The 144,179-nt window shown below is 32.8% G+C and overlaps 1 protein-coding gene and 1 pseudogene across 1 annotated transcript; both read left to right on the top strand.

Annotated features, from left to right (window-relative positions):
• Positions 1-22,746: 22,746 nt before the first annotated feature.
• LOC118616908 lies at positions 22,747-28,467 on the top strand (annotated as a pseudogene).
• A 6,088-nt stretch (positions 28,468-34,555) lies between these two features.
• Positions 34,556-127,905, top strand: SI (sucrase-isomaltase). Its single transcript, XM_036243112.1, has 47 exons — positions 34,556-34,673; positions 35,967-36,100; positions 41,588-41,705; positions 41,992-42,101; positions 43,452-43,603; positions 44,712-44,883; positions 46,490-46,589; positions 47,537-47,649; positions 50,311-50,436; positions 50,998-51,129; positions 51,708-51,827; positions 53,635-53,748; positions 56,979-57,063; positions 57,995-58,112; positions 59,489-59,660; positions 62,659-62,775; positions 64,829-64,983; positions 65,811-65,895; positions 66,660-66,716; positions 67,605-67,729; positions 69,272-69,360; positions 71,865-71,914; positions 72,680-72,850; positions 74,849-75,004; positions 80,180-80,380; positions 82,857-83,011; positions 84,834-85,002; positions 86,492-86,588; positions 86,685-86,797; positions 86,889-87,014; positions 88,834-88,962; positions 89,691-89,801; positions 91,489-91,551; positions 101,501-101,617; positions 103,452-103,539; positions 104,481-104,619; positions 107,670-107,803; positions 108,787-108,821; positions 108,905-109,021; positions 110,368-110,516; positions 112,297-112,381; positions 112,463-112,519; positions 113,108-113,232; positions 115,987-116,075; positions 124,293-124,342; positions 124,595-124,762; positions 127,837-127,905. Exons 1-47 carry the CDS (start codon positions 34,556-34,558, stop codon positions 127,903-127,905), a joined length of 5,475 nt encoding a protein of 1,824 aa, XP_036099005.1.
• The last annotated feature ends 16,274 nt before the right edge of the window (positions 127,906-144,179 follow it).

The raw sequence follows: 144,179 nt of genomic DNA, 5'->3' as shown, positions 1-144,179 counted from the left end.
CCTCTACTGAAGATGAGATAAATGTGAAGCAGTTAAGCAAGTTAACAGAGCTAGAATTCAGAGCCATGATCTTGAGGAAGCTAAACAGCATGAGTAAAGACATAGAAATGTGGGAAATCAACCAATAGGAAATTAAAAACCACCAAGAAGAAATGAAGAATGACATATCAGAAATAAAGAACACATTGGAAGATCTAAACAGCAGAGTACAGGAAGCTGAGGACCGGATCAGTGAATTAGAAGACAGGGTAGAAAAAAATCAACCAATCAGAAAACCAAAAGGAAAAAAACAAAACACAAGAAGACAGTTTAAGAGAATTATGGGACAACTGGAAACGTAATAATATTCGCATCATAGGAGTCCCTGAAGAAGAAGAAAATGAGCAAGGGTTAGAGAATATATTTAAAGAAATAGTGACAGAAAACTTTCCTAACGTGGTGAAGGAAAAAGGCATTCAAGTTCCAGAAGCACAGAGAGCCCCAAGTAAGAAGAACTCAAACAGGCCCTCACCAAGACACATAGTAACCAAACTGCCAAAAATTAAAGACAAAGAGAATCCTAAAGGCAGCAAGAGATAAGCAACAGATTACCTACAAAGGAAACCTCATAAGGCTCTCAGCTGACTTCTCAAAGAAACACTACAGGCCAGAAGGGAGTGTCATGAAGTAATCAAGGTCATGAAAAACAAGGATCTGAATCCAAGACTACTCTACCCAGCAAAACTATCATTCAAATTAGAAAGTCAAATAAAAAGCTTCCAAGACAAAAAAAGGCTAAGGGAGTATGTTAGCACTAAACCAGCACTGCAATATATGCTAAAAGACCTGCTGTAATTAGTAGAAGAAATAGGAAGAAAAATAAAACCAAACTAAACAAAAATGGCAAGAAATAAGTACATATCAATACTCACCTTAAATGTAACTGGACTGAATGCTCCGATAAAAAGACACAGAGTACCTGACTGGATATAAAGCATGACTCATCTATATGTTGTTTACAAGAGACCCATCTCACAACAAAAGACTCACATAAGTTGAAAGTGAAGGGATGGAAAAAAATATTCCAAGCAAAAAAAGGAAAAAAAGAGTAAAAGCTGGGGTAGCAATACTCATATCTAATAAAGTACATTTCAAAATGAAGGCCATAACTAGAGACAAAGAAGGCCACTACATAATATTGAAAGGATCTACCCAACAGGAAGATATGACCTTGGTAAACATATATGCACCCAATATAGGCCACCAAAATATATAAATAATCTTCTGGAGGACTTCAAAGGAGATATCAACAACAATACAATCATAGCAGGGGACTTCAACACCCCGCTGACATCACTGGATAGATCCTCTAGACAAAAAATTAGCAAGCAAACAGAGACTCTAAATGAAGCACTAGACCAAATGGATTTAATAGATATCTACAGAGAATTAGACCCCAAAACTACAGAATTCACATTCTTCTCAAGTGCATATGGGACATTCTTAAAGATAGACCCCTTGACAGGACACAAACTAAATCTCTACCAGTTCATGAAGATTGAAATCATGTCAAGCATCTTCTCAGATCACAATGGCATGAAACTAGAAATCAATTGCAACAAAAACATGCAAAGACATTTGACACATGGATGCTAAATAGCATTTTATTAAACAATGAATGGGTTACTGAGGAGATCAAGGAAGAAAACTTCCTAGAAACCAATGAAAATGAACACACAACAGCACAAAATCCATGGGATGCAGCGAAAACACTTCTGAGAGGGAAGTTCATAGCACTACAGACCTACCTCAAGAAACAAGAAAATTTCTAATAGACTATCTAACCTCACAACTTAAAGAACTAGAGAGCAAACAAAAAGAAAATAGAGCAAATAGAAGGAAGGAAGTAGTAAAGATCAAAGCAATTCAAAGGATCAATGAAACAAAGAGCTGGTTGTTTGAAAAGATAAACAAGATTGATGGTCCCTTAGCTAGACTCACCAAGAAACAAAGAGAGAGAACCCATATACACAAAATCAGAAATGAAAGAGAAGTAACAACTGACACCACAGAAATGCAAAGGATCATTAAAAACTACTAAGAACAATTATATGGCAACAAATTTGACAATCTAAGCAAAATGGACAAATTTCTAGAAACACATAGTCTCCCAAAACTGAACTGGGAAGAGATAGAAAACTTAAACAGACCAATAACAACCAAGGAAATTGAAGAGGTAATCAAGACTCCCCCAACAAATAAAAGCCCTGGCCCGGATGACTTCATGAGGGAGTTTTACAGAACATTTAAAAAAGAACTAACACCCATTCTCCTCAAACTATTTAAAAAAATTCAAGAAGAAGGAAGACTTGCAAACTTGTTTTATGAGGCCAGCATAATTCTAATTCCACAACCAGAAAAAGACACTAAAAAGAAAGAAAACTACAGGCCAATTTCCCTTATTAACATAGACACCAAAATCCTGAACAAAATACTAGCAAATCGAGTCCAGCAATGCATCAAAAAAATTATTCACCATGACCCAGTGGGATTCATCTCAGGGATTCAAGTCTGGTACAATATTTACAAATCCATAAATGTGATACACCACATAAACAAAATGAAGAATAAAAACCACTTGATCATATCAATAGATGCTGCAAAAGCATTTGATAAAATTCAGCACCCATTTCTGATAAAAACGCTCAGCAATGTGGGAATAGAGGGATTATATCTCAACATAATAAAGGCCATATATGAAAGACCTACAGCCAACATCATACTCAATGGGCAAAAACTAAAAGCATTTCCGTTAAGAACAAGAACAGGACAAGGATGCCCACTTTTGCCACTCTTATTTAACATAGTACTGGAAGTCTTAGCCACAGCAATCAGACATGAAGAAAAAATAAAAGGGATCCAAATTGGAAAGGAAGAAGTGAAACTATCATTATTTGCAGATGACATGATATTATACAAAGCAAACCCTAAATATTCCATAAAAAATCTACTAGACTTAAAAAATGAATTTGGCAAAGTAGCAGGATACAAAATTAACATCAAGAAATCGACAGCATTCTTAAACACCAATGATGAACTCACAGAAAGAGAAACCGAAAAAACAATCCCATTTACCATCGCAGCAAAAATATTAAGATACCTAGGAATTAAGTTAACCAAAGAAGTAAAGGAGCTATTTGCAGAAAACTACTGGACATTGAAAAAAGAAATGGAGGAAGATATAAAAAAAGTGGAAGCACATACCTTGTTCATGGATTGGAAGAATTAACATAATTAAAATGTCCATATCACCCAAAGCAATCTATAGGTTCAATGCAATCCCCATCAAAATACCAATGACATATTTCATAGAACAAGAACAAATACTTCAAAAGTTCATTTGGAACCAAAAAAGGCCCCGAATAGCCACAGCAATATTGAAAAAGAAGGACAAAGTGGGTGGGATCACAATACCAGATATCAGGGTATACTACAAAGCTACTGTAATCAAAACATTCTGGTACTGGCACAAGAACTAGCATATAGACCAGTGGAACAGAATAGAGAACCTGGAAATTGACCCAAGACATTATGTTCAATTAATATTTGACAAAGGAGGCAAGAGCATACAATGGAATAAAGACAGCCTGTGTAATAAATGGTGTTGGGAAAATTGGACAGCTACTTGCTAAAAAATGAAACTAGACCATCAACTTACAACATACACAAGAATAAACTCAAAATGGATAAAAGACTTAAATGTGACTCTTAAATCCATAAAAATTCTAGAAGAAACTGCAGGCAACAAAATTTTGGACATCATACGAAGCAGAATTTTTACTGATATATCACCTAATGCAACAGAAACTAAGGAGAAAATGAACACATGGGACTACATCAAACTAAAAAGCTGCTGCACAGCAAAAGATACAATCATCAAAATGGAAAGGCAACCCACTGTATGGGAGACCATCATTGCCAATGATACATCAGATAAGGGGGTTAATTTCCAATATATATAGAGTGCTCATAGAACTCAACAAAAGGAAGACAAAGAACCCAATTAAAAAATGGGCAGAGGAGCTGAATAGACACCTGTCCAAGCAAGACATACAAATGGCCGAGAGACATATGAAGAAATGCTCAACATCACTAATCATCAGAGAAATGCAAATTAAAACATCAATCAGGTATCACCTCACACCTGTCAGAATGGTCGCCATCAACAAATCATTAAACAAGTGTTGGTGAGGTGTGGAGAAAAGGGGACTCTAGTACACTGCTGGTGGGAATGCAGACTGGTGCAGCCACTATGGAAAACAATATGGTGTTTCCTCAAAAAATTAGAAATTGAACTTCCATTTGACCCAGTGATCCCACTTCTAGGAATATACCCTAAGAAGCCTAAAACACCAATCAGAAAGAATATATGTACCCCCATGTTTGTAGTAGCTCTATTACAATAGCTAAGATCTAAAAACAGCACAAATGTCCATCATTAGAGGAATGGCTAAAAAAGCAGTGGTACATATACACAATGGAGTACTATGTAGATGTAAGAAAGAAAGATCTCTTATCCTTTGAGATGACATGGAGGGACCTGTAAAGTATTATCCTAAGCAAAACATGCCAAGCAGAAAAAGACAAATACCACATGATCTCACTTATTTGTGGAATATAATGAACATAACACTTGAGCAATAGGGTAGACCCAGAGACATGGAAGTAGGGTACAGACTGACAACCCTCAGAAGAAGGCGTGGTGGGGGTGGGAAGAGTTAAACCATAGAACTTATATGCATGTACGCCTAACCAATGGACATGGACAACAAAGCTGGGGACGGAGTGGGGGGGATGGGGAGAAGGGTGTCAATGGGGTAAAAAAGTAGAAACATCTGTAACAAAAATAAATTAAAAAAATAAAAAGAAACCCCAAAACAAAAACAAAACAAAACAAAAAACTAAATTAATTAATTAAGCCCTGGCTGGTTTGGCTCAGCAGTTGGAGCATCAATCTGTGGACCAGAGAGTCCCAGGTTCAGTTCTCGCTAGAGGCATGTACCAAAAAATAAATAAGTAAATAAATAAAAAAATTAAGCATGACAGAAAATTTACTCAATTTTGTATTATGTAATTTTATATGTAGGAGCATTCATATTGGAACATGTGCTCAATTTTTTTTTAGTGCTCTGCCATAATTTTAATTGTATCTCTTCAAGGTTTTTTCTGTTTTCTCTGAAGGATTCACCTTGCTAAATGATTATTCAATTTTAAAACCATTCTATTTTCGAAATGTTGTGAAAGAGAAGAATCCAAGTTATTAAATTGTTTAGCTTATTTCAAAATGGAATTGCATAAATATTCTGCTAGACCCTCTCCATGCTTTTTGGAAACCTCTCTTTATGAAATGCATTGACTCTTTCAGGTTGTCAAGGTGCTCTTTAGTGTATGGCTTCATAGGGCATTAATTTCTATGCAAACCAGTGCTATTTGCTCCTCTTTTTTTGGCCATTCTTAAAAGCATTTTTTTTTTTTTTAAGACCAGAAAAGAAATTGAATAAATGTAATGAATAAAATGTTTGTCCTATTCTTGGAGATATATATATATATATATATATATATATATATATATAGTATTTTATATTCTGAGTTTTTTTTGTTTTAATTAATGCAGATGCCTTGTGAAAGAACATGTTTTCCACCACACAGGGAAAAGTGACCTATAATTGCCTGTGTTATCTCATCATTTTTATAGCTGATTACTAGAAGATTTTTGTACTGGGCAAAGATCAATTTAAACCAAGCTCAGGAAAGTTATTTTATAATGTGGCTTGTTATCAAGTGGAATCAGTTTTATGTTAAATTTTGTCCTCCAAATATTTAAGGTATATGCTGTAAAGATTTGATAAACTGGTCACCTGAACATAAAGTGATTGTGTTACATACAGATTAGGAAATGCAAGAATGAGGGAAGTGTGTAACGTAGGATGAAGTCAGGAGTCAGGAAGAGGGGAAAGAGAAGGATGGTAAGCAGTAAACGCAATATGTGTAAACAGGTAAAGGATAAAACTATTTCAACAAACAATGTATTGTTACTTCTTAGTTAGCTGGTCTCTTCTCTCAATTTCCTTGATATTTGTGACAATGTTAGATTTTTTTATTTTAAATTACTTTACCTATGTATGCAATATACTCTCTCCCTTAGCACCAATTAATTTTTACCAGCCAGGAAATACTCTGGAAAAACTGCCTCTGTTAATGGAGGCGGGGGGGGGGGGGGGGGGGGGGGGGGGGGGGAGGATATATGCTCACACTCTTGCGCAAGCGCACTCGCGCGCGCGCGCACACACACACGGCTACAGCAAATGACTATGGTTTAGCAATTGTTGCATTCAAGGAAAACATTATTGCTTCTTTCAATGTGTGGCTTTAGTAAGTCCTCTAATGGAGTAGTAGCTAAAATGTCACATGGGTCTGAGGAAGGTTTTCTAATGGTTATCTTATTGTTTGTTTATGTTTGTTTAATTTGGGAAAAATGTTTTTTTTTTTTAATTAATTAATTTTTGTTACAGATGTTTCTCCTTTTCCCCCCACTGATTCCCCCCTCCCCCTCCTTCTCCACCCTGTGCCCAGCTTTGTTGTCCATGTCCATTGTTCATGCATATCAGTTCTGTGGTTTATCTCTCCCCCACACCCCCTCTTCTGAGGATTGTCAGTCTGTAACCCACTTCCACGTCTCTGGGACTACCCCATTCCTCAGACTGTTATGTTCATTATATTTCACAAATAAGAGAGATCATATGATACTTGTCTTTTTCTGTTTGGCTTGTTTTGTTTAGGATAATACTTTCTAGGTCCCTCCATGTCGTCTCAAAGGATAAGAGATCTTTCTTTCTTACCGCTGCATAGTACTCCGTTGTGTATATGAGCTAGAACAAATACTTCAAAAGTTTATAATTTGGGAAAAATGTTTTTATGGATAGTCATCATAACACTGTCACACATTTGTGCCTCTAAGCTATGTCATAGTCCCTGTAAGATCAGTGATGATAGAAGAATCAGCTTGGTCAGCTCTAGAGTTCTTAAAATATAGATTTATCATATTATTTTAGTATACAAATTGCCTAAGAATCTTGCTGAAGTACAGATTTTTGGCCCATTACCTTTAAAATTTGGATCAATTATTTCTAGGGCTTGATCTAAGAGTCTGTTATTGATGCATATTTCAAGTGATTCCTATGTAGCTTCTTTAAGGACCTTCATTTTAGTAAAACACAAACACACCTTGCTCATAACAAGCCAGGGGTATGCTTCTGTGGTAATACCTATTCTGGATACCAGCAATTTCAGGCATCACACAGTTTAGACAACTTTCAGTAACCATAATTGAGAAAAATCAATAATTTAGAATTTGTAAAGATAAAAGTTAGTTAAAGTTACTGACATTACATTATTCAGTGAGAACTATACTCACTGTACATTTGGCCTCAATGAGTGCTGGTAACTAAAAAACATGTGTTATAATGCCCTCTTCTGCACTCAGAAATCAGTAACTTCTTGGCAGTCAAAAATTCCTTTTTTAAATTAGTAAATTTGCTTTTCCAAGTAAGTAGGGAAATTATACAGCGTTGTTTATTTGGTGGTGATATTGTTCTTGTTTTGACTCAGAGATATCAAATCAATATCAAAATGCCTGAAACTTTTCCTCTGTTTTTGAGCAAAGTACATGGGAAGTTGGGAGGTGAGGACACTGATATTATGGTGATATTATGCCCAGAAAAGTGCCACTGGAAGTGCCAATTCCACGTTTTTCTTTTCTTTCACTCCATTACCTGATGTAATGAACCAAAGTAGGAAATCTCTCACCTTTTCTTGTATTTATTCTTTTGTTTTTTAAATTCTTTTTTTTTTTTTATCCTCACCTGAGGACATTTTTCCATTTTTTGTTCAGGTAGAGTGGGAGGGAGAGAGAGGAACAGAGAGAGAGAGAGAAACATCGACGTGAAAGGGACACATCGAGTGGCTGCCACCTGCACAACCAACCAGGGCCGGGGACAAACTGCAACCGAGGTACGCGCCCCTAGCAGGAACCGAACCCGGGTCTCTCAGGACCGCATGCTGACGCTCTAACCTCTGAACCAAACCGGCCAGGGCTGTTTTTTAAATTCTTGATTAGGATGTCATCAATGTGCCATACCTGGAATTCTAGAAAGCAGAGGTCTATCCAAAAATCAGACAATTCAAACAGAAAAGAAATTTGAACTGGAAGAATTTTATTTAGAACACTGAGTAGAAAAATGATTATTAGGAGGGGCCGGGGAAACAGAAGTCCTGTTTCTCCTATGTTCCCATTCACGAAATTACATAGTGTAGTTGCTACAAATGCAGGTTTGGCAGGTCATCGGAGGGTCCCATAATCTGGATGTCTACCAGTTGCACAGGCCGTTTTGTGACCACAGAAGTTTGATAGACACTGAAACAGCATTAGCTGGGAGAGGACATGTTTGCAAAAGTCTTCTCAGCTGAATCTGGGAGGAGTTGCCCACCCTGGCCAACAAATATGGTGACTCTTAGGTTTCTAGTCACAGTGCTTTTATAGTTTCTATAAACTTTATTTATAGTACAATTCTCATATAATGAAATGCACACATTTTAAATATGTTAGGGTTAGGGTTTGAATTAGTTTTGTCTCATTACAGTTCTAATGATGAAATACTTGGTGCATATTAATGTTTTGAGAAAATACTTGTTATTTATTTAAAAATTGAAGATAATTCTCCATTTGATTTTTGAAAAACCGTAAAAGCAGAAAGCTGCAGAAATGCCTTGCAACATCTGATTGCTTGCAATAATAGTTTGACTATTTTCATAGTATGAATGCCTTCAAATCTGATTGCTTAGTTGTGGTGAAAACAAATTATTTTCCATGAGGCTCTTATATGTACTTCTTTCAATGTTGAATTGAAGTTTCACATCTATAGACCCTGACACTGAAAGGCATAGCATTCAATAATTACACTAAGTTTATTCTAATTAAAAAAAATATGACAGTCCTAACATTTTGGCAAAGGAACTAAAGAATACTACAGAGATCATTTCTATAAATCACAATCAAATTGCCTTTCATGTTACTTTTGCAGAAATTTATGAGACTTTTGCCAATATTAAAGAATGCTGTGCGAATCGCCATGATATTTCTGAAAATTATATAACTCCTGCACTTCACAATCATTTAGAATATTGAGATATGTTTATTCTAGGTGTAGTGAACTGAGTAAGTAGTAGAGGGTACACAGTGCTATGAAGCATCATCCAAGTCTGATTTTACCCTGCAAGCCTATACAAAACCAGAACACACCACTGAGCAACCATATAACTTACAGCTTTATTTAATTTATATTTGTTTAACAAATAACAGTAAACATAACAATTTTTGATCCATTAAATAGACAGCCTTGTTATATATTTTACCATCAATTGCTGCAGAGGATCTGTGGTTAAGAAAATGTTCAAAGAAAGAGCTCTTATCCTTTGAGACAACATGGAGGGACCTGGAAAGTATTATCCTAAGCAAAACAAGCCAAACAGAAAGACAGGTATCATATAATCTCACTTATTTGTGGAATATAAAGAACATAACAGTCTAAAGAACAGGGTAGTCCCAAAAACGTGGAAATAGGGTACAGACTGACAATCCCCAGAAGAGGGGGTGGTGGGGGAGAGATATACCACAGAACTTATATGCTTGACCAATGGACATGGACAACAAAGCTGGGGACAGGGCGGGGAGGGAGAGAGAGGAGGGTGTCAATGGGCGAAAAGGAGAAACATCTGTAACAAAAAGAAGGAAAGAAGGAAGGAAGGAAAGAAGGAAGAGAGGGAGGGAGGGAGGGGGGAGAGAGACAGAGAGAGAGAGAGAGAGAGAGAGAGAGAGAGAGAGAGAGAGAGAGAGAGAAAGTGAAAGAAAGCTCAGTTGATTTTGGTATTTTTTTCAAATATAAGTTTTTTAATTCTGGGTAAAGTTTGTAAGTAATATATGTATTTGAATGATTTACTTTGTTCTTAAATAAATGTCTACTGGCTTCCCTGGAGTGATGTGTATTTCCCTTCATAGTCTTTTATTTAAATCACCTTTTACATAAATGGAAAGAATTCCTTTTATAGTTCACTACAAATATACTTTTTATGACTTTTAAAATCTAAAATACCATATATTTGTTTTTTTAATGTATCAATGACATTTTATACTTTGTTTATTTAGTAATTGTGGGCAGAGAGTACTACCATCTACTCCCTTTGATTTCTTCTCTTCATTCACATGAATTTTCATAACCTAACTTTGATTTCAGACCACTGTTTATGAATGGGAAAATGTATCTTTTGGATAATAAGAATGAAGCATAAGTTCATCTTGATAAAACAAATTTACTAATTGAGTGTGACAGCTTTAAGGAGAAAAGTTGATGGCCTTGAACTGGATTGGGCACTGGATGCCTTGCACATTGATGCTCTAAATAGAAGTTCTCCTAGAACACTGTTTGTGTGGGCTAGGGTATAGTTTCTTAGTCAAAGTGACTTTGAATGGTCAGTGTTCTCCAGATAGACCATGTCTAAAGCTCATATTTTCATATAGCATTTATTATATATACTGTTTTCATTTGAGAAGTAAATATAAAGTTTTAAAAAATATTCTAAAAATAATTAACAGTTAAATAATGCATAAAAAAGGACATTTTCTCTTGAACAAAACAAACTTGTTCAATTTACTAACTTCCAGTCTTTGTTGTGTCATTTATTGCTAATTATCCTGAAACTTACCTTTAAACCCCTCTCTCCCATAAGAATCCAAGACAAAATTAAATCCTACTTATTATAACTTTAAAATTATCTTCATAAATAATACTTCTAAAAAGAGGCTGGAAAAATGTAATATAAAATGAATGACATTTCAGCTTTCATAGAGTTAAGTCAATTAAAGGTTAAAAAACCTCTCAAGTTAATCTACAATAAATCCCCAATTTAAGGCTCTTATAATGATAACTAAAAGTTCATGTTTACAAAGAACAATGTAAGAAAACTTAGGTTGTATTTATCATTTTATATTTCTATATAGGAAATTCTGTTTGAGAATGTACTCTGTGTTATTCTGAATAAGCTATTAAAATTAATCAGACAAATCTAGTCTTTTCTATTTGTAATTATCTTATGTCTCTGACTAAGTCACTTAACCTTTCTGAGTCTCAGTGTCTTCTTTGGCATTGTTAGGAGACAGGTACTGTTATTTTATAAACTATGAAAATTAAGTGTAAATGGATTAAGTCACTTGTGGACAAAAAGCCAAGAACTACCAACAAACCTTAGACTTAGGTTGGGGCCCACGACCTCATTTACTATAACACGCTATCTTTCCCAAAAATAAGATTATATCTTTGCTTTATACTTTAGGTAAACTGAGACAGAGAGATTAGGGTACTCAACCAAGATTACAGGGTCTATAAATGTCAAGCTGAGACTTCTATAAAGAGCTTCTAATTCTGATTCTAGGTTTTTCTTCTCCACCAAACAGACTATCAAAGTGAATGCCACATAGAATTCAGTAGTACTAAGGAAAAGACCCTAGAAACAATGCTTGGTGTGTGTGTATTGTATATATGCACAAAATATATATATTATGCATGAATATATGTAATATTTATATATGTGGTTTTCAGCACATTTTGTGTTTCCCCCAAATTTGATAGTATGTATACATGCTACATTTATGCACACTATTATTTTTTTTTTGAGTTAATTCTTGCCTGAGGATTTATTTTTATTGATCTTTTTTACAGAGAATAGAAGGGAAGGGAGAGGGAGAAGGAGAGAGAGAAAGAGACAGAGGGAGGCAGAAGCATCAATGTGAGAGAGAGACATCAATTAGTTGCCTTTTTTTTTTTTTTTTAATCCTCACCCGAGGACACTTTTCCATCCTTTGTTCAGGTAGAGTGGGAGGGAGAGAGAGGAACAGAGAGAGAGAGAGAGAGAAACATAGATGCGAAAGGAACACATCAAGTGGCTGCCACACGCACAACCGACCAGGGCCCTGGACAAACTGCAACCGAGTTACATGCCCTTAGCGGGAACCGAACCCGGGTATCTCAGGACCGCAGGTCGACACTCTAACCGCTGAGCCAAACTGGCCAGGGCAATTAGTTGCCTTTTACACTTACCCCTACCAGGGCAGGGATGGAACCTGCAACCCAGGTATGTGCCCTTGTCCAGGAATGGAACTGTGACCCTTCAGTGCATGGACCGACTCTCTAACCACTGAACCATGCTGGCCAGGGCATTTGCACACCATTTTGCTCCTTGTTTTTCCCCCTTAGAGGTACTGCCAGTTGACTCACTGCGTATTTGCATACACACACACACACACACACACACACACATATTTATATATGTATATGTATATACATATATATATTTATTTATTTTTTTAAGAGAGAAAGGGAGAGAGAGCTAGAAACATTTGATATGAAAGAGAAACATCTATTGGATGCCTCCTACACACCCCCTACTAGGAATTGAGCCCAAAACCTGGACATGTGCCCTGACTGGGTATCTAATTGGGGCCTCTCAGTCCACGGGACAACACCCAATCCCCTGAGCCACTGCCCAGGCTTTATCTGTTTTTTTTTTTCTTCCCAATGGTTGTGCAATATTCTGTTTTATATGAGTACCATAAGTTATTTAACTAGTTATAAAACCACAAATTTGTAGATGCCAATTCTTGCTATTATAAAGAAAACTGAAGTGAATATACAATATTTGAGTTTTTGCTATTATACATGTATAAAAGAAAGACCTATTGGTATAATTGCTGGTTCAACAAACATACACATTTATAACTTTGGTAAATATTCTGGAACTTTCTGTTTACCATGTTGGCGCCAGTCTTGTACTCAGCTGCCCATATGAGAAAGACTTTTCTTTACATTCTCTCAGATTGTTATCCAATTATTTTATTGCTCAAGGGAGAAACATGATCTGGCAGTTTTAATTTCTATACCTCTAATCATGAGTGATTTTGACCATGTTTATTTTCTAAGATCCTTTTTTAGGGGAGAGGGTAATGTCAGTTCACATCTCTCGCCATTTTTTTTGTTGTTGTTGTTCAGATAGAGTGGGAGGGAGAGAGAGGACGAGAGAGAGAGAAACATCGACGTGAAAGGGACACATCGAGTGGTTGCCACCCACACGACCCAACCAGGGCCGGGGACAAACTGCAATCGAGGTACATGCCCTTAGCGGGAACCGAACCCGGGTCTCTCAGGACCGCAGGCCAACGCTCTAACCGATGAGCCAAACTGGCCAGGGCTCTCGCCATTTTTTGATTGATCCATCAGTCTATTTCTTACTGACTTGTAGGAACTTTTCTTAATTCCAGAAAGTAAACTGTGGCCTTTGATAAGAATTAGCAAAATTTTCTCAGTCTGTGTTTTAATCTTCTCCTTGTTTAGAGTGTTTGGGGCAAAGAAGATTATTTATATATTTGATATATCAATTGTTTCTTTATAGCTTTTGAGTTTTGAAATATAGTTAGATGAATTTCCTATTCATTTTTTATTCTTTTAAAAGTTGAAGAGAATAAAAATGAGAACTTTTTGTTTTCTTCTAGTACTTTTATATTTTTGTTTTAATGTTAAAAATTTTAATTTATTTGGGACTTATTTTGGATTAGGGAATAGGTATAAATCCAATATTATTCTTTCCAGATGATTACTGTCTTTACATAACACTATTTAGTAAATAATTTTTTATTTACCCACAGATTTGAAACACAAACCTTACGGTCCAGAATTTTTTCCTTTTTTTTACAATATTTCATAAGCTATTTAATAGTTGTCTAGCTTCTGTTCTTCAAGTTTAGCATATATCAGGAAGACATTGTAATACTTTATAAGCCCATGAACTACTTTGGAAGCAGTGAGCACTGGTTTGACCATATAAAATTGTTTAGTTAAATGTTTATTTTAGTTCAACTTCTGTAAGTGTGATTTAGTTAATGATTAGTGGTAAAGAGATAGAGTAAAAAAAATAAAGTCAGCAAGAGGGAACACCTGTCCATGAAATATCTTGAAAGATATTACAGTGATACACTTAGGAAGACTCAATCATTAAACATTAGAGCTGGCATTTGGAAAAAAACAGGTTTATTTAAATAAAGATTATTTCAGAATTTTTAGAGGTGGGTGGGGTGTCTTAGATAGAATGTACAAACAAGCCTAGATATTTATTGTAACAATATTTATCTTTTACAATCATTTTAAATTATCTACTTAATTCAAAAACTGTCACCTCCATAGTCTCTGTAGTTGAGAGAGAAATGAAATATGCTTTCCCTGGCAAAGTGCCTCATCCAGAAAGTAGTCACTACTGTAACATGTGATTGCTGCATGTACACTTTCACCATCGAGTTAATGTTCTTAGAAATAAAAATGACCTGATGAACTCTGGGACTGCACCCAGGTAATTCAGATAGCGCTAAAGATAGTATTGATGCCCAGGTTGTGCACAGCTGTATTATTCACACTTCAAATATATGGTGGGCTAAACTCCAAAGTTATTCGTGCTTTAAGGCAAAGAGCATGGCCTTTGGAGATAGAAGTTTCTGGCTCTTTCACTCGCTTTGTACATTGAACTTTGTTTTGTCCACCTGTAATCTAGAGCAACTGTTCATTTCATGCTTTTTTTTTTTAAGGTAAAATAATAGAATGAGAAAAAATAGCACACTGCTTTATACAAAGGCTTAGTAAATGTGAACTTGTTTTCCTTTTCTCTCCACTGGAAACAATTTTTATGTCATAATACTAAGTGTTTTAGCTTACATCAACAACTTGCTATATTAATACTCCCAATATATTACTTTCATTTTAAGGTATTTTTATTTTTGGAAGTCATTGTTTGTGGAAACTACTTTTAAATGTAGATTCCTATTTCCTTAAGAGCAAGGTAACTTTATAATGTAACCTGAAATAGCCAAATATTTCAAAAGGTTGATTTTTTCAATCAATATACTAATTTTTATAATAAAAAGCAATATACAGTTGCATAATATTGCATATTTTTAGTGTTTAAATAACTTGATTTTGAATCATTTTTCTCTATGTTTTAAATGTAATTATATTACATGACTTTTTGTCATTTGCTTTCACAGGTTTGTTTCCTTTTGGCTGTTTTTCTTAAAATTACATTGTTATTAATGGTCTTGAAAGAGAAAATGTAGGCTCATGACATTTCAAAAACAATTCTCTTGAGCTTGTTGCCATTCATTTATGTGTTGCTGTTGTTGCAGTAATAGAACAGATTTTTCTCAAAAAATAAATAGCATGTACTCCTCACTTTTATTACTCAAAGTGACCAACAAATACTCTAAATGAACTTAATCTAATTACTCTTATTTTTTGCTTAATATAGAAAATAAACTTAGATGTTATTTTTCACAAAAGACATGCAGAAATATATCATTTAAATTTATACCCCCTATATCCACCTTTATTTATTGCTTCCTTTCTTGCATTCTTTTGTGTCTTGAGGCTAACCTCAAAACCAAGAAAATAACAATTTAAATATATAAATATAGTGTTTATTTTGCATAATAGGCTTTCATTCTTGATCTCTGGAGTTATTCTTTGGGGACAAAAGGTAGTTATGTATGGTTAAAATTTCCTCATTATTTAGTTTCCATCAACACTATAATCTGTTGATCTCTCTATTGGTCATAATCTGCATGTACAATTCTTATTTCTGTTTTTATCCCAGTCACACGTGACCCACATTTGTGGCCTTTTTAATTCTTAAAGTGCTCAAACAATAGTAATCATTTTATTCAGGGTCTATTTCCTCCTGCACTCCTCAATCATTCTAACAGCAAAGTCTAACATAATTGGTAGTAAACATTAGTGGACATATTATCAGTAGGATGATAGAATTATGTAAAAAAAATAGAAAGAAACGGGATTAGTGAGGCCGGCAGATATTTGCATCCTTGTAAAGGTTAGAGATGTGAAAACAAAAATCTAGGAAGGAGAAAGAGGAGTTCAAGTAACTGAAGTTATTGTATCTACCTCAGACAATGGATCCAAAAGCTTTGTTTTCATAGGTATTTAAGAAATGTATGCACATACAGAGTAAACAATAAAAACTTTCTAATTTTAGACCCAGTATTTTATTCCAGAGGCAAGGAGAGGAAGGGTTGAAAAATAATGTTTGAAAATCCAATTAAAAATGGGCAGAGGACCTGAATAGACACTTCTCCCAAGAAGACATACAAATAGCCAATAGATAGATGAAAAGATGCTCAACTTTACTAGCCATAAGAGAAATGCAAATAAAAAACTAAAATGAAGACTATTATGCTAAGTAAAACAAGCCAAGCAGAGAAAGACAAATATCACATGATGCCACTTATTTATGTAATATAATGGACTAAAACTGCTGAACAAAATTAACCCAGAGACATAGAGATGGGGTACAGACCGACAAGCCTCAGAGGAGAGGGGTTTGGGTGGGAAAGAAATCAACCACAGAACTTACATGCATGTATGCATGACCAATGAACAAAGACAACAAAGCTAGGGATAGGGCGGAGGGGTAGGGGAAGAGGGTGTCAATGGGTAAAAAATAAGAAACATCTGTAACAAACACAAATTAATAAATAAAAAATAAATAAATTTAAAAAAACTACAATGAGACACCACCTCCCACCTATTAGAATGGTTACTATCAACAAGACAGGTAATGACAAGTGTTGGAGAGAAACAGTGGAGAAAAAGGAACCTCATTCACAGCTGGTGGTAATGTAAACTGGTACAGTCACTATCAAAAACAGTCTGGTGGTTCCTAAAAAATTTAGAATGGAGTTACTATGTGACCCAGCCAAGCTTCTTCTGATATCTACCCAAAAATCTCAAAAAGATCCATTTGCAAAGATATATGCATCCCCTGTTTATTGCAGCATTATTCTTAGTGGCCAAGACATGGAGACAACAAAAGTGTCCTTCAATAGAGGATTGTATAAAGAAGAGGTGGTACATATACGCTATGGAATACTACTCAGACAAAAGATGAAATACTGCCATTTGCAACAACATGAATGGACCTTGAGAATATTATGATACGTGAAATAAGTCAGTCAGTAAAAGCTAAGAACTATGTGATTTCACTCATATGTGGGATATAAAACTCAGACTCATAGACAGACAACAATAGTGGTTACTGGAGAGAAGAGGGTAGGGGTGTGTTAAAGGGTAGCGTGGGTCAAATATATGGAGATGAAAGATGATTTGACTATGGGTGGTAGGCACACAATGCAATGTACAGATAATGTATCATGGAGATGTACACCTGAAACCCATATGATCCTCTTAACCAATGTCACCCCAATAAATTTAATTAAAAAAGAAAAATAGTGTCTGAGATTGAAAATCAAATCTCAGAGTATGACAGGATTTTATTGGAAATGGAACTTGATTCTTTAGTTGAGAAAATAGGCAAATGTGAAATAACTTGCTCCTTCTCAAATGTAACTATTCAATAGTCCAGCAAGATCTGTCTCAGACCAACATTCAGTCAGCTGAACAGGGTAGCCAATTGCCATGAGTATGAGGCAGAGTTATGTTCAACTCTGAAATATTTCCTGGTTTTAGAAATAAATACATGGAGAAACAAACAAATGAGCCTCACTATTCTTGAAATGTTATAACATGATAAGAGTCTTTAATAACCTGCTGATTAATTAATCATTTGCTATCATTTAACAGATATTTATTAAATGCCTACTAGGACAAAACTTAAATAACAATCTTCTGGAATCAGTATACATATTTTCTTCTTTCTTTCCTGTCTTGCCTGCTTTTAGTTTTGGCTAAATATCAAAGTTATTTCTCTTTTATAAATGTTTCTATTTAAAACATCTCTTTAAAAAAATCCAAATTTGGGGAAAGTTCAGAGATATTAGAAAAATAGTTATAATTTTCTCTTTTATGATTGTTTTTATTTTATTTAATTGATTAATTAATCTTATATTTTTGGAAAAGTTGGAGTGGTTTGTTTTGTAGTTTTCAATTTCACTTAACCTATCAGATTTTTTTTATGAATACCACTACTCACTTATTTTTTATGTTTTTAAAAATAACATAATTTTAAATTATAGCCATGTTATCTTAGTAAAATAATAAAGCCCATCCCCTAAGTCACAGTTTATTTGTATACCACGCAAACATAGTAAAACCTACTTTAATATAATTTTGTGATAAATAAGAGTATATGAACATGGAGTGGTGAAGAGAGTAAAAAATTAATAGATGTTTTCTATATTTTAAATGTTTTATATATATTTGGATGTGGATTAGACTTCATACAAAGATTACGTGTCTTATTTTATTCATAGTATGCATTATTCGAGAATCATTTGGCAAGTGATTATATGAGCAGAATAGGAAAATAATATCTTATTTTCAGCAGATTACATTCTGGCAGGCTCGTCTTTTAAGGAAAACTGTGAACCAAGAAATGGGCAGAAACATGTGTTGTCTGATGATGCACTGAAGTTCTTATCTAATATTTTTGGAAGATGGCTAAATAATTTATTTTGAGCCAGGAGCTATATGCTCATGTAATATATATGAATATCTAGTTAGTCATGCAATAATAAGTTAAACTCCATAAATTAGATAAAATAGTTGAATATAAAAAACAAGTATACTATTAAGCCAAAAAAGAATGATTTTAGTAACAATGAAAGAAAAAAACACATGCTTTATATAGCCCTACATAATTCATGATCTATAATGTAACTATCATAAAAAAATTACCTTTATCTTCATATACCATCTACAAGATAAACAAAGGAATGAGATAAGAAATATAGTTCAGAAAAAATTTATTCAAGTGAATTATAATTTCAATAGAAGCTATAATTACCTGAAATTTTCTTACAACCTCTTAAAAAATTTCTATTATATAAGTCATTGATTTATGTATTAATGTGTTCTTTGAACAGTGAGAGAAAATAGATGAGGATGCAGTTTAAACATTTACAGTTTTAACATTTCACATTGTATCCTTATCTGTTTCACTGTTTTCTTTCTTAAACCCAGTAAAATCATACATTAATCAACATCACTCCAATAAAAGTGGTTTTGATTCACCTATAATATTCACATTTCTAAAGCCAGTGATTGTCTCTCAGGCTTCATCATTTGTGACCTCCCAGAAGCATTTAACAGAGTTGATAAGTCTTTACTTATTTTTTAAATTTTATTTTAATTGTTTATCAGATTCATTTGGTTGACATTGATTAATAAAAGTATGTAAGTTTCAATTGTCCAATTCTATGACACATCACCTGTATATTGATTGTGTGCCTACAAACCCAAATCAAATTTCTTTCTGTCACCATACACCAGTCCTTATTTCTTAATATACTTTTCACACTTGGCTTCTAGGATATCTCATTCTTTTTGTTTCCCCTTAAATCACTGGTCATTTCTTTTTTGAAATTTTTTGATGGTCCCTCTTCCTCATGACCACTTAATGTTGAAGGTCCCCAGTTATCAATTTTGGGCCTTTTTTCTCTATGGCTTAAACAGAACCCTGGCAGCACCTAAGCTTAAATCTCAAACTTAGACCTTTCTCTTAAACACTGGATTCAAGTACCTAACTTCCTCAACATTTCTACTAGGAGACAGAACAAACATACAAACCTAATATTATTAAAACTAAACACCAAATCTTCCTTTATCCCCTCTGGTCAAACATGCTGTTGTAACATAAGTTCCTTCTAGATATTTATGCCATGACTTCTCTCCTCCCTCACCCAGCATTGTCTCTACCTTCAAAATATAGAAAAATCTTACTGGTTTTTAGCCCGTTTTTTGCCCGTTTCCCCCTGGACAGAAAGAGATCCAGTAGAATCTGTCTAGTTCTGACTTGCACAGGAGGAAGAGAGACACTAACACTCAGAGAGACTAACCTAACATTTAGAGAGACTAAGGGAAATACCTTGTTTGTCTTTCTCTTTCTTTCTTTCTTTCTTTCTTTCTTTCTTTCTTTCTTTCTTTCTTTCTTTCTTTCTTTCTTTCTTTCTTTCTTTCTTTCGTTGTTACTTTTTCTGTTCTCCTATGCTCCAGCCTATAGGTGATCCCAGGGCAGTAATGGTGGTAGTGGCATAAATAGCTGCAGCGATGGCCTACGGTCACCTACAACTCTGAGAGTAAGGAACTGTCCTTGAAAATAACAAGAGCTGTTGACCCAGGAAAGTGGGAAAAATGCCATTGCTTTTTAAAAGTTTTCATGCTTCCACTGTTCAGATCTAGGAATGGGTGCAGTAATGAGAAGTGCATGGGAGAATAAGGTGACTAAAGCCTGAGTTTACTGAGTAATGGAAAGAGGAATCACAAGGAATTGTGGAGAAGGAGAAGCTTCAAGCTGGAAGAATGTTTATGAGTTCCTTGACCCATGTTCAAGATGCACATGTGTGAATCTGACCCTAATCAGTGTATTAAAACCTTTGAGAACTGAACTTTGAAATAGATGACTGTCCAGGGACCAGAATGGCCACTGGGTGACAACACTTGGAACCAGTTCTGAATAGCATTGCAAAGACTTTAATAATGGCACTAATGTTGAAAACACAACCCACAAAAGAATTAGGCCCATTGGAATTTACAGCCTGAACCCAACTATGAAAATTGCCCACTCAAACAGAATGCCAGTGTTTTTTGCAATGACTTAAACAAGACCCAAAGTCTAATAATGCAGTCTTCAAAATGTCCCGTTTACAATATAATATTGTTCAGCATGTAAAGAACCATGAAACTTTTAACTCTCATATCAACAAATAATACCATTATGTCATGCATATTACAATTACCCCACAAGGGCATTAATGGAGCATTAAGAAATGCTCTAAGAAGTAAAGGTGAAATTTATTGAAATGAATGGAAAGAAACTTTAAACAAGAACAAAAGAGTTTTTCAAAGACTATTAAAGAATGGAAATTCTATAACTGAAAAATTAAATTATAGAAATAAGCAAATGAAAATTCACTGGATGAGTTTAATGATGGAGTGGAGATGAAAGAGGAAAGAATAGGTGAACTTGAGAAGACATCGCCAGAAATTATCGCATGTGCACGTCAGAGCAAAAAGTTAAAAAAAAATTTGGATGGAGCCTCAGAGACTTGTGAGACAATATCAAAAGGACTAACATTTTCACCATTGTAGTTCCAGTAGGAGTAGAGAAAAATATTGATGCACAAAAAAATTTAAAGACAATTTAATGGCAGAATATTCTCCAAATTTGGTAGAATTCACAAACCTAGGGATGCAAGAAGCTCAGTGAAGCACAAATATAAGTACACAAGAAATGCACACCAACACACATACATCATAATCTAGAGACTGAGTACTAAATTACAAAGGAAAAAATCTTGAAAGAGGCCAAGGAAAAATAAAATTTTGCTTATAAAGAAACAATATTAAAATAAATGCCAATTCCCCCTTTGAAGAAATAGATGCTAGAAAGAAGGGATAGCATCTTTTAAGAATTGAAAGAAAATTATTGTTAATCTAGAATTCTATAGCCATAAAAAATAGTTTTGAGGAATAAAATTCAAATAAAGATGTTCTCTGATGAAGAAAAAATAGAAGGGTTTATTGTTAGCTGACCTGTCTAAAACACTTGTTAAAGGATACTCTTCGGACAAAATGGAAATGATATCAGACAGAAACATAATATAAGGAACAAAGGAAGAGCTGAAATGATAAACATCTGTATATATCTAATATTCATTCTTCTCCTGTTGCGTTACCTAAGATATGTTTGATGGCAGAAAGCAAAAATTATACCATAGTCTCATGAAATTCTCAATGTATATAAATGTAGTATATAAGGTAACTACAACACAAACAGAGGGAGGAGAAATAAACTAGCATGTGATATGGTTTCCATAATCATTTGAGGTGGTAAAATAGTGATCCTAAGTGGTTTATTGAATGGTATACACATATTATAAATATTTTTAATGTACTTATTGAATTTATTGGGGTGATATTACTTAATAAAAGTATGCAAGTTTCAAGTGCACAGTTCTATAATATATCATCTGTATATTGTATTGTGTATTCACCACCCAAAGTGAAGTCTCTTTCTGTCACCATTTATGCCCCCTTTACCCTCTTCTGTCTCCCATCAGCCACTTTACCTCTGGTAATCATCATACTGTTGTCTGGGTCTAGGGGTTTGTTTTGTTTGTTTATTTTGCTTGATCCATTTACTTTTTCACCCAGTCCTCAACACCCTCCTTTCTGACAGCTGTAAGTCTGTTCTCTGTATCTAGGTATATTCATATATATATTTAAAATATACTTTATTCCTAGGGCAGTTTAAGGTTCATAAAGAAACTGAGAGGATGATACAGAGTTTGCCCATATACCCACTTGTTCCCACATATATACAGCCTTTATTACTACTCTTACCAGACTAATACATTTGTTATAATCAATGAATGTACATTAATACATAATTACCTCCCAAAGTCCATAGTTTACATTAGGGTTCACTCTTGGTGTTAAATACTCAATGGGTTTGGACAAATGTTTAATGGTATTTTAATGATGTTCTCCATTATAGTATCACACAAAGTAGTTTAACTGCCCTAGAAAAACTCTGTGCTTTGCCTAATCTTTATATAAGTTTCCAAATTATTAGTAAATACCAAGGAGCATGATTACTGGATCAGATGGTAAGAGTTTGTTTAATTTTAGAACTTCCAAACGGTCTTTGAACGCGACTGTTCCATTTTGGGTTTCCCACAGCAGTGAATGAAAGTTCTGGTGCTTCACACGTTCTCCTGCAGTTGATGTTGTTAGTGTTTTAGATTTTGGCTATTCCAGGTAAGTGTGTAGTGGTATCTCATTGTTGTGTGTTTTCCTGTTCAGATTGGTTAGACTTTGGGGGAAAAAAAAATCTCAATACTGTATGCACTTATTTTATTAAATTTTTTTTTCTTTATTGAATTTTAGAGAGAGAGGGAGAGAGAGAGAGAGAGATAGAAACATCGATGAGAGAACATCAATTGGCTGCTTCCTGCATGCCCCCACTGGGGACTTGGCCCACAATCTGGGCATGTGTCCTGACCAGGAATCTAACCAGTGACCTCTTGGTGCATGGGTCAATGCTCAACCACTGAGCCATACTGGCTGGGCACTTCTCATTCCTTTCTAAGTGAGATGAAACAATTGATCAAAATCAGGTGCTTGCTTTTCATGTACATAATAGCATTTTCAGAAGGATGTTAGTACAGATATTTAAATATAATTTCAGTCGATTAAAATTGTCTTGCAATTTGAGGGCAATAGAGGGATTTAAGCTTCAAAGATATAGAATATTACTCCTTAGGATTTTTGTGGATAGTTAGAATTAGTGTCTGAAGATTTCATTAGCTTGAATAATTTGTTGGGAATATCATTTACTTAAATAGAAAAGACCCATCTAAATGCGATATGAGTCTCTTTCTTTTCCTTTTCTATTCCCACATTTATTTTTTTCCTGTTTAGTAAGATTTAACAGAAAAAAATGTTTTAATGTTTAGAATGTAACAGAAAACTATTGAATAATAGTTTTAAATCAAGTGAGATAACAAATAGTAAGTAATGGTATCTTCTATTATGTACCTTTAATTTTCAAACCCCTTAAAATAAAATTTGCTTATCAATAAAGCAGGATAAAAAGATTGTTTTCATAAGCTATCTGATAAAACTAATTTTAAAAAGCATTTAAAAAACACTTTGATTTAACGTTTTATTTCTTTGTATATCTAAAGGAAAGATTCAATTAAAATTTCACAATAATTATATTAAAAATGGCTCTTCATTGGAAGTACGATTACCCTGTTGAATGGTTGATTTAGTCATTAATTTAAAAATGTTTATGTCATTTGTTCCATTATTGATGAGTACCACAAAGAATAAGGCAGTTATGGTGGCTTGTGCCCACCTAGAGATTCTAGTTGATTAGAAATTAGATAAGTGAAAGTGAACAATTAGATTCTAATTGAAGACACAAAGTGATCATTGCATTGTCACTAGTGCTATGATGAAGTCCCTTTACATTTTAGTTAATGCAATTCTCCAATTTAAAGTTAATTTGGAATTTAAGAAATATAATTTTAATTAATACTTTGTATTAATTATTAATACATTTAATTTAAAATTTGTGTGACTTCAGTACACTTTCTTTGAGTACTTACAATGTACAAGGCACGTTAGAACACAATGGTGTATAGTTCTCATTCTCAAATTATTTTGTAGTTTAGAATGAGAGACAAACTTGTAAATTGTTATATATATTCTGAGGCTGAATAAAATACATTCTTTTAGATTTTTTTTTTGTCTTCATCGAGGACACTTTTGCATTCCTCTTCAGATAGAGCAGGAGGGAGAGAGGAAGGAAGAGAGAGAGAAACATCAAGTTGAGAGAGACACATTGACAGGATGCCACCCACACGACCCCATCCGGGGCGGGGGACAAACTGCAACTGAAGTACATGCCCGTAGCGGAAACCGAACCCGGGACTCTCTGGTCCACGGACCGACGCTCTAACTGCTGAGCCAAACTGGCCAGGGAAAGTTCTTTTAGAGATTAAGGAAAAAACACTGAACATGCTGGGTGGCACATTTAGGTGAAAAGAATGAAGGCAGGCAGGGGACTGAAGAGCAGACTGAAGGGACATGTCAATGGTGTGCAACAAACTGTAGTACATGGAATTGCTAATCCCTCCAAATTCCTGAAACCCTGATACTGGATGCAATATTTATTATATGTAAGCCTCCTTCTCAACAGAGGAATATTTGTATTTACTAATTCTGCTCTGAGTTTCTGATGACCCAAGATTAAAAGCCAAGGCCATTCAAGGGGCCTTATTCCCATTGTGGTTTAATAGTCTGTAAGTGAGATTATAGTAATTAAAGTGGCTGAGACTGGTACTGCTACAGTTAGCTAGTTATTAATAACAGGCAAGGAGCAAAGGGAAAGCCAGACATTTTAGGCACGTCATTTGGACAGCTTCACCAGGAAGCTGCAATTTCACACTCCTCAAGGAACCATTGGCTCATTCCCTGCAGGTCGCTGGGGGAAGGAGTCCAATAAAGGAGCGGTAGATGCAGGCACAGTGAAGCTGGGGTAACTAGGGAAGGTGCCTGTCAGTCAAACCTAGGAACAGAGATCTTTGGCCAGAAGGGGTGGAGCCCGTGCAAACCTGTGAAAATTTGGGAATACATAATCCCCCAAAACAAAGGAAAGCTCCTCTCTTCGCTCATGACTCTCTTGGCTATCTGGTTCTCTTAATGAATTTTGTTTCATTTTTCATTTTTTTCTTTTAGATAAATATATGCTTTTCCCTCATTGTCTTGATGAAAAATAATTAATGCAGAACTTGAATTACTTCAATATATATAGACATGGGTTAACATGTTTCTTATAGAATATCTCTTAGTATTCAAACTTTATAGCATGTACATATTTAGAATTGCATCACTAAAATTTTGGCTTCAATATAACTTAAATTTTTTTTTTCCTTTATTGACTTTAGACAGAGAGGTAGTTAGAAACATCGATGAGAGAGAACATCAGCTGGCCGCCTCCTGCATGCCCGCCACTGGGGATTTGGCTCAAAACCTGGGCATGTGCCCTGACTGGGAATCGAACCAGGAACCTCTTGGTGCATGGGTCAATGCTCAACCACTGAGCCACACCAGCCAGGCACTTCAATATAACTTTTAATCATTAAATATATGATTAACAATACACTGATTAAATAGGTAAATAGACATGATCTATTGGATGTATATTATTAAGTATTATTTGGGAAATTAAATAATAACTATATTTTATCAGATGGGTACTAGACATGGTGGTGATTATTTGTAAGGTTTGTAAATATATAATTACTATGTTGTACATCTAAAAGTAATATTATATGTTAACCGTAATTGAAAATTTTAAAATAGAAAAATGTAAATCCAGTACTAAAAGTAAACTGGGATATCTTTTGTTACATAGTAGAGACTAAGATAAATAGTGTTTAAGCCTGGAAATGGGTACATATTGGCTCCTACTGGTCCTTGATTGTGAAATGTTATGTCAATCAAGTTAGGAGCTAAACTGAATTTGGATTTGTTTGTTGACATGATTACCTTACTTGCAATATAAGCTTCAAATTTCTCTGTAGTTCCTTTACCTTTGAAGAGTCCTCATTTCCAAACAAGAGAGGGAAGCAAACAGAGTGTCTGTTCCTCAGTGTCTGCTTTACCTTGAGCGTTAAATCTTGTCTTTTCCTTTGTGCCTTAGAGGTCTCCGTGCTCTTGACCTCCGTCAGCAGTAGATCTGGTTCCTGTTTCTCAATGCTCTCTAGCTGGTTTGGTGGGAGCAGTTATTCTCTGTTGTTCTGGTTCAACCTCTGTTTTGGACAGGTGCTCTCTCTCGGTGGAGGCCTGGCCTTCTCAGTGATTCTGCCCTTATTGCTGGAGGGAGACGCTTCTCATTGTCTGGATGCAAGACACATTCCTCCCCGTCCCCAGCTTCAGCAGGTCTTCATCTATGCCCCAGAGACACCAGGGTTCACTGCCTTTTCTCAGAGTCTGAAGGCCTTTTCTCTGTGGGAAAGTTGAAGGAGAAGGTGGAATACTGTGACTTTCTTGCAATGGCACCACCTCCTTCCACTACACCTGTATCACCAGGCAGGATTTCTTAAGGATCCATCCAGTTCCCAGTCCCATGCTTGAGAAGAGTCTGTGAGTAGATGAAAATCTCCCTTTGGTCTGGCTCAGGGTTACTGTCATGATAGCCCACACTCAGCCTGTAGCAATTTATTAAAGATTTTATGAGAATTCTCATTAGCTTGCATGGCTCTGATGTTTGTTTAATCCTTGTGAACAAATGTTGTTGTCTGGTGTCTTCTTGCATTCTTCTAATTTAACTTCGAGTTCAAGCTAACAGTTGTACCAGTAATGCATTGACTGCCAATGAGTTTAAGAAAAGTTGTGTTTTTGAAGATTATCCAACTTCCTTGTGGTAAAAGTGGCAGTATTGCAATATTTCCAGATTTCTATATTCCAGGCTGAAATCCCCACATTTTAAAGTTTGAGTAAAACAAACTCCTTCTAGAGAAATTATGTTGCTAAAATTAACAAAAAGTAGAAATTCTTAACAACACAGTGTTTGTGGGAAACCTGACGTATTATTCCTTCTAAAACGTGTCTTGCTTTAAGGTTTCAGTTTTCTACTCGCAACCTAGTGACTATCCAAAGCCCTGGGTTACAATTTCTCACAGGTGTCTTCCTTGGGTAACAGAATGAGCAGAGCAGTTAATGAGATATGTGCATTATAGATGATATGTAACACCTGGACTTTTCCTAGATTAGGGTTTTAAAAAAATATGTTTCAAATAATGTAGTTCAAATCTAAAAGTAACTCTAACTATTAGTCTGGTTTATATTCTAGCCCTAGATTCTCCAACATTCCAGGAAAAGAATTATAATATTATTATTGTAACCTTTTTTTTGTCTATTCTAAAAACTCCATGGAAATTTTCTAATACTATAAAATGGTATCACTATAGCCTGTGTTCTCATTTTATTGGGCAATTTTTCTATTGTGTCATAAAGAGTTATAACTTAAGACTTTTGCACCCAGTGCAAGGTCACACATACTTTATGAGCCAGTGATTGTAGAAGTGGGAGTACCATTCATCTCTTTATCCTCCTTGATGCAAAGTTGGCATTGGTCACATATTAGTAGGCTACAGTGGTAAAAAAAAAAAAATCTCAAAATAGATTGCAATACATTGAGCTCCACAGAGACAGTGCCGGGGCCAGCACAAGCCGGTGGGCACTAGATGACTGGGTGCTTGCTAATGAAAAGTAATTAAACATGGGTAAAGGAGTCCTAGAAAGCCAAGAGGCAAAATATCACCGTATGCTTTCTTTGTGCTCAAGAAGAAGCACCCAGATGCTACAGTCAACTTCTCAGAATTTTCTAAGTACTTCAAGAGGTGAAAGACCATGTCTGCTAAAGAGAAATTAAAATTTATATCCTTCCTAGAAGTGAAACAAAAAAGAAATTCAAGGATCCCAATGCACCCAAGAGACCTCCTTCGACCTTTTTCTTGTTTTATTCTGAATGTTGTCCAAAAATCAAAGTAGAGCCTCCCAGCCTTTCAATTGGTGATGTTGCAAAGAAGCTGGGAGAGATGTGGAATAACAGTGCCGCAAATGGCAAGCAGCCTTCAAAAGGAAGGCTGCTAAGTGGAAGGAGAAATATGAAAAGTGTATTGCTGCATGCCAAGCTAAAATAAAACCGGATGCAGCAAAAGAGGGAGTTGACAAGGCTGAAAACAGCAAGAAAAAGAAGGAAGAGGAGGAAGATGAAGAAGAAGGTGATGAATAAATTGGTTCTAGTGCAGTTTTCTTTTTCTTATCTAGAAAGCATTTAACCTGTCTGTATACAGCTAACTCCTTTTAAAGAAAAATCTTGAAATGTAAGGCTGTGTAAGGTTTGTTTAAAACTGGGTACACCATCAAATGTGTATTTAGATAGCCCTGTCCTGGTGGCAATAGCCACTGACTGTATTTTCAATTGCCTGGTACAGTAGGGGTTTGTAAATCGGCATGAATATTTAAAGCAGGTTCTTGTTGATGCACAGCACAAATTAGTCATATATGGGGATGGTGGTTTTTTCATCTTCAGTTCTCTAATGTAACTTATATGAAATAACAAACAGTTGCTTTGTTAACTGAATAGCACTCTGTAATTGCACAAAAATGTTGCAGTTGTTTTGTTGACATTCTGAATGTCTCTAAGTACATACAGTTTTTTTTCAACTGGGAAAAAAAATTCAAAATGTAGTGAGTGTGATAACTGGAAACAGTTTCTTAGTTCCCCTATTTGGCCTGGAAAACTTATGAGTTAAATGAGCTTTTAGCCTATTTTTTCCTTCTAAAAACTTGTTTCATGAAATGAATTCTGATATGGGTGACTACTAAAATGAATATTAAAAAATTCTGATGTAATCTTTTTTTTTCTTTTGTTTATTAAATTTATTTGGGTAATGTTGGTTAATAAGATTATATAGGTTTCAAGTGTACAGTTCTATGATACATCATCTGTATATTGTACTGTGTGCCCACCACCCAAAGTCAAACCTACTTCTGTTACCATATACTTGACCCCCTTTACAGTTTCGTATTCCCCCAACCCCTATCCCTCCGGTAACCACTATACTGTTGTCTATGTCTATGAGTTTTTGTTTTTTTTGGTTATTCATTTGTTGCTTTCAGTTTTACATCCCACATGTGAGTGAAATCATGTGGTTCTTAACTTTTTCTGTCTGACTTTTTACCTTAGCATGATATTCTCAAGGTCTCTCCATGTTGTCACTCCCTACTGGTTGAGGTTAATGAATGGAACCAGAGCTAAGGTGGGCGAGGTACGGAACTGAGGGACAAAAGGAAGTGCTCATGGCACGAGAGAGAAACGTGGCTATGAAATAGAAGGTATGCAAATTTCAAATTACACAATGCATTTTAAATAGAGAGGACAAAAACTACACATAAAAGAAAATCTAAAAGATGACTAAAACTTGAAAGAGGTTTACAATTTCAGTTCAGTGATGCGAGCGGTAGACTAAAAAGAGTGATTGCTCTTACCTTTAAAAAAATGAAAAAATGGGGTAACCTGATAATTAATTGCTTATTCTGAACTAAATAGAAAAATAAAGTTGCAGGGATAACATAAAAACTAAGCTGAATTTTAAGGTTTCTGTGTTTTGTGAATATTCATAACTTTTATTGAATATTCATAATTTTAATATTTATAATTTTTATTGCTGAATAATATGCTATTGTATGCATATGCCTTCTGTTAATGGGTACCTGAGTTGTTCCCACTTTTGGGAAATTATAAATAAAGTTGCTAGAAACAGTGATGTAAACAATTTATAATCAACTTCTCTGTACCTACCTGCTGGGATTTTTATTGGGATTATATTGAATATATAGGTCTAATTTTAAAGAATCAACAGCAGTGTAATATTAAATTGTGTAATCTATGAATATAGCTTTTCTCTCCATTTATTTAGATCTTTGATTTCTTTTGCTAACATTTTATTTTGTATTCAGAACACAGGTTTTGCATATACTTTGTTAAATTTATACCCAAGCATTCATTTCTTATGCTATCACAAATTACCTATCCATTTATATCTCTATACGTGCTAGAGAGATACGTATGTATATTTTAATTTTAGTCTCCAATTGTTGTATAAGAACATGATTCACTTTGTATACTGACTTTATATTCTGTGACTTTGATACATTCACATCTTGGTTCTAGGGGTTTGGATAGATTTAATGACACTTTCCACATATATAATTTTGTGTTCTGTGAATAGAGAGTGAATAATTCATAATTTTTATTACATGGGACTTAGTTCTGCCCATTGAGACCATTCTAGAACGATTCTAATCACAATTTCCATATCACTGCTCTTTATATACTGGAAGTTCTCCCTTATATCTCCCCTGAGTCTTACAGGAATCCAAGATACACTTCTTTTATTGTTTTATTTAAACTCAAAAAACTATTCTATGTGACCACATTAAAAAATATATATCTTTGTCCTGGTCGGCGTGGCTCAGTGGCTGAATGCTGACCCAGGCACCAGGCAGTCACTGGTGCAATTCCCAGTCAGGGCACGTTGCCAAATTTGTTTGTGGGCCAAATCCCCAGTGAGGGGCATGCAGGAAGCAGCCAATTGATGTTCTCTCTCATCCTTGATTCTCTCTCTCTCCCTCTCCCTTCCTCTCTCTCTCAAAACTAATAAAGAAAAAAAATAAAATATATATACACACACACCCGTATATACATTCCTTTAAAAAGACAGTGGTGAGATTGTGTGCAGAACTCAGATACTAACCTTTTCAGAGTCAAATTGTACACTCTTTATGATAGTAGAACTACAATAGACTATGTTATCTCTTATAACTCTCACAATTGCCTTTTGGATAGGTATTTTTATTTCCACCTTACACATAAAAAGACTTAAGCATGAAGAAACGAACAAATTTGGCCCTGGCGGCTTTGGCTCAGCAGTTGGAGCGTCGGTGGGCCCGCAGACCAGAGAGACCCATGTTCGATTCCCGCTAAGGTCACGTACATCACTGCAGTTTGTCCCTGGCCCCGGTTGGGCTTGTGTGGGTGGCGACCAGTTGATGTATTTCTCTCACATCGATGTTTCTCTCTCTCTCTTCATCCCTCTCTCTCCAGCTCTATCTGAAGATAAATGCAAAAATGTCCTTGGGTGAAGATAAAAAAAGAAATGAACACATTTGCCTGTGGTTTCTCAGGTATATGTAACAGAGCTGGAATTTCCCCCCAGGTTTCTCATATTGAGGACTTTGCTCTTAAACACTATACTAGTTTAAACTAATGTAATTGATACTGTAATTTTTACTGTATGAAATGGTAAATGTTTACAATATAATTTCGATAATTAAATTAATGCTTTAATGACAACAGAAAAATAAAATGTTGATTTTAATTTTGGATTACTTATTTATGTATCTCTGCTTTTACATTTTATTTTTATAGATCTGGTCAGTTCTTCAACCTTAAGATTTACAATGAGACACACAAGATAACATTTAGTTAATCATTGCTTTTTACGATTTATTGTCTTTTAATTGTTAGTTCCTATAAATAATTTCCAAATTCCAGCTTACATTATATTGCTACTTTCCAGTGAGAATTCAAATGCCACACAATGAATTAAAACAGTTATGAAGAAATATACAAATAATAAATAAACCTTGAAAAGAGAAAAATACATATAAGTAAATACTTTTATGTTCTTGGGCTGATTCATAGCTTACAGAAATCAAAGACTATTTGAGAACATGATTATTAATTAACTTAGATTCCCAGAGAGAAATACTGCTCCAAACTATTTGAGGGTTAAAGCCTTTTACAATTGCATGTTGAACATGTTTGTTAAGTACTAATAGGCCAGTTGACGGTGCAATAAAATTTTATGAGTAGTTCAATATATACCTGAGAAGTTTTTCCCAATCATCACTTTGGCAGTCTTACCCAGCTCCGGGACAACATAGCTAAAGAACACTCCATGAAATAAGGTACGTTTATGGATAATATTTTTTTGTTACTTTCATTTTTCCAAGTAATTATGTGTTCCCTTAGTTTATGTTAACAATCTTCCTGTCTATCTGTACTTGTTTAAAATAGCAAAGGTAATATATTTTTATTTGCCATTTTAAATTTATAGCCCCTTGTACTAAAACAGGAAAAAAATTATAATTGCTTAAGATATAAGAATATTTTCATTGCCCAGCTCTTCATTACTCTTTTTGTCAGACTTAAGTGGAATCATAGCAGATTTAATTTAATTGCTTTATATAGAAGAAAATAAGATAAAATATTTTGTAGTATAGAATATACTCTAGTTAAGTATTATTTTATCTAAGAAAATATCTATAGGCAGAGTAGAATGGTACATTTATAAAACATTCAATTTTTTCTATCAAATCTTTTAATGATCAGTCGCCAAGCTACCATCTAATAATATATTTTACTCATTTTGAAATAATATACACAGAAAAGACATCAGTATATAATTTCCTCCCAAATATGTTGCTAAAGCTGTTGTGATTCACAACATTGTCACTGTAGTAACCATTTGGAGCACATGAACAATTTCAGTGCTGATTGCTTATGAGTGTATTCACACAGGTAATTTAATTTTAGCACATTAATTTTGTTCTCATTTTCTAGATAAAAGAAGGTTTGGTTCATGACAATAGGTATTTTGAAATTCTCTTAACAGAAGAAAAGCACAGTCATTTTTATTGACTTCTTGATACCAAAGTAGGATATTACTTTGAGTGATACTTAAACACATTTAAATATTAAATGCAACTGTGTCATTTCTCATATAACATCGAACAATTGAATTGAATTTTCTAAATAGCTCATATATCGCCTGTCAAGTTTAGTTTACCTTTAGGTTGTCTGAAGGTTACCAATGTAATAAAAAACTTATATATGTATTAATTACAAATGTTTAAACATTTATTTATAAGTGCTATCATAAAAATTGAGATTGTACTTAACTGCATGTCAGGCTCAGAACTACTTTCATGATTCTTGCTGTAACAATATACCAGTCTTATAGAAGACATTAACATATGCATAAATAATTGTAATAGATTTGCTGTAGGCCATGGTAAAATGGAAAACACATACATTCACTCTGACTCTGAGAGTAGGAAGAGACTCAGAGAGGAACTGGCATTTGAACTGATCATAAATTGGAACTAACCTAGGAAAGCAGATATGAAAGGATTGAAGAAAGATTGAATAGTGTGGAGAAGGAAGACATTATCCAAAGAAAATGTTGCAGTTGTGGCTATAAGATGAGGGCATAATGCTGAACATATTTTGGAGTAAGACTCAATGGGACTTGTAGAATGATTGGCCATGATAGAAAGATATGGAAGAGGGAAAAGAAGTTTTTAGGTTGGGACAACTTGGTATATAAACTGACAGAGGTACAGGAGGAGGGACTAATGTGAGAGGCCTGCTTCAAAACATGTGATTTTTAAACTAGTGAATTAAGGTTTATGTAAAAGCCATAGAACACAGAAAAGGCATGAAAACTTGAAGAATAGAAAAAATGAGAGATGTATGGTCAAAATTAAATCAAACAACTAAGCTTTAAGATAATTATGAGAGAAGAGCGCCTCCCAATCTATATTTAGATACCCTCTGCATGCTAACTCAAATGCATAATGTTATCTTAAAATAAATATATATTTTTGGTATAATATATTTAATTTACTATTTAAGGAAGGAACTTGAAGATGGTATAGTTTGAATCTTTTTTTAAAACAACTCCCAAATATATACTGCATATATATAATATTTATATTTTATTTTCCATATTTATACTTATATTTTCTCACATATATTTATTTATAATCATTTCACAATATGGTTATAAGAAAACTGTTAGATTCTGAGAGACAATAGTTATAGTAGGAAGACCTAGATATTGTTTACTTTGAAGATCTTAAGTACAATGTGAATAACAGTGTTTCCATCATAGAATGTATCCTTGTGAGAATTATAGAACATAGTGCAATGTGATGCTTCTTGAACTTGGAAAATGTTCTAAAATGAGAATGCAAGGGACACCTGCTTGGAGACCTTTTAAAAAATATTTTTATCCTAGTGTACTACTATAATGTGCATCCTGAATTCACTCCTTTTACTTAAAATTGAATGTGTTGTTTACTTTTTCCAATGTGTATTATTTTAGATTATACATTTATGGAACTGTTTCCAGCTCTGCTTGTGCTGTGCTTAGTTTAAAAAATGTATATAATTTTATGATTATGATGGTGGCTTTTTGTAGCTATGTAGTTTACATTTACAAATAAATATTTTTTTTTCTGTTTTTCAGATGGCAAGGAAAAAATTTAGTGGGTTAGAAATCACTCTGATTGTCCTCTTTGTTATAGTTACTATAATAGCTATTGCCCTAGTTGCTGTTTTGGCAACCAAGACATCTGCTGTTGAAGGTAAGTAGTGTTAAAAATAATTGCACAGTATAGTGCAGTTAAGGTAAAGTTTACTCCATAATAGTTATGGATTTGGAAAAGTAATTTATATGAGATGAAAATTGTAAAGAAAGATCTTGGGTAAGTTACATCATTACTCAAACTTTTTCTGTCCATTATATTCCATTTATTTCAGTGAAGAGCCATCGTAATTAAGAAATCTATGTGCTCTCACATTGATTGCCTTTCCCACATTGGGTTGCTTGACGAATAGCAAAGAGGCAAAGGGATCAAGGTATTAATGAAGGTGGAATAATTGTTTACAGTTTCTAGTGAGGCTCTTCCAATTAGTGGGGAGAGTTGAGTTTATCTTCTGGCTTTCAGATACTTGCAGAGTGGGGTGGAAAATGTGGGGGAGTCCCCTGTTTTAGGCTATCTTTCTCTTTCTTTCTCTTTCTCTCTCTCTCTCTCTCTCTCTCTCTCTCTCTCTCTCGCTCTCTCTGTTTTTTAAGGAAAGAGAGGCTGTATTAAAAAAAAAAGGCAAGGGAAACAAGGCTTGAAGTGTTTATCTTCTTTGTGAACTATTCAATTCTAATTTAGAGTGGATGCATTACTAATCTACTTTCTCTTTTCATCATTCTATCTTGATCAAATCAAAACTGAAAAGGATGTTAAATTATCTTCAAAGTAACTGTAGTTAGCATGTTCTACTGGTGATAGTCTTTTGCTTTATTTTATAATAAACCAAATGCTCACTACATTGTGAAGCAATCAATTTTATCCAACTCATCTTTAAAGGCTAGAAATTTCTTCATTATTATATAGAGCTGAGATTTATTTTTCTTTGTTATTCCCTGGTTTCTCTTTTAATTACTTCAGAGCATCTTCTTTTTCCCCCTTTTCTTTTTCCTTCCTTAATTCTTGTCCTTTCTCTACATTCTTTTCCCATCCATGCTTTTTTATCTTTCTTCATCTATACAACACACATTATACATGTGGTGGGAATGTAAATGTTATTTCCTTTTAAATCTCCTTCAAGACCTTCTGTGAATATATTTGTTTTTCTAAAGAAACAGCCAACAGGACTCCACATAGTCAATTTTTAAATTTTAAATTTTAAATTTTTAAATTTTGGATCTTTTTCCTTTGAGGACTAGGATCTGAATTTTAGGGGTTCTATTTTGATGCCAAGCTTATTTTTATTTTTATTACATATACATTCATGTATTCTTTCAATGTGAAGCATCCACTCTTTTAAAAATGTGAAAAAATTTAAGTTAATACCACATTTTTATTGACATTTTTCTTTCGCAGAAGGTAGTGGCTCTACTTCAAGTCCAACGACCACGCGTTCAACCGTGGCCCCTGGTACAGGACAATGTCCAAGTGAGCAAAATGATCCTGTCAATGCCAGAATAAACTGCCTTCCAGAACAATTTCCAACAAAGGTCTGCAACAGACTTTTATATTTTTTTATGTATAGATATGTCAGAATAATCATATTAAGATAATTACTCAACATTGAATCCATTCCATGGTTTTAAAGATGTACCCGTCAACTAGACTTCATTCATTTTTTATTATACTTCTGTATAAACAGATGAGAGATAATAAAAATAATTGAGCTTGCTTTTTGTATCTCATTTCAATTCAATTTAAAAAGTTAACATTTCATGCTTAACAAGCTATTTATTTTTATTAAGTTCTTTTTGTTACAGATGTTTCTCCTTTTTCCTCGCAGACACCGTCCTCCCTATCCTATCCCGACACCCCCAAGCATTGTTGTCTATGTCCATTGGTTACACACACATGTACCTAAGTTCTTTGGTTTATCTCATCCCTACCTCCCCACCCCTCTTCTTTAATGTTTGTCAGTCTGAACCATACTCTTTTCTGTGTTTCTGGGTCTGTTTTGTTAATCAACTTTTTTTTGTTGTTGTTCATTATATTTCACAAATAAGTGAGATCATGTGGTATTTGTCTTTTTCTGGTTGGCTTATTTTACTTAGCGTAATACTCTCCAGGTCCCTCCATGTCATCTTAAAGGATATGAGATCTTTCTTTCTTACAGCTGCATAATGTTCCATTGTGTATACGTACCACAGCTTTTTTATCCACTCATCTATTGATGGACACTTGGGCTGTTTCCAGATCTTAGCTATTGTAAATAGTGCTGCTATGAACATAGGGCTACATACATTCTTTCTGATTGGTGTTTCAGACTTCTTAGATATATTCCTAGAAGTGGGATCACTGGGTCAAATGGCAGTTCAATTTTTAATTTTTTGAGGTAACACCATATTTTTTTCCATAGTGGCTGCAGCAGTCTGCATTCCCACCAGCAGTGTACTAGAGTCCCCTTTTCTCTACACTCTCATCAGCACTTGTTTGATGATTTGTTAATGGCGGCCATTCTGGCAGGTGTGAGGTGATACCTCATAGTCATTTTAATTTGCATCTCTCTGATGATTAGTGATGTTGACCATTTTTTCATAGGTCTCTTGGCCATTTGTATGTCCTGTTTGAAGAGGTGTCTATTTATGTCCTCTGCCCATTTTTTAATTGGGTTCTTTGTCTTTCTTTTGTTGAGTTGTATGCGTACTCTATATATTTTGGAAATTAACACCTTATCTACTGTATTGTTGGCAATTATGCTCTCTCATATAGTGGGCTCCCTTTCCATTTTGATGGTTGTTTATTTTGCTGTGCAGAAGCTTTTTAGTTTGCTGTAGTCCCATGTGTTCATTTTCTCCTTTGTTTCTGTTGCCTTAGGTGATGTATCAGTGAAAATTCTGCTGTGTATAATGTCCAAAATTTTGTTGCCTACATTTTCTTCTAGAATTTTTATGGATTCATTAGTCACATTTAAGTCTTTTATTAATTTTGAGTTTATTGTTGTGTATGGTGTAAGTTGATGGTCTAGTTTTATTTTTTTGCATGTAGCTGTCCAATTTTCTCAACACTATTTATTAAAGAGGCTGTCTTTACTCCATTGTATGCTCTTGCCACTTTTGTCAAATATTAATTGATCATAATGTCTTGGGTCTAATTCTGGATTCTCTGTTCTGTTCTATTGATCTATATGCTTCTTCTTGTGCTAGTACCAGGCTGTTTTGATTACAATGGCTTTGTAGTATAACCTGATATCTGGTATTGTGATTCCTCCTACTTTGTTCTTCTTTTTCAAGATTGCTGTAGCTATTTGGGGTCTTTTTTGGTTCCATATGAACTTTTGAAGCATTTGTTTTAGTTCTGGGAAATATGTCATGGCTGTTTTAATGGGGATTGCATTGAATCTATAAATTGCTTTGGTAGTATGGACATTTTAATGTCAATTCTTCCAATCCATGAATAAGGTATATGCTTCTACTTTTTTATATCTTCCTCTATTTTTTAATGTCCTGTAATTTTCTGCTTTAGAAACTATTTTAACTTTATAATTCTTCTTAAAATTCTATTCTCTCTAATCAAGTTTTTATTAAAAATAACATTTGACAATATAAAACATTTGAGAGAGAATAGTTACTTCAAATTAGAGTATTTGTAATGATGGCATTAAGAAATGTCAGTGGAAAAATAGTAACATTGATTTTTTGGAATATTATTAATTTTTATTATTTTGGAATTTGGAAGAAGAAGTTGAAATGTAGATAATTAAGGGTAACTGAATAGATTCACATCATCTTAAGTTACTCTTTAATCTTCATAACCTGAATGGGAATAACGGTCCATGAGTATGTGTGTGTCTTTGTATATTCATTTTTTGCAATATGTATATTTTAATGTATTGTATTTATATAATGTAAATATTATATATTAATTATTGTAACATAGTATATATAATTGTATAATATATTAAATTATATTATAAATTTGCCTTTTATAGCATATACCTATTATTTAATATGCCTAATATATTATATAGCTCTATAATATGCATAAATATAATCTGTAATACTCAGAACATATATCTATAATATGCATGCCTGAATCTTACATAATTTTCTGATTAATTTTCCATGAAAACTTGAAAATATATGAGAGTTTTTTGTTAGGGCAACATTAGGAATAGTGGGTTTGGTTGCTTAATAATTGATAAAAGAGATAAATAACTGTGTTTACTGTGACATGCTGAGAAAAATTGGACAGATGTTCTCTTAAGCTAATATTCTCCTTAGGAAATGATTAAATTTAATATACAATTAGGCTAGGAAAAATATGGGTTACTAGAATTTTGAAGAGAAACATTTAAAAGCCAATGGTTTAAAGTTTGTTGCCTACTATTTAGTCTTTAATATCAGGCTGTTTGGCTGCTAAAAAGAGTTTTCAATGTGAAACTGTGATTATCTTATGAATTTAACAAATTTTAGCTAATATATTTTATATATTGTCATTTAAAAAGAAAAGGTGAACTTATAATGATATTTTAAGAAACAGTTATAACTTTACCCAGAGTGTATTTATTAGTCAACTCAAGCTTCTGTAGTAAAATACCATTGACTAAAGGCTTAAACGATAGACCCTTATTTTCTCTCAATTCTGGAAGCTAGAAGTCAAGGTGCCATCATGGTTGGTTTCTGGTGAGACTTTTCCTGGTTTTTAGATATCTGCATTCTTTTGTCTTCACATTGATCTTTCTTCTGTGAAGGGAGAGTGGGGGAGAAGGAGAGGAAGGAGAGAGAGAGAGAGAGAGAGAGAGAGAGAGAGAGAGAATCTTCTTCTTTTTCTTTTTTTTTTTTAAATGAGGTCACTAGTCCTATCAGACAAGCTTCTCTTAACATCAATTAACATTACCTCATTTAACATCAATTACCCCCTTAAAGACCTTATTCTCCAAATACAGTCACATTAAAGGTTAGGGCTTCCTACATATAAAGTATAGTGGAACACAATTCAGTTCATAATACAGAGTCCACCCACTATATAGTATTACATATAATTCTATATTTGTACTTACATACACATAAAAGTATGAACATAAATTTATTTTGTTTTTACCTACTAAACTTTATGCTTACAAATTAGGCATTGTGAATACATAATATTTTAATTTTTTGCTTTTTAAAATAGAGCAGAAAGAAAAGTGAAGTTAGATTAAGAATTAAAAGTAATAGGAGAAAATACCCAAAATCCTGAAAAATAGGCACAACGATAAACATAAATAACAAGTATCAAAATATATACAAATACCCCAAATTATTAATATTTTAAGAGCATGAGGATATACATTTTAAATTAATATTTTGTTGTATATATGTAGTGTGTTGAATTATGTTCTACAAAAATTTACGTCTAGGTGGAACTTCAAATGTGACCTTATTTGGAAATAGGTCTTTGAATATGTATTTAGCTAAATGAGGTCAAGCTGGATTAGGGTAGGACCTAAATCCAGTGACTGGCGTTCTTATATGAGGAGGGATGGCACACAGAGAACCATAGGGAAGAAGGTAATGTGAAGATGGAAGAAGAGAATGCAGACACATATCTTCAAACCAAAGAATGCTATTGCCAAGAGCCACCAGAAGCTAGGAACAGACATGGGAGAATTATTCCCAATAGCCTCCGAGGGAACCTGGTTCTGCTAATACCTTGCACTAGGACTTCTAAACTCTAGAAATGTGAAAGAATACATGTCTTTTTTCATGGGTGTCACAAATGCTGTAAGAAACTCATATAGTACGTTTCAAGGAACATATACTTCATGTCACTACATTTTACTAAATAGTTTTTATTTTACTTTAGCAAGATATGATGATAACTTTCTCATTTATTGTCTCTCATTTTTAAAACTTTACACCTTTCCAAATCAGTATAGGTGTGTCTAATTCTACCTCTCATTTTGTACCAACCTTTAAAAATATTTTATGAAGACTACTGAAACTGATGATTTTTATACAATTGTTTCTTAGCATTTCTGGGAGTATTTCTTCTATAAGTTAGATAATTAGAGTTAAAATTTTCTGATCAAAAGTCACACATACTTTAGAGTCTGATAGGCAGTTGCCTTCAAAAATGGTCAGGTTTAATTGTATTCTCATTTGCAATGTACATGTGTGTATGTGTGTATCTGTGGGTATGTACACATGTGTATCTGATACCACTTTAATTTGGTGTTAAATGAAATAGGAGAGAAGGTTGCATGTATAATGTCAGCTACTTAAAGAAGTTTTAACTTTCTTTCAATACAGACAGCAAATAAAATAAAAATCATACGTGTTCAAATTATGAAAGTGTATCACACTATTAAATTTAAATGATAAATAGATTTTAATTATATCAATGTTAACACATAACATCACCGTATGGCTCAACTTTTTATAAAACCATATATAATTTTGTTCTACCCCACACAATATTTCCATATTGATCATAAAACTGCTGAAAATACAGTATTTTGCTTTATTCATTGACTATAACGGCAGCAACTAGTTGCAACACCTGCACATAAACTAGTTTAAACAGCTTAAGTAAATACTGAACTGACAGCTGGAAATAAGTACTTTACACGTATTATGTAGACTTGAATTCAGGGACATAGCTTCATCTTTGTGGCCTCACTTGCACCTTGATACATTAGTATACAATAAATGTTTTAGTTCTTCTGCATTGATTGAGTAACTACAGAATAGATTGTAATTACTTAGAGGGCAGAAACCTTTAAAATACTGCAGTTTACAATCATGTGCACTAGCATGTAAATTTAACACAACTCAGAGCATCAGTCTCTGATATGTTGTAATTAATTCAGTTACTAAAATATTTGTTTCTTTCAAGTGAAACAAAGAATAAGTGATATTTTAACCTATAAATAAGCTTGTTTTTTTAAAATGTGTATTTAAACATTATTTTGAGTGAATGGATGTTTAAAAAAATAGAGACTGACACAAATGATAACAACACTAATCTTATCATTCCTTTTATAAATGTTTTTTCAGGCCACTTGTGAATTGCGAGGGTGCTGCTGGAGGCCATGGAATAATTCGGTTATACCTTGGTGTTTCTTTGCAAATAACCATGGCTATACTGCTGAGGAAATTAAAACAACAAATTCTGGTGAGAATTGTTCTGTCATGGTGATCTGACATAATATTTTTAAAGTGGAATAAAAAATATATTTTAAAATTTTCTTTGGAAAAATCTTAAATAGAATCAGATGGATTCAAGAATGTTCAAATTGATTATATTAAGGATTTATTTTTTCATGATTATATCGTCTATATTGGAAAAGAGATCAATATTTGCCATAAAGTCAATGACATAAAAATAAGAAAAGCATTTAATAATTATTAATATTTATAAATAAAGGTGTGACTGATGCCAACTTCCTTGTTTCTTTAAGGACTTGAAACCAAATTAAACAGGATTTCTTCACCTACATTATTTGGAAATGACATTAGCAGTCTTGTCCTCACAACTGAAAGTCAGACACCCAGTCGTTTCCGGTTCAAGGTTTGGTTTTTGAGATTACTAAAAAAATAATAATAATCATAATATGTTATGAGCATACCTTTCATCCTACCAAGACATTTGTGCCCTCAAGAAATATTTATTCCATGGCAAAGGACTAATTGGACTACTCAACTTCTCTGAGTTTATTTTATTTTTTTTTATGTTTTATTGATTTTTTTTTATAGAGAAAGGAAGGGAGAGGGAGAGAGAGATAGAAACATCAATGATGGGTTGCCTCACAACCTACCAGAGATGGAGCCCACAACCCAGGTATATGACCTGACCAAAAATCAAACCAGCGACCTCTTGGTCCATGGCTTAACACTCAACCACTGAGCCACATCAGCAGCACTGAATTTGTTTTCTTAAATGTAACATAAATAGTTCCTCATGAAGTTATTTATACATAATTTAATAATGCAGTCAATGTAAAATATTTGATACAGTATCTTAAGAATAAAAGTTAGTAAACTTCAGTAATTATTGTTATTTCAACTGCAGACTGTAACTAAGGATTTATTTAAAATTTAATTTCGAAAAGGGGTTAATTGTGCTCTATAGTTTTGCTCTTATACTCACTAGTTCTTTTTTTATTGCTATCACTTGTATTCGTGATTTTAAAGAAACTAACTTTTGTGGGTATTTTTTAGCATATAGTTTACTAGTATATGGTCTTTTGGATTTGGAAGTGAAAACACCACCATAATCTTTTGTATGTTACCTTTTTTAGTAAAAATTTCCCAAGAATTAAGACATTTTTGCCTGGTTGGTGTGGCTCAGTGGTTGAGCATCGACCAAGAGGTTGCAGGTTTGATTCCTGGTCAAGGCACATGCCCAGGTTGTGGGCCAAATCCCCACTGGAACACATGCAGGAGGTGGCCAGTCTATGTTCTCTCTCATTGAAGTTTCTCTCTCTCTCTCTAAAAATCAATAAAGGAGAAAAAGAGAAATTTTTAAAACCAAATTCGAAGTCCTTATGGGATGTCTAAGGGATGATCAATGAAAAGCAACAAGGATAATTAAATTCACAAAATTCTACTACTTAAAAAAAAAATCAATGTTTTGTTATACTATCATTAATTTTTCACATCAATCAATACAAATTTTTATTTTATATACAGTACTTTTGCAACAAACTCTATTTCTACCTTAACAATTTGTACAATTAATTTTGTGCATAGTTGTTTAACAGTGTTAAAATTAAGTTTATAACTAAGTTAATAGCTCATCTATACAATTATTAAATTTATTAATTTCTATTTGGAACTTGCATTTAATACTTAATTCAGAATTGGAAAATTAAATAACAGTTTTGAATCAAGTAATGCTGATTTGTTTAAATCTTTGTAGATCACTGATCCAAATAATAGAAGATATGAAGTTCCTCATCAGTTTGTAAAAGAATTTACTGGCACTACAGCTACTAATGCATTGTATGATATACAAGTTACAGAAAACCCGTTTAGCATCAAAGTTCTTAGAAAAAGCAATAAAAAAGTTTTGTAAGTAATTATCTAATTTTGCATTTATATTAGTTTAAATAACGTTTCAATTTATTTTAGAACTGGGAAAATTTGAATTTTAAGTCATTTTCAGAAAGAATAGCTTTCCTTCCAAAAGAGGATGGTGCACATCTTTATAAAGTTATAATGACAGAGGGGTTTTATTTTCTGTGGATGAAAGGTGCAAAAAATGGGCCAACCAAAGTTGCAGGTGAAGAGCATCAGTGATACAGTGTCAGCTTTGCCAATATTTTCACATACCTAGAATCCCTATTATGTCCTTCCCTATTACTTATCATATTCTGTTGCCAATTTGTAGGCAAATAGTTACTACTGAGAGAGAGGCTAGTTTTCATAGTAATGTTAAAAGTCTTATTTATAGATATTAAATTAAATATAGCACTGAAGGTCTTCATTATAAAACTAATGTGAGGAATATATGAAAAGGAATTTAGTAATTTTTGAGATAAATTCTCTTGCATCTCCAAGAAAGGTTAATTAAGCAGTCAAGATCAAATCTCTGCAATTACCTTTCTTAAATAGATTTTAATAATGTGCATTTACTTTTATGTTAAATCACAGAATTATTAAATGTTATTTCACATGTCTCATAGTATATATTTGATATGTGAAAAACATACAACCTTTTACCTTTTTCAAAAAATGATTTTGAACTTAATTTTAGTATGTATGTTAGAGGTGGGAAGTCAGTAGAGTACTGTATTTTAAAACCCTGTTTCTAGAATAAGGCGGAACTGGGTTTGACATCTGTCTCTGCTCTCTACCAGTCTGTCACTTTAGAAAATGAATTAATTTTCTGAATTTCTGTCATTTGTGAAATGGGATTGATAAAGGTAGTTGTGCTTTAGGATTGTGATGAAGATTAAAGGAGAGAAGGCGTGTGAAGGAATATATCGCTGATAATGAAGCAAATTATGTTGATGGAATTAAGTTCTGGTTATGGTATAGTTCATGTGTTCTTAAGAAGTGATCACAGCTAACAAGTGGCATATTTAAAATGAAATATTCTGGAAAATATCATAGACCCATATCTAGTAGAATATTTTTTATATTTCTAGATAATTTCTTTCTTTCTTTGATGGTACAGGTTTGACACCAGCATTGGTCCCTTGGTATATTCTGACCAGTATTTACAGATCTCAACTAGACTTCCCAGTGAATATTTTTATGGTTTTGGGGAACACATTCATAAGAGATTTCGTCACGATTTGTATTGGAAAACATGGCCAATTTTTACGCGGGATCAACTTCCTGGTGATGTAAGGAACTACCTTTCTTGTTATTAATAAAATCATTATATTAGAGCAGATAGTATTTTTAGCCTATTTGAAACCCTCCTGTGTTACCCAGTCCAGAACTTGTTTACTGAAAAGGTAAAGATTGCTAGCAAAGTCCTAAATTATGTCAATAAGTGACCAAGAGATTTTATGTGTGTTCAAATAAATATTTCCAGTTTACGAATGTTTTCTTTTGATATTTATATTTTATCATTTCCTTTTCAGTCACTCATGTACTTAAACCTGTTTATGAATAGTCATTGCATTAGAATAATTCCAAACTCTTAGCATGTTATACATGGGTTTGTATGATATAGTGACTGCCTATCTATTAGACAACATATTGGGCATCTATGGCTACTTCTTTCTCTTCCAAAACGTGGTAATCTTCTATAAGTTCACATATTTATACCAGGAGTTGGTTCTCTTTGTAAATACTAAAACTTGAAGTTATTTATCATGTATACAATGTCATTGAGAGCTCATTGAAAGTTTCACTTTATAGAATGTCACTCAAACTTATGCAGAATTCATATTTACTTTCTAAACCTTTATTCTTATTTTAGTTATGACAATCATCACAGTGTATTATTTGAGTATATATTTGTGTCTATACATTCACAATATGAGATTCTTCAAGATAGAGACAATATCATTAAATTTTTTTTTATTAATTCATGATAGCTTTGAGTCAAATTTTAGCCACTTTTTAAATGCCATTGCTAACTATTTTATTCCCAAAAGTGAATAAGTAAATTTGTTTTTAACAAATCTCACTTGGTACAGAATGACTAATAAATTCTACCAATCTTTGTTTACAGTATGACTATTTGTAGTAAACAGTAGACTGACCATGTCATAGCTATTTTAAATACATTCTTTCCTTTGAACCTCCATATCCAGTCAAAAAGCTTTATTTTTTTACTTTATAAGTGTATTTCCCATTTGCCTCCTCCATTTCTTCTACTCATCAGCTCTCAAAAAATGTGCTGCAAAAGTTCTATGAGAGTGGGCTTGAGAATTCTCTGCAGTGCCTTGGGTCAACATGGACATAATGGATAAACGTGTCAATACCCTATAATGAATAGCTTTATTCATCTAATAATGTACTTAAACCTGTTTATGAATAGTCATTGCATTAGAATAATTCAAAATTCTTGGCATGTTATATGGGTTTGTATGACATAGTGTCTGCCTATCTATTAGACAACATATTGGACATCTATGGCTACTGCTTTCTCTTCCATAACATATTGTGATCGTCTATAAGTTCACATATTTATACCAGGAGTTGGTTCTCTTTGTAAAAACTCATTTAATCATATAAAACTAAAAGAAAGTTAAATAATCTATTACTAGTGTAATGTATATATTAGGTTATATAGTTTATATCTTGATGAATTAATTAAAATCAGTTTGATATTTTTGTGCTACAGTTTCATATGGTACATATACTGTAATAGAAAAAATTAGCATATGAGGTGTAAAATACAGAAACAAACTGAAATTCATAAAAACTATTTTAAATATATAATTTTTTGTGTTAAATTTATTTAAACTTTTTAATTTTCAAATTTTTGTCTTACAGAATAATAATAATTTATATGGCCATCAAACATTCTTTATGTGCATTGAAGATACTTCTGGAAAGTCATTTGGTGTTTTCTTAATGAACAGCAATGCAATGGGTAAGAGTAATTTATCTGAACATATATTTAAATGAGACTTAACTTGAAATATTTTAACTATTCTTTTTATTCCAACAATATATATTATATAGCAGAGTAACTCTCTTGTTTGTGATTTAGTATGTGAGATTATGAGTAGGTTTTGTATTTAGGAAGACAATAAAATTTTGTATGTCAGTACTCTATTTTGGGGAAAGTATGTTACATTGTGATATTCAGAAACTTTCTTTTCCCTTCAGAACAACATTGAAACACATTCATGAAAATGAATATTCCTGTTTCCACAGCCTCATTTGCTAAGATAAGTTAGCATGCCACTACATATAAAAAACAGAGAGGTCTATATGGAGAGATAAAGAAGAAATAATACTTTTTGGTTTATCATAATTCAAATAATGTAAAATTATTTGTATTTCATGTTGTGAGTGAATACTTATATTTAAGTGGTAAATTGGTGATAATAAAAAGCCATAAAAAGTAATAGTATTTCACTAAGAACAGTAAATATTATATGGTTATTCAGGCAATTATTGTTTTACATATAGAAAAACAAAATTTTACATTTTCTTAGAAACCAGTATGTGACAATATGATTTTTCAGAGAATTTTCAATTAAAATAACTAATTGAAATGCAATTTAAGAAAAAGTGTCTTTGTTGTAAAAGAACTGGTTCTCTATCTCTTGCTATGTGATTTCTCGGGGAGCTTTTGCCAGCATCTTCACAAGGAAACAGTTGGGATATCCTAACGTAAACCTCATTCACGGTGGCATTCTCCCTTCCTCCTGTAGTCTCCCCATTTTTCAATATCTTATTTCCTCATAATTATTTAAAAACAGCTTAAAATTATGTGGTTAATACAAAGTACTTTAAGTAGATACTATAATTATTTTATCACTATTTAACCTTTTACTATTTACATACGCTGTCTCAATTTTTGTTTTTTAGAGATTTTCATCCAGCCTACTCCTATCATAACCTACAGAATTACTGGTGGCATTCTGGACTTCTACATCTTTCTCGGTGATACCCCAGAACAAGTAGTTCAACAGTATCAGGAGGTGTGTTTCAGGTCTATACTATAAAATTCTTTATACCGTATATATATATATGGACCTTGGGGAGGTGAGAGGTCAGGCAGGCCTTGAGCCTGATTTTGAAAGTTTCTTCCATATAATTGTTCTCCTGGTTCAGATAGATTTCCTGGTGTTATCATGGAAAAATAAATCACTTTTTACTGGTATAAGATTTAAGGACCATGCTTATTTTTAAAATTTTGTTTTACTGAGCCCTGTCCAAATAGTTCATTGGTTAGAGTGTCATCCTGACAAGTCAAGGTTGTGAGTTTGATTGGAGAGAAAAAGAAGAAATAATTTTTTCCAATAAATGCATCAACAAGTGAAACAACAAATCAATGATTCTCTTTTTCTGCCCCCCTGACCCTTCCAATCTCTCTCTAAAATTAATAAAATAAAATAAAAATTTTCTTTATTATATTTTGACATATAATTTTCATTTCCTAAGATATCTCAAAGAAGAAGTACTTGCTGTCAAAAAGTATCATTTATATCATTAATTAGGATCAAAAACCTAAAATGAGAGTAGCTAGGATAATACACAATTGAATTATTTACAGTGTCTAACGATTCCCAAATTGCTGTTTATAAAAGTGAATTTCAGCCTGGCCAGTGTGGCTCAGTGGACTGAGGGTTGTCCCCTGGACTGATAGGTCTTGGTGGGATTCTCGGTCAGGGCATATGCACAGGTTGCAGGCTCGATCCCCAGTAGACGATGTGCAGGAGGCAGCCAATGGATGTTTCTCTCTCACATCGATGTTTCTATTTCTCTCTCCTTTCCTCTCTCTCTAAAAAATGCAATAAAAATATATATGTGTGTGTGTATGAATAAAGTGAATTTCAGAAAAAAAAGACAAAATTACAGTGTCTGTTATATGAAATCATAATTATAATGCTAGGCTGGCCTATATACAGACTTTGTGTTTGGTTGGCACACTATCAAAATAGGGGACAGAACGTTGTTTAAAAGAATTTGAAATTTTATTTTTGAAATATTGATTGGAATAGTTGTCTATTACACATTGAGTGAAGCAGTAGGTGATATTGCCTCCTGCTTGGCACATGAATGCAGCACACATAGCAGTGCGCTTGCTTGCATCACTTCATGGGTAGAGTTCTAAAGTCTTGATTGTAAGCGCGATCATAAATAACTGGTATAAAATATAACTCTATTAATCACTGCTTCATTTAAATGAGGCTCAAATTATGTGGAGAGTAGACAAAAGAAATTTTTTTCTTGTTTGAAGGAAAACTAACTGTCCTCTTTGTACAAGCTAACGGATTACTGGGCTCAATAGGTTGAATTTAAAACATAATTCATTTGAACATTTAGATAGTTTTATTTTTTTAATGAAAATGTATACATGTAACATAAAATGAATGAATGTATAAATAACATAATATATAATAAATGCTGATACACTTTTTATGAAATACGTTATGTCACATATATAATACACACACACACACAAAGAAACTTCATTCACATGTCCAAAATGTAAAAGAAATTTTGTGGTACATTAAGATATTTATATATTTATGAGTAGAGTTTAAAATACTGAGTTCTTGAGAGTTCTATTTGATAAATTATTTAAAAAATATATTTAATTTTTGAATAGACTATAATAAGCCAATATTAATGTTTAAAAATTAATTACCTAGTAGTATTTAGACATATATACATAATGGAGAAATCATGGAATATCTATCTATATCTATATCTATATCATCTATATCTATATCTATATCATCTATATATGTATCTATATCTATCTATATCTATATCTATATCTATATCTATATCTATATCTATATCATCTATATCTATATCTATATCTATATATCTATCTATATCTATATACACACACACACAACCTAAACCAAAAATATTCATCATTTCAAATAACAATATTTCTAAGAGTCAGTTTTTATTGAAGAAATTTAATGTCGATTACACCCATATTTCCACCTGAAAATTCATGTCCTCTGTTGTGATGAGACACTGATAGTCTTGCGGGCACACACTGAGCCCACTTGGGCCATCCAGGCAGTGGAAGAGGAGGCTCTATTTGGCCTCTGGAGGTGAAGAATCCAAGGCCTACATGTGAATGAAATTTGTACCTTATGAAGTAACTTAGTGGAGCCTTGCATAACATATATTTTTAAATATATTTAAAAACTAGGAGATAAATAAGTAGCCACGTGTAAGGGAATAGAAATTGTATACTTTTAAATAACTTTGTTTTACATGTTGACTATTTATTTATGCATTCATTTTGTTGCTAAAGGAAGTGAAGATATGGTTGGAAAAATTTATTTTTTCTTTGATTATCTCTGTGATGCTTTCATTTATTCTCTTCTTTTACATGCTGATCAAAATATACCTTTGCAAATGCTACCTTAAGTGCTAAATTTCTAATTTAACAACACAAAATAAAAAAGTTACAAAACCAATTTTTAAAATGTTTCAGAACAGAATTCTAACAGAATATCTAAGACACATTTGAAAATATAAATAACACTAAATATTTGTTTGAAATGCAGTGAAACTTAAATGAGTGCTAGAGTTAAGTAATAAGCATATTAATATTAGGTTCTAATAATCTTTATTGAAACTAATTAAATGTCCATTTACTGTAATTTAAGCTCATTGGACGACCAACAATGCCAGCATATTGGAGTCTTGGATTCCAACTCAGTAAATGGAATTATAAATCACTTGATGTGGTGAAAGAAGTGGTAAAAAGAAACCGGGCAGCTGGCATACCATTTGTAAGTGGGATAAAGGGTTTGTAGAAATCTGTACCAAGTTAAATATTGTCACATAATAATAAATGTAGGAAATTGTCAGGACTATTATACATATATGCATGAGGATTATTAAGCTGCCTTTTAATGATAAAGTATGTTTTATTACCATATATAATGTCCATACGTATGTGAAAATTTGAGAACTGGTAATCAATTATACTATAACCGAATATATATTTGACTGTGAATAAAATTATATTTATATTTTAGTAGATTATATTTTTAGACTTTAATATTTTATGTAATGTATAGTTTTTAAAATAAATTTAATCACATTATATCATAACACATACTCAGTTATTGTCACTGGAACAAATGTGAATAATCATAATGCTTTCATACTTTAGAATTAGAAAAACTAGTTTTATAAAAAATATCACATCTTTAGTGACATAAAAGGAATCTAAGTTCATTTACTTTTTAATAATTATATTTTAATACAAATACATTGGACTTAAAGGTTGAAGTGATTAGAGAGTTATTTCAGTGCTATTTATTGATACATGCTCTGCTGATTTTTAGGATACACAGGTCACTGATATTGACTATATGGAAGACAAGAAAGACTTTACTTATAATAAAGTTACATTTAATGGGCTCCCTGAATTTGTTCAAGATTTGCATGATCATGGACAGAAATATGTCATCATCTTGGTAATGACTGATTATACAGTAACACAATTTTACTATTTATACTTTTGTTAGTTAATAGATTTTCTGTTGTTTCTTTTTTCTATTATTGTGTCTGTTACATGCCGCTGAGTCAGCTCTGACTACTGACAACCTTATACATGGGTAATGTCCACAAAGTCCTCTCCTCAACAGTCCTGTTCAGCTCCTGTAAACTCATGCTTATGGCTTCTTTTATGGAATCAATCCATTTCATAGTCTTCTTCCTCTTTTCCTGCTGCCTTCTTTTCCTGGCATTTCTACATTAAAGAACCCTGCCTTCTCATGACGTACTGGTAGTAGAACACTTTTGTTATGTTTGCCCCCAGTGACGTGCCAGGCTTAATTTCTTCTAAGGGCCACTTGTTTGTGTTTCTGGTGATCCAGGGTATCCGCAGAACTCTCCTCCAATGCCATATTTCAAATTAATCATTTTCTTTTACTGTTAGTCTTCTTCATTGTACATAGTAACTGGGAAACTGAGGGTATAGATGATTTTAGCCTTGGTGTCTAATGACACATTTTTGCCCTTTGGTGATCTTGCCTATTTCTTCCATTATTAGGACCCTGGAATTGCCATTAGTAAGCGTGCCGATGGGACACCATATGAAACCTATGAGAGGGGAAATGCACACAAAGTGTGGGTAAATGAGTCAGATGGGACTACAACAATTATTGGAGAGGTAAATTATAATAATTATTACAGTTGCGTTGCTGAGACATTCTGTTGTGCAGTGACAAAGTTTTTGTATGTATGCACATGTATGCATCATTCACTTTCAAATCTAGATTTGATATTTAAATGTGTAGGTAAATTTTAGACAGAGCGAATATTCCACTGATCTCTAAAACAGTTTTGGTAAGAAGGCAGATCATTTTTAGTGCCGTACACAATTAAAAATAAAGATAACAAAATGTGATAAATAATTTAGATTATAAAGTTCTGATAATTTAATGTAAACTAGTGCATATATAAATTGAGTACTTATATACTGTGAATTAAATTTCAGTTTATATTTAATCCTCACAATAAAATAGTAAGATAGTTTTGATTAAAAGTCTTAATTTACAGGTGAAGAAGTAAATGTGAGAAAGGTGAAGTACATTCCTAATATCATAAAGCAAGTAAGAGCAGAGTCAGGAAAATGCCTACCTCCAAAATACAAAACTTTAACAAGGTTAAATATTCTTTTGGAGACAACTTTGTAAGTCATATCAAAACTCATGATATCTAGATACATTGACTTGGTAATACCACTTCTGTTATTTAGTCACAAGAATAAAACAGGAGAAATATGAAATTATAAAAACATGTTTATTTTAGCATTATTTAAAATACTGAAGACTATCCTAACAATCACCTTTTATCTCATTTATCAAAATTAAAATTTCTCTTGCAAGTCTTCTTCAATTAATTATGAGCTCCACCAGAAAACAAAACTGAATTTCCTCCCAATAAAATAATGCATATATAGATTGAGAACTTATATACTGTGTATTATTTTATGGGTTATATTTAATCCTCACAATAAAATAATGAGGTTGTTGATTAAAATTCTTAATTTACAGATAGAAAAATGAATATGTGAATTACCTATGTATAAAGCCTATTGATAAGTCACAGAATACATTTTGTTAAGACCTGTTCTGTTGGATATGGACAGATCAGATAGCTAATCTGCATAATTTAAATATAAAACAATTTATTTGAAATTGAATTTATCTTGCCAATGTCATTGTTTTATGTAATAAGTAAAATAATCTGGAGAAGCATCAATCATAAAGAGGCAGGATAATATGTGTAGTGTTTGAAAGCATGGTCTCTGATAGGATAATGCCTGGGTTTGTTGAAGTTCTTCTCTGCCACTTATTAGTAGCATAACCTTGAACAACTTGTTTAACTTTTCTGTTCATCACTTCTCTCACCTGTAAAATGGTTTTAATTCTAGTAACTACTTTATCTGTACAATGAAGATAAAAATTGTACCTATCTCTTAAAGCTCAAGTGAAGAATAAATGGATTAACAGTAATAAAAATGCTTGAAACATTACTCAGCACATGTGTCATTTATGCATTTGTTAATTTAAAAAATATATAAACAAAGAATTTCCCCCCTGAACTTTTTGGAAGCAGATGACTTTGGAAATGAATTAATAATGTATTTTCTTTTATCAGACAATGAATGTATTATATGATTTTTTATTTTTAACCTAACCTACTAGAATGTTAAAAATTAATCTGCAGTCAAAATAACAGCCTCATCCATTCCATGTTCTTCTTGTTTCCCTTCATAAATTTTTTATGTTGTCACTCTTTCTTTACTTTAATTTCTCTTAAATGCATTTTAAAGTAGGCCTGAGATTATTGTTAATATAGACTGTACATGGATTACAAAATTATAATTTTAATAATTCTCCACTCAATTAGTTTGAATTTTCATTTATTTATTTTTAAATGTATGTATATATGTGAATGGTCTATTCTTCTAGGTATGGCCAGGATTATCAGTATACCCTGATTTCACTAATCCAAACTGCATAGAGTGGTGGGCAAATGAATGCAGCATTTTCCATAATGAAGTGAAATATGATGGACTTTGGATTGTAAGTAGCCCTTTTCAATCAGTGATTTTGGAGAATAAAAATAGAATTATTTTTTCTATTCAATAATTATTAAGTTGACAAGATATGTTTTGTATTGTATGAATATAAAACTAAAAGGTCTTATAATAGTTTTCTAGAATGTATGAATATTATACCTGTTATGTTCTTAGGTTTGACAAGAATAAAAATTAAAAGCTGAAAATTGAGATTTTATTTTCTTCAGTAATATACTTTATAGTGTAAATTTTATTTCTGTTACTAAGGTGTTGTATCTTAATGACTAATAATTTATTGTTAAAAACAGTTAACAAGAATTGAGACTAATCCTATCATAGTACAACTTCAAAATGTTTATTAAGTCTAAAGTAATCAAATAATTGCAGTAATATCAATCTGAATAAACCCTTATCCTTTAGAAACATTTTTTAGTAATTTATAGAATAGAACAGGTCAAAATTGACAAATAGGTTAAGACTTTTATCTCAACATAAACAACAGCGAAAAAATAAATTTAAAAAATCCCCCAAAATTGTTATATTTATTAAATGAAAACACTGATGTTTAAAAGTTTCCTTGAATGATTATATCTGTAGGTATTGGTAGCCTGCTGCTAGGTTTATTTTATAAATACTAGATTAGAGTCAATAATTTAGTGGTTTTTGTTATGGAAATTATAACTAAATTTGGGGAAAAAAACTATTTGATGAGCCTGGAATTCTATAATTAGGAAAAAAAAGTCTAATAAACCTAAAAAAAAAAAAAAGAAAATATCAAAGATTTTGTTCAAAGATATTACAACAGTCCAGAATTTTAAAAGCAGAGATAATGAGTATCCTAGGGATAATTATATTTTCTTTGGCTGTTCAGGTCCATAATATCTCTATTTTCTTCATGTGCTCAATATTCATTTAGTCATTATTTTAGTTACTCATTCATGTATTAATTCAAACAGTTCTTTAGTTAACAAGTTTTTATTTTGTGTCATCATCAATGTATCAGGTATGTTGTGGATCATACAAAGGAAAATTATGTTTTCTGCCGACAACATGAAATTGAGTAACAGGTTAACCACAATCATCAAGATTTCTATAATAGTAATAGAATGAGATGGAGAGGCTTCAGTTATTTAAAAAAAAAAGGCATGATGATAATACCTAGCTGCTGGCAGAAATCACACACACAGAAAATGCACTTTGGTCTTGAGTTTTGTTTTCAGTTATAGCTCTAATTTCAATTGTATTATTTAATTTAAATGAAAAGTTTCTTCATTCCCTTTTCCCCCCACTTGCTTAGGAAACAATTTGAGTTCATTAGAACAGTTAGGAGTATAAAAGACACTAGGAATAGTGGGAAAGAAGCTGTCTATACTGTGGAAAGACAACACTCCATTTCCTACATCCTTTCAAGACTAAAATACCTGATTCATCTCCAAAGACAGGGAGGGAATGGGAAGAGGAAGAGCATCTGAGAAAGGCAGAGCTGTTTTGATGCTAATACAGAAGCATTTTGACTAATATTTAAAAGAACAAAACACAACATAATAATTAGTATGATTTCAAACTCACTAAATATCACTGAATTAATTATACTATATATAAAGAGTAAAAAGTTCTTAGTGGAATAATTGCTAAATCCTATTATAATTTTATTTTTAAATTCCTTAATTTTCTTCAGATTATTTTTTTCTGATAGAATTAATATACAGTAAAAATAAGCTTCAATTAACTGATGAAATTTTATTTTTAAGTCAAATTTAAAAATAGTTTTGTAATTTACTAGATATATAATTTAAGTCCCATGGTAATCTTTTTTTCTAATTTTAAGTTTAAACATTAAAATCACTTTGAAAAATTATGTCCGCTAAGTTGTCATAGAAAAAAATTAAATGAATGATCCAGGTAATTTTAATTAAATAACCCAATATAAATTTTAGAATAACTATATAACTTTCCTTCTTTGTGGTTATTAAGAAAATATTTGGAAAATGGAAACACTTGATTTTTAAAATCTGTATCACAATGAGAAATGTATTCTTTTGAGTACCCTTGATTTCTCACATTAATTCTATCTGGGTATGATGTGGATGGGGGGAAGGAAAGAGTAATAAAGAGAAAATACTTCTGAGGAAAACAAAATTAATAAGAAACTTGACTGAGAGCGATGCATTTTTAAGAGCAGAGACAGCAGACATGGGAAATAAGGGTCAACTATGTACAGGACGGGGCAAAGTAGGTTTACAGTTCATATGGAAAATAATACGATAATTAATAAATAATAATACAAGAATAATGCTGTGTTTTGTGTACTCACAACTACAAACCTACTTTTGTCCCACCTTCTATAGAAGTAGTTTAATGCTATTAACAGAGAAGGAGAAGAATATGTATTTCTTGTGGGTAGTGTAGTGTATAATTTTATGTCTCTTATCTTTTTTCAGTCCAAAGATTTTACTTAACTGGTTATGGTCACAGAGCTAGTATGCGACAAGATCCGTTTGGGGCCTAGGTTTACAGACCAAGAGAATCAATACACACAACGCCTCACCACTCTGTCTCCAAGACATGTGTAGGTCGCTGGTTCTCTTAATGTGGTCTTCCCAGCCCCAGGGTTTCTGAAGACCCTTCCAGGAATTCAGTAAGGTCATAACTCTATTTATTAGGATACCAAAAGGCTACTCTCTGTTTTTCACCTTTATTCTCCCATGGGAGTGGAGAAGGGGTGGCCAGACAGAGTGCTGTTTCTAGGTGCCGGCAATGCACATCTTAGAAACTAGATAAAACCCAACTGAAATGAAGAAAATATGTACAATAAGTAAATGTGCTAAAAATATGTACAGACTCACAGTGAAAGGAGTGATACAATTATTTAGAAAAGGCAGTTTATTAGTACTTTATAATTAAGGTTTATATGTATAATTTACACTAAGTAAATGAAATACATTTTGATTATATACAATTCCTCAATCTAGGATACCTCTGTTATCTACATTCAGGAAAAAACAAATAATATTATTTTTCTCAGTATAATGAATCATTTATACCCAAGGTAGAATCAAGTAGTGAATACAGATAAGCAAGTTTGTTTTTAGACTGTCAGGTTTTTGTTTTCTATGAGCAAAACAATATCATGTTTGCCTTAGACTAAAAATAGTGCAAACAACTTAGAGAGTTTCTCTTTATATGATTTATCATTACTTCAAATCTGCTGTTCTTCATTTTATATCCATTTAGGACATGAATGAAGTTTCCAGCTTTGTTCAAGGTTCAGCGAAAGGATGCAATGACAATAAGTTTAATTATCCACCTTTTACTCCTGGTAAATTTCATTTGATTCTCTACTTATCATTAACTATTGACTAGTAAATTCTACCATATTTCTAAATCACAATGTTCGGTAAAATTTTGGTATCCTGAAATTAATATTTTTGTGTTACTTTTGGCCAAAATATTTATGCCCAAGGACAGGGAAATGGTTTAAATTTTGATTTAGCATATTGATGTATTTTTATTTGCCAGTGATTAAATAATTAATGAAAAGATACAAAATTTGTTTGAAATCATTGTTTAAGTGATCAAATTTTGTTCATGAGCACTTTACTGTAAGTCTGTGCAGTTATTAGAATGTACCTGATGAGAAGTTATATTTTGCATATTCTAAAAATAAGTTTTTTATCATTAAATGTGGGTAAAATAAGTAACCAAAGAAATAGATGTACTCATAGGAAATACATTGCTACAAGGACATCTGAAAAAAGATGGCAAGAATTATTGCAACATCATATATGCCTGAAAATTAAAACACTATAAAAAAACCCTGAAAAACAAAGATTTGAATGGTTTGTAAATGTGTTACAGGTCTACATATATATAATTAGATAATATTTAAGTAAACTATTTTATTATAAAGCTTCAAAATGGATCTATAGCTTATTGGTATACAATAAGATTGTGTATATTTCTATACATATAATAAAAGTTATTTTTTCCTTTGAATTTATTTGTTATTTGAGTTAGGAAGCAGAGTATTAGTGAAAGTGATAATCTAAGGCTTAATCAACAGGAGTGGATTGTGGAGACCTAGTTGGAACTTGCCTTAAATGATCATCTTTCATTGTTTTTTAACTGAGTATGGTGTTACATAACATATCTTTTAAGGAATATAAAGGTTAAAATAGCAAAAGTATCTTATTATAGAGTTTAAAATAGCAAAGAATTACAAAATATATTTCTTATGTATTTTCTCTAAGATATTCTTGACAAACTCATGTATTCCAAAACAATTTGCATGGATGCTGTGCAGTACTGGGGAAAACAGTATGATGTTCACAGCCTCTATGGATACAGCATGGCTATAGCCACAGAGAAGTAAGTGCAATTTCATTCAGAAATTTCTTTCGTACTTATTGTCTAGAATATATTTTGTAATTTACCAATAAAGTTGGAAAATAGCAAGAGTAAGAAAGATAATCATTTCATGGAAGATAAATTAGTTTGTTAATAAAATCAGTTCTTTTAGTATTCATGAATTTGGAACTTAGTTATCAAGAACAATGGTGTATGTATTTGACTGCAATTCTTTTTTATTTATAGATTTAAAATATCCTTCAAAATTTTGGTTGAGGTTGTTACCTCTGAATGTAATTGTTTTCTAAGCATGAACTTCACAATCGGCTTGGCCTGGAAGCATGGTGCTTCTGAAACAAGTCGTTAACATAGTTTTCAAAATCAAGGATTCAATTAAAATGTAATTTTCTATGTAGTATTTCCTAAAAAATAATTTTCTAACGCAGTGTGTTTCTTGTTTATAAAAAAAGAACATGATACAAGACAAAGAAAAGGAACAAGCTTCGGTTTATTGCCTACTATTTTTCAAGCATTGTATAAAGACCGATAATGCAATGGTCAATAAAACCTAGATCCTAGTCTCAATAAAATTTTAATTGGTATATAATTAAACAACTACAATTCAGTTTTAAGTCAAACTCGTATTTATCTGGCCCCAAACCATACCATGATATCAAACGTTTTATACACTGTCTTCTCAGTGTTTCCTTTTTACTTCACTTAAAAAACACTCAGTACAACATTGTATAGTACGTTGCATAAATGAGTAAATTGTAGAAAAAGAAACAACAACACTATATTCAATATTATAAAGGTAACAGTACAGAAAAAGCATCTTAGAATACTATTATGTTTCTAAGATAATCTTGATAATTTTATATACTGAATTAAACTTGTAGTTGTGAATGGTGAACTTCTAGAGTCGAACAAAATAAAATACTTCTCAAATATGTACATTTTATCCCAACATCGTCTGCTAATATTTGAAAATGCAAACATTAATATATAACTAAAAGCATTGTGCCACAAAAATACTTATTTGGTTAAAGTTCAGATTTCTACATTCTATATTTAAAATGTTCAATGAGTTTAAACCAATGTATTTCAAAAACAAATGTCAAATGGATTAAAAAAGCACATTTATTTAATTTGATAAAGGAAGTAATTCAAAATCTAAATCAGTTCTAAAAGTATTCCCTTTGTCAGTGTTTGATAAGTGTGTTTAAATAAGTATTAATAGCTAAATATAAAATTGGTATAAAACATTGATAGAATAGTTGCAAATATTGCTTGGCTCTAAGAACTGTAATTAATGCATTGAAAATAAGATTTTCAAATTTCTAAATTGCAGTATTATTTTCAAAAATCTTGTTTATTAAGTTGTTTTTATTTTTTAGAGCTATACAAAAAGTTTTCCCTAATAAGAGAAGCTTTATACTCACCCGGTCAACTTTTGCTGGATCTGGAAGGCATGCTGCACATTGGTTAGGAGACAATACTGCTTCGTGGGAACAAATGGAATGGTCTATCACAGGAATGCTGGAGTTCGGTTTGTTTGGAATGCCTTTGGTAAGCAGTTCCACACAGTGTTTTTCACAATGATTATAAGAATGCTACAGAAAATTCTATCTTTATACTTAGGAAATTATGAGAAAAATAGGAATGTGGGTGATGTCTATAACACTCAATAAAATGGAATAAACAAAATTCAATCAAATCAAAATAATTCATGAAACAAATATCAATATGAATAAAGTATAGAAAAAGCTTATATAATAAATTTAAAGCACTATATAAGATATCCAAAATCCAAATGAAAGTGAATGTCAAAAGGCTAAGTATATTAAAATACTCGATTGTTAGTTTAAAGCTGTTTTCTCTATTTTAAAAAAGATAAGGACAGATATTTTTTTTTTAATTTAAAAGCAGAGAAATTTTACACTAGAAAATTCTAAACATAGGCATTTTGCAAGTCTCTTTATATTAATCGAAGTGTTCAATGCTCATATTAAACACCAAAGAGGTCCCCTACACAACAAACTAAACATAAAATACATTAGGATATTATGAGATTTATTTATTTTTTCTATTATATGCACTGAACAAAATGAAAACCAAAAACCAACCAAATAATAAAAAGCTAACATAAATACACACACAGAGAATATTGAATATGGAAATAAAAAACATTATCAAATGATTCATTAGTCAAAAAAATAAACTAAAGAAAAATGGGGAGAAACACTTAAAAATTGAATGCTAACAATTGTACTTCATATCATACTGGTGAGATATCAGCTAAGTTGATATTTAGAGTAAAAAAACACATAGTATTAAATGCTTAGATTCAAAAGAAAAAAAGGCTGAATATTAATGAATGAAGTGTATAAATTAATAAAACAGAAAAAGAAAAACAGAATAAATCTAAAGAAAGATCTAGAAAATAAACATAAGAAATGTTATCAGTCCAGTGAAAGTAAAGTCTCTAGAGGAAAAAAAATTTCAAGTCAAAGTACAAAGATAATAGATCAACAATTTATGGTAAGTTTTGTCCAAAAGGAAAAAAAAAATGTTAGAATGCATTTTAGATTAATTATTTATTACAACAACCAATTAATAAATAATCAGGAGTAAATGTTAAAACTGAATGTAGGACAATTTTGAGATAATTTAAATAACTAAATATAGTAAAGATATACCATGTTCATGGAAAAGAAGGCACAGTATCATAAAATATGCGTTCTCCCCAAACTATTATTGAAATTCAGTGATATTCCAATTTAAACTATAAAGGGAATTTGGAGAACATGAATTATTATTCTAAACTTCATGGGGAAGACAATCAATTTAAAGAAGTGGAAAAGTGCATGAGGATTTGCCCTGAAACATAAGCAAATATGAAACAATAATCCTTGACTGTGAATATTCAAATAAATTAATATGGATTAGTGGAAATTTGTTAAATCACTGTAGATAGTGAGTAAAGTACCAGTTATTAATTTAGACAATTGATATCCATTGAAAAAATAAACTAAAATGGGTTTTTATTTCACACCATGCACAAATATTAATCCAAGGATGGTTAAAGATGGGCATGTGAGAAGTAAACTTCAAACAATTTAGAAGAAAATATAAGAGGGAAACTATGATATGAGATAAGGGAAATAATTTCTTAAACAGACATATAAGGTGTAGCTAATAGAAAAATATACATAAATTATGTTTACATTATGTGTACATTATTATAACAAAATGTAAACTGCTTAAAATTCAATTTTTAAAAATTTAAAAAAAAGTTACTCACCTACTGGGAAATTATATTTTCAACTTATATAGCCAATAGATGATTAATATTTAATTAAAGTACCTATTATGAATCTGAAGGTAAAAAATAATGAAAAAATTAGCAAAGGATATAAATAGGCAATTCTACAGAAAGAGAAACCAATAGGGACTTAATAAAAATATGAAAAACTTCCCAACTTTCCTAGTAATCAGAGAAGTGCAAGTATAAACTGCTAAAATACATTTCATATATACATATGGTGGCAAAAATTAAAAGTCTAACATATCAGGAATTGGCAAGAAAATGGAACAATGGGAAATGTCCATGTGCTTTCACTGTTCATAAAAATGGAACTTGTTTTTATTAAGCAGGGTTGATTTGCAGTAACCAGAAAATAATCACACACACACACACACGCACACACACACACACACACACACAATGATAAAAGAGTAAGTTTTTTTATATATTCACAAAGATCTTATTTATTTATTTTTTATTTATTTTTATTGTAACTTACATTTTCATATGAAAATAGATTTTAAAATTTTATAGAATCATTTTATATAGTCATGGGATATTATATAACAGAGAACTAATGGAGCCACAAAAAAAGTTGAATCTCACAAAAATAAAGCTTTGGGAACAAATGGAAAGCAGTATGATGCATACAACATACCATTTACATAAAACTAATAAATGTGAAATTAGTACTGTATATTGTTTATAGAAACATATACACTATTTAGAAAAATAAAGAAATATTTGCAAACAGTAAATACAACTTAAGGATAATTGGTTTTCTGGAGGGTTTTTAAAAAAAGAGGTATGCAATTTTATATGAGTACACATCATATAAAATTTTTCACTACCTCCTACAATAATATATTATACACAGAAAAAACAACGGGAGGTGTTTTAGAGTTAGAAGCAAAACATTTTAATAATGTAATTTCACTTTATACATTGAATTAACAATAATTAGATCAAAGGAGAAAATAAATTTTAAAAACTAAGAAAATGTACAAAAAGACAATGAAGTAAATAAGATTGAAATTAAAAAAGATACAATGAAGAAAAGAGAGTAAAGTGATGCAATTAGAGGCAAGTATGTAACAAAAATTCAAAATAAAAAGGCTAGGTTAAAAGAGAGTATATAAAGACAGTACAACAAAAAGAATATAAGTCATGCAAATTAACCCACTGAGGCTAAAAAGGTGTTATTCTGGACAACTTTGAGAATTTTTACATTATAAATAATAGATATATTTGTTTATTTAGGTTGGAGCAGATATCTGTGGATTTGTGGTTAATACCACTGAAGAACTTTGCAGAAGATGGATGCAACTTGGGGCATTCTATCCATTTTCTAGAAACCATAATGCTGATGAATATGAGGTAAATGCCTCTTGTTTTTCTTGTTTTGATATAAAACATGCCCCCATTGTCAGCAAAGCACTTAAATTTATATCTATAGATGACATAATCTGAAAGCTTCTAGCATAATTCATGAACAACAGAGGTCCTCTTCTCAAGGCTTATAAATATTTGTATATTAAAAAAATTATGACACATTATGTAGTCACTACATAAATATTTTATTTATACCTAAAGCATATGTAAATGTAGTAAATCACAAGATTTTAAAATTAAAGCCAAAGATTTTTGAGTCTGGATTCTTGGATTCTAACAAAGTTTCTGGTAACTTTTTTTTCATAAACTATATAATATACTATTAAGGATATCCAGTCTTTGTTTCATTTAAGAACACAAAAAATTAAAGCCACTTGCAATGCAGTTTGAGTCTAGAGTCTTTCTCTAATAAACAAACTGGGATGACATTGGGAAAAATGCAACTAATGCTTTAAAAAACATGCATTTGAACTGGTGGGAACATAAGTACAGGACATATTGAGCTGTTCGACCAGCTCTGAGAATTCATGCTGTGGGCTCCCAGGGACCTATTTTTCAAAGGGAATGGAGAAATCAGGGTAAACCATCAAGTCAATTAAGTCTATGGTGGCTAAGAAATTACTCACTGTTACATACTGGTTACATATAGGGCCTTAATTCTGTTCGAGAAAAGGGACAACAATTCAGAATTTAATCTGGAAGGAGGCATAAGAGAATAGAAATAAAAGGTATAAATTGGAGAGAAGTTCCTGTCTAGTCTAACTAAATTATACTTTCAGGAAATTTGTGTGTATGGGAGATCCTGATATGAATTACAGGATACTCTGTGTTTATTTATATCCTCCAAAAAGCAGATGCAAAGCAGAATTAGACATTTTGGAGATGTATTGGTGAAATACCGTGTGGGAATAAATGGAAGGGAGCAGAAGAAAGTGGAGAGAGCCTTCACATCATAATTAAGTCTAAACCTGGTGAGATGAAAGCAAGAAAATCGGTTTGATAGGAAGACTCCCATGTGAGGTCTTAAACTTCCTATCTCCAAGGAGTTTCAGTCAGCCCAGTGTCACGTCCTCAGGGGAAAGTGAGCATTGGAAGAAGCATGTGTCTCCCAGAAATGGGACTGAATAGTTCTTCACCGTTCTAATTGATTGGCTGAGTACAGCCAAAGGGAAATGTGGCTTCAAGGTCAAAAACATGATGGTGAATGCTGGGAGGCAGGAGCTAGTACCCTTAGTTAATTCTGTTACCTGTAGCAGGAGATACCAGCAGGTTTGATGACATCATTGTACCTTGTCTGAGAGTTAGTTGATCTAGTGTAGGCTCCTCAGAGAGGCTGTTCTTCAAGTTGAAAGTGTGCAAACTGTCCAGGAAACCAGTAATTTAATCTACCACAAATAATCTCAGTGAAACATTCCTTCTTAAAATACATGTTCACCTTCTCTGTGTGTATTTCTTTCTTTCTTACATTTATTTTTTAATTTTATTTTTGTTACAGATGTTTCTTCTTTTTTACCCCTTCCTCCCCATCCCCCCTACCCCGTCCCCAGCTTTGCTGTCCATGTCCCTTGGTTATGCATACAAGCATATAAGTTCTGTGGGTTATCTCTTCCCACTCCCCACCAACCCCTCTTCTGAGGGTTGTCAGTCTGTACCCTACTTTGTGTTTCTAGGTCTACCCTATTCCTCAGACTGTTATATTCATTATATTACATATATAAGTGAGATCATGTGGTATTTGTCTTCTTCAGCTTGGCTTGTTTCACTTAGGATAATACTTCCCAGGTTCCTCCATGTTGTCTGTGTGTATTTAAATTAGAAAATCTATTTTAAAATACAGTTTCATTTTAAAATATCCACATAAAAACATAAAAGCTAGAAATGTTCATATACTCTGATGATGAAATAGGAGTAATTTCATCTTTTTATACATAAGTTAAAATGCATAGAATTTACTATTCAAACATAGATTCAATGTTTCTATTTTAATTTTTATACATAGTTTAGCATTCTTATTTCAATTTCTCTTTTTATCCCGTAGCATCAAGATCCGGCATTTTTTGGACAAAATTCTCTTTTGGTTAATTCATCAAGGCACTATTTGAATATTCGTTATACCTTATTACCTTACCTCTATACTCTGTTTTATAAAGCCCACAAGTTTGGAGAAACAGTAGCAAGGCCATTTCTTCATGAGTGAGTACAATGTTCAATAATTTTAATACATTTCAAATTATACTTGCACATATATTAAAAGACTAATGGAGATAAATCAAGATGTCAAGTGGAGTTCAGCTCCTTGTTTTCACATTCATATAATATAATTCGATGAACTATAGAATGACAGTAGTAAGTATAATTAATTTGGTGTTTTGGATGAAATTAATTGAGAAATGTGTCTTCAATAGAATTTAGAAAATGAATGAGATAATATTTTAGGGAAATTATATGAGGGATTAAATATAGAATTATGGAAAACATATAATGTGTTTATTTTGAAGATCATCTGAATATAGATCAAATGAATATAGTGAAAAAGTACAATGGATTGTGCTTATCTTTGTATATCTTGACCAAAGCAGCGCCTTTCCTCAAGAAATGACTAAAGGCCCTTTCAAATCTAAGACAAAATGGGAGTTAATAATGGAAAAAATTTTAAAGGGAAGAAAGTAGATTATGAAAGATTTCTTGTACTTTATAAACCCATCTCACAGGAGAAAATAAACAGAATAGTTGTTTATTACATATAAAGTAACCTTATTATATATGGTAGAATTTTTGAATCCCGGATGTACTATTTTTTCCCACCACCTTCCTTCCCTCTCTCTCTTCTTTTCTTCCCTCTCCAGCATCAGATGAACCATAAAGTTATAAGAAATACAGATTCAAAATGATTAATCAAACAAATAAAAGTAAAGCTAATAATAATTCCCAAGGGAAAAAGCTGAAAAGATAAACCAAACAAGGAATTTGGATAAACTTATTTTTTATCATTATATTATAAACATTGTCATTGTTCTTAGGTTTTATGAGGACACAAATAGCTGGATTGAGGACACTCAGTTCTTATGGGGCCCTTCATTACTTATTACCCCAGTCTTGAAACAGGTAGGTATTGAAATGTAATAACTGTATTGCTTAAGGGGAAGTTTTATAATCAAATATACACTAAATTACAAAACATCTTTGTAATAGATGTTACTCAATAGACTGTTTCAACCTGATAAATGTCAAATTGAATTCTAAAATGTGGAAGAAATTTTGAAAAATTATAAAAATATTAAGTAGATTTTCTTTTCAGATACATAAAGTATAACTGGGAAGAAGGCAATTGCGTAAAATATTTTTCTGGAAAAAAAAAGCTTTATTTATAGAATCAAAATCAAATCTTATAATAATAATAACAAACTCCTGTTTAAGTAGACATAGATATTGAAATTTTACTAAGTTGTAAATAAAGGGAAATGTGAAAACCAGCTGATTTTATGAAAATGTTGAATCACTAGTAGAGTGAGTTATTTGGTTTTTAGTTGTTTGTATACCCATGGAAATATACAGAAATGAATGTGTTCACGTTCACACTCACTATACGAGTGTGTGCGTGCATTATTTTAGTTGCCATTTAATTTCATCTTTGCTTTTAGCCTATTTTATATTATGATATTGTCTAAAATTAATAAAATAGCATTCTGATTAATATTTATAGAAAATATTGGAGTTAACAATATAAAGGAAGCTTTCCAGTTTTCTATGAACACCTAACTTAATATATGATGTAATTTTTTTCTCTGAAGTATTGAAGTAGAAAAAAAAAACATGTACACGTATAAATGATGTATTCTGTATATATAAATTATCTTAATTTTTAATAGGGAGCAGAGACAGTCAGTGCATACATTCCCAATGCTACTTGGTATGATTATGAAACTGTAAGTAACCTTAATATAATAATAGACTCTCAAGTATTATATTGTGAAACATTACATGGAAGTTTACTTCCAAACATGTACCATATCTATTTGCAATATTTCTGTTATTGTTATAAAAAATGGATAATTTCAAATTTGAATGATCTGTAAAATTTGTACATTCTGTTGTACGAGAAAGTGTGTTCTGTTACATATGATTAATATGTAATTATATTTTTTACATAAAGAGTTATATTATTCATTTTCAAATTGTAAAAATAAAAGGTCTGAAATAATTTTAGAAAGGGATGGTGACATTTTAATACTTTTTCTATTTTATATATTTATCTTATATCTAGGAGAATTGAATATTGAACTCATCTTAAACATTTTTTTATATACAGTATATTTAAACATTTGGGAAATATTTTTATTTCAATTTTAAAACGGTAACATAACAGCTTTTATATATACATTCTATTTAATTAAACAAGATGTTTGGAGATGTATTTCTTTCAAAAGGTGTTATTTTACATATTACTTATATGTGTTAAACAGACCCTTTATTTTTATAGAAACACTGATTTTTAAAAAAATCCTTTTTAGAAACATAACTAACTTTAAAACAAAACAAAGAATGAAAAATAGGGTTAATTAAGAATATTGTTAATCATTGTAAAAGGAAAATAAATTTTTCTATAATGATTTTTAAAAAAATGAACTAATTTCTCCCCTTTGTTCCGTAAACTAAAAAAACAAGTGTTTTATTTAAAAGTTAGAAAAAAATATTTATTTAGATGACAATTACAAATACCAAATATTATTTCTATTTGTAAATTTTGATGCTTGTAAAATGGGGTTTAAAGTATTTACTACTAATAAAAAATCTTCTTAACTTCCAAATATTAGGGTGCAAAAAGACCATGGAAGAAACAACGTGTTGATATGTATCTTCCAAGAGACAAAATAGGGTTACATCTTAGAGGAGGTTATATTATCCCCACTCAGCAACCTGCTGTAACTACAACTGCAAGGTAAAATGAAGAATTTTAAACTAAAATCTGAAATATAATTTCTTTTCACTTATCTTTTTTTTAAGTATCCAAGATTAATGTTTAGTTATTTATCAGAAGAAGTTTGACATATGGGGGAAATTCTTAATTATAACCATCATGGTAAAAAAGAATAAAATTATGTATATTTAATAAAAAATTAATTAAAAATAAATATAATTATATTAGAATTTTTTTGTGCTAAAATGTACATTCTTTATAGATTATGTATAAAGTTAATGGTTGATTCATGATAAAAATATTAATCATTAAAGTAAATTCTATACTTGATAAAAGTGTCAGTTCTTAAGTATTTAGATTGTCAGTACCTAAATGGCTCAGTGTTTTTCTTTCTGCTATAGTGTTTTACTTTTAAGTTGATAAATGAAGTGGATAGCTCTGTTTAGGTAAAGAACAAGATAGAAACTAAACTGTTCAGTAAGAATAAATTCCAGAAATATTTAGAAGAAAAGAAAAAAACTTGCTTCATCTTGTAGCATTCATTTGGGTACAAAGGCAAATAATGCATTATATGGAATTCACCATCCCAACATGTAGTGGCTCACTATTCCTTATCCTGATGTGTTTTTCATGACATTAAGATTATTGAAATTATTTATATAATATTATATTATTTTATATTATATTTTTATGCAGTGTGTTTACTCTTTTAGACTATAAACTTCATAAAGGCAGGGGCTTGGCTTTTGACTGCTTTAGAACCTAGTCCAATGATAGTGTAGTGGAGGGTGGCTCCATATTTTCTCTAAGCATTTATTAAAGGGACAAATTAATGAGAATTTTGTCATTTTGGCACTCTAGAATTGTTTACTTTAATAACTGTAACTGTAACTGTTTCATGACTGTATTCTCAGAAAAATGGGTCATCCTCTACAGCTGTATTAAACAAGAGAAGCATGCACTGGTTAGTGCATGCTGGAGGGAATATATTTTGTATAGAGCAGTTGCCTAGACTATAAAGATTCAAGAGTACTACTTTAGGTTAACAACCTAAAATGATATATAACTAGAAAAGAATTTCAGTGATCACATGCCTCAGTCCTTTTACTAGACTTAGCTTCATTTCTACCATTATTAGAGATCTCATTCAACACTTAAAAATGTTTTACTTGGCTTCATTATTTTGTATATAAGATGTAGCCTTGATACAGTGCAATCTAGAATTAATTGCTATGTGGCAAAGATATGGTGTATTGTGCATTAATAAGCTATATTTAATTTTTCTCATTTTAATTGAAATATATTACACTGTTTCCAAATTGCTGGTGTCTTAACCTCCAAGAAATTCTGTATTAATTATACTTATTCTTTCCATTTAATTTCTAAGTTTACAAATTATTTTTATCATTAAAATTATTAATAAGCATAGACATGAATGTTATTAATATGTTCACATGTGAATGCACAATTTCTACAAATCCATTAGTTTGTAATGGACTTATTTATAGAAACTTTTACTATTATAAATTCATTTTTAATTATATATGCACACAAACTTAACAGCCGAAAGAACCCTCTAGGACTTATAGTTGCGTTAGATGAAGATAACACAGCAAAAGGAGACTTTTTCTGGGATGATGGAGAAACTAACGGTAAGTCTCAAAGGTGATATGCTTTTAAATGTTCATTCTGATGATGGAAAATTTTGACTATGTTAATATAAAGTTGCATCCGTTTAAAAATGTCACAGGTTTTAATTCCTGTTTTTAATCTATTTTAGGGTCTAGGTTACTTTATAAAATTTAATTATTTAAATTATATTTTGAATTACAACTTTTACTTTTGCCTATTCGATCACTATAAAAGTCTTTGACAGGTGTAGAGAGTTTATTAGATTCCTATTCTTAATTAAAAGAGTTAAATTCCTAAGTGTACAAATTTCATCAAATTTTCAACTCTTACACGATTGTAGTGGTTAAAAAGAAAATTTCATTACTGTAAAAATAAAGCAAAAAGACATTTAAAGCTGTTGCTAATGTCAAATTATTTTCTAAGAACGTTACTATATATAGAGTTTATAATTTATTTCAGTTACTAAGTGTCTTTAATTTTATTTAGTGAGCTCAAACTTGAGAATTCAGTAGACCAAGAGAATATAAAAGAGCCAATTCTTGCAAATATCTAATTATGCCAATAGTAAATGTATCCGTTTGGCTAGAATTAGTCTGTTATAAGTACTCTCACAAATTAGTTAAGTATTTGTATTCATTTTTTTGTAGTAAAGGGCTCTTAGGTATGTTTTTAATATATGTATGTATAAAATATGTAGTTTAGTTTCTATCTTATAGCTCACTACTTGTCATATGCACTATGCCTTTAAACATCCAAATATTTCTAAATTAACTCTAAGAAGCAGTCAGTCTAATTACTGGTGTGCTCTCTTATAATTAAAAAATATGGAATTTATTTTTAAAATCCTGCTTTTTTTTCTAATTTTATCTGTGAAAATATGGATGGCCTCAGTATATAATAACACAATATATATTTGCTTCACATACAGTCTTCCCCTTGTCAGTTGACAGTAATTTCATCTCTACAAAATTGTGAAAACCTTAGAATCAATCCTCTCTTACAACCTAGGAATTTTTTTTTTTTTGGCTTTACTTTATCTGGGTCCTTCCATCAGCTCTGTCATCACTATCATTCATTTTGATTACTACATTAGCTACTTAAGTGTTTTCTAGTCTATAGTTCTTATCAAACCCTTTTATATTCTACTTACAATCCAGCAGTAGAGTCATTCTTTTAAAAGATGATTCAAAGCATCCTGCCTCTACTCAAAACCATCTAAGTTTTTTCCATTTATCTCAGTTAGGAGCCAGTCTTAACCAAGACCCACAGCACTCACACTACCTGTACTTTCGTTTGCACACATTCTCTCTCTCTCTCTCTCTCTCTCTCTCTCTCTCTCTCTCTCTCTCTCTCTCTCTCTCTCTCTCTTATCCTCTGCAGCTTTCCATATTTCATTCTGCTCCAGCCTTCCAGCCTTCTTACTCTTTCTCAAGTACCTTAGGGCCTAAGGACATTAGAGTGAGGTCTCCTGTGAATGTAGGTTCCAAGCATTTACTACATTGAAATGTATCATAAAAATGAACTCCAGCAAAATAAATTATTTGTAATCATCAATTAAAGAAGATGTTGTTGAGATAATACCTCTGTTGGTAGCATGTGGGACTTGATTTTAAGATTATTTTTATTTCTTTATGATATAAATATCCTAAACATACTTTTCTACGAAAATTTGGTATTGATCACTTACTTTTATGCAAGAAAATGATTAAAATATGAAAGGAGATATGATTTAGTCAGTCAAGTAATATGATGATCTATATAGTTATGTACTTTGAAAAGATAAAATCAAAATTTTATGAAAATAAATCATTTGTAAGTAAACATGGAAGCAACAAGACCTTAAATTAAGGTTTTGATTCTAATTTTATTTCCTAGGATTAAAATTTTAAGTTAATTAATGTTATTGAGAGAATTATATATAAATCCTGGGATTCCCTTTATATTTTCACTCTGTTTCTTTTAAAATATTTTGGTCATAATTTTAAGTTTCTCTGTTATAGAAAAATGCTGATAAAGAGTTTAAACATATATGGTTCATAAAATCATTTTCCTTTTTTTCTAATTAAAGTTCATTCCAATGTTTAACATGTCCCCAAACTGAAATAACAAAAAGATAAATAAAAGATGCAAAATAAAATTGCAATGTGCCATATTTTTCTAACATAAACTGAATGTTGCAAGATTTACCAGAAAGTGGTAAAATATTATTCAAAATGATAAATTTGCTATAATGTATATTTTAAGTTTTGTTTTCTCTCTATTTTCATAAATATTTTTATAGTTTTTGAAAAATTAAACTAGACAAATATGCATTCATTACCTTTACTTACTCAGAAAACATACTGCCATGATTACTTTGTTCAGAGGTAATTAAAACCTTAATTTAAAAGGATTATCTGTTTAATTTGCTTTATTGTTAAATAGTATTTTTTCCCAAAATTCTTGAGTGTTGTGTAACTATAAAAATAGAACAGAGAATTTAACATTGCTGTTTGATCTGATAACTTTATTTTTTCCATTTCAGATACCATAGAAAATGGCAACTACATTTTATACACATTTTCTGTTTCTGAAGTAAGCATTCTCCTTGGATATATATATATATATATATATATATATATATATATATATATGTTAAATATATACTTTGTTAAAGTTTGGGTTATGTCTTTATTGATTTTTTTGGAAACATATTTATATTTACCACCAGATTTCAATAGAAACAAATTAAATAAATTATTAAATTGTAAAAGTAGAAATAAACTGTTAGCTTATATTTTTATATTCAAATATAATAGATGAGTTAATGATGATGTGAGTGAAGTACAGAAATCTTCAGACTTCTTAAAGTATTATGGCTGGTTTAAGAAACATGCCACAGAGACATAATATCAACTTATCTGAATAGGTTTTAATATATAAGTCATAGCAATAGTTGTCATGGATCTGAGTTGAGGATGAAATCTTGGGCAAGGTTATATTTTGAATAATTAATAGCAATGTTTTTGTAGATGTTGGATTTCTTTATATATTCTTTTGTTATTTTTTGCCAAAGCTAAGTTATTCTTCATCAACATTTAGGGCTGGAATGAGAAAGGATATATATGAATTGTATCATAAGTAATTTAGGTAATCTTCGATAATAAATGTTACAGCATGTGTACAAAAAATTGAAAAGAGATACTCATGGGTCTATTTATATATGCTACTTGGATGTGGAGAGCTGGTGGGAATCGAAGTCTGACTGGTTCTTTACCTATTTCACAGCTGCATTGTTATTTCAGTTTTGTATCCCAAGACCTTCTATTTTAATATATAATATTATATACTTTTTTTCAGAATGTATTAAATATCATATGCACACATTCATCATACCAAGAAGGAACCGCTTTAGCATTTGAGACTATTAAAATCCTTGGGCTCATAGACACTGTTACACAAGTTACAGTGAAGGAAAATGATCAACCAGTGCAAACTCACCTTAATTTCACTTATAATGCTTCCAACAAGGTAAATACAATCTTTTAAAACATTTTAGCTGTCATATACTTAGCTGTCATATACTATATTTAACATTACATAACCATTCAGGCTCTTGCTTTTGTGATTATTTTTCTTCATGACATATCTTTCTTTTCTTTAATTTTCTTCTCCTATTTCCAATGTTCCATTTTAGGTCGTTCCAGTTTATATTTTGATATCAATATTAAGATGACTCCTGCTATTTCTTCCTACTTCATTTTGTCTTTGATAGCACTTATATATAACTTTATAGTATTTTCTTATAACATTCTCCTACTTTGGACTCGACTTACATCTTTTGCATGCAACATTCTAAATATTTTAGCTTCTCATTTAAGACTCTAAGATGGTGATAAGTTATATCTTTAATTTTTCTTCCTGCTCCTTCTTTCACAAACTTTCATTGTCCTCATATACCTTGTACATTTTTCTTCAAATTTTTGTTCATGCCTACCCCTTCTAGTATAAGACCTGTCTTATAACTTTTGTTTCTTTGAACAGATGTACTAAAGAGGAAAAAGGAATCACAAAACTAGGTTCAAATTCCCGCCCTATAGTCTGTGCATTTAAACATATTAAATTAATCTCTTATTATCTCAGCCTCCTCATTTATAAATGTTAATACTTAAATAATAATGTTGCTTTGGGTAATAAATCCATGTATTTAAATGTTAAACATAATAATTTAAAACATGAAAGTAGTTTTTATTGGTATTTACTTACCACCATTTATATAATACTAAATTATTGGTAATACCAGCCTAAATAATTTTAAAATTCTTTTAGATATAGAATATTTTAAAAGTTTTTTTTGTCTCACTCTTAAGCCTTCTGGCCCAGTGTCTTTCACTTAGAAATTAAAAAAATATATATATTGGTTAACTATTTTTTATTTAGTAAATATATTATAATTTATGGATTCCTAGGACTACAGGAGTTAATCAACATGAATTAAATAATATAAGTTTTATTGAGAACTTTATGACTCTAACAAAAATTATAAAAAGCACATAATATAAAAGTTATTTTATTTTATTTTTGCAATCTCAATTTATATCAGTGTCTATTTTTATGTTTATATAAAGATTCAAACAGACACTAGTAGATACAGTTTCCTAATTCTGCTATACTTAGACTAATTTTTATATAAATTTTTATTCCTGAATGAAAATAAGTTTATATTTAAAACTAAGCTATGCAGATAAAAATCTGGGATAAATTTTGACCATGTTATTCCCAAGGTATATAATAATAAAACATAACTTTACAATTTTCTCAAATTATAAATAATTGTGTATTAGAATATATATTTATATCTGTATATTTGCATATCTGTATATACATATATACACACAATTATTTTCTCATATTTTTCTTTTTTGCATAATGACTAATTATCACCCTTCTAAATTATTCCTTAAATATTCTAAACAATGGATAAAATTTGGGACAAAATTAAAGACATAAGTATTTTCCTCCTCTCACTCTAGGAGCCTCCATATCAAACAAAGTGATTAACTTTTTCTTTTCTTTTTCTTCCTTGAGGGACCTAACATTTATTTCATACAGCGTATGCCCCAGGCGTTATGCTAGGTGCTTTAAATTTTACATATTCTTTCTATATAGCAACCCATTTTTGTAGCGGTCATTATCTGCATTTAAAGTGGGATAAAATTGAAGATAGAAAAATTTCCCCAAGACTCAGGAGCATTATATGACAGAACTGAGAATTGAATTTATATCTGGATTTAAAGATAATGCTTTACATTAGTATCTGTAATTGTAATGGTTTTCCTGTTTTGAGGTACTAGCCATTTCAGTGCATAACCTCTTTTCTCCTTTCTATTGTATTCTTGAAGTATTATATTAAAACTACTTATGACTTGATTTGAAGAATCGCTGTGGTTGCTGCATTTTATAAATGTTAAGTATTTTAAATAGTCCAATGGTCAGAAATATTCATTAATGTTTTCTTTGTCTTCAAAGAGTCTCTTAATTCACAATCTCAAGCTTAACCTTGGAAAAAACTTTACCGTTCAGTGGAATCAAATTTTCTTAGAAAATGAAAGGTTTAATTGTTACTCAGATGCAGAACCAGCAACCAAGAAACTCTGTGAAGATCGTGGCTGTCTTTGGCAAACGGTAATAAGCATTTTAATTATGATTTATGGTATAGTTTTTACATAACCATTTCAATGTAATCTTTATATATTATAATTTTATTTCTATAGCATATAAACTAAATTAATCTGGATAAGCATTTGGAATTTGAAATTAGGAATTCTGCTAGAAAACTTATCTCTATTTTAATTAATTCTCCAGACCTAGTTTAGTAAATGTCTGACTTAATGGACGTGTAAGCTGCTTTTTAGGCACTTTGGATAATATAACTTTATTTATTAAAATAGTAGTGTATTTGCTGGCTGCGGCTGACTAGCTTAATTAAGCAAGATCTTATGCCAGTAGGGGACAGACTTTCAAAGACATTGTCTCAAGTTACTAAAACTTCTGAAGTTGATTGGTGGGCTATGTCTATTCCATTAAGTTATAATTTCTGAGCAGTTATTTTAATCAACATCTCAACAGGGCAATGATGACTTTTGATGGCAGAACTTTTTTACAGGAAATAATATAGAAAGAGTCAGTCCCCTCTTGCTATGCTTGTTTCAAAGTCTGTGCATTAGGCATATTACTGGGTTTTCTCAGAAAAAAATATTATTTTGTGTAATCAGGAAATTAAACTCATGTAGTATATGACTGAAGAGAGTCAAGACACATCTGCCAGCAACTTCCTAGATATGTCTGCATTGTATGAGGAAATATATACAATCTCTGTCACCAGAGGAGTTGTCCCCGTTTCTCTCCAATGCTTGATAAAGCAGCATAATCTTCACCATTAGGACGATTTATGGAAGAATTGAAAAAAGAAGTGAGGAGGAGAAAAGTTTCTGAAATCAATTATAGTCCAGTAATGAAGTATTTTTCCATACTTCTAATATCTTCAAGTATTTGAAGCTTTAACATGAGGTTGCCAGGTATAAGAAGTCCATTTATTATGATACTTTAGGGTACAGATAAACGTCCTTCAGTTTCTTTAGACCATGCTGTTTATTCATTGACCCATTTAACAAGTAATTATTGAGACCTGCTATAATCTAGGCACTGTTCTGGGTGAATGAAATAAACCAATCTGCTTCCCAGATAGAACTTACAGAGTGGGAAAACAAAAAAATAATACAAAAAGTATGTACTATGTCAGATAAATACTACGTAAAAAAAAAAAAAAAAAAAAAAAAGCAGGAAGGGAGAAAGTGGAAGAATGCCAATGGCATAATTTTAATGACTGGATATGGAAGGTTTCTTTGAGAAGGTGAAATGTGTTAAAAGAGGTGAAGGAAAGAAAGGAAGGGAATAACATGGCAGAAAGAACAAACACCAACCTGAAGTGCATTTAAAGTAAGAACGTACTGGGTATAGTCCACAAACAGCAAGGAGGCCAAATGTCTGAAACAATAAGTAAGGGAAAGAACAGCAGGAGATGATGTTACAGATAAGTAGAAACAGATAATCAATTGCTTAGGTTGTTTTAAGAATTATGGTTTTTTACTCCAACATAAAATTATACTAGAGAGTTTTGAACAGACAAAGGAGAAGATAAACTTTCAACTTAATGGAACCATAATAGCTTTTGTGTTGAGAATAAACTATCAAGAGGACCAAGACAGCAAGCCCAGGAGAGAGGGTGTTGTAGAAATCAAGGGAAGATATCATTGGTAGATTGAACCAGAGTGGTAATGATAGAATTTGTAATGAGTGATGGACTTTTGTGCATATTTGTAAGACAAAGCCAAAAAGGTAATTGTTCTTTGTCGAATATGAAATGTAAGAGAAGAATGAAAAATGACTGCCAAGTTTTTGGTTGGAACAACTAGAAAAAAGAGGAACTTGATATTAACAGAGATTGGGAAAACTATGGTGGTGAGTAAGCTTAGAGAGGAAGAGTTATGTTTTGGACAAATTAAGGTGAGATGCTCAATACAAATATAAGTGCAATTTTCATATTTTGAGAGGTATTTGAATGAATGAAATTAACAATATTTTATCACAGGTAAGGTATAAAATTTGGATTCAGCATATATATATTCTTTAAAGCCATATGATGGGGTAACATCATTAAGGGAATGAGCCTGGGTAAAATGGGAAGAGTTCAAAAACTAAACCGTGAGTCCGTCCAACATTAACAGCCAAGGAAATGTTTAGGAACAAGAAAAGAGATTGGGAAAGAAAAGCAATAGAATTAGGTTGAAACAAAGAAGATGTTTTTTCCTGGAGGCCAATGAACAAGGCATTTCCAGACAAAGAACATAATCAATTGTGCAAATTATGCTTACACATAAGTAAGTTAAGAATTGGAAACTTAAATTTGGATTTGGCAACATCAAAGTCTTTGGTAAATTTTAGAAGAGAAATATTGATAGAGTGCTGGGAGTAAAAGCCTGATTCGAGTGAAAATAAGAATTTAAGTGAGAATGAAGGGACAAATTGGAGATAATGAGTATGGTGAACGTTTTAGATTTTGCTCTAAAGAAAGTATAAAAAAAGTTTCAGTAATTGGAGAAATTAGTGATGTGACAGTTTTTTTTTGTTGTTGTTTTGTTTTTTAAATGGGAGAAATAAAATGGTTTGATGCTATTGAGCTTAAACTAGAATGAATGTAACATAAGTGGTACAGGAGAGAGTTGAGAATTGCAGAAGTGTCTTTGTAAGCAAGGAGGCATGGGGTATGGATTGGAAACACAAATGAAATGGCACACCTTAGAAGCACAAGCAGCTACATACCTTGTAGTAGGAGGTGAAGAGGTGGGTGGGTAGATGTGGTGTTTCACTCTAATTTTTGTTCTGATTGCTTTCTTTTGCATACTGAAAAAACAAGGAAAACCATTAGATGATAATGAGAAAAGAGAAAGAAGTTTGTGGTGGTGGAGAAGAAAGGAAAATGTCATCTAGGGCATTGTGATAGTGAATGAACTAGGGAAATATAGTATTACTACATCATTAGGACCCACTTGAACCTTCATGATTATGTAAAGGGAGAGCAATCTGAATGACTGTGTGTATTTCTCAAGCCAGGTTCAGCCAAGAATTTTAGGCATTGAGAATGCAGAGGACAGGATTGTTTTGCAACTGAGTACAAGAATGCAAGGGAGCCCTGGCTGGTTTGGCTCAGCAGTTAGAGAGTGGCCTGCAGTCTGGAGAGACCCAGGTTCGGTTTCCACTAAGGGCACATACCTTGGTTGCAGTTTGTCCCCGCCCTGGTTGGGTCGTGCGGTGGCAACTACTCAATGTTTTTCTTTCACATCAATGTTTCTCTCTCTCTTCCTCTTTCTCCCTCCCACTCTGCCTGAACAAAATATGGAAAAATGTCCTCAGGTGAGGATAAAAAAAAAAAAAAAAAGAATGCAAGGGAGGGATATAGGAGTCATAGTACATAAAAAGAGGTGATTTACAAAAGAAATAAGGTTGTTAAGGAAGGAAGTATAGACATGGAGGGATGAAGAACAAACAATGGTTGGAGTGTGTGGTTACTCTGGTGGTGGTTACTTCTGGGCATGAAGTCTTAATTTGCCCAATCTAATGGGAAACCAAGCATTAAAGAAAAAAAGTTATCTTTTCCCAATGCTCAATATACCAAAGTTTTTGACATTTCATAAATCACTGATAATTCTAGAAAAAAATTCTTATCCAAAACGTCTTAGTACCTCTCTGATTCCTCAAGATCATCCCGTCTTCATCTAATTTTACATTCGCATGGAAAGCTGGCATCAGATCACATGAACTCTGAGGGGTCCTATTGCTCTGATGTCATTGAAACCTTAGGTTTATAAATTTCAAAAGTGATGTTCTAAATGGTAACTTCACTTCATGAGCATATAGATGTATGGAGAGGGACAGGACTGAGTATTAAAAAGTAAAATAAAACCTCAAAAAACATTTTAACTTTAATTCATTAGACATGACTTGGATAAACCAAGTTTTTTAAAAAAATTATCTGTTGAGTACTAAGCCTATACGTTTTTACACTGTTTCCATGTATTATGCAGCAAGATTATTTTCATCCTAACTACAAAAATAGCAATGTTGATGAACTAATATTAAGAAAGATAAATAAGAACACATAGAATGAATGATAAAGGGGATTTCGTAGTGGGCAGAAAGACAGCTGTCTATAAGAGAGACGTACACAAACTCTGCAATTTTCTGAAGTCTATTATATTTCTGGTTCTATTGGCATTAAATTTCATGCAGTTGAATTAATTACTGTAGTATTTCTATCAGTTAAAGATTGCTTGAAACTGAGAATACAGAAAGCTAAAATCTTATTTTGTTAAACAAAACAGGATTTCTTTTTTACAAATAAGAATCCCAGGCCTAAAATGCTGAACTCTCAGTGTCATCAGTGTCCCATGTTTCTCAGGTGTTTTCTATTTTCAAGGTTGTATTCTAACTTCCACAATGACATATGCGTTCCAAGTCCAGAAGGTGTAAGGGCAACAAAGAGCATCTTAGTTAATCAGCTTATACTATTTTCTTTTAAGGAGGTTTCAGGGGTCATATACAATTCCTCAAAAGAGACTTGTAAATGTGCATGGACACATTGCTTCTCTCAACAGTATAATAATTTAATAAATAAGAAAGATTGGAGAATGTAATGTGATAAGGCAACTAGTCTTTAATGCGACAGTTTATCGTTGTTTTTCTGAGATCCTATCTTCCACCCTCATATAAACCAACTAGCTTTGATCTTTGGCCACACTTTCTATTTTAAATACTGGTCAAGATGCACTTGACCAATACAAGGACCAGTCATTAAATAAGGATTAATATATTTTCTTTACAAGTAGAAGAAAATAATTGAAGTGCATGCCCTTTCGAGGTTTGTAGAGCTGTGCTACACACAAAGGCAATTGTCACTATGAACAGTAAGCATATGCATGGGTCAAAATGTATGAGTAATATAATTAATTTTTGGAAAGACTAGGCAATCATTCTGTTTTCTGAGCTGGAAATAGAGATTTGATTCTTCTGCTCCCGGTCTATCTTTAGAGTCAAAATACAAATATTTTATATGACATTTAGTCCATGATATCTTGGGTTGCATAATAGGTATTTTATGTCATGACTGCAATTTTATTTTATGGTGAACAATACAATCTGTAAATCATACATTATGTGATGAGAAATGTCTACCTTATTTTTTAAGAGTCAAATATTACAATGCTTACAATTTCTGTCAATAAACTTATATTGTATTTTTAGACTACGTCCAGAGCACCTCACTGTTACTTTCCTAGACATGACAACTCTTATTTAGTCACTTCAGCTAAGTATTCGTCGATGGGTATAACAGTTGACCTCCAGTGGAATGCTGCAAATGTTCGAATAAAGAGGCCTTCTACATCCATCTTAAAGCTTCGTGTGGAGGTGAAATATCACAAAAATGACATGCTGCAGTTCAAGGTATGTTTAGGATACACAATACCAGTACATGACTCATCTCTTAAGACGAGAGATTTTGAATACATTATGTGCTTGGATTTTTTATGTAACATTAAGGATTATTAATTAAATTGATGGCTTTTTTCTATATAGCTCATAGTTGGTGCACAGTAAATAAAGCTCATTTTTGCTAACTCTATGAATAATTAAACAATCAGTAGTAATTTTTAAAAGATATTTAAGTTATTGCTAAATAGATAAATCACTTAGAATGTACTATGTTGGTAATACTATTAAAATAAACAAAATAAAAACAATATTCAAAACAGGATGCTTACTATTTCAATTATTTTTACATAGTTATTTAAATTTTCTGACCAATGCATTAAAACATGTAAAAAACATAACAGTTTCTTTCAACAGTTACATCTAATAATTTTTTACTGAAGACCTATGAAACAATCCATTAAAATCATTAGAAATGATAAGATCAAAATGACTATATATAAAATAATATCTCTAGAAATGTTTTACTCTACATTATCATTCACCATTTAGAAGCTGAAATGGTGGCAAATCTCATTAGCAAAATCAAATGAGAACAATCATATCATAATAAAAATATTTTTTAAATCATAGGAGTTGACTGTCTATAAGAAAAAAATAACTATTAAAATGTGTTGCTAACTATTAAATAAGTACTAAGAAATCCTAAATTAGACTACATTTTTAAAGTTATTTTAGATCAAGTGATACTTTTAAATAATTTCCATAGAAATCTCAATGGAATATTTTTTGATAATAAAATAAACTTTATATTTATCTCGAAAATTAAGCATATGACATTGGCAATAAAGTTTATCTATAAAATAGATAAAATTTACTAAGTTGAAACAGCAGAATTGCACTTAGAATCACCTGACAGTTTATCAAAAAGTGATGACATAAAATATATATATATATATATGTATTCAGGTACAGGGATGGGCAAAAGTAGTTTATAGTTGTGAGTAGGCAAAACACAGTTTATTCTTGTATTATTATTATTTATTAATTATTGAATTTTTTTACATGAAGAACTGTAAACCTACTTTTGCTCACCCCTGTATATGACATATAAAGATGCAGATGTGTATATGTGTATGTATATAAAGTTATATACGTATATTTATAAAAAGGAAAACAAGCATAATCCCAGACATAAAACTTAGCTGCATATTTATCTTGTATCTGGCTAGTAAAGGTCCTTCAAACCACAGATATAAAGCCAAAAATCTCATAGATAAAAATCTGTGTATTTCCTATGTAAAAATTATGTTTCAGGATTAATAAACACTATAAAAAATTAGAAGACAAACAAAAGTAGGTAAATAGCTGACACCTATATCATAAAATTAAGCAATTTCAACTCATACAAATAAGAAAAATGTTAAGATCTTATAAGCAAACATATAAAAGAAGATATAATAATTGGAAATAAAAAAATTAAAATACACTCATTAAAAAGACAAATTCAGTGCTAGCCAGTTTGGCTTAGCAGTTAGGGCATTAGCCCGCGGACCAAAGTCTCAGGTTCGATTCAGATCAAGGGCACATACTTTGATTTTGGCTGGTTGGGGTTGTATGGAAGGCAACCAATCGATGTGTCTCTCTCACATCGATATTTCTCTCTGTCTCTTTCTCTCTGTCTCCTCCCCTCACACTCTGTCTGAGAATAAATGGAAAAATATCCTCCTCTGAGGATTATAAAAAAAAAAAAAAAAGACAAATTCAAATAATGGGAAAACTAAATGTTGAATAATCATGTACAAAAAGGTTGACCTTACTTATCAAGAAAATAAAGGACAAGGTAGAAAACAAATGTTCTTAGTGTAACCTAAAATATCAGAGCATACATTTTGGTGAGAATATTAATTAGCACTCTAATTCTGAAAAAGCTTTTACAAATAGATATCAAGGACCATACAAATATTAGTATACTCTGACCAATACTTCACTTTTAAGAAATATACTGAGGAAATAAATACACGAATAAACATAAATTTACATTAATATATAGGATTATACATAAGACAAAAATCTCGAAACTTCTGTGTCTAAACAGAAGTAGTAAATACTTTTGTATATCCATATAAGAGATTATTTAGCTCTAAAAGTTGATTTTGATGATTTCTCATTAAATAGAAAAAGGAATTAAAAAATATTCTAAAAAGGTAAAACAATAGGTAATTTGATCTTATTATCTATTCATATATGTATATGAGATTATATATGAATATATATGTGTGTATATACATATATATATATACACATGCACACACACACACACACACACACATACACACACAATGCATGCCATGGATACAGAATTAAGAATTATATAAACAAGAATTCTAGATATTATTGTTTGAACCATTATTTAAATTATTTAATACTTATATGATATGTCACCAAACTAGAGCCAAACATTTCTATTTTTATTATTTGTCTGCAAAAGATTTATGATCCCCAGAATAAAAGGTATGAAGTTCCAGTACCATTAAACATTCCAACTACGCCAACAAGTACTTATGAAAATAGACTTTATGATGTTGAAATCAAGGAAAAACCTTTTGGCATCCAGATTCGACGAAGAAGTACAGGAACAGTCATGTAAGTGATTGGATTATTTCGTATGAGCAATATTTTTGTTTTAGCCTAGGAGGGGAAAAGTAAGATGATTATTTTCAGTGTGCTAGTGTACTAGCACACTAAAAATAGTTTAACTTGTATTAAAAAACTTGACCTATTTTAACATTTTATACAATTAGAACATCATAGGACTTTTATTAAAGATTGTCTAAAATTTCATGTATACTTTGGATATATTTGATTTCATTATTAAATATTAGAATTATTTTTCCAATCAAGTCGAGAATCAAACCATGACTCTTCTTGAAAAGCATGATGATTTTTGGCAAAATAAGTAATTGGAAATGTGTTATGTAAATATTTTATTAAAACTGTTGGAATCAGTTTATTGGCCTTGGAATTTGTTTGAGTTAATGCTATTTGTGTCAGGTATTAATGAAAGTAAATTAAAATACCTATGTCTAGATATTTTTATGTCATAATGAATACATTTAAGAAAAAATGTTATCTTTATTTTTTGTGAAATTCTTTACAAACTATAATATATTAAAAAATACTTTTATGTAATTTAAGCTTGCCATGCTGTAGTTTAGAAGATGTTGTTTGGATGTTCTCAGGTATTGTCAGAATGGATACAAATAGTGAAGAAAAGTATGTTTGCATTGTTTTATTTTATTTATTTTTTGGTGGTACATGACCCTAGTGGGAACTGAACCGAACCCGGGACTTTCTGGTCTGCAGGCCGACGCTTAACTGCTAAGTCTAACTGGCCAGGGCTGTTTGCATTGTTTTAAAACTTTTTTTTTTTTTAAATCCTCACCAGAGGACATTTTTGCATTTATCTTCAGATAGAGCAGGAGGGAGAGAGGGAGGAAGAGAGAGAGACACACATCGATGTGAAAGAGACACATTGAGTGGTTGCCACCCACATGGACCTCATCTGGGGCTGGGGACAAGCTGCAACCAAGGTAAGTGCCCTTAGCGGGAACTGAACCAGGGGCTCTCTGGTCCACGGGCCGACGCTCTAACCGCTGAGCCAAACCCGCCAGGGCTGTTTTAAAATTTTTGTTTTGAAAATATTTTTGTTAAGGATAACAAGCTAAGTCATTTTGTAAAAAATTCCTGGTACAAAGCTATACTTATTTTTATTTGAGAATTGTTACTCTTTAGTAATTACTTTTCATAATAATTAATATAAACATTTACATATGTCCCACATTCTGTGTAATATTTATATTTTCTTACACTGCCAACTCTATTTATTTTTTCTCCTTCTTTATGTTTTTGCAAATAACTAGAAAAACAATACTTTCTTTGTAACATATTTCTTCTGGATTGTTTTGTAAACACTTTTTTATAAATACGAAAAAAGAAAATCATCGAGAATATTAAATAGGAAGAATTTTGAGTTAAAATACCCATTACACCTTATAATTTTTTAATTCTGATTTCTTCTTATTCTATATGTAGAAAAATATTTACTGTGATTATCTCGAAGGAATAGGAAAATGAATGACTTTCAATTTCTAAGGCATATGTTACTTCCAGATCATATATTACTTATAACATCATGATAATTTTATTTTTAAAAGCAATATATGTCTAAAGCTAAACATATATTATCATATTAATATTTTAATACTTAAAATATATTTTAAGTATTCCTTAAGTTAGCCAAAAGAAATATATTTTGGAATAATTATCTATTTCCATTTGGTATCTAGTTACAATAAGAAACAGAAAATATTACTGATTTTCAGCTCACCCAAGACAGAATCACCATTGTTATTTGTGACACTACTTTGTAAATGTTTACAGAAATAGAATTTTCTTTTATTTTCAGTTGGGATTCTCACCTACCTGGATTTACTTTTAATGACCAGTTCATTCAAATATCTACTCGCCTGCCATCAGAATACGTATATGGTTTTGGGGAAGTGGAACACACGACATTTAAGCGAGATCTTAACTGGCACACTTGGGGAATGTTCACAAGAGACCAACCCCCTGGTGTAGGTATCCATTTTTAATTATCTCATGAGGCAAATAAGACAGTGATTAAGATCCCAGCCACTTCGGTGTAGGCCTATACTTTGCTATTGAAGTAATGACAAAGTGGCTGGAGATCCCCAGAGCTGGTACAGTGATTTTCTGAAAAACAAACAAACAAAAGTCTCCATTAATTATTGGCAAAAGTAGATGGTTTGATAGAAAACACTAGTGACCCAGTTCCTTATCCTCTCAACTGCATAGAAAGAGCATTCAGATTCAATATTCCTGCCAAATCTATGTTTACTCTCAGCCTTTAGAAAGTAACTGACTGGGAAGGTTCTCTATAATTTTTTTTTTACTTCTTTAATTATGATTTGATGCCTTTTTCCTTTATAACACACAGCTGCAGTTATGCATTTTTATGAGTTGTACCACTAGTTACATCTTTAAAAAATGTTTTTATAAGCTCATGTCACTTTTTCCAATGTTTTAACTTATTAATTAAATACACTTCATGAATATTTAATGCACTGCACAATTAATGTTAACTATAATTATTCTAGACATATCATAAAAATACATTTTAATACAAATACTAGCTTATTTCCATTTGCCACATGTGATGCTTACTTAAAGGATATATTAAGTGTGAAATTATAAAATGTGTATACTATTGCCACCACTTTTTATTATTGGGTGTTCAAACAACTTTTATATCACAATAGTTCAAACTTAGTTATAAAGGAGGTGTTTCATTTACACCTCCTTGAAAAAATATATTTTACCAAACTTCTTTAAAACACTTCAACATTAGCACTGGCATTATTAGGTTAATGTACCCTTTATTCTCAATATATAAATTTTCTTTCATGTATGAATCAATTACTGGGATTCCCTATGGACCAAAGATGTAAATTTGTTTGGGGATCATCATCTTACAAGTTTTGTGACCATTGGCAAATCATTTCAAGACCTGAGTATAGGGTTTGTTTTATAAATAAATAGGTAAATAAATAAATAAATAAATAAATCTAGCTAAAAATGAAATTAAATATTTTATAAAATAAAATATTATATATTATAATTTAAAATATAAAAATATATAAACTTGAATAATTATCATATTAACTACTTAAGAGGTTGAGTACTTTAATCATTTTTATAAAATTATATTATTGAAAAAGATGTTCATGTCAATAAATAAATTCACGTATATAGTCTGTAGAAAGAAACCCAATTACTCTAAAGCCAATGTTTTTTTACATCAGTTATGAAGCAACATTTGTGGGTATTACACATTTGTATATCTATTGCATGATCTAAAACAATAGCAGTTCTAATAATGAAAAAAAAAAGAATTTCTAAGGGAATGCGTTTAATTCAGTTTGTGTGTGCAAGGAAGTAACATTTAAATTCCTAGGGTCAATCTTATAATAAACATAAATATTACATTGAATATTTCATATGGTATTATTATCTGAATATATCTTATGTTTAATTTTTTTTAAGTATAAATTAAACTCCTATGGATTTCATCCCTATTACATGGCTCTGGAAGACGGGGACCATGCTCATGGGGTTCTCTTACTTAACAGCAATGCAATGGGTAAGACAATAATTTTAAAAATGTATCATGTTTCATGTGACTAATAAATAACATTTTATACATGGATAAAAACATAATCATATTTTGAATTTCCAGATGTAACATTTCAGCCAACTCCTGCTCTAACTTACCGCATGATTGGAGGAATCTTGGACTTTTATATGTTTTTGGGTCCAACTCCAGAAGTTGCAACAAAGCAATACCATGAAGTATGATTAAATGTTTTTAGAAAAAAAACATAAATTTCTCTTTATAATATAAGTAATTCTCTTAGTTCACAAATAATTTTTCTTTTTAAAGGTAATTGGCCGACCAGTCATGCCACCTTATTGGGCTTTGGGATTTCAATTATGTCGTTACGGATACAGAAATACCTCAGCAGTTCAGGAAGTGTATGATGATATGCTCTCTGCTCAGATCCCCTACGTATGTATATAAACTTTGAAAAATATGTCTTCTATAAAGTCAGAATGAAATCATTAAACACATATGCTTTCAAAAATTTTAGCTTTTGCCAATAATCAAGGCTTAGTTTTTAGAAGCATCTAATGAATAAGATAGCACATCTTTATAAAATATCTTTATTAGATTGATAAAGGAAGATAAATAATATCATTTTGTTTTCTACTTTGTCTCCGATTCCATGTCCTGGAGTTGTACTAAACAAGTCATGTGCACTTGTATTTCCCTCATCAACACTGGGTTGAATAGATAGTCAGACATCTTCCCCCTATTCTCTTTAAATGAGAGCAAAGGTCCACAGAATTACTTCATCCAACTGATGTGACAAATTACAGGGGAGAAATTGTAGGTGAAAGAAAGTGGGTTTTGCCCTGGAATTGATTATATTTGTAATGTTAGAATTCAGAATCAGAGGGCTGGCAGAATATCCTTATCCCTCCGTGTTTGGGAAAATAAATATTCCTGAGCATCCAGATGTAATCAGTCCCTGTGATTTTATTTTTTAGTGATATTAAGGAAACCCAGAGATCTGCCTGGTAGCACTTAAGCATGGAAATCGAGTGTGATTGGTGTAAAAAAGAACTCATTCTAAGAAGAATGAGAAGAACATCATTATAAGACATGAGTACATATAGTAGAATTCAATATAAGGTCCCTGAACATATTATTATGGGGAAATTGATTAAATAGCAGATATAGAAATGTGCAAGTAGAATTTTTTTATAAAAAGGACGTTTTCTAATATTTTATAAAAGGGCTGTCCACTATATTAGCCATATATTTAATACACCTAGAAGAAAATTATGCTAATGTCAATTAACATAAAATAATTAATAAATTTGTTATTTAGGCCTAATTTATAATTTCTGTAGTAATATTCAAACATTCATTAGTTTAAACATATCTGGAAATACCTATTTGTAAGCAATGTTTTGCTTATATTAGCTTGGGCTACTATTCCAAAAATGATCAATGATAAAAAATAAAAAATCTTACAATAATTAATGGATTTCCTAATACTTCTTTTTCCCTCTTTGACAATATTAGAATTATTTGAAATTATTCTATATTTGCTTTTTTATGTTTTCAGAAATAGAGGAGCATGTATTTCTGTATACGTTGTACAAAATTCCAAATTGCCATTTAACATAATTTTATAACCTCATAAATCTTTTACTCCTGTGTCTTCCTGTTTCCTCCGGGAATTACATTTGAAAAGATACTGATTTGAAAGAATTTTGATTCAAAATCAAAATTATTAAATGAACTGTTAACAAATCAGAACATTTATGTGAACTTGTTCTTAGAGTATTTTACACCTTTACATGCTATTTTTTTTTTTGCAATTTTATTAATTTATTTTTGTTGCAGATGTTTCTCCTTTTTCTGCCATTGACACCCTCCTCTTGATCCTGCTCCCCTGGCCAGCATTGTTGTCTATGTCCACTGGTTATGCATATGTGCATATAAATTCTGTAGTTAATCTCACTCCTCCCCACCCCCTTCTTCTGAGGTTTATCAGTTGGTATCCTACTTCCGTTCTCTGGGTTTATTTTGTTCTTCAGCATGTATTGTTCATTATATTCCACAAACAAGTGAGATCATGTTATATTTACTTGCTACATTTAATTTTTGAGTATTGCATTGCCTAATTAATTCTCTTTAGGATCAAGTAAAGTGGCATCGAGTTTTTATATGGCTAATACTTTTATAAGTATGATAAGATGTGATGCACTCACTCTTGTTATTCTTGCCCCACTGTTACAATTCTCATATTTTTCAGGATGTTCAATACACAGACATTGATTACATGGAAAGGCAACTAGACTTCACAATTGGTCAAGAATTCCATGACCTTCCTCAATTTGTTGACAAAATAAGAAATGAAGGGATGAGATACATCATCATCCTGGTCAGTATTTATAATTTATATTTTACCTGAGTCTTATTATCTTGGTTTTATTAAGATTTCCATCCTAGATTGAGGGATATGGGGAGGTATTTCAAAATAAGAATTATATAACTTTGGATTCGACTCCCAAGTCTAAAATTTTCTTCCTTTAACACTTCATTTTATTTACATGGGCTGCTACCAGAATACCTTTACACTTGGCATATTTTTACAGACATAAGACTAAAGCTGGGGGTCAAAGGCAAGCTGATTTTTAGTAATCACCAATGCTGTAAACTGGCCTCAATTTATAGAGGCTATCACAACGTGATGATGGATTTTCTATTCCTAGACAGATACCATATCATTCTCTAGGATTTCTCATATTTGAACATTTGCCTTCAACTTAGTGATTCAGTGGGGAGAGTATTTTATCAATATCTTATAAAAAGTAAGCTACACAACCAGAAATCCCACTGGAAAAATAAACACAAAACCAAAACTCTAGTGATCTTGCTTGAAATCGTAGCTAATGTGTTTTCAAAGTTCTTACATTTTTTACTAAGAAATTTAGAAGACAATATCGCTAGAATGGTAAAGTTTATGTAATCAGTCCATTTCTCAGCCCATGTTTCTGAGAGCACAATATAATGATAATGTAGCAATGGAAAATTCCTATGTTTCAGAATTACCCAAGAGGCTATAGTTTCATTCCATAGTAATGTGGTTTGTATTTCATTTCAATTTAGGATCCAGCAATTTCAGGAAATGAAACGAAGTATTATCCTGCATTTATAAGAGGACAACAGAAAGATGTCTTTGTCAAATGGCCTAATACCAATGATATTTGTTGGGCAAAGGTACTGAGTTGACCTTGAAATAAAATACATTTAAAAAATGCTATTTCATTGACAGTTTCTATTGAATTAAAACACTGTTAAAACCATATTCAGAAAAAGATATATATATTTTATGTAAATATATGAAATGTAAAGATTTAAGAGAAAATAAAGAAAATAATATGTACTCTTGAGTGTAATCCAGATATTAGAAACAGAAATAATTCATACAAGTTGTATGTACAAATACTATTTGTTTTATCTTTAAATTGTCTTTATTGTATTTCTTGGTACCTTGTGTTTTATTATAAAAGTACCATTAATAACATGATGATTTATTATTATACACTGCAAGAGACATTTAAATGTATGTACTTCTCTTACAAACATTAACAAAATAAATAGTATTTTAAGAGCTATATTTATACTATGAACTTGAATAGGAATATAATCCACTATAATACATTTAAGCAATAATATTCAGACTTGGATATATTAATATATTTTAGAAAAGGTTCTGATTTGGCTTACATATAAAAGAGAGAATAAAATATATTTACTAGTTATTACTAGAATAAAAAAATACAAAATTTCATGATGGGAGAGATAATAAAGTACATTGTGGAATCCTTTTTGGATCTTGGACCATCAGTGATAAAAGTGGTAAAATTCAAAATGGCCTATAGATTAGATAACAGTATGGTATTAATATTAACTTGCTTGTTTTGATAATTATACAGTACTTATAAATATATTAACATTAGGGGAATATAGAAAAGCTCTGGGTGTAACTTTTGTAGCATTTCTGTAAGTTTGAAAATAATTTCAAAATTAAAAGGTTGAAAATGAAATTGAAAAAAACCTTTGATAAACAGTGAAAAATCTTATTTTAAGAAACATGCAAGTATAGAGTATGACATATTGGCCATAAAATGGATTTTTTTCTACTTTGTTGTCATTTGATATTTCCATAGATATTTCCTTAGACTTATGTCCTCTGATCCATTTCTCCACTATCCACAACAAATCCTTTGTAAATTATTAGTCCTTTGGGGATTATTTACATTTTTATGTGAGACTTTTTAATTTCTACAACATAGAATCAAATTCCCAGATATTCAGCATGATTGAATTTCGGGCCCTATTTTGTGTGTTTGTGGTTGGAGTGGAGGAAAACACTGGTAGGCAGGAGGCAGGGGCAGAGGTGGTTGTGTATGTAGAGGGAAGGAAGTAGAGGACTTAGTGCCAGCTGCCAAAACCAAGAAGATATTTGCCTCAGCATGGCATCGTCCAATTCAGATCTTCAATCCCTTTCAAATACAAATTTATTTATTGTTTTTATATTGCATTCCTGGAATAAGTACAGAAACAATTTTTATATACAGCACTAAATTAAATTTAGTGTAGGTCCCCATATTATTTCTTGACCAGACCTTTGGTTACATGAATTGCTTTCAAAATCACTACCTATTATAAAGATTGGCTTTTTATTGCTTATTTGCCATATTAAAGAAGAGATTAATATGGAAAATGGAAATGGTTTACAAATAACACATATACCAAAACAAAAACCGAAAAAGGATAATTGAAAGAACTGGGATCTTGAGTCTATAATATACCTCTAAAATTCTATTATAATTTATTTTCAACACAGTCATATCATATTTAAGTTATTTTAAACTGTTTTCCAATTTCTTCTTTTTTATAGGTTTGGCCAGATTTACCTAACGTAACAATAGATGGAAGTCTGACTGAAGATGAAGCTGTTAATGTAAGTTTTACATTTATTAACTATATAACTAAAAGAAATTTATAACATGGATTTAATTATCACACTGACCAATTATTCAACTGCAATATTTTCCTTAAAAAAGTAGATGGCTTATGTTCTAATTTTCCATATCTGACCATATTTGAATCCAAGTTATTTATTTTTCTTAAATACTGACATGTGTCAGTCACTCTGTTAAGCAATTTTATGTATCTTGTTTAATGCAAGCAATAATTCTTTTAATTATTTTATTTTATTTTATTGTGGTAAGACAACTAACATGACACCTACCCTTTTAAATTGCTAAGTTTATAATACAGCATTCTTTACCCAAGGGCAATGTGGTATAGCAAATCTCTAGAACATATCTTGTATAACTGAGACATTATACCTATTAAATAACAATTCCCCATTATCCCCAGTCCCTAGCCTCTGACAACCGCCATTCTACTCTCACATTTGGTGAATTAGTCATGAATTATTTATCCTTCTGTGACTGGCTCATTGTACACAGAATGACATGCCCAAAGAACATCCATTTGCAGGATCTCCTTCTTTTGTAAGTCTAAATAGTATTCCATTGTGCACATATACCACATTTTCTTGATTAGTTCATCCAATGATGGACATTAAGGCAATTTCAACACCTTCACTCTTGTGCATAGTACAGCAATAAGGATGGGAGTTCAGATATCTTTTTTGATATCCTGATTTCAAGATTTTGTGTGTGTTTTTAAGATAACTGCCCCAAATTGAATTGTTGAATCATATGGTAGTTTAATTTTTTGAGGAATCTTCATACATTGTGATTTTGACCTTCATTTTCCTAATATAAATGGAAGCATGGCATGTATTCATCTATTTGTTGGCTATTTGCATGTGTTCTTTAGAGAAATGTTATTCAAGTATTTTCTGATTTTAAGTGAGTTATTTTTTGTTTGGGTTTGTTTTGAAATATAGGTGTAGGACTATCTTATATATTTTGGCAATTCACCCTGTATTTGCTATATGCCGTGCGAATACTTTCTGTAGGTTGCTTCACTTGGTTGATAATTTCCTTTGTTGTGCAGAAACTTTTTAGATGGATATAGTGCCATTTGTTTATTTTTGCTTTTGTTACCTGTGCTTTTGATGTCATATACCTGAAATCTTTGCTAAGACCAAATATCCTGGATATTTTTCCTATGTATTCTCCTAGAATTTTTGAAGTTGCAAGTGTTACATTTAAGTCTTAAATCCATTTTAAGCTGATTTTTATAAGCGGTATAAAGATTAGGTTCTAATTTTATTCTTTTGCATGTGGATTTTGAGTTTTCTCAGCATCTTTTGATGAAAAGACTGTCCTTTCCCCACTGTCTATTCTAGACACCCTTGTTGAAGATCAGTTTATTATATATGTATATATTAATTTCTGTGCTCTCGATTCTGTGTATTGGACTGTATGTCAATTTTTATGCTGGTACCACACTCTTTTAATTACAGTAGCTTTGGAATGTATTTTGAAATAAGGAAATGGATGATTCCAGCTTTTATCTACTTTTTCAAGATTATTTGGGCTACTTAGGTTTTTCACCTCTTTAGTTAATTTTATTCCAGAATATTACATTATAACTTTTTGCTATTGTAAATGCAGTTGTTTCCCTAACATTCTTTTCAGATTTTCATTGTTAGTGTAAGGATAAGCTACTAATTTTTGCATGTTGGTTTTTTATCCTGAATATTATTGAATTTGTTTATTAGTTTTAACATTATATGTGTGTGTTTTATTTAGAATTTACTATATATAAGATTATGTCATCTACAAATAGGGACACTTCTGTCTTTCTGATTTGGATGCTTTATATATTTTTCATGCCTAATTGTTCTGGCTAGGACTGTCAGTAAGGTTGTTAAATAGAAGTGGCAAGAGTGAGCAACTTTGTCTTCTTCCTGATGTTATAGGAAAAGCGATTTTTTCCCTGAATCAGTATGATATTAGTTAAAGGCATTCAATATAGAGTATTTATTATTTTGAGGTAATTTCCTTCTATCCCTAGTCTATTTTTATCATGAAAGTTTGTTGGATTTTTTCCAACATTTTTTCAGCAATGTTTGTTGAGATGATCATGTCAATTTTATTCTTCATTATGTTAATATGGTATATCACATTAATTCATTTTTGTATGTTGATCAATCCTTTCATTACTGGGATAAATCCCATTTTTTCATGGTATATAATTCTTTTAATATGCTGGTGAATGTGGTTTGCTAGTATTTTATTTATTTATTTATTTTTCCTTTACCATGGTTTATTTATTTTCTTTTTTCATTTTTTCCCAAATCTTTATTGTTGGATGTAAAATGTATTACAGATGTTCCACATTTTTCCCCCATTGACCCCCTCCTCCCCACTCCCGCCCCCCTCCCACCTTTTCCCACACTATTGTCTGTGTCCATTGGTTATGCACATAAGTTCTTTGGTTTATTTCTTCCCACCCCCCCCACCCCTTTCCCTTTGAGGTTTGTCAGTCTATCAATGAATTTGTGCTTCTTAATCCCTTCACCTTTTTCACCCATTCCCCCAACCCCCTTCCCAACTGGCAACCAACAAAATGTTCTCTGTATCTATGAGAATGTATCTGTTCTTCCTGTTCATTTTGTTTGTAGATTCCATTGTTGATAGATATGTATTCATTGCCATTTTGTTTGTTCATACATTTTATCTTTTTCTTCAAAAAGACCCTTCATCATTTCATATAATAACGGTTTGGTAGTGATGAACTCCTTTAACTTTTTCTTGTCTGGGAAAGTTTTTATATGTCCATCAATTCTAAATGACAGCTTTGCAGGATAGAGTAATTTTGGTTGTAGGTTCTTGGTTTTCATCACTCTGAATATTTCTTGCCACTCCCTTCTGGCCTGCAAAGTTTCTTTTGAGAAATCAGCTGACAGCCTAATGGGTACTCCCTTGTAGGTAACTAGCTGCCTTTCTCTTGCTGCTTTTAATATTCTCTCTTTGTCTTGAACCTTTTGCATTTTGATGATGATGTGTCTTGGTGTGTGCCTCTTGGGGTTCATCTTGTTTGGGACTCTCTGTGCTTCCTGGACTTGTATATCTGTTTCCTTCACCAAGTTAGGAAAGTTTTCTGCCATTATTGTTTCAAACAGGTTTTCGATTTCTTGTTCTCTCTCATCTCCTTCTGGCACCCCCAAGATGCGAATGTTGGCACGCTTGAAGTTGTCCCAGAGGCTCCTTACACTATCCTCATTTTTTGGATTCTTTTTTCTCTTTGCTGTTCTGATTGGGGATTTTCTGCTCCCTTATATTCCAAATCGATGGTTTGCTCCTTGGATTTACATACTCTATTATTGAAGCTGGGTAAATTATTCTTTATTTCAGTTAATGCCTCCTTTAATTCTAACTGTGTATCCATGATTTCTAACTGGTCCTTTTTTATGCTCTTGAGGCCCTCCCTAAGTTCACTGAGGTTCTCACTAAGTTCATTGAGCATCCTTATAAGCAGTATTTTGAACTCAGTATCTGTTAGGTTGCTTATCTCCCTTTCGCTTAGTTCTTTTATTGGGGTTTTGTTCTGTTCTTTCATTTGGGACCTGTTTCTTTGTATCCTCATTTTGGCTGCCTCCCTGTGTTTGTTTCTGTGTATTACTTAATGAGAGGTATGGGGCTCGCTGAGACCCGGTGCTGCTCGTTTGAAAGAATTTAGGAAAAACCTGAAGCAGGATCCAAGACAGGCCAATCCTATGGTTAAGCAAGTGGCAACAGCTTGGGTGGGCTTGAAAGTTGTGTGGGGCGGGGCAGGGCCTCAGGGAGTCAGCAGGGCGGGGCTACCAGTGTGAGCCAGGTTGCTGGAGTCCCAGATATGGCTTCTGTCTGCCGCCCCCGGGAAGGGCTCACCAAAGGAACAAAGGCCTCTGACAGCACATTTGTCCTGGAGAAAGCCCCCTCTCCAGCCCTCGCTCCAGTGCCAAACAGCTCAGTTCTTCCCTGTATGTCTCTGGTGCCCCTTGAGCTGCCTCCCCTCCAAGCTTAGAGGGAGAGAGTCCGATAAGTCCGTGCGCGGGCCCTTTAAGGAGCTGCCTAGGGCTCCAGCCGCTTCAGCTTCCCTGAGCCTCAGTTTCAGCTGGTTTTTCCAGCCAGAAGTTATGGGGACTCTCTTCCTGGCACTGGAACCCTGAAAGGGGCACCTGGTGTGAGACGGGGACCTTTCAGTCCTCAGGAAGGACCTTCCCAGCCGCGGGAGCCTCCTGATTTTTATCCACCACGCTTGGGTGTGGGACCAGCCCGTCTCGCCGCTGCACGCCGCAGGGCCGCTGCTCCCCCTCGCGCCGCTGCTTGTCCTACCAGTCTGGATGTAGCTGCTTTTTTTTTCTTAGTTCTGTAGTTGTACGACTTCCATTCAGCTTGATTCCAGGAGGTTTTGAATGATGGTTGTTATGTAGTTTAGTTGTAACTTTGATGTGGTTGTGGGAGGACGCGATACCGCGTTTACCTACGCCGCCATCTTGACCGGAAGTCGGTTTGCTAGTATTTTATTGAGGATGTTTGCATTTATATTCATCAAGGATATTGTTCTGCAGGTCTATTTTTTTTTTTTAATTTTTAAATTTATTTTTTTGGTGCTGTCTTTTTAAAATGAGTTTAGAAGTAGTCTCTGTGCTTCAATTTTTTGGATTTGAGAAGGATTGGCATTAATTCTTCCTATGTGTTTGGTAGAATTCACCAGTAAAACTATCTTGTCCTGGTCTTTTCTATGTTACTGGTTCAGTACCTCTACAACTAATTGCTATGTTGAGATTTTTCCATTTCTTTATGATTCAGTCTTGTTAAGCTGTACAATTATAGAAATTTTTTCCTTTTTTCCCTCAGTAATCCAATTCATTGGTGTGTAATTGTTCATAATAGTATCTTATGATTATTTTTATTTCTTGTGGCATCAGTTGTAATGTCTCATCTTTCATATCTGATTTTATTTATTTGACTTTTCTCTTTTCTTTTTAACATATTTATCTTTGTAATTTTTAAAAATATATTTTTATTAATTTTTAGAAAAAGAAATGGAGAAGGAGAGAGAGATAGAAATATTGATGAAGGAGATACATTAATTGGCTACCTTCCCTCTGGGGATCGAGCCCACAACCTGGGCATGTGCCCTGATGGAAAATCAAACCTGTGACCACTTGGTCCATGGGTCGATGCTCAACTACAAAGTCACACCAGTTTGGCAATACATTTATCTTTTTAATTAATTTGTTTCAATTATAGTTTACATTCAGTATTATTATGTATTAAGTTCCAATGTATAACATAGTGGTGAGACAATCATGTACTTTACAAAGTGTTCTCCCTGATAAAGTACAGTATAAGAAATATAGTCAATAATATTGTACAAACTATGTTTGGTGCCAGTTTTCTCTCATTTTTTTAGATAATATAGCCAACAGTTTGTCAATTTTGTGTATGCTGCCTACACAAAAATCACTTTAGATCTAAGGACAAATAGACTGAAAGAGAAAGGAAGAAGAATAGATATTCCATACAAATGACAACCAAAATAGAGCAAGGTTGGCTATACAGTATCAGAAAAAAATAGATTGCTTTAAGTCAAAACTGTCACAGAAACCTAATAAGGACATTATATACTGATAAAGGATCAAATCACCAGGAAGATCTAACAGTTATACATATATATGTGACTAACAACAGAGCCCCTACATATATAAAGCAAACAATGACAGAACTGAAGGAAGAAATATACAGTAATGAAATAATAAGAGATTTCAATAGTTTACTTTCAATAATGGAGAGAACAACCAGACAGAAAATTAGTGAGATAATGGTGAACTTAAATAACACTTGATCTTATGAGCTTAAATGACATGGGTACAACATTCTACCAAACAGAATAATATACATTCAAGAGTGCATGGAACATTCTCCAGGATATATCACAAGTTAGGTCCAAAAACAAGTTTTAACATATTTAAGCATGTTGAAATTGTACCAAGTATGTTTTCTGGTTAAGTAGAATATGACTAAAATCAAGAAGAAAAACAAGAAAATTCACAAATATGAGGAAATTAAACATCACGCTTTTGAACAACCAGTTGGTCACAGTGAAATCAAAAAGGAAATTGGAAAATAACTTGAGATAGCATAGTGAAAATACAACATACCACAAATTAGAGATGCAGCAAAAACAGTCGAAGAGGGACATTCATATGATAAATGCCTCCATTAGAAAAAAGAAAGATCTCAAATAGACAACCTAACTTCACATCTCCAAGAACTAGGAAAAGGAGAACACACTAAGCTCAAAATCAGAAGAAAGAAAATGATAAAGATTAAACCAGAATTAAATGAAATGAGAACTATTAAAACAAGAGAAAAAAATCAACACAAATAATTGACAATGAAGAAAAGAATTACCTACAAGGAAGATCCTATAAGACTATGAGTTGATTTCTCAACAGAAACTTTGCAGGCCAGAGAGATCGGCATGAGATATTTAAATTGATGAAAAGGACCTACAACCAAAATTACTTTCCCTGGCAAAGCTATCATTTAAAATAGAAGGACAGATAAAGAGCTTCCCAGACAAGAAAAAAGCTAAAAGAGTTAAACCAGTATTTCAAGAAATATTAAAAGGACTTCTTTGAGTAGAAGAAAAGAAAAAGCCTAAATATGAATAAGAAAATGGCAATAACTATGTATCTGTCAACAATTACTTTAAATGTTAATGGATTAAATGCTCTAATCATAATGCAATGTGAATCCACCCATCCACTCATCTACTGACAGGCACATAGGCTGCTTCTAAATCTGTTCTATAGTAAATAATACTGAAATGAACATACATTTATACATTCGAATACTACTCAGCCATAAAAAGAAGGACATCTTACCCTTTGGGACAGCATGAGTAAACCTGGGAAGTATTATGCTAAGTGAAATAAACCAGTCAGAGAAAGACAAATACCATGTAATTTCACTTGTATGTGGAATCTAATGAACAAAATAAACTAACAAAATGGAAACAGACTCATAGCTGTCAGAGGGTAAGGGGTAAGGGGCTGAGTGAAAAAGGTGAAGGGATTAAAAAATACACACACACACACACACACACACACACACAAAACAAGAAAACCTCATAGACAAACAGTATGTTCATTACCAGAGGGAAATGTGGGTAGGAAGAGGCAAGAGAGGGGAAATGGGGGATAAATGGTGATGGAAAGAGACATGACTTGGGGTGGTGAACACACAATATAATATACAGGTGATATGTACAGAATTGTACATTTTAAACCTTTATAATTTCATTGACTTGTGTAATCCCAATAAATTGAATAAAAAATGCAATGTAAAGATTATGTATCATAGAAATGTACACTTGAAACCTATATAATCTTACCAACCAATGTCTCCCCAAATACATTCAATAAAACATTTTAAAAAGACATAGGATGGCTGAATTGATAAGAAAACAAGACCCCTACATATGCTGTTTACCAGAGACTCACTTCAGATAAAAATAAAATAAAGGGAGGGAAAAAATAGTTCACGTAAATGGAATCAAACAAGTAAACAAAAAAATGATAGAGTAATAATACTTATACCAGACAAAATAAACTTCAAAACAAAGGCTATAAAAAGAGACAAAGGTCTTTTTTTAAAAATTTTATTTATTTATTTTTGAGAACATGACAAAGGTCTTTTTTATCTAGAGAAGCTACTTTTAATTTATGAAAGAAATTTAAGTATATACTGTCAAGAATTTTGAACGTTTCTATAAACTTTACCTATTATATTAAATATATTATTATTCATAATAATTATATGATTAATACAATAAACAGATATATTATTTCAAAAAAGAAAAAGAGACAAAGAAGGATCCAGCAATTCCACTTCTGGGTATTTATTGGAAGAAACCCAAAAGAGTAATTTGAAAAGTCATATTCATCCATATATTCACTGTAGCATTACTTGCAATAGTCAAGATTTGGAAGCAACCTAAGTGTCCATCAGTTGATGAATGTATAAAGAGGAGGTGGTTTAGATATAAAATGGATCATGATTCCACTATAAAAAATAAAGAATAAAATCTTGCCATCTACAACAACATGGGTAAACCTAGAGGGTATTGTGCTGGGTGAAATAAGTGAGACAAAGAAAATGTCATATGATTTTACTTATATGTGGAATCTAAAAAAACAAAACAAACAAATAAAACAGAAAGAAACTCATAATACAGAGAAATTTTGATGGTTCACAGATTGGTGGGGTTTTGTGAGGATGGGTGGAAAAAGTGAAGGGATTAAGAAGTACAAATTGGTAGTTACAAAATAGTCATGGGGATGTAAAGTATAGCATAGGTAATATAGTTGATAATACACAATATAATAACTATGTATGACCTCAGTGGGTGACTTATCAAGGTGATCACTTCATATGTTATATTAATGTCTAATCACTATGTTGTACAACTGAAACAAATATAATATTGTGTATCAACTGTAATTGAAAAATAAGAAACATATTTAGAAAAGAGTTGGCAATCAGTCTTTTAGGTAGATCAAATTATAATCATTAAGTCATCCAAATTAATGTAAAAATTCAAGTTCAGTGTGAAAAATTAGATGACTATTTTTACTTAAAATTTACCAAATTATTTCTAAAGTAGAGTCGAAAAATTACTGAACCATGTTGCTGAGGAAAAAATATGTATTATCTCAACTGGAGTTATACCATTAATCTCAGGTAGTGAGAGGTAGGCGGAGTTTCTTTACATAGATTTTGTAGCACAACTTCATTTTATAATGATGTAAGTAGAATCATTCAGAATACTCTTCCACAAAAGGTATAAAGCATGTTGGATCACTCGTATCTGATGAAATTTCTGGATATAACCGATGATTTGTATTAAAAGAATACAAGCAAACAACTAAAAGAATAAAATATACAGGAAAATGAATGGATTATGGAAAGAGTAGAACAATGAAAGCTACAAAACAAAACGTGGTGTTACATTTCTTACTGTTTCTCATTGTAATCGATGGGAGATCCTAGCAAAGCAAATAGTCATTGAATATAATCCCACTGAGATTTTTTCCTCTTATGAGTAATATATAACTTCAGGCAAAATGATAAAATAAATTCTCTTTCAAATCTAACAGTACCCATGATCAATCTGTTTTGTAAATCCCTATATTTTCTACTCTTTGCATTTTTTTCTATGCACAACGCCCTCCTACACTGTTCTGGCAGTTACGCCATTGTCTTAGAGTGTGACAGGAAGCGTTCAGGTGAAAACTATGTTTTTCAGGCAATTGATTTGCCTGCAGGTCAGCCCTCTGCTAAGACACAGACTCTGACTTTGGAATTCATATGGGTAGGCTGGCAAGTAGGGGATTTTCTTAGTAGGGAAAGGAGTAATTCGCCTCTTTTCTGCTGGGGTGGGAAGGGTTAGATATGAAAGAAAAAAAAATAAACAGTTGGTTGGGGTAGTGGAAGAACATATTGGTTCTGGAAGGGCAGTGAACCAGGAAAACAAATATTTTTAATCAGAAAAACAGACTTAACCAAAGCACTTTTCTTCCCCACTATGCTCTGTAGTATAGGATTCTACAGATAAGGTATAAAAGCTTCCCTATCACTCTAAGAAGCTTTGAAAATATATTTCTGTGTGTTTTGAACTGTTTCTTTATAATTTATAAAGGAGCCCAAGGCTGTTCTCTTCTCTCTCCATCTCTGTCTCTCTCTTTGCTCCCCATTGCTGCTGGATGCTTGCAGGGAAATCACATATATTTTTATAATTAAAGTTGATATCAGGTTGCCCTCATTATCACTTGTCCACAATTTCTGGATCTAACTGATACATGTCTGACTTAGACACATATGGTCTCTCTTATGATTTTATACCTGTGCGTGTAAATTTTATTTTTACAGGCTTCCAGAGCTCATGTAGCTTTTCCAGATTTCTTCAGGAATTCCACAGCAGAGTGGTGGGCAAAGGAAATTATAGATTTCTACAATGAGCAGATGAAGTTTGATGGCTTGTGGATTGTAAGTAAACTTTGAATAATTTATATTCTAAGTCAGACATTTTTGCATTTATCTTCAGATAGACCAGGAGGGAGAGAGGGGGAAGAGAAAGAGAGAAACATTGACTGGTTGCCACCCACCAGACCCCAACTGGTGCTGGGGACAAACTGCAACCAAGGTACATACCCTCAGTGGGAACCAAATCCCGGACTCTCTTGTCTGGGGGGCCGACACTCTAACTGCTGAGCCAAACCGGCTAGGGCTAAATCAGAGATTTTTCAACAGATGTGCTGCAGTAGGCACATTGGTGCCTCAAGAAATTTTAAATCATGCAATTTCTGACTATTTCATCAGAGCCACTGACCTCTTCTCCCTTAGACTGTCAAGTAAAAAAAAATAAAAAATGACAACAGCCAATACAACAATTGTCATCTGGTGTGAATGAATCAAAATTATACCTATTTTTTTTTTGTCAGATATGCAAAAATATATTTTTTGGTGGGCCGCACAATTTTAGTAATTAGTTTATGTGTGTCATGAAATGAAAAAGGTTGAAAATTGTTGTTCTAAGTTATTTATTGTATATTCATTATGCAAAATTCTTACTAGATTCTAATAATGTCAACAATGTATTCTTTGTGAAAATTAGCTCATTCATTTTTTTTCATAAAACTTTCTTATTTAAGGGACTGCTAAGATACAGTTTTACCGATTCAATTTATGTACATGAATGTTATTTTCTGAATATTCAAGTTGAATATTTTCAACTTGATCAAGGACCTAAAATAGCCTCATTTTCTAACTATTCATAATTGCTTATAAATATTTATTTTATTTTCATTCAATGTAGGTATAAATCTCACACTCAACTGCCTATGATGTAAGAAATCATAATCTCTTACAAATTAGGCAAAAGTATTTCTCAAATAATGTCTTACTTTTAGGTGTAACTTTAAAATGCTGTTAATAGATTTATTATAATATAATTTTAAGATAGAATAAAACATTTACCACAAGTAAATATTTAATACAGCAGATTTTACATAATACTTCTTTAGCTTTTTGGAGGTGACATTTCTTTGTTGATTTTGTGACAGTCATCCTTTAATTTACTTTACTTTTTTTTTATTAAAGAAACCTTTAGAAATATGCTATTATGTGCAAGTCTTGAGGATATAAAATTGTATAAAACATAGTTTATTTTAATTAATGGGAATTGTAGGTTTATTTCATTTATAAAGTTATGCATTGTAAGAGATTCTATTAAAAATATCTCCAAGAAGGATATCTTTCTATAAAGATAAACTTCCAGGTGGAGTAATCACCTTTAATTGGTAGCTAATTTATATATTTAGATATGGTCCCTTTATATGTGCGTACTGGGATCCTGAAATGTGGGCTCACATTCTCTTTGAAGTTTTGTGTATCTGTAAACTATATCTTATGGTTTTAAAAACCACAAGCCATTGTTTAAAAAACAAACACACAATTGATACAAGGCTAACTCTAAGGCATGAATGTTCAAGAAAGGACATAGGAGAATACACACTATTATAATATAGTTTTGTGTCTAGAAAACAGAAAAAAATCACTTTTATGTGTGTATTATCTACAGAGAAAAATTGGACATTTTATGTTTTTCAGAAGTAGGCAACAAATTATAAAAACCTTTAAGAAACATTAAGCTAAGCTAAAATCTTTAGTGTCATTAAGATGTCTTATATTTTGCTTTTTAGAATAGCGATTAAATGTTATTCAAATATGCTACTTTAATTTGTTGGCCCACTAAATTAGTCTTTTTGAAAATACATGTTCTAAATTTGTTTTCTCTTTACTTTTCTTTCTTTTTTTAAAGGATATGAATGAACCATCCAGTTTTGTACATGGAACAACTACTAATCAATGTAAAAATAGAGAGCTAAATTATCCACCTTATATGCCAGGTATAATATTGTCGCTTTCCCTTTGATGTTACAGTAGTAAATTTTATTGTCATTTAATTATTTATTAGGTTTATATACCTTACGGTGTAGGAAACAGGATTTACATTCCCAATTCTGCCTATCCATCTACACACTGTACCACACTTAATCCATTGCCAATATTATGTAACACTGCTTTGAGAAGAAATATCAAGAAAAATGTTTTATCTATATGAACACATTTCTAATTTGTTTGAAATGATTACTTTAATTTCCTTAAGAATTTTCCCAGATTTGGAAATTCTCAATATTCTTTAAATAAAAAATAAAATAGAAAGCTTTTACAGAGACTTTTAAAAATATTTCTTTTCTAGGAAAATAATAAAATAATAACACTTCTTTGGTTGTCCCTGACCTGGGAGGGAAAAGTCCAGTCTTTTAGAGTTCATCCTCAAACTTATAAACAGGCAGTAGACTTCATAAAATGTTAACACAAACAGATGGCAAATCTCTGAAAAAGTGTATCTTAAACTGAGAAAAAGTGGATCCAAAAATAGTTTTCTTTTTTAACCCCAGGGCTTTATGTTACTAAATTAATTTTTAAAAAATCTATTTAATCAGCATTTGTCATCTAAATGAATAAAATACAATGGGTATTGAGGAGTACATTCATTTTTCTGTTTTTTCTTATTTATGTTAATCAGTAGTAACATCTTTGTTACTGACTCTAGTGAAACTTCTCACATATTTTTCAGTCACAATGGTAATTACAATCAATTTCAATTACAGTCTGTATTTTACATTTGTCGTAATAATAGCAGAGTGTACAAATGGTTAAAAATCAATATTTAAGGCAAAAATTAATGTATTTGGCCAAAAGAATATATAGTTGCATTTTACACATTTTAATATAGGGCACTTTATAATTTATTAGTATTTTTTAATGATTTTTTTCTCTCTAGAACTCACAAAAAGAACTGAGGGATTACATTTCAGAACTATGTGTATGGAAACCGAGCAGATTCTTAGTGACGGATCATCAGTTTTGCATTACAATGTTCACAATCTATATGGATGGTCACAAATGAAACCTACTTATGAGTAAGCAGTATTCATAATTATCTTTTCTGACTCTAATACCTTTCAGATCTAGATTTAATGTTACCTACTTTGAGAGTCCTTCTTTGCTGTCCTTATTGTGTAGCACTTTCTTCCCAGTGTCCTCTGTAACTTACTTGGTCCTTCATGACACTTAGAATAATTGTTCTCTCTCTCTCTCTCTCTCTCTCTCTCTCTCTCTCTCTCTCTCTCTCTCTCTCTCATATCAATGCTTTAAATTTTATCCCATTTCTAAAAGAATCTTGAACTCTTTTATTTTTTTTTCCCTAACCATGTACTCAGCTTATAGCAATACAATAGTGGGTGCTTTTCTGGCAGGTGTGGCTCACTGGTTGAGCATTGACCCATGCACCAAGAGGTTTCCAGTTCAATTCCCAGTCAGGGCACATGCCCAGGTGGTGGGCCTGGCCCCGGGGAGCATGCAGGAGGTGGTCAGTCAACGTTCTCTCTCATTGATGTTTCTGTCTCTTTCTCCTCCCCCCCCTCTCTAAAATAAATAAAGAAAAATTATTTTTAAAAATAGTGGGTGCTCAATAATTTTGAATTAATAAATGAGTCAATAATGTATTGTTTGATGTCATCAATTAAGACATTAAAGCTTTGCTAAATCTGTTATTTAAATTTATTATTAGAAAATTAGAATATAGGCTTCTCAAACTTTAATGTCCTCATAAACCAAACTCTTATGTGAGGCCAAAGATAATGAAACATGGGCCATTCTTTGAGTATCAAGTCTTTATTAGTACTGTCTAATAAAACTTTCTGCAATGATAGAAATATTCTATAATTTAGATTGTCTAATATGATAACTACTAACCATATATTGATGTTAAACATGGTGCCCAATGTGACTCAGGAATGGACTTTTAAATTTTATTTGATTTTAATAAATCTACATTTATTACACATTATAATCACCTTGATATTTTTAGTAAATTCTGATTTAATTGGTCTGTAGTACAGCCTAAGAATTTGAATTTTTAAAAATTCCCCTGGTGATTCTAATGAGCATCCAGAGTTGAAAACCACTGCTCTAGTATATGACCGAAGTAGGTAAAAGAATGAGAATTATTTTTAGATTGAAGAGTATGGGCCCTGGCCAGTTTGGCTCAGGAGTCAGAGCGTCAGCCTGCGGACCAGAGAGTCCTGAGTTCGGTTCCCTCTAGGGGCACATATCAAAAAAAAAAAAAAGAGTATGGGTAATATTTCCTCATTTAGTTAAACATGCTTATCCTGTTTTAGCACCAAACTCTTTTTCAAATTAGAGTAGGTGAGTTATTTAATATTATTATAAGAATGAATGACCACAGATTTGTTAATCAAATCTAAATATAGGGACACTGAGATAATGTACAAAGGCCAGGAAATGACATTCGTAAGAGTAAACAAACTGGACTTCAACAATGCCTTTTATTGAGAAAAACATGTTTTAAAAATTAACCCTATTGGAATATAGTAATGAAGCACAATTATCCTCAGCTAACCTCACTTAACCATATATATATATATATTCAAAAGAACAAAAATATTGAGAATTGACTTATTTTGCATGCAAAACTTATGCATTTGAAGATGTAATTTTAGGGAAAGTGAAAGAAAATATTTTTTTTTTTTCAGAGAGCAGGTAATTGAACTTCTGGAGAACATTACAGAATCTACAATGGTTCCTGACAAATTATGGAATGCTTAGTAAATTTAAATTAAATCAATTATTATCCTACTAAAATTATCAAAATTATATAAATAAATGCAAGGGAAATGTAGGTATAGTTCTAAATAGATGACATAAAAAGGTATTTAGGGATGTTTAAGGTCAATTTTAACTCTTAAAAACATGAGGAAGATATCAGTACTATTTTCTAAAGAACAACTTTTACTATAAAGTTATAATACATTTCTTTAATAGTTTTAATTTTGCTCTAGTCCGTAACACTTTTCAATAAAGATTTCAACCATATTTGTTATTTAAATTAAACATACCAAAGTTTTAAATGTTGACTTTAAAAGTTTCGTGAGTTACTATTATAGCCAAGTATTGTATTAGATGTAAAGGGAACAAAAAAGATTAACATAAAGTCCTTAACCTCAAGAAACTCAAGGACTCATGGAAGAAGTTTTATATATAAACAAACCAGTACAAACACTGTGGTCTATGCTATAACAAATAAATTATTAAATACTGTTGCTAACATGTTAGTCAGTTGTAAATTCTGCCTAATTAGGTATTTGAAGCATTTTCCCTGAGACAGATATATAGTTCTTATACATATATAATTTATTTTGAGTAATATAAAAATAAATATTTTCTTTCCAATTAATTTAATTGTGAAATATTTTTCTATTTCAGATACTCTTGTAATATCAGAGATAATATAAAGTAATGCATTATTTTTGATACCAGAATGCACAATAGGTTATTAAAATCATTCTCCAAAGAGTGAGGAGGGGAGAGAAAAAAATAACGACTTAATTTGTGAAATCCATTCTCTTGATCTGGCTTTCAACAGATTCTATCCTTAAAATAAAACAATTATTTTTATTTTTAAGACCCAGAAAAGTCTTGTGCTCTTTAACCTAGTATCTAAAACAAGAAATAGAAGAGCAAGTATTCTCTGCAAAGTAATACAAAGATTAAGTATTAACAAATCAAAATTGAGAATGGTTGGAACAATCATTTGTTAGAGCCTAGAATTTTATTCAAGAGAACACATTAAAGTAGAGTAAAATAAGTTAATTAAAAATTTATAAAATGTTTTAGTTCATCTGATAATACCAATAGTTGACTTAACTTGTATCCGTTGAACAAATAAATGCAGGCCACCTAGTAAATGCTGGAAGGAAGGAAAAATACCCCATGAGGATTTTATGGTATATTGAAAGAAGACTAACATAAAGAACTAGGCACAATAAGAGACAACATAGATACCAGAAATCAAATACTTTAAAAAAAAAAAATGAAGTTGTCATACACAAAAATATCTGAAGAAAATGCCTGATGTAAAGACTTATAGGTCCTTCTTTACTTATATTAGTGCATTGCAGAAGGCAACTGGCAAAAGAGGAATTGTTATATCTCGTTCCACATACCCTACTGCTGGACGGTGGGGGGGACACTGGCTTGGGGACAACTATGCACGATGGAACAATTTGGACAAATCAATCATTGGTATGTGAGAGTCGTCATCTTCATCATTATTCTTTTGAGTATTCTATTAGGTGTTCACTTTTGCTCGTGTTTGTTTATATACTTTATAAGTACGTCTCAGAAATCAGCTTTTGGAATCATATTTCATGACAAATAGTACTGTGCTAAGGCAGTAGGCCAGAAAGCAGAATCTGGTTGTTATATAGAAACTGATGATTTCCAACTAGTTTATTTTGAGAAAATAATTTCATCACTTTTTGTTTCAGTTCCCCAGTTCAAAAGGGCAGGAGCTGGGAAGGATAAAAGCTATGAATAGAAATGGATAGAAATTCTGGATTCTGGGTAATAAGAATCACTGATAGATGCTAAAGAATAAAACATTTCAAAGCATATTTAGAAAAAGTTTTCTGGCAATGGCTGGATACATAGTAAATAAGACATTATCATTTTAAAGGGTAAAGGGATACTTTTTTGTTTGAGATCTAGTCTTAAAAATGCTTTTCTAATTCATTTAAGAGTCAAGGAAAAACACTTAATGCTTAGAAATATTTCTTTAGAAGAATTGGGAAATCACATGTATTCTATTTTATTGAAGTGATCATTCCTCAGAAGATTTTATTTAATAAAAATAATTCAATTAGTTTCAAATGATGAAACCTATCATTAAATAATTACAGAGCTAGCCTTTTATTATAAAACATGAAACCAAGAAAATCATTACCACTTTCTTCTTATACTGTGATGTGTTCATAACAATTTTGAGCTCTAAATGTGTTATCTTAAAAGTGTGAAGGAAACATATCGTGTCTTATTTTTATAAATGTCACTCACACTATAAGTTAAAATGTATGAAAATTATAAAAAATGATAGAAAAGTATGTTAATAATCTGAAAAATGTATGTTTTAGAGGTTGGGGTTAGAAATGGAAAATCTTTCTAAATACAAGATATCAAAATATATGTGAATCTGTAGCTTTCTAAGATTCATTTCCAAATTTTTTTAGGTATGATGGAATTTAGTCTCTTTGGAATATCATATGTAAGTAATTTCAAATTGTTTTTATAATTTATAGATATTAAGAAACAAACTGAAAACTAATTAAATGTAATAATGTATTTTAGACTGGAGCAGATATTTGTGGTTTCTTCAATGATTCAGAGTATCACCTCTGTGCCCGCTGGACACAACTTGGAGCATTTTATCCATACTCAAGAAATCACAATGTTGCAGGTACTAAGGTATGTAATTCTTGCCTTTACTCTCCTTCTTTCCCCCATCTAACATACAAGTTGAATAGAGTTCACTCTACCTCGCTACTACCTCGCTAATTTCCAGCTGAATGCTTTGAACCCCCATACATTTACTGAGGACCTCTAGGCCCATCATTTTGAAAATTTTCTGACTTGGGTTTCTGTTTATACTTTTGGGTTCAAGACTTGGTTAACTGGCATACGTACTGCTGTTCTATATAATTTTGGAGTAGCCAGAAAAAAATATTCCTCTGGAACTTCCAAACCTGAATGGAACAGTAAGAAAGTCAGCTTCAAACTAAATAATTAGTAGTGAAAGCCATTTGAAATACTGATGTCAGTGCATGAAATTGGAAGATTTAACAGTCGTATGTTAAAACAAATGAGGGAGGAAAAAGAAAACAGAATCATGAGAATGTATTTCTGTGTGGTGACACAAATACCCACTTTACTAAGTTGTTGGGAGGAACTTTTGAATGAGAGGGAAGACTATACTAAACACAGTGAAAATGAACTATGTGCCTATTTCAACAGTACAAATAGCAGTAGTAACATTCAGTCATCCTTTAAGTATCCTTACTCCTGAAATTTAGAAAAGTTATAGATATGATGCAGCTCTTAAGGGCCCTTTTCCTGTTCATATCAACAAAAAACATGGAAAGGGTTGCCTCTAGAGTTATGTGGAAGCCTTATTTGTTTAAAATATAAAATACTAATCACTTTAACTATGTATTATTTGTAACCACTTAATGCAACAACATTTTTAAAGTCTTAATCTTTCAAGTATCAATTTTAGTCTTTTTACCTGGAATGTGTATTCTAGAATAGACTTGGGCATGTTGTTTTTTCTTGTCCAACATTGAGGTCTTCTCTTCCTCATATCTAGTTAGTTCTTTAGTATCATAATTTATTTGTTTCTCATGAGAACACACAATGTGCAAGGTTACCATGATGGGCTTAGCATGCCTTTACTTATTTTAATCTATTTTTGTATAGCATTTCATTTCTATCCTAGACTTTTTGTCCCTACACTATATATCATCATAGTTGACAATGTATTTGTCACCTATTCAAATGTAAACTGCTTTTTACAAATGATAATTTAAACTAAATCAAGCCAGGAACTTAATCTTTATTTTTTCATATTATAATGCTAATATTGTGATCTCTGTATGAGATAGAAACATTATTGCATAAGATTTTTGTTATAATAGTATTGCACATGATAGTGAGTTAATATAATTCCTTACTTTTTATTTTCCAATATATGCATTTCAAAATTATGATTTAAATAAAAACAAAAGTTTATACGATTTCAATTTGGTTTATTTCAGAGACAAGATCCTGCTTCCTGGAATCAAACCTTTTCTGCAATGGCAAGGGACATTCTCAATATAAGATATACTTTATTGCCCTACTTTTATACGCAGATGCATGAAGTCCATGCTCATGGTGGCACTGTCATCCGACCGCTTTTGCATGAGTAAGTGCAAACTTTTTTTCTATCACAGATAGCTTTCATTTAAGGTACTCAATAATATCTTTTAGTACATTATACAATATTCTGGATTGGAATCTTTTTTATTGTTATACTAGTGTACAAGTTGGGTTAATAAACACTTTCATAAATAAATCTAATAGACAAATATATGCCATTAAAAATGAAACAAAGTAATTAGTTATTAAAAATAATTATTATTTTTAGGAATAACTACTGTATACCAGGTCTTACTCTAGATAATTTATATACTTTGTTACACTAAGTATTTTTAAAAAGTTTTCATAATAAGTAAAATTTTTCTGTATTATGATTAAATTAATTATAGTTTACAGCAGTTAAGCAAATCTACTATATATTAATTCCTAACTGAAAAAGAGTTTTCACCCGTTTCTGTAGAGGTGCTAGTGGGGTACCTTAGAACAGTTCTAACATTCTCCTTAGAAAGTTTTTTGGATTCACTTTTAAAGTTCAAACTGATATATGGCCAAATCTTGAAATTCTATTCTAGGCCAGAAGAGTTGCAAAAATTTAGCCTGTTGTATTTTTAAGACAAACACACGCTGGTTCTTATTGTAGATGCTACAAGAAACAATCCACACATTCAAACAAAAATACAAAGAAACCCTTGAAATAATTATAGTATGCTTAGCTTCCTGTGTACCCTATGTTACCAGAGTAATTGAAAAAGGTGATTGGTATACTGCATTATTGATAAACCAATAAAAGCACACACCATATATATTTACTCAAATTGAACAGGAGTAACCAAAGTAAAATTTCCAAAATAATAGCATAATCAACATGCTTTCAGTTGTAATAATAAGATGAAAGAGCCAGCTTTCTAAATATATTTGTCTTCCTAAATTTAAAGTATTCTATCTAGTTTGTTTATTAAACCATAATCCTTTTATTATTTCTGGTAACATTTTATTAATCACTTGCCTCTTTCATTTTCACACTCTCCCCCCTTTGTCATCTTTCTATTAACTTCCCAGAAGATAATATCAGCTCTGGACTCAGTCCCCAACCAGAAACATTATTATTAGCTATGCAACTTTGTGTTGGGTTGAAAACACCTAGACTTTTGCTCCCATTGGAAGTTCATGGAAAGTAAACCCAGAAGTCTATCTTGGCATTAATCTCAGTTTGTAATAAAACAAAACAAAACAAAACAAAACAAAACAAAAGAACAAGCACACAAACAAAATTACAATTTCACTTAATTGGAGAAAAAAATGTGGATATTTAATACTGTCTTTTCTCAAACTATAAAAATACATATCATTTTTCCCAGCCATTTATAGCGAGTAACATATGAAAAAACCTTTGAGGACGTGTCAGTCTACTGTTCACTGAGTTCCAATCAAAGTATGATGAACAAACTCTTTAAAGTTCCCCAATCAAGAAGCTCTTAGCACGCTTGTCCACACTTCTTTTCCAAGATGTTTATAATTTTTGCTTTCTAGTTTGTTGATGTTCTAATCCTGGTTAATATTTGTGCCTCTGTCAGTGCTCTTCAAAGTACATTTCTCATCCAGTGGTCAATCACAATTCTCCACATTTTGTGAGGGAGGTTAGCCATAGTCTAGATTTACTCATAAAGTATTGTGGTATTGCACCTTGAATTCCAAGTCATACAATTGTTTTTGTAGTTTGGTTTTCATTTCAATCCACACTGCAAAATGTGACTTTTATACGCATTTACTGGTATTCAGAAGTGATAAATTTCTTTGATGAAGTTATTTGTACATGTTCTGTCAAGGTTCTATCATGAGAAGGCAACCTGGGACATATTCAAGCAGTTCTTGTGGGGCCCAGCGTTTATGGTTACCCCTGTGTTGGAACCTGTAAGTCCTACCACATATTTTTGTTCACAAAATACTTTCTGTAATTTATATGTTTTTAATCACTGGATTTTTACATTCCAGAATGCTGTCTTTGTACAAGGCTATGTCCCCAATGCTCGGTGGTTCGATTACCATACGGTAAGTAATTAAATAATTCTGAGGAATTGACTAAACAGAAATGACCTAAAATTTGATCTTAACCTTTTCATAAATGACATATTTGGTTTACTTTCCACTAAATTGAGTAAGATATATTTTGATAATTAAATATGAATCAAGTGAACACACAATGAGAGTTAATTTATTTTGCCATAGTTGATTATGTAGTCACTGACTTATTTTACTAAATAAACATGGAAAGTACACATTGTACACCAAAAGATCATTGCCCTTTATTGGCTATGCAAAGGGATCATTAAAGGTAAAACAGTCCCCCCAAGTATAATGTATGTGGCAGCCAGGAATAGATTTTGTGACCTTTTAAAAATCCATATTTTCTGCATATGATAACCACAAAAACAAGTAGTTATAATTACTTTCAAAGCTACCATTAAACCAAGGACTGAGTACATGCTTTAAACAACATAACCTTCTGTATAAATGTCTGTCTTTATTTTACAATGGAAAGTGTATCATTTGATTTTACAAATGTGCCCCCTCAAGTTCCAATATTGCTAATAATTCCACTTCTTGCCACTTTTGTTCTTCCAACCCTGTCATTTCCAGGGCCAAGATATTGCTGTCAGAGGAGTATTTAAGGAATTTGAAGCTCCCTACGATAAAATAAACCTTCATGTTCGTGGTGGCTACATCCTACCATGTCAAGAGCCTGCTCTAAATACATTTCACAGGTAAACGAAGTGTTTACAGAACTCAGATTGAATGTTAAGATACCTCCTCTAGAATTGCCAAGGACTATGAAGGGTCTAAGTTTACAAATTAGCCTGCTGGTTTCATGGAGCTGGGTCAGAAGCAAAGACCTTTTTTACTCATGGCGTGCCAAGCAATGTGACTATGTTTGCCTCATTTTTCCCTGTCCCCCAAGTCCCGTGGGGGTGACATGGAGTGGCCCAAAAGATGATGCACATGCAGGAGGTTTGTGTCACAGCTAAGAACCCAAAGCTCAAGGAAACTCATTTATCTTTATTATGGACTATAAGGAAACCTGTTTATTTTTTATTATAATGGAGTAATATACTGGACAGTGATTTTAAAAAAAATTAAAATTAAACAAACAAACACTGTCCTGTATTTCAATATTGTTGCTTCAAAAACATCTGTTGGTTCAGAGGAAAAACTGTCAGTGACTCTGTGTACAAGACATACAGAAACTTGAGAAACTCATGAAAAATTGTCTGTAAACATGATATTTCCTCTTATAGTAAGAAAGTTTATTAGTCTAGTATACCAACTAAAGCTTAATGTCTTCTGTATAAATATGCATAGGTATTGACAATGAATGTCTTGTATTTTGAATGGCTGCTTTACTTAGGTTCTCATTTTATTTTTCTGCCTCTGTCATGTGGGAAAAAATTATTTACTTCATGAACATTATTTTTAAACGACCCTTTTAAAAACTTAAAGCAAATATTGCTCAGAAGATTTCTCTTTCCTTTAACCTTTTCTGTTCCCCTTTCTCTGCCTCCCATTTTCTATCCTGTGAAATATTCCTTGAGTCATATTAGTCAATGAAAATGTGAATATCCATTGATGATTTTACTAGTCCTTCAAACTAAGTCCACTGCTGCCCAGAGAAGAACCAGGTGTGTCTCTTAGTAGCCTTGTCCCATAAAGATCAAATATAATTCAGATTTTTCTATTCATTGTCATTCAAAAGAGATTATCTGGCTAGAACGCTCACTCTTCTCTTCTTTGCCCCAGAACCCCCTATCTGGCATTCTCTCCCTCACATTCAGCAATATGTCCAAACTCTGTCCTCTTTTTTTTTTATTTTTTATCATCCTCACCGAGGACATTTTTCCATTTTTTTGTTCAGGTAGAGTGGGAGGGAGAGAGAGGAACAGAGAGAGAGAGAAACATCGATGTGAAAGGGACACATTGAGTGGCTGCCACCTGCACAACCAACCAGGACTGGGGACAAACTGCAACCGAGGTACATGCCCTTAGCGGGAACCGAACCCGGGTCTCTCTGGACCGCAGGTCGACGCTCTAACCGCTGAGCCAAACTGGCCAAGGCCAAACTCTGTCTTCTGTGAAGCAACAGTCTCTGTTCCCCCTCCCTGAATTCCTAGCTTAGACATTCAGATTCTAGAGGACTTAGTCCTTCTATATCTTTTCATCCTGTATCCACTAACTTGGTCATCTACATGCTCATGTCCCTAGTTGGTGTGAGCAGCCTCTTTCTACTTTCTGGAACCATTTAGATTCTTTTTTATCATATTCTACCCTGATATCAATTAAAGAAAAATGATTTTATGTGAAAATGAGGGCTTCAAGGTGTTCCTTGAAGGATCCATTTGTTATGAGAGAAAAGAGAGGCTGTTCTCTGTGTATTTTCTGTGTGTGTGTGTGTGTGTGTGTGTGTTAAAGTAAATAGGATGTTAAGCTTAGATATATAAAGGTTTACAGTTGTGAGTACACAAAACACAGTTTATTCTTGTATTATTGTTTATTTATTCTTTTATTATTTTCCGTATGAACAACTGTAAACCTACTTTTTCCCCTCCCTATAGAATGGGGTAGAATGCAAGCTGTGAAAATTTTTTTAATCTGTTTTTAAATGTGTTGGAAAATTGTGGGTTAAATCAGAGTTTTAATATTGCTAATAAGATATACTTATTTTCTACCCCAGTGAACGGAATTAAAATACATACATATATTCATGCTAAGACATGCTAACATTTTTACATGGAAAATATCAAGTTGCTATGAAGGTTTCAATTTTAGGTATTCTGATATTTTAGGAGACTTCTGTTGCAGTACAGCCTTCAGCATTTGGGATTGGAGAAGGCAGATAGCTAAGCTTATTTGTCTGAGAAATCTTTCCTTAGCAATATAAGGCTGTCAAATCTCATGCAGTGATCATGGAAGCAGATATTTAGTTCCAAGACAGGACTATGTAGCCATAAGCCCGAGAGGTGGTATCCACTCCAATGATAGCATTTACAATTTGCTGGCTATTCTTCACATTCTCGTTAACAAGTGCCAATGATAATTCAGTGATTTATCTATGGAAATGTGAGGAAGATGTATGACATAAGAGATAAAAAATATACTATTAAAATAGTTTCATGTTTAATGATCAGTGACAGGATTACTAGTAAGAAGAATAAATATGTCAATAAACTTGATATGGTTTTAATTATTATATATGAGGCCACTTCTGATTTATTACAGTAGGTGAACCCTTCAGATCAAAAAGCATGAATGATATTTTTATTAAATATCAAGAATATATGGTTTATGTCATTCCCATAAACTCATAAGAAAAAGTAAATGCTTTATTTTCTTCTTCTAAAAATGTTTTCATTCCCCTTAATTAAAATTCTTAGCTGAATTTCCTTGGATACGTACATGGATGTCAAATCATAACAATACATCTCATATACTATAAACATTGATAAAATGATATTTCTTCCTTATAGTCGACAAAATTACATGAGGCTCATTGTTGCCGCAGATGATAATCAGATGGCACAGGGATCTCTGTTTTGGGATGATGGAGAGACTATAGGTGAGTGATTCATTTATTAGGTAAATGTAATTGATGATATACATATTGTCATATTACTTATATGTTACCTTTTATTGTACTTTGGAATCTTAATAAAAATATAACCATATAATTCAAAGTTAAAGTAGTTTAATAAGTAGTTGAATGAATTTTTGAAATAGTGTTATAAGTAATTTAAAAAATTCTTTTTATTCTAAATATAGTTAGTCTCTACAGTATCTGTCTGGATAACTAAAATTTACATGGGCAGGGATTGTATATCGAACATTTTTGTTCTTCTAGAAGCTAGCACACTGCTGTTCATAGACATTCATTATGTATGAGGTCAGCTGGGTTGAAAAGCTATGTTCCATGTGTACATACTATGAATGCATAAGGGTGCCTCTGAAAAATGAGACATTACAAAATCAAAAGTCAAGTTAGTTCTCTGTACTTTACAGCTATTTTGTATTTTTTTTGTTTTTGTTATTTTTTATCCTCACCCAAGGACACTTTTTGCATTCATCTTCAGACAGAACAAGAGAGAGAGAGAGAGAAACATCAATGTGAGACAGACACATCGACGGGCTGCCATCCACATGACCCTAACCACCAAAACTGCAACCAAGGTTCATGCCCTTAGCAGGAACCAAACCCAGGTCTCCCTGGACCGTGGGCCGACGCTCTAACTGCTGAGCCAAACTGGCCGGGGCTTGTTTTTGTTTTTAATATTCAACATTCTTGACATGAAAAGTTTAAGGGTTTAAACTGAAATATATGTTTACTCTAAGTCTGTCCCTCAAGATCAGACTGAACTACTAAACCTTTAGCAGTGCATGCTCTGCAGACTTTTGTTTTCAGAGTCATCTGGAGTAGTGTGTAAAGAATGCATATTCTCAAGAAGGTAAATAGGAGAGAAATAGTGATAGAAGGAGACTTGATTTGGGGTGGTAAACACACCATATAATATGCAGATGATGTACTATAGAACTGTATACCTGAAACTGTATAATTTTATTAACCAGTGTCACCTCAATAAATTAAGTTAAAAATGCAGATTTTGGGGCCCATTCAAATTTCATTAATTTGGGGAGAGGCCCAAAAATCTTCTTCCAGTAAAATGTCACCAGGTGATTATCATACTGATAGAGAATTAGGTTAACAATACTAGCTCTACTAGATTAGTGTTCTGAACATTTTCTTGATAAAAACCTTAATAAACTAACAACTAAGTAGAGCTGAGGTTCTCATGGGCTGCTCTCTGCAATTTAAATAAATTATGCATAGATGAGAGATTTTTCATTAATAGCAAAAACATATATTTTTCATTATTTCAGGTAAATCATAGTAAAAAAATCTGCAACCATAAGAAACAGGAATCTATGAGTAAATAAAATATATTAGAAAGTTGATATAAGAATTATATGGTAGTAAGCAAGATTCTTAAAATTAAAAAAAAAAAAAAATCTCTTCCTAACATTTTGCAATTTAGGAATTGAAGAATCAATTACTTAAAATCCTGTGCTTGTAGATCCCTGACCTTCACTGATATATTAACTGAGGTTCTATTGACCTTGATTCTATTGAAGTTTCATTGCATTTTCTTTTAATCACTAGAAAGTAACTAAGCATAATTTAGATATTTCTCTATGACTTCTTCATGCAGGCAAACCAAATGGTTTTGGCCAATTATATGTACTTTTTTTTTTTTTTTGGTTAAAAAAGTCTCACTATACTTGATATAATTAAATATGAAGATTTTTTAAATGCTTGTAATTTCTTTTTTTTTAAATTTTCTTGAGGAGGAGGAGGAAATGGAGAAGGAGCAGGAGGAGGAAATGGAGAAGGAGCAAGAGGAGGAGAATATAGAGAAGGGGCAAGAAGAGGAGGAAATGGAGAAGGAGCAGGAGGAGGAAATAAAGAAGGAGCAAGAGGAGGAGGATATGGAGAAGGAAGAGGAGGAGGAAATAGAGAAGGAGAAGGAGGAAATGGAGAAGGAGCAGGAGGTGGGAATGGAGAAGGAGCAGGAGGTGGGAATGGAGAAGGAGCAGGAGGAGAAAGTGGAAAAGGAGGAGGAGGAAATGGAGAAAGAGGAGGAAATAGAGAAGGAGTAAGAGGAGGAGGATATAGAGAAGAAAGAGGAGAAGGAAATAGAGAAGGAGGAGGAGGTAATGGAGAAGGAGAAGGAGAAAATGGAGAAGAAGGAGGAGGAGGAGGAAATGCAGAAGGAGCAAGAGGAGAAAATAGAGAAAGAGCAGGAGTAGGAAATAGAGGAGGAAGACGAGAAAGTGGAAAAGGAGGAGAGGGAAATGGAGAAGGAGGAGGAGAAAATGGAGAAGGAGCAGCAGGAGGAGGATATAGAGAAGAAAGAAGAGGAGGAAATAGAGAAGGAGAAGGAGGAAACAGAGAAAAAGCAGGAGAAAGTGGAGAAGGAGGAGAAGGAAATGAAGAAGGAGCAGCAGGAGAAAATGAAGAAGGAGCAAGAGGAGGAAATAGTGGAGGGGGAGGAGGAGAAAGTAGAGAAGGAAAAGGAAAAAGTAGAGAAGGAGGAGGAGGAAATGGAGAAGGTGGGGGAGGAGGAGGAAAAGGAGAAGGAGCAGGAGGAGGAAAGGGAGAAAGAGCAGAAGGAGGAAATAGAAAAGGAGCAAGAGGAGGAGGAAATAGAGAAGGAAGAGGAGCAGGAAATGGAGGAGGAGGAGGAGGAAATGGAGAAGGAGCAGGAGGAGAAAGTGGAGAAGGAGGAGAAGAAAATGGAGAAGGAGCAGCAGGAGGAAATGGAGAAGGAGCAGGAGGAAGAAATAGAGAAGAAGGAGGAGGAGGAGAAAGTGGAGAAGGAGGAGGAGGAAAAGGAGGAAATGGAGAAGGAGCAGGAGGAGAAAATGGAGCAGGAGTAGTAGGAGGAAATGGAGAAGAAGCAAGAGGAGGAGGAAATAGAGAAAGAGCAATAGGAGTAAGAAATGGAGAAGCAGCAGGAGGAGGAAATGGAGGAGGAGGAGGAGGAAATGGAGAAGGAGCAGGAGGAGGAAATAGAGGAGGAAGAGGAGGAGGAGAAGGAGGAGGAGGAGGAGGAGGAGAAAATGGAGAAGGAGCAAGAGGTGAAGGAAATAGAGAAGGAAGAAGAGGAGAAAATAGAGAAGCAAGAGGAGGAGGAAATAGAGAAGGAGCAGGAGGAGAAAGTGGAGAAGGAGGAGAAGGAAATAAAGAAGGAGCAGCAGGAGGAAATGGAGAAGGAGCAGGAGGAAGAAATAGAGAAGAAGGAGGAGGAGGAGAAAGTGGAGAAGGAGGAGGAGGAAAAGGAGGAAATGGAGGAGCAGGAGGAGAAAATGGAGAAGGAGTAGTAGGAGGAAATGGAGAAGAAGCAAGAGGAGGAGGAAATAGAGAAAGAGCAATAGGAGTAAGAAATGGAGAAGCAGCAGGAGGAGGAAATGGAGAAGGAGGAGGAGGAAATAGAGAAGGGGCAAGAGAAGGAAAAACAGAAGGATCAGGAGGAGCAAATGGAGAAGGAGTAGGTGGAGGAAATGGAGAAGGAGGAGGAGGAGGAAATGGAGAAAGAGAAAGAGCAAGAGGACGAGGAAAGGGAGAAGGAGCAAGAGGAAGTGGAAATGGAGCAAGAGCAGGAGGAGGAAATGGAGAAGGAGCAAGAGGACGAGGAAAGGGAGAAGGAGCAAGAGGAAGTGGAAATGGAGCAAGAGCAGGAGGAGGAAATGGAGAAGGAGCAAGAGGAAGTGGAAGTAGAGCAGGACCACGAGGGGGAAATGGAGGAGCAGGAGAAGGAAATGGAGAAGGAGCAAGAGGAAGTGGAAATGGAGCAGGAGGAGGAAATGGAGTAGGAGCAAGAGGAGGAGGAAATGGAGAAGAAGCAAGAGGAGGTGGAAATGGAGGAGCAAGAGAAGGAGGTAATGGAGAAGGAGCAATAGGAGTAAGAAATGGAGAAGGAGCAGGTGAAGGAAATGGAAAAGGAGGAGGAGGAAATAGAGAAGGAGCAGGAGGGGGAAATGGAGAAGAAGCAAGAGGTGTAGGAAATGGAGAAGGAGCAGGAGGAGGAAATGGAGAAGGAGGAGGAGGAGACAGTGGAGAAGGAGGAGGGGAAAATGGAGAAGGAGCAAGAGGAGTAGAAAATGGAGAAGGAGCAGGAGGGGGAAATGGAGAAGGAGCAGAAGGAGGAAATGGAGAGGGAGCAGGAGTAGGAAATGGAGAAGGAACAGGAGGAGAAAATGGAGAAGGAGCTAGAGCACGAGGAAATGGAGAAGGAGCTGAAGGAGGAAATGGAGAAGTAGTAAGAGGAGGAGGAAGTAGAGAAGGAAGAGGAGGAGGAAATAGAGAAGAAGAAGGAGGAAATGGAGTAGGAGCAAGAGGAGAAGGAAATGGAGAAGGAGCAATAGGAGTAAGAAATGAAGAAGGAGCATGTGGAGGAAATGGAGAAGGAGGAGGAGGAAATAGAGGAGGAAATAGAGAAGGAGCCAGAGGAAGAAATAGAGAAGGAGCAAGAGGAGGAGGAAATGGAGAAGGAGCAATAGGAGTAAGAAATGAAGAAGGAGCATGTGGAGGAAATGGAGAAGGAGGAGGAGGAAATAGAGGAGGAAATAGAGAAGGAGCCAGAGGAAGAAATAGAGAAGGAGCAAGAGGAGGAGGAAATGGAGAAGGAGCAATAGGAGTAAGAAATGAAGAAGGAGCATGTGGAGGAAATGGAGAAGGAGGAGGAGGAAATAGAGGAGGAAATAGAGAAGGAGCCAGAGGAAGAAATAGAGAAGGAGCAAGAGGAGGAGGAAATGGAGAAGGAGCAATAGGAGTAAGAAATGAAGAAGGAGCATGTGGAGGAAATGGAGAAGGAGGAGGAGGAAATAGAGGAGGAAATAGAGAAGGAGCCAGAGGAAGAAATAGAGAAGGAGCAAGAGGAGGAGGAAATGGAGAAGGAGCAGGAGGAGGAAATGAAGAAGGAGTGGGTGGAGGAAATGGAAAAGGAGGAGGAAGAGAAAGTAGAGGAGGAGGAGGGGGAAATGGAGAAGGAGCAAGAGGCAGAGGAAATAGAGAAGGAGCAAGAGGAGTAGGAGCAGGAGGAGGAAATGGAGAAGGAGGAGGAGGAGAAAGTGGAGGAGGAGGAAGAGGAAATGGAGAAGGAAGAGGAGGAGGAAATGGAGAGGGAGCAAGAGTAGTAGGAAATAGAGAAGTATCAGGAGGAGGAAATGGAGGAGTAGGAGGAGAAAATGAAGAAGGAGCAAGAGGAAGTAGAAATGGAGAAGGAACAAGAGGACATGAAAATGGAGCACGAGCAGGAGGAGAAAATGGAGAAGGAGCAAGAGGAGGAGGAAATGGAGAAGAAGCAAGAGGAGGTGGAAATGGAGAAGGAGCAGGAGTAGGAAATGGAGAAAGAGCAAGAGGAGGAGGAAGTAGAGAAGGAAGAGGAGGAGGAAGTAGAGAAGGAAGAGGAGGAGGAAGTAGAGAAGGAAGAGGAGGAGGAAATAGAAAAGGAGGAGGAGGAAATAGAAAAGGAGGAGGAGGAAATGGAGAAGGAATAAGAGGAAGTAGAAATGGAGAAGGAACAAGAGGAAGAGGAAATGGAGCAGGAGCAGGAGGAGGAAATGGAGAAGGAGCAAGAGGAGGAAAATAGAGTAGGAGAAAGAGGAAGAGAAAGAGGAAATGGAGGAGGTGGAGCAAATGGAGCCCCTGTAATTTCTTGAGTAAATAGCAATAGACAACAAATGCCTAGAATCTCTGGATTTATTTGTCGGACTCTTCAGAGAAGTTGTCTGTCCCAGCAAGCTTCCAATCTAGTTGCTAGACAGCCTTTTAATGATTTACTCTTTTAAGTATATTCAGTTTTTATGGAATATTATTATTTGCTGACATATTCTTTCTTTCAAAGAAAACAAAAGATAAATCAAAATAAACTTATTTTGAAACTTGTGTATGTGCATTAAGTAAATTTTGACTATAGCTCAGTAAAATGTTAATTTGTACTAATCTGAATGAAATAGATATGTATGTACTTTTGAATAACATCATAAGGGTATCCTTCTCTTATTCATTGAAAACAATGACAAAACTGCTCATAACTTCTCAATAGCTGTTACTTTAATTTTCTATCTCATACTTTAAAAGTTGTCCTTAAAAATTGAAGCCATAATACTATATTTAAAGTTTAAGACTAAAAATTTTTGCCTCAAAACTCATTAAATAAACCATGATCTTCCGGCCTCTCCCATCCACCTGTAAGTCCAATGCAGCTACCAAATGCAGATTACTTGTAGCTTCTACCAGGTGGCTCCAGGATGGGAATAGGCAGCAGCTGATCTGGGCCTGCACCAGAGAGCCCCTGAAACAACACACCTGGTGGCCAGCTTCAGACCATACCAGAGCACCATAACTAGCTTCACAAATGACATGTCCAAAGTATGGACTAAGCAGGCACCAGAGCCTACCTAAAGTGAATTGTACTTCATGGGGTCAGCCCCTGCACAACACTTTATCCACTATAGCCACTACCAGTCCTCATGGTCAGGTAGCCTTAGGGTCAATTTTACTCACTGACATGCCAACAACAATCAAGGTCAACTACAACAGTAGGGCATGCACAACACACACGAGAGACACCCCTAGAGCACCTGGCTCAGGTGACCGGGAAGTCTGAAGCCCTGGGCCCTACAGGATACTTGCTACATAAGTAGACTGCCAAACGAGGAAACAAGCATGTTTCAGATGTTGAAACAGGAGAAAACTTCAGGAAAAAAAACTAAACAAAATGGAGGTAAACAATCTACCAGATACAGAGTTCAAAACACTGGTTATAAAGATGCTCCGTGAACTCAATGAGAAATTCAACAGAGACAGGGAACATAGAAATAGAGATATAAAACATAAAAAGAACCAGTCAGAAATGAAGAATACGGTGAAGGAATCAACAACAGGTTAGATGAAGCAGAGGATTACATCAATGGTTTGGAGAACAAGTTAACAGAAAATTACACAGACAGAGCAGAAAAATGTATAGTCTTTTTAAAAAATGAGGATAGTTTAAGGAATCCCTGGGACAGTAGTAAGCATAACAACATTCACACCATAGGGTAACAGAAGGAAAAGAGAGAAGGAAACAGATCCAAGAACTATTTGAAAAAAATAATGACTAAAAACTTCTCTAATCAGGCAAATGAAATACACATACAAGTCCAATAAGCACAGAAAGTCACAAACAAGATGAACCCAAAGAGGCCTATACTAAGAGCCATCATAATTAAAATAGCTAAGGTTAAAGATAAGGAGAAAATCTAATTTTAAAAGCAGTAAGAGAAACACAGTTATTAACATAAAAGAAACACCCATAGACTGTCAGCATATTTCTCAACAGAAACAGCAGGCCAGGAGAGGTTTGCAGAAAATATTAAAAGTGATGAAAAGCAAGGACCTACATCCAAGATTACTCTGCCCAGCAAGGCTATATCATTAAAATAATAATAATATTTTAAAAAATAGATAAAGAGCAGCCCAGATGAAGAAAAATTAGAGTTCATCACCACACCAAAATAGTACTACAAGAAATGTTAAATGGACTTCTTTCTCTTTAAGAAAAAGAAAGAAGATAAAAAGTATGAATAATGAAATGGCAATAACTACACACCTATCAAAAATTACCTTAAATGTAAATATGTTCAATGCTCTCATCAAAAGACATGGGGTGGCTACCTACAAGAGACCCACTTCAGATTGAAAGACACACATTGCACAACTAGTTGACATGGACACTAGGCTGGGGAAGGCAGGAGGGAGGGTGGGAGTGGGAGTGAGGGGATCATTGGGAAGAAGTGGGGACATCTGTAACTTTCAACAATAAAAAAAAACACATTAAAAGTAAAAGGATGCAAAAAGATATTTTATGAAAATGCACATGCAAATGTAAAAGAAGCTGAGATAGCAATACTTACATCAGACAAAACATACTTTATTTTTTATTGAATTTATTGGGGTCACATTGGTTAATAAAATTATATGGATTTAAGGTGTAAAATTCTATAATATAATATCTGCATATTGCATTGTGTATTCACCACCCCAAGTCATGTATCTTTTCATTTTTGCTCTAGACTTTAGACCAAAGATTATATCATGAGACAAAGGACATTTTATATACAATGACCAAGATATGGAAGCATCCTAAGTGTCCATCAAGAGACAATTGTATAAAGAAGTGGTATACATATACAATTTCTTTGGAAATATAGATAACACTTTTATTTTTCTTTACAGACACCTATGAAAAAGACCTATATTTCTTGGTACAATTTAATTTAAACAAGGTATTTATTCATTTCAGATCATTTTTATGCAATTTTTAAAAATAATATTTAAAGTTTTATGCCATATTTTATTTTGTATTTACATATTTTATGTTTAGTATTTAACATACCTTATTCACATATATGAATAAACAGTTTGCTGTACTATGGAATACATTTTGGTTAATATACATACTTTTTAAAGTTTAAATTGTTTTTGTGTGTGTGTGTTTTTTCAAATATAGGATTTAAATTATTTCTTTGTCTTTGCAGACTATCTTGACAAGCACTATATTGAAAAGTGGTTATGTAAACAAAAATGAAATGAGGCTTGGATTCATCAATATATGGGGGATAGAAACGACTTCTGTTAAAGAGGTTAATCTCATATATAAAGAAAATAAAGAGCTACTAAAATTTACTGTAGAACCAGATAAGAAGGTAAATGGTATAAGAAAATATTCTCTTTAAGTGGAATAATAAAAAAAAATTGCATAGATGTGTTTTATTTCTCAGCCCTAAAGAAACATAATTATGAGTCACCCATCACCTTTATTTATTTATTTTCATCGAAGTTCCATATCTATTTTTATATTATCATCCTTGGTAACCCATCATACAAATCAATTTAATGAAATTTATTTTAAAATTGTCTTAACATAATTAAAGCAAGATTAAATTTACCCTAAACCTCTAAATCATTGTCAACTATATGTGGTAACGTGCCTCAAAATTTATATTTTTCAAAAATAAAAGTATCTGCATTTCAACTTTTAATATGTCTTAGATAAAATATATTTGAAAACTTTTACAAAATTAATAAAATTGTCTATTAGCATTCAAGAATAATTTAACATACAGGTATATGAAGCTATAATTCGTAGATAGAACAAGGAATCAGAATTTTTTTGTTAAAGTTCTATTGCTAACAGTAATTAGCTTTTTACTTTGAATAAATAAATGTTGACCTCTATTTTCTTTGCAATTAAATAAGAATATGCAAGTAGGCAATCTCTTAAGCTCTTTTCAGTACTAAATTCTGTGAATCTATGTCCCATAAAGGTTGATTTCAAAAACATATATCCTAGAAACCAAGTAGCTGTTATAATTGTTTTATCTAAGTTTAAGGCTACATCTTCACCACTAACGTGTGTGTACAAGTATGTGTTGAAGTTTAAAGTTGAATGAAAACACCTAGCTATTAATTAACCAGTCACTTCACATGAATTTAATTTACACAATAGCCAGTTGTTTGACTGACTTCAATTTGGATACAATCTTAAATCCTGATTGGTATTATGGGATTTGAGAGTTGAACATCACCTGAGGGCCATTTTATCCAGTTGAAGATGTCCCATTGTTACTGTGGTTTTGTAGTCAAATGAGATTTCCCCTTTAACATGAAACTGTCTTAATTAAAGTACTTCTATTTTTTTTTAATTCTATAAAGTTTGGGAAATTACAGTTTTGTATATTTAATATCCTTCCTTAGTAAAATAAAAGTTGATATTCAGGAGCCTCATCCTCATTTTTCTTCTTCATAAAATTTTACCAGTTTTTAAAATTCCAGTGTAAGGGAATCATTGATTTAGTCAGTGGTCTTATATGACAGACCAATAAACAGTCCTGAGAAGAAAAATTAATCCCCCACAAATAAATAGTCAATAGTTATCAATCACAATTAGAAAGCAGTTTTGTTGAACTGCCTTATATTGAACAGATCATAAAAAGATGGTTTGCCTTATATATATATTTGCTGCTTATATACTACTACAATGGTGAAAAATAAACCTAAATTTTTACTATAAAAATAAAATAAATGCAGTCAACTGAACAGTGTTAAATATTTTAACATACCAAATATCATTTCAAGCTTATTTTGACCAAATATTTGGCATAAAAGCATACCATTTATAATGAAAATTTTATTCCACTATTTTCAAGTGTATTTACAAATACTTTTAAGCATTAAGAAAAAAATTTTTTTTACAATGTTTTATTACCTCAGTGATTCCAAAAGAAGATATTAACTTGACTAATAATGGAGCGGTTTCTTCAAATACATTCAAACAAAACAAATTTTTATGAGCACCTACTGATTTCCAAGGCTTTATAAATATATGAGAAGAGGAAAGAGTGGTTAATTTCTCACTCTACCTGGTTTTTGTTCTCCATGGGTGTGGGAATTATATGCAAATGATGATTTAATTGCTGTATGAATACAATTTTTAAAACATTTTCCTAGCAATAGTTGTGCCTAACTACCTTTTGTATAAGTGTTGAAAGCTCTGTGACGTATTTATTGCTTTTTACTTTGGTATTAAAGGAACTAACTAGGTTAGGCCCTGGCTGGTTTGACTCAGCGGTTAGAACGTCGGCCTGTGGTCTAGAGAGACCCGGGTTCGGTTCCCACCAAGGGCATGTACTTCAGTTGCGGTTTGTCCCCATCCCTGGTTGGGTCATACGGGTGACGGCCACTTGATGTGTCCCTTTCACATCAATGTTTCTCTCTCTCTCTCTTCCTCTCTCTCCCTCCTGCTCTATCTGAATAAAAAATGGAAAAATGTCCTTGGGTGAGGATAATAATAATAATAATAATAATAATAATAAAGGAACTAGGTTAGGTTAGGTTTTGGTGTAAGATGGGTCAGTTTCAAATATAAGTAATGAATATTGAAAAAATTATCTAACCTTTCTAAACTCTTCTACTATAAAATACTGGAAATAAATTCTAAGATGTGTTGCTTTAGTGAAGAACAAATTTTGTAGAGCCCTTAGGAGAGTGTCTGGTATTCAGTAAGTACTAAAGAAATCTTGATTCTCTTCATCTTCTCTTGCATAATTGATGATTGAATATGAATTTTCTGAGCTAAGGCACAGAGAGTATTGGAGAAAAATCAGTAATAGTAAGGTCTACTGACATCATCATATAGAACTGTTACAGATGATACAGATGATTGTTTGTCCTCAGCTGCTTAACGGGGCACCTCCAAAATTAGTCTCTATGTGGTTTAAGATTCTCTCCTATGATAAAGAGTAACAAACACAAAATAAAAATCATTGGCAATAAATTCAGCATGCTAAAGTCCATTGAGTTTGATGTGAAAGAAACAGATTTCTAATCTAAATTTTTTTGTGTAGATAACTAGGTAATATTTGAGGATGGGAAGCATAGATATTTATGTAGTTCAAGTACGAATAACTCCATATGTAGTACTCATAGAGACAAATTAAAGTATAGAAATCAATATAATTAGTTAATAGTCTTAGTTGTTCAGTGTCTTTTGAGAACCATCCCACAACTCTGGGATTTATTTTCATCATCTGAATAATGGGTGAATTGAGTGAGATTATTTCTGAAATACTTGTGAAATCTCTGGAATAAAACATTCATCGAAATAAATATAAAATAAAATGTACCTTGTTTACTTAGAGAACATTTATTGGTTTATGTGTATAGTCTTTGTTAAAGCAATGGTTCTGATTAAACAATTGCCATTTTTCTTTTTTTTTAGATTTTAAATGTTAATCTGACAGTGAATAATGTTATTCTAGCTGAACCAATAGAAATCAACTGGTCATGAAGATCATCATCAATTCCAGTTGCCTAAAGAACATTAACATCTGGATCTACATTTCACCATAATTATAACCTTTCCACTTCATTGTTTTTTTTATATTGTATAAAACATGATTTTCTATAAAATCAATCTAAAGTTATTATACAGAAAATGATAAAATAAACACTAATTTTATTATGTTAATGTGGCCTAGAATCAATTTTTTAAACATAATTAGTAGGATATAAATAGTTCTATTACCCTTGCTAAATATCAGATAAAACTGTAAACTAGTTACTAATATATGTGTATAACTAAAATATAATTTTAAAAAGTAATTTTTTAATTAAGTAAAATTTTTGTATAATTTTATACAATATTTTCTTCAGTGTTTTGTAGATTTAAATTATGTACCAACAGTTGTCTCAGATTTAATTATTTCTTAGTAAATACATTTAATTGGAAAACAAAAACTAAGATGTCTATAAGCATATAAAATATACAATTCTTTTTGTTTTCTAAAAGGAAGTTGTCTTTTGGGGGTTGCTTTACCACATTACCGTACACAGTGGCTTAACCAACACACCTTTCTTTCTCATAGCTCTGGAGGCTGGAAAGTCTAAGGTCAAGGTGCTGGCAGATTTATTGTCTGTTGAGGGCCCTCTTGGTTTGCAGATAGACATCTTCTCATTGTATCTTCATATGGCAGAGAGCACAGAGAAAGGACATAAGTTCTCTGGTGTCTCTTACAAGGCACTAATTCAATTCATGAGGGCTTTACACTCATGACCTAATTACCTCACAGAGGTACCATTTCCAATCCAAATACTATCACCTTGAGGATTAGAATACCAATATATTATTTGGGGAGCAACACAAATATTCAGTCCATTGCAGAAATAAGAATATATTTTTCTAATTTTGCTTTGTATATATAGTAAAAAATAGCTGTCTATTCTGTTTAGTCAGTTGAATAAATGATCTTACCTCATTCATTCATATTGGACAACTCTCTAAATTATGGTCTAACATTGTATTCACTGGTATGCTTTTAATACTTGGGTTGCTTTGAATTTACTTAATCAACTAATATCTGTTATTTTATGTGATTATTTTCTAACAAAATAATTAGATAATAGCATTTTGAAGACAATTTATAGCTCAAAATACAAAAACCAGGTAAATTTGTAATGATAATAATGACCTAATAATGATAACAACAGCAACAATAATAAATTAAGTTTACTCCAAGAAACATAGCTTTTGAGGACAATTGACAAACATTATACATTACAAAACCAGATGCTCACAAGGAATCCACAGTCACTACAAATAGGATTATACACGAGAATAGCCATTTTTGGAGAGAAAGCATGCAGTACTCAGTGAAATTAAGTTTGTATATTCCCTTTGACCCAGAGTTCCACCCTTGAGATGCTCTCATAGAGGGGCACAAGTAAATATGTTCAAGCATAGTTACTACTTGTGATTGAGAGAAAATATATTAATCATTGACTGCTGTCAGCTTGGAATTGTCTTGGCACTAAAAGTTAGGCCATGATGTTTTTCTGTTAAATATAGCATTTTCACAGAATGCTGACATCAGACAACTTCATTCCTTAACTGCAATGGAGTAAGACAAGAACAAGACAACTTTAATAATCATTTTGTCAACAATGAAAACACTAGCCAGATCACAAAAATACCAACCACTTATTTCTCTGGGCTAATATAAGTAACTTGCCTTTTTATCAATTGCAGCTTCAGTCTTTCCCATTCCTTCCAGCTCCTAGAAAAAAAAAATGTTTTAATATAATCAATCATAAAATTGCCCTTCTTTCCAAGAGCAAAGCCATACTTCCTTGAAACTTTCCCCAAATGACATGACACAAGACCATATCTTACAAGTCTTCCCAAACATTCTGTCACTGAGACATTCCATAGTTTCCTACGTTTGTTCTCTCTCTCCTTGTAATGATTAGATAAATACAAATTTGTTTGACTAAAAGTGTACCTATTTTACTTTTATAGCCATTAACACTCTTTGAAAGTTATTTACATGTTTAGTTATTTTTTTACTTCTATTAGAGTATGGACTCCATGAGCCATGAATGTGTATGTACTTAGTCTCCTTTCTATTACTGAAGTCTAGAACTATTCTTGGCACACAATAGAGTAGATACTTATCAATATATACCTGACAAATAAATAAATGTATAAATGAATGATTAATATCACACAAAATAAAGTGGCATCAAGTGAGAGTTGAGTTTAGATTCATGCAGTGAATCTTAACTCTATAGTTTTGGAAACGGTGGCTAAAATGGATAGCTTTTGAGGGTACTTTGACAGACCACTATCAAAATGATAAAACAAGTCCCTGCAAGAAATAAGTGTCCATGAAAGATTCTAAAAACCATAGACCAAATTAATTCTGTGCCAGAAAAAAACATTAGAATCACTATAATAAGCAATTAATAAGTATTTACTGAGTACCAACAACAAATAAAAATGTATACGACATCATTGTTGGCACTTGGAGTTAAATAGGTAGAGAGAGAAGCTTAACATGTGTTAATAATCAATGCTTTATTTCATGGGACGTCATCATATATTTTCAGCACTGAAGAAAAATCAAATTGGCCCTGGCCGGTTTGGCTCAGAGGTTAGAGCATCGGCCTGTGGACCAGAGAGACCCGGTTCGGTTCTGCAAAGGGCACATACCTCAGTTGCGGTTTGTCCCTGGCCCTGGTTGGGGTCGTGTGGGTGGCAGCCAGTCGATGTGTCTCACTCACATCAATGTTTCTCTTTCTTTCTTCCTCTCTCCCACTCAATCTGAAGATAAATGAAAAAATGTCCTTGGGTGAGGATAAAAAAAAAAATCAAATTGAGGATTCTTAAATTAAAAACTTTTAATTAATAAGTAATATACTCAAATATGGTGCTTTATTGACTTAAATTAAATTTACTTACTTTATGTTATTGACAGTGAGAGAGCATGCTATAGGTGCTATAATGTATACAATAGTAGACTCATAGTTTAGAAGTTTTGCCCCGTCAAAAGCCTTAAAACTTCTGCAGAGCCTTTCTAAATATAGAGGGGAGAGATGTAGCAGGCTAAGTTCTCTACTCCATTCCCATTTTATTCATGTTAACTCTGTTTTATGTGACGTATGCATTTGACTATCCAATGAGAATACAGCTGGGAGTCAAACAAACTTGAATTTGAATTCTGGTTCCAGTACTTAATGGTCTGCTGTGTAGTGAGTGATATCAGCTGCATAATCTTGGCTATATTCATTGTCCATAAGTAGTGACTAATGCTGCATTGCAAAACATACAAATTATCTAGATAAAGTTTTATATATAAGTATGATATTCACTATCTTCCCTAGGATTCACAAAATAAATACTACAAATTTGATTTTAAGACTAAGAAGATTCATTTGGCAATGATTACAACAGGATATTTTGCAGTGATCCAAAATAAAATGAACCAAATATCAAAGATAGTCTCAACCCCTCTCCAACCTATTATCTCCTCTCTATTCTTAATTCAGATCTCCATTGTTTCTAACCCAGAAACATTTTTTAGAACTTCCTAAATATTAATAAGTTTATTTTTGTTTCCACTGTCATCTCCTCTTAGCTTTCCCAATTACTACATAATATACTAAAAATCGAAAACACCAAACTTATTTTGTAATTTTTATTACACTTCTTCAGTGATCCTCCTCATATAAAATCCAAAAATCTTACCATCATACAAAAGGCTTGAACTGAATAAAAAAATAAATTAAAAAACAGTATAAAGCCTGGCTGGTGTGGTTCAGTGGTTGAGCATTGACCCATGCACCAAGAGGTCGCTGGTTTGATTCCCGGTCGGGGCACATGCCCAGGTTGTGAGCCACATCCCCAGTGGGGAGCATGCAGGAGGTGGCCAATCATCGATGTTCTCTTTCACTGATGTTCCTATCTCTCCCTCTCCCTTCCTTTCTTTCTAAAATCAATAAAGAAAAAATATTAAAAAAAATAATAATATATATATACACAAATACACACACACACACACACACACACACACACACATATATATACCAGTGTAAAGTTCTGCTGAAGAACACGATGAAAATGGAATATTTTAGAAAGATATATCTTGCTTTTGATAAAGAGATTTAATATTAACTTAATCTCCCAGACTCATTTTGTTTCTTCCTCCCCTCACTACTGACAATGCTGCTTCTTTCTGCCTTATTCTCTCAACAAACTCCTGTTACCATATTATAGTTAAGCTTCACTTGTTAAATTAATGGCCATGATTTTCTGATTCCTTGAAGCAGAATTAGTTCTGTCATCCTCCATGTCTCCATAGTATTACCTGTATTACATTAACCTGAAATTGAAATTGGCTATTTAAATATTTTAACTAGATTATGGGATTTTGCAGCCAAGGAACAGGGATTGCCTTCCTTCTCCCAGTGTCCAATATCTCAGTATTCTTTACTAGGTGCAAATAAATGTGTTGAATATGTAAAACAACAACAACAAAAAAATGATGAAATTCAAAATTGTACTAAGCTATTGTGGCTTAATGGTAGAGAAGATAAACAAATCATTCATTAAGGCTTATTCTTAAGGCTGAAATCAAAAAAGAAGAGAATAAGAGATAGAGCATGAAATATAGATGTTTTACTATTTTTCTGGATCCAGAAATTTTCCAGTAAAAAAGACAATGGTAAAAAAAGGACAACCTTGTGAACTCATCTCCCACTACAGTACATAAAAGGCCAGAGTGAAGAAAAGGACATATTTTTGCTCTGAGCTGAGAAAAAAAGTGAAGAATTCCCTACTCCCTACTCAGTAAGAATTTGGGAAGGAAACTGATCTTTAGTATAGGCTCACCACGAGGGATGGGAAGCTGTAGATGTAAAAAGAAAAGACCTGTCTTACGCTGCTGAGATTCTTTAAGTTCCCGGGTGGTGAAACTGTCCCATTGTGCACAGTGAAACCATTTATAAATGACTCACTCCTGAACAACTGTGCACAGTGAAACCATTCATTACTCTCAAACGAGCCAATGGAAGAAACGATATTGGTGAGACGGCAAAAGCTCAAAGGAGACTCCTATGCCAGTAAAAGCAGAGAGCCCTGCAAGACACAAAACTGAAGAAAAAAGTTACATATCAAAAAACAAGCTATTCTGATCTTGAATAACCACCATCTGATTATGCCTAGGAGAGATTATACAGAGCCATGCCTAATACATCTCTTAGTTCAACCAGATGAAATGTGTGTATTTCTTGTAGGGTAAACAAAACATAGTAGATTGACAGAATATTAATAATAAATTTGAGTCTGTTGATTTTCAATTTATATCATCACTGCAAATGTTACTATATTTTATAATTCACATGCCAGAAAGTTCATGTTTTACAGTGTACAAGTCAGTCATTTTCAATGTATTCAGTCAGAGTTGTGCAATTATCCCCAGTATCTAATTTTAGATTATTTTCATCATGCCCCTCCCAAACACTCCATAACCATCAGCAATACTAATATATTTTCTGTTTCTATGGATTTGTCCATTCTAGACATTTTATAGAAATAGATTGATACACTATGTGTTCTTCTGTGACTAGATTCTTTCACTTAGCATAATATATTCAAGGTCATTTATGTTGTAACATGTATCAGTAATTCATTCCTTTTGTTGCTGAATATTTTGACGCTTGGCTGTACCACATTTCTTTATTCATTCTTCAACTGATTACCATTAAATTAGTTCTACTCTTTGGCTATTACAAAAAATGGTACTATAGTAAGTGTGTATAATTCTGCATACAAGACATGTGTTTTAATTTCTCTTGGAAGTATAGCTAGAAATGGCATTGCTAGGTCACATGAAAACTCCATGGTTAGCTGTTTTCCAACATGGTTGCACATTTCACATTCCCGTATATGAGGGTTTCGTTTCTCCACATCCTAACTAATGCTTGCTAGTGTCAGTCTTTTTTATTATAGCCATTCTAGAGACTCTGAAGTAGTATCTTGTTGTGATTTTGATTTGCATTTGATCCAAATAATAAACTATGTTGAGAATAGTTTAGCAATTTGTACATCTTCTTTAGAGAAAAATTATGTGACGTGCATGATGTGTATGAAAGTGGATAAAGACTTAAAATAAAGTGCAAATAAATGTCCCAACGCATAAATGCCTAATTGATTTTTCTTTATTTAAGTGAAAATGCAATTCATTAAAAAATGAATTGTTTTTCAACAAATGATCTGGGACCATATGTCAACCATATATTTAAAAAATGAACCTCAATTCATCTCTTGAACCATATTAAAAATATATCAAATAGTTTATAAACTTAAATAAAATCCAAAAATTATAAAACACCTAAAAATATAGAAAAACACTACCATCATGGATTAGACAAATGTTTGATACGTTATCAAAAGTAGAAAACATATAATATAGAAAAGAGGTTGGTAAATTGTTTAAAAAAATTTAAATTTCTGCTCCACAAAAGATATTGTATAGACAATGTAAGGCTAAGCTAAGGACTGAGAGAAAATATTTTGAAGTTATGTATATGATATAGAAGTTTTATCCAAATATATACAAAGAACTCTGAAAACGCAACAAAAGATAAGCCAACTAAAAATGGCTTACAACCAAAGAATGTATACTGATGACAAATAAGCACATAAAATGATGCCCAATATCATAAATATTCAGGGAAATGCAATTCAAACCACAGTGGGATACCACAAAAAACTAATTAGAATGGCTAAAATAAAATTAAAAAGATAATATTAAATACTGACAAGGATGCAGATCAGCTGCAACTCGCAAACCTTGCTGGTGAGAAGGCAAAATAGTATAGCAACTTCAGAAAACATTTTGACATTCTTAAAGTGTTAAGTATTCACCTAGCAATCTCACTCCTATGTATTTATCCACGTTAAATAAAGACTTCTGTTCACAGAGAGACTTATTTGCAAAAGATACAATGACTTTTTTCATACTAACCAAAACTCGAAAACCACCCAAAACTCCCTCAACTATGGGGTGATAAATACACTATTGTATACCTATTTTTTTTTAAAGTGAGATCTATGAAATCATAGAAGAAACTCTAAGAGAGAAAAACATCAATTTGTTGTTCCATTTATTTATGAATTCATTGGTTGCTTCTTGTATGTGCCCTGACTGGAGATGGAACCTGCAAACTTGGTGTATTGGGATGACACTCTCACCAACTGAGCTACCTGACTAGGATGTCTAAGCAATGTATTAACCTCATACAAACCACTGGAGATTATGTGTGTGTGTGTGTGTGTGTGTGTGTGAGCGTGCGCGTGTGTATGTGTGTGTGTGTGTGTGTGTGTATAAATTGTTCTCAAACTCCACTTTCATGATTTCTTGTTTTCTTCTCAGCATACTTATAAGTTTTTTGTTTCATTTCTTTCCAACAGAATTAAAGTCTAATATCATTGGTTTATCATGAAAGACTTTCTGCAATCTGAGCAGAAACTATGACATAGTGAATTAAGGACAATGACTGTGAGGTCAGAATTCCTGTTTCTGAATCCATATTACACAATACTAGATAAATGATTATAGGCTACACTAATAGTTAAAACAGTTTTTTTGTGTGTGTAAGATACCTTACAAACATTAACTTTTGTTTTTCAGCATTTAATATATATGTAATATTATCATTTCCATTTTGTAAAGGAGAAAAGTAAGGAAAAGAAAGTTAACATGCTGAAGTCATAACTCTAGTAAATACTGGAGATAAAATGACTCTAGACATCGCTTTTTTTTTTCATCCTCACCCAAGGACATTTTTCCATTTTTTACTCAGATAGAGAGGGAAGGAGAGAGAGGAAGAGAGAGAAACACCGACGTGAAAGGGACACATCGAGTGGCCGCCACCCACACGACCCAACCAGGGCCGGGGACAAACTGCAGCCAAGGTACATGCCCTTAGCGGGAACCAAACCCGGGTCTCTGTGGACCGCAGGCTGACGCTCTAACCGCTGAGCCAAACTGGCCAGGGCTAGACATCACATTTTCTACCAATACACTACACAGTCTCATTTTGGCTAACTACCTCATTTTCCTTTTCATGTATAAGAAGTTAATACTTACTTACAGGGCAAATCAGTAGTTAGTGCTAGGTACTCAAGAGATGAGGAAAATGAGGGGTGGTTCGGATGGGGCCTAGCTCACCAGTTGACTGGCAGCATGAAGGGCACCCATGCCCACAGCAGGTGTGTGCAGAAAGACAGCTCGGTGAAACTTCATCTGCGCGTGTCTCCTGAACTTTATTTTAAAAATGTTCATTCTTCATCACATGTCAAGTTCTTTTGTGTAACTTTTTTTGTCAATTAAAATATATTTTAACATTTCTCCAGTTATTGTGTACATTATTCATTGGAAAATCATTCATATAATGGCATAGTCCATGAACTAATTCATCTACTTTACTGATATTTACATCTTAAATTTAAATACTTATTTAAATATTTCTGTTTTTAAATGACTAATAAATGAAAAGCTTCTTTTGACAGAATTTTCTTATTTCTTTCTGTCAATTGCTAGTGTTCTCACACTTGTAACTTGCTACAAAAGGCCTAATATGACAGGACTGAGACTGACTGATTTTGTTATGTTGCATTGACCATAACTGATTTACCTGTGGTCAGAATTTCTGCTTATTAGAAAAATAGCTGTGTTTTATTGGTTTGTGACTGGAAATTTTATTACATTTATTTTTTTAAAAAATACACATCTAAGATGGCAGCAGGGAGGACCGGAGGGAGGGTGAGTGTGAGAGAGTGAGCAAGTGTGTGAGAGAGTGTGAGTGGACGTTAAGGTGGACGACCAAACCCGAGCGGTGCAGAGCCGCGGAGCAGAAGGTCCCTGTGCTGTGGACGGAGCAGCCGGCTACCGTGGTAATCGGCCTTTCAGGGTGCTTCTTCCTGCACCGCGGAGAGGTCCCAGCATTTTGGAAGATCCCAGGTCTTCCCTGGGGGGAGACAGTGGGAGAAGCTAGGGCCCAGCAACCTGAGCCCACCAGCGTACCTGGCACCATTGGACCAGTGGACACCCTGTGTCAACACAGACCACAGTAGTGGAGCTGCTAAGGTGCCAGTTGAGGAAGCTGCAAACAGCCAGGAGCCCAGCACCATCTCCCAGAGTAGCAGCCCGATCAGAGTCCAGATATACCCCCAGCAATAGAGGCTGGGGAGCAGACATCCATCCTCAGGAAACAGAAGCACAGACCAGCAACAGAGAACCAGCCCCAAAAATTACAGCAAAGGTTGAGCAGGAGCTGAGCCCCACAGGGCAGCAGCACTCCCCAGTGACCAGAAGCAGGACCTGGGGCTCCACAGAGACCTGTGTGACTCGGAAGCCCACAAGAATGGTGGAAAGCCGGAGCCCAAGAGGGACTGGTGTGATCCAGCTGCCTGTGGGACCCGCGGGGTGCTGGGGCACCAGAGAAGCCTTTGCAACCCAGCTGCCCACAAGATAGGCATGGAGCTGGGTCCCTAAAGGGACTATGTGATCCAGCTGCCTGCAGGACCCGCAGGGTGCTGGGGCACCAAGAGGCCTGTGTGACCCAACTGCCCACAAGATAGGTGTGGAGCTGGGTCTCTAAAAGGACTGAGTGATCCAGCTGTCCATGAGTCCCTTGGGGTGCTGGGGCACTAGAGAGGCCTGTGCGACACAGCTGCCCACAAGATCAGGGGAGAACCAGGGCTCCAGTGAGGCCTGTGCAACACAGCTGCCCATGGTATGGGCAGGGAGTACGGCTCCAACAGGACCTGAGCTATACAGCTACAGGTGGCACCAGCAACCAGCTGGGGACACAGCACCAAAGGGACCCATGTGATCCAGCAGCAGCACCTACCAGGACACACCAATACCAGCCCCCAGTAGTCAATCCTTCAGGATCCACAGCAGGCAAGAGGCGACACGCAACAAAACAGTCTGGGAGGCACAGAAGACTTATTTGATATAAAGTGAGCTGCCTACACAAAGAACCAACACCCAAAGGAAAGAAAAACAGGAATCACTAGAAAAAGAACTACAGGAAATGGAAGACAGAAACTTGTCAGATAAAGAATTCAAAGCCCTTAAATGATTTTAAGGGTGCTCAAACAATTTGGTAAGAACTACAAGCAATTTAACAAGAATTATGAAGAATTCACTGGCAACGACTTCAGTTTAAAAAAAGGAGTAGAAGCTATGCATAAAAATCAAGAGAAAATAAATAATGACATAGCAGTTATGAAAAATACCTTAGAAGGGTTCAATAGTAGATTAGAAGAAGCTGAAGATCTAATCAGCGGCTTAGAAGACAAAGTAGAGAAAAACACCCAAAAGAGCAGCAAATGGAAAAAAAAAACTTAAAAAGCAGAAGGAAAGTTTAAGGGAGCTGTGGGGCAATACAAAACAAAACAACATTCACATTATAGAAATACCAGAAGGAGAAGAATAAGAGAAAAGAATAGAGAACCTGTTTGAAGAAATAATGACAGAAAATTTCCCTAAAGTGGTGAAGGAAAAAGTCACACAAGTCCAGGAAACACAGAGAGTCCCAAGCAAGATGAACCCCAGAAGACCCATAGCTAGACACATCATAATAAAAATTACAAACATTAGACAAAGAAAGAATCTTAAAGGAAGCAAGAAAGAGACAGAAATTTACCTATACAGCCGCTCCAATTAGACTATCAGCTGATTTCTCAATAGAAACAATGTAGGCCAGAAGGGAGTGGCATGAAGTATAGAGTGTACAAAGTAATGCAAAGCAAGGATTTGACTCCAAGACTACTCTATCCAGCAAGGCTATCATTCAAAATTGAAGGAGAAATAAAGTGCCTCATGGACAAAATAAAGCTAAAGGAATTTACCACCACCAAATCAGCACTGCAAGAAATACTGAAGGGACTGTTATACGAAGAAGAAGAAAGAGACAGAGAGAGAGAGAGAGAGAGAGAGAGAGAGAGAGAGACAGAGACATAAAATTAAAATGGCAACTAATAACTATCAATTATTACCTTAAATGTAAATGCTTGTTCCAATCAAATGACATAGGGTAGCAAGCTGGATAAGAAAACATGACCCATATATATGCTGACTACAGGAGACCCATCTCACAACAAAAGACTTACACAGGATAAAAGTGAAGAGATGAAAAAAAAAATTTTTCAAGCAAATGGAAATGGAAAAAAAGTTGGTGTAGCAATACTCATATCTGACAAGATAAACTTCAAACCAAGGGCCATAATAAGAGACAGAGAAGGTCACTACATAATATTAAAACGATCAATCCAATAAGAGGATATAATCCTGGTAAACATATATGCACCAAATACGGGAGCACCAAAATACATTTAAAAACTTCTGGAGGACTTCAAGGGAGAGATCAATAGCAGCACGATCATAGTGGGTGACTTTAACACGCCACTGACTCCACTGGATAGATCTTCAAGACAAAAAATTAACAAGGACATAGAGTCCTTATAAGAAAGATCAGTTGGACTTTATTGATATTTACAGAATATTTCACCCCAATGCTGCAAAATATACATTCTTCTCAATTGCACATGGGTCATTCTCAAAGATAGACTACATGTTAGGACATAAAGCAACTGTCTACAAATTCAAGAAAACTGAAATCATATCAAGCATCTTCTCGCATCACAGTGGCATGAAACTAGAACTCAATTAAAATGAAAATACACAAAATCATTCAAGTACTTGGAGATTAAATAACATGTTATTAGACAACAAAAAGGTTACTAACAAGATCAAGGAAAAAATTAAAAACTTTCTGGAAACCAATAAAAAAGGAACACACAACAACACAAAACCTATGGGACACAGCAAAAACAGTCTTGAGAGGGAAGTTCATAGCACTACAGGCCTACCTCAAGAAACAAGAAAAATTCCTAATTGACTTTCTAACCCTACAACTTAAAGAACTAGAAAGTAAACAACAACAACAAAAAACAAAAACAAAAAAAACCCAGAGCTAGTAGGAGGAAGAAAATAGTAAGGGTCAGAGCATAAATAAACGACATAGAAACTAAAAAAACAATTCAAAAGATCAATGAAACAAAAATCTGGTTCTTTGAAAGGATAAACAAGACTGATGGACCTTTAGCCAGATTCACCAAGAAACAAAAAGAGAGAAACCAAATAAACAAAATCAGAAATGAAAGAGGAGAATTAACAACTGACACCACAGAAATACAAAGGATCATCAAACATACTATGAATAATTATACGCCAACAAATTGAACAATCTAGAAGAAATAGACAAATTTCTAAAAACACACAGCCTCCCAAAACTGAACCAGGAAGAGATAGAAAACTTGAACAGACCAATAACAAAAAGAAAGTTGAGGATGTAATTAAGAAATTCCCAGCAAACAAAAGCCCAGGCTCAGATGGCTTCATGGGGAAGTTTTACCAAACATTAAAATAAGATCTAATACACATTCTCCTCAAATTATTCCAAAAAATCCAAGAAGACAGAACACTTCCAAACTCATTTTATGAGGCCAGCATAATCCTAATCCCCAAAATGGATAAAAACACTACAAAGAAAGAAAACTACAGGCAAATATCCCTGATGAACACAGTTGCCAAAATTCTTAACAAAATATTAGCAAATCGAATCGAACAATACATCAAAAAATTATTCTTCATGACTAAGTGGGTTTCATCCCAGGCATGCAAGGGGAGTTCAATATTTGCAAATCAATAAATGTGATACACCACATAAACAAAATAAAGAATAATAATATCATGATAATATCAATAGATGCTGAAAAAGCATTTGACAAAATCCAGCACCCATTTCTGATAAAAACGTTCAGCAAAGTGGGAATAGAGGGATCATATCTCAGCATAGTAAAGGCCATATATGAAAAACCTACAGACAACATCATACTCAATGGGCAAAAACTAAAACTGTTCCACTTAAGAACGGGAATAAGACAGGGATGCCCACTTTCACCACTCTAATTTAACATAGTACTGGATGTCATAGCCACAGCAATTAAACATGAAGAAAAAATAAAAAGGATCCAAATTGAAAAGGAGGAAGTGAAACTGTCATTATTTGCAGATGACATAATATTGTACTTAGAATATCCTAAAGATTCCATCAAAAATCTACTAGATTTAATACATGAATTTGACAAAGTAGCAGGATACAAAATTAATGTCAAGAAATTGATGGCATTCTTATACACCAATGATGAAATCACAGAAAGAGAAACTAAAAAAAAATCCCATTTACCATCGCAGCAAAAGAAATTAAGATACATAGGAATGAACTTAACCAAAGAAGTAAAGGATCTCTTCATAGAAAACTACAGGTCATTGAAAAAAGAAATAGAGGAAGATATAAAAAAGTTGAAGCATATACCATATTCACGGATTGGAAGAATTTACATCATTGAATCTATAGATTCAATGCAATCCCCATCAAAATACCAATGACATACTTCACAGAACTAGAACAAATACTCCAAAAGTTTATATGGAACCAAAAAAGACCCTGAATAGCCACAGCAATCATGAAAAAGAAGAATAAAGTAGGAGGGATCACATTACCAGAATTCAGGTTATACTACAAAGCCACTATAATCAAAACAGCCTGGTACTGGCACAAGAACAGGCAGGTAGATCAGTGGAACAGAATAGAGAACCCAGTAACTGACCCAAGACAATATGCTCAATTAATATTTGGCAGAGATTGCAAGAGCATACAGTGGAGTCAAGACAGTCTCTTCAATAAATGGTGTTGGGAAAATTGGACAGCTACTTGCAAAAAAATGAAGCTAGACCACCAACTTACACCATACATGAGAATAAACTCAAAATGGATAAAAGACTTAAATGTGACTCATGAATCCATAGCAATTCTAGTAGAAAATGCAGGCAACAGAATTTTAGACATCATATGCAGCAGAATTTTCACTGATACATCACCTAAGGCAACAGAAACAAAGGAGAAAATGAATACATGGAACTACATCAAAATGAAAAGCTTCTGCACAGCAAAAGAAACAACCATCAAAACGGAAAGGGATCCCACTATATGGAAGACCATAATCTCCAATGATGCATCAGATAAGGGGTCAATTTCCAAAATACATAGAGTGCTCATACAACTCAACAAAAGGAAGAACCCAATTACAAAATGGGCAGAGGACCTGAATAGACTCCTTTTCAAACAGGACATACAAACGGCCAAGAGACATATGAAGAAATGCTCAACATCACTAATCATCACAGAGATGCAAATTAAAACAACTATGAGGTATCACCTCACACCTGTCAGAATGGCTGCCATCAACAAATTATCAAACAAGTGTTTGTGAGGGTGTGGAGAAAAGGCAACTCTAGTACACTGCTGCTGGGAATGTAGACTGGTGCAGCCACCATGGAAAACACTATGGTGTTACCTCAAAAAGTTAAAAATTGAACTCCATTTGACCTAGTGATTCCACTTCTAGGAATATACCCTAAGAAACCGGAAACACCAATCACAAAAAATATATGTACCCCTATGTTCATAGCAGTACTATTTACAATAGCTAAGATCTGGGAACAGCCCACGTGGCCATCAGTAGATGAGCGGATAAAAAAGCAGTGGTACATATACACAATGGAATACTATGCAGCTGTAACAAAGAAAGTTCTCTTATCCTTTGAGATGGCATAGAAGGACCTGGAGAGTATTTTGCTAAGCAAAACAAGCCAAGCAGAGAAAGACAAATATCACATGATCTCACTTATTTGTGGAATATAATGAACTAAACAAATTGATGAACAAAATTGACCCAGAGACATAGAGGTAGGGTACAGACTGACAAGCCTCAGAAAAGGGAGGGTTGGCGGGGGAGAAGAGATAAACCACAGAAGTTATATGCATGTATGCATGACCAATGGACATAGACAACAAAGCTGGGCATGGGGTGGTGGGGGGATAGGGAGGAGGGTGTCAATGGGGGAAAAAGTAAAAACATCTGTAACAAAAACAAATTAATAAAAAAATACACCTCACTTAGATTCATGGCAAATTTTCCTACTTGTTCAGATTACAATAAAGAAAAAAAAAAAATTGAACTAAGTAAATATTTTTAATAGCATATAATGTATGCAACAAAATTTTCTTATTAAAATGGCAATAGGAATATTAAATGCTAAAAAAATAATTTTAATCTCTAGTACTATCAAGTTGCTCAGCACTGCTTTATATTTTGATGACTAGAAAAAGTTTCAAACATACTAACTTCCATTGCTAAGCTTTGTTCATTAAATGTTTTGTACATTCCTCTGTGTACCATGACTATCATGAATGCAGAACATTACATATAAATGCTTGAGAAGTATATTTCTAATATTAACTTATATAACAAACTAGTTATATAATAGATAACCTAATTTAGGTTTCTATAATTGTACTGAAGGGTTAATATGTTTGAACAGAAATTTCATCCTACCTGGTATACTTCTTATGATTAAATCTGCTCTTAGTTTTTCTAAATATAATATGCCAACATGCCCAAATTTTAGTGAAATAGTCCATTTAAAGAAATATTGAAGTAGAGACCATTTATATCATTTTACTTTATAAATGAGACTCCAGTGAAATAGGTTAACTGGAAAAGAAAGCACATAGTACTATATTTTTTACTTATTACAAGTATCTCATTTCTTGATAATTAGCTTGAAAAACTAATAACTGAGGAGAAATTTATACTTGAAATATATGACCTATTATACAAAAAGTCTCAATCATAGTATACAATAATTTTTGAGAAAAAAGTAATTATCTGGTAGTATAATAATATTAGCATTTATCATATATTTACTTTTAAATTTCAGTTGATGTATTTAGGTAAAATATAAAACATTATTTATACACAGAGATTATAGTAAAGCAAATCTTGAGAATTTGTAGGTAAGATTATCTCTCAAGTTAACATCCTTCCCCCGTCACAGACCTTTACCTCTCAACCTCCTAACCCTTCTCGGAGCCTTAACAAATTTTAGCTTCAGTCAGCAAATGCCCAGGTCTTCAACTTCTCCTCCAACTGCCCCAAACAGCATGTTTTATTGTCCTGAGTTGAAGTCCATTTGATTCCTGATGTAACTGCTTCTCTGGCTGTTTATTATTTCAAACTTCAACAATCTTGAACTCCAGGCCAGACCTCTGCTCTGAGCTTCACACCTCTGTATTCAACTCTCTCCT

Source organism: Molossus molossus, unplaced genomic scaffold (assembly GCF_014108415.1).
Source record: "Molossus molossus isolate mMolMol1 unplaced genomic scaffold, mMolMol1.p scaffold_m16_p_5, whole genome shotgun sequence".
NCBI lineage: Eukaryota > Metazoa > Chordata > Mammalia > Chiroptera > Molossidae > Molossus > Molossus molossus.
Note: the sequence above shows the minus strand (reverse complement) of the source record. Positions and strands in the feature narration are given on the sequence as shown.

Excerpts from the sequence above, each read along its gene's own strand:
- SI (XM_036243112.1), top strand. The coding sequence starts at position 34,556 with ATGGCAAGGAAAAAATTTAGTGGGTTAGAAATCACTCTGATTGTCCTC. Across the intron at positions 46,590-47,536 it reads AATGAACAGCAATGCAATGG|AGATTTTCATCCAGCCTACT; the intron begins GTAAGAGTAATT and ends TTTGTTTTTTAG. Across the intron at positions 91,552-101,500 it reads CTGAAGATGAAGCTGTTAAT|GCTTCCAGAGCTCATGTAGC; the intron begins GTAAGTTTTACA and ends TTATTTTTACAG.